This window comes from Amblyomma maculatum, chromosome 1 (assembly GCF_055883805.1).
Source record: "Amblyomma maculatum isolate TAMU_Amacu chromosome 1, ASM5588380v1, whole genome shotgun sequence".
NCBI classification, from domain to species: domain Eukaryota; kingdom Metazoa; phylum Arthropoda; class Arachnida; order Ixodida; family Ixodidae; genus Amblyomma; species Amblyomma maculatum.
This window is the reverse complement of record NC_139344.1, coordinates 238,992,551-239,102,946: the sequence shown is the minus strand read 5'-3', so window position 1 is coordinate 239,102,946 and position 110,396 is coordinate 238,992,551. Positions and strand designations below refer to the sequence as shown.

General features: G+C 47.1%; 2 protein-coding genes across 2 annotated transcripts; both read left to right on the top strand.

Moving 5' to 3' along the window:
* Window positions 1-34,042: 34,042 nt before the first annotated feature.
* LOC146206010 (uncharacterized) lies at window positions 34,043-110,125 on the top strand. Its single transcript, XM_084590646.1, has 2 exons — window positions 34,043-34,607; window positions 105,852-110,125. Exon 2 carries the CDS (start codon window positions 105,859-105,861, stop codon window positions 106,303-106,305), a length of 447 nt encoding a protein of 148 aa, XP_084446772.1. The 5' UTR covers window positions 34,043-34,607; window positions 105,852-105,858; the 3' UTR covers window positions 106,306-110,125.
* Window positions 99,864-100,537, top strand: LOC146206011 (NPC intracellular cholesterol transporter 2-like). The gene has a single exon (XM_084590645.1). It carries the CDS (start codon window positions 99,965-99,967, stop codon window positions 100,415-100,417), a length of 453 nt encoding a protein of 150 aa, XP_084446771.1. The 5' UTR covers window positions 99,864-99,964; the 3' UTR covers window positions 100,418-100,537.
* Window positions 110,126-110,396: the final 271 nt, after the last annotated feature.

Genomic DNA, 110,396 nt, shown 5'->3' with positions numbered 1-110,396 from the left:
ACAGGCCGGGTGCCGAAACCAGTTGTCAAACAGTCGAATTAAACTAGGAGGGCACTATCAGGATCGTGACAGTTTTTCTTTTTGTTATTTTATCTACCGCATGGCGTCATAGCGCTTGAGCACTGCAGTTTCGCTCGCACGAGCGAGCATTGGTCTAAAATACTTACAGTGTAGCGAAACAAACATGCTGTGTAAACGGCCAAACAAGAAAAAAGAACGGGGAGCGTGGCACAAAATGGAGGAAGTGCGGTAAACATTTGGTCGCCGCCCCGTTCCATCCCGTTCCCTTTATACCGCCCGCGCGACCATCGCCACCGGCACTCGTACGTCGCTTTCTTTTTCCATTGACGCGGCTCGCAAAAGCAGGAGCTGGCCACACGGCCACTTGTTCGCGTCAGCGCCCATCGCGGCTTCGGGACACGTAGCAAGCAGCCCGACACGCGTCGGCCGCCGGCGCTCTGAGTGACGGCGCCGGGCGAGCAGCTTCCCGGCTCCGGTCACGAAGCGGGTCTACAGGTCGAGCGACGGCGGCCGTTTCCCTGCTTCTCCGGCCGGGAAAGACGAAACGACGCGGCACCTCATTAGGAGCCTGGTCAAAGCAGGGCCGCCATAAACGGAGACAAGTTGCCGGCAGCTGTTCGTTGCTGTTCGTTGCCGGCGTCATTGCCAAGTCCGGTCCCGTCTCGGCTAGCGGCGCTAATCCGCCTCACACGGGACCCTGCGGTGCGCGCGCGCCTAGATGACCGCCGCCAGCGCCATAACTCGCCGTTACGCCTCGCCTCTCCTCCATTATTAACCAGTCGCGTGCAGTGGCCCCTCGCTAGACACACGCCGTGCGGACGTGCTGCGCCGCCGCAGAAGCCAGGCGCAGCAGCATTGCTCGAGAAAGCGTTGCCCATCAGTTCGTCACGTAACTTGTGCTGGCCGCCCTGGGATGACCGGCGTAAAATGTATGCCCGTAATCAACGGTCGTCCAGTCGCTGCAAGGGAAAAGAGTAATCGTCTAGACGTAGCGTGGGATAGCCAGTACGCGGGAGTGAGTGCGTCAAAAGGGAAGCGGCGCGCCTTCGCGAGGCTCGGAGTTCCTGGTTTAGGAGACATGTTGACCCTAACATACCGGGAAATTCTTGACATTTTCTGGGAAAGAATTTTCGCACGTAATTTTTTTTCCCCCGTATTGTTTAAATTCACGATAACAAGCGATATACCCGCAGATCTTCCATCGGCAGGCTTGAACGCAACCCATTGGTTTACTATGGCAGTCTGACTTGTTTTGAGCGCAGCAGCAAAAGCTTCCTACACATCGAAGGCTTACAGCACTTGTAACAACATGTTCATAAAAAGTGTCACATCGCATTCCGCAATTGCCTCAATTATTTCTGGAAACTTCTCGCATATGATTTCGAAGGCAGCTTTAACCCCGGGCTGCAAGCGCAAGAGTCAATTTGCCATCGAAAGCAAAAGAAAAAAAAAACAAGAAAATCCTGACTAGGGACAAGCACATACAAAGTTGCGTGGAAACAGGATACAGAAGCGTGGCCTAAAACAGTAATAATCATCGGAAACAGCACATATCGTCCGCGTCGCGCTTTAATATATAATGTACTTAGCATTACGCTGCCATTACTAGTTCTGCCAATGTACTGCCATTACGCTGCCCTTAAACACACACGCGTCATTCGCTGCCGCGCGCCCACGTCGCGTGCGTCAGCCAAACTCAGTCTGCGCATGCGCGCGGCCCCTGACGCGAGCAACGCGAGCGTCGACGCTCCGATCTGTCCCTGCCAGATATTTGGCGCGCGCGACGCACGCGTAGTTTCCGGCGCGCAGGCGTCATGACCGGCGTAGACCAATCGAACAACGCACTGGTCGTTTCACATCCGGAATGAGGCTTCGAGCAGCCTAAATGCTCGTACTGCTTTTTTCCTCGCCAGCTAGGAAACAGCAGCGATGGAGATGTGGGCGAGACAAGTTTATAATGAATTGTTGATAGCAGAGATGGAAAGGAGGCCATCAACACCGTAGCGCGTGCCGGCGTGTGCCAGCGCAAATGTTAGGAGGTGGAGGCCTCTTTCGACGCCCGCTGTGACGCCGCACTCGACGCACCAGCGCGTGACGCGACGCGTAGGAAGTCGCTTGGAGTCGGGCCTTTAGGTTTGGGTTTCGGCAACTTAGAACTGCCCGATGAAGCGACTGAGCAGCTAATATGTTTTTATGCCGCGTGCGGGTCGCCTAGAACAGCCATCTTCATGATGACATGAGAAAAATTCTCGGGGTAATGTACTTTGTGTCACAGATATACATTGTTCCTAATTCTATCAACAAATGCTTCAACCGCCGATTCTTTTATGTCCGTTCCCACGCAGTGTGCGTAAGCTTGACAACGTAACTGGACGTCAGCTTTCATTCTAATGGCATGGGTTCCGTCGGCTTGCTGGTTCATTCTGCAGTGTTTTGCTTCGCCTGTGACAAAGTATACGTTGCGTAACAGTTCAAAGTGTCAGTGTAAAATTATGTGGTCACACGGCACTCAAAGATGGCGAATTTTCTCAAACGTACCAAATAGCTCTGAGCAACTAACTGCAGTACGTGTCAAAATGGTGTGACGATTGGCAGATGGCCCTCAACCCGGAAAAAACTGCCTGCATGATAGTCACTAGAAAGAAACATCCATTAAATTTCACTTATGAAATCGGACATAACGCACTCACTAAGGTAGAACACTTCAAGTATCTTGGCGTGATTATTGACTCCGATTTACGATCGAACAAGCACGTGACACACCTTACCTCAAAGGCACATTCTGCTCTTTACACGATGAGACGTTCCCTTCGACTTGCTTCACCGGAAACAAAACTTTTGGCTTACACTTCACTTGTCCGTTCTGTAACAGAATACGGTATTATTAGCTGGATGCCCTACACCAAACAACAGATTGATAGATTGGAGAGCGTCCAGCGAAAAGCTGCCCGATTTATCTTCTATAAATACAGTCGTCATGACTCACCCATGCAGACTGCTTCTGCAAAAAGCCGGCCTCCTATACGATCCACACACAAGCCAGATCGTTGCGGCTCAAGCTTCTTTTCCTCCTTTTAAGCAATAATACTAAACTTGACTAGACCAGATATCTATTTGGCCCTATAGTTCACGTGTCACAAGAACTAAACATGCAAAGCATCTATCCTAATGCAGATACCATATGGATGCATTCAATTTTTCATTTTTTCCAAATGCGATTCATGAGTGGAATACGTTGCCCCCGAAATTATAAACCAAGCGTGTCTTGAAACTTTTCTGTCGCAGTTGAAAAGCTATTTTGAAGAATTGTAAACACATTGTCACCATGTGCGATTTATTATTTTCGTTTGTATAAGAACGAAAAGGTCGCTTCTCTGTTGTGTGCCTTTTATGTTTCCGTACTCTTTCATATGCATGCAAACCCGATCCTGTTACTGCCTCAAAGTGAGGCCAACCAGTATGTAATAAATAAAATAAAATATATAAAATATGCACATCAAATGTGACTGACGCCGTTTAGCGCACGTGATTTTATTGCAGCCACTACTGCGCTAAAAATTCCTTAGAGTGAGAGAGGTTACATGCAAGTATCGGGTCACGGCAGACATGCCTTATTTCAGCAGTCTGGTTAATTCGTCGGGGTACTGTTGCTTCTTGTTGCTGCCGCAGACAGCCACCGTATACAACAACTCTGTTAATCGATTTTGTGATTGTGCTACAAAGGTAATTTCGCTAAGTGAGCGGTGCCGTCTTAGATCTCTTACAAGTGTAAGTGGCAGGCATCCGCCTTCTAACAACCCCCCCCCCCCCCCCTGCCCGCCCTATTTAACACAATCGAAGCGTCGCCCTCGCGTCCTAAAATGGAGAGGAGGGAGGGGGGGGGGGGATCAAAATGAAAGCAGAACATAAGCGCTCAACCTCTAAGAAATCGAGCGAGGAAGTAGAAAATGCTCCATCTCAAGACCATTAATGACCGTGAGCAAAGCAGGCTATCGAAGGCAGACTTACGTTACAACTCGCCTCGTACAAGAAAAAAAGAAAAAGCAAATTGCAAAAAAAGAAGGAAGGCTTGCTTGTGACTATAGAGTTCTCGAGTAAACAACGCGTGTACGCGGCGGCGCCTTCTCGGAACAAGAAGGGGGCTCAAAACAAAAGTAAAAAACAAAGCACACAAAAGAAGAGCATTTGAAAAACCGGAGGTCGAAAAACGAGGGACTGATAAATCGCACCCCATGTGACCGGCAGCAGGAGTCGCCCATAGGCAGAGGGACAAACTCCGAGGGCATTTTGTGGTGCTCAAAGAGTTGTGACGCGCAGAACGCCGAAAAATACCGAAGAAGAAGAAAGAAAAGAAGCAACGACAAGCGATAAAGGCAAGCCTTAACCCTAATGCTTATATAGCCACAAGCGCATTTTAATGTCGCAGCAAGATAAATGGTTCTCCAAGAGGGCCCCGGCCCCCCTCGGAAACGTTTTACGGCTCATGTTATATTTTGTCGCGTTTCGACGTGCGGTGTCGATTCGCGATCGTTTCTCATAACAGGCTCTGGCGACTTTCCTCGGCTATACACACACACGCCGAGCGAAAGATGTAAAAGCCGCGCGGAAACAAGTAAACTTCCACAAAAAAAGATGGCGCGCATTGGCGCATATCCAGCGGCGCGGCCCGCTTTGACCAGTGTTTGCTTTGGGCGGCCTCGTTTGCTCACCGAAATGATCACAGCCGCGCCACTCGCATGCCCGCCGCCACCGTTTAGGCTCAGCCTTCGCAGCGAGGGCTATATCGCCCGCGCTGTTTTTGCAGCTGAGGCACTTTTTAGGCACAAAACACAAATGAAACTAAATTCAGAGATCGAGAGACATGGCCGTGGAGCTTGCTCGCTTTTATTCCTCTCGTTGTCAAATATTAAGCCCGTATAACAAAACGACGGGAAGGGAACAGCATACGCGCGAAAAGCAAGCAGGTGTTTACCCAATGATGATCCCGATTCTCGGCGCCTCTGGGATGATTCCAGGGAGGGGGAGGAGGGGGGGGGGGGGGGTTGTTCCACATGGCAAAGTCTCTTTCTTCGCGCTGTCGCATTCTCGTGCCTTGTGTCGGATAGAGCGCCGCAAAGTTCATTTCAAAAGAAAAAAAAAAATGATGAGAAACTGGAAGCGTTGTCAACCTTTCTTTGAAGTCCTAAATTTTTCCCATCATGCATCTTAAGCTTCTCGAACGCGGCAGTATTGTGCAGCTCGTTCGTATATATATATATATATAGCTTAGAATTTCAGGTCTTCGGAAGACAAGCCGAGAGCTAAACGATCAGGACTTTGTTAGAGAAAAGATGATAACGTGCACAGACTTCCAAGAAGCAGCCTGCAGGCGCTCACTCAAGATTTGCTTCCAACTTCTGCCACAACTACATATATTATGTTGAGGCATGAAAAGGAAAGAAAAATCAAGAGCCTCTGCCCGTGCCACATAGTATACTACAGTAAACATACCTTTCAATAAAACGACGAGACTTCAACAAAATCTAGCATACGGTGAGAAATGGAACCAAATATGGACAATATGCAGCAGCGATTGCCCGTATATGTACAAACAAAAATTAATGTGCACGCATAAGCAGACGCTCAAGATCGTCTCCTTTCGCACCCTATAGTAAACGGTATCATAGAAGCATAAAGGAAAAACAGAAGAATTAGCCAGGAACAATCCCTCGTAACAGCTTAAATTCATTAAATCACTGTTATTGGCATTCCATATAACCGCTTTATATCTTTTTTTTTTCGCCTTCACCTTTTTGTTTATCTGGCTATTCATGCCGTTTCTGATACCGTGCTCCTCTAGACAACTTTTATTGCAACTAGTGAACAGTGTATTTAGTCAGAAAACGAACCAAGAAGAGGCGGTCCGCTGAAAATACATGGTTTTTCACCACAAGGAAGGCTTCTTAGTCTAGCCATTTAATAATTTGTCAAGCCTAATGCTACGATTCTTGGGGATCTGGTGCGGTGCAACTGTTGTATATACATACAGTGTACATACTCATGTGGTTGGCCCGCTGTTTGTGAAAGATGGAGGCGAAAGAGTATTTGGGAAGTTGACAGAGCTTGTCATTTTATTACTCTTCCGCTGATTACATCGATGACGGCCACGTAAAGGCCACTAATATGCACTGACCTTGGATGCATGTGAAACTGGCCTTTAATAAGCACTTGCGGGATTCCACGATTCCATGCCCTAATTCCTTCTTTGATTTCCGCATTTATAAACCGGGGCATTGCTACTGCGGCATTTGAAAACGTATTTCTGCTATGATGTCAGGATCAGGTTTAAACAAATTTCTCCTGTTGTGCCCGGGCAAGCCGCCCGGATTCCGCTCAGCCGAACGTCAAGCTTCTTCTGCTAACCACCCTGTGCAAGCCCCGAAGCTTCTCCGCATAACAAAAAAGTATTGCAAAGAAGCATCAGCGAACTTCATGTTGAGATACGCCCACGAAATCGCAAATAGCCTGGCTCCGGTCCCCTAGCGGCAAAACGCCTTCGCGCCGCGACAGATTTAAGTCAGGCGATCAATGCGCTTGCTGATTGGACCTCTCAGGCGGCCGTCGAGAGCTGCCTCCGCATTGGACGCTATGATCGGAAACGGTTTCCCAGGCTATATAAGCGGGGCCTTGCCTCTGGATACCGAGACCACACAGACCGTCAGGAATGTCCGTCGAGTGCAGTGCTGCTCTCAAGATGGGTACGCGACGCAATCTCCTAGGCCGTGCTACGCGAGAACAGTCACGTATGGCTAGTGGCCTTTGGCCCCGGGTCGATCTTGTGCTGTAAAGTTCCCTTGTAAATAGTGTATACAGTCGGCTTCTGTTCATTCCTATCGACGCTGACCCGGATTTATCGCTACCGCCAAGGGAGCAGGCAGCTTTCGATCACGAAACGGGTGACGAGAGTTACGGGCCCAACCCCTTCGGTACAATACCCCTCTGTTGGTAAGAAACACTGTGTCTCTCAACAATCCATGAAATAGAAATGAAAGAAAAGTATCTGCATTCGTTAACATTCTCCTGGCATAAATATTTTGCGACCCTGCCGATTTCAAGCCGTATGCATTAATTTTTCCTCTAGGAAGGAAAGTCCTAATTATACTTGCTAAATCTGATAAGCATAGCAGGCTCCATTTCAGGACGGCGAGAATATCCAGATTAAACCAAGAGCCTTGCGGCGAATTATGGTGTAAACAATCATCTGTACATTTTCGGATTAGCGCCAAACGACATCTATACCTCTGTAAAATATAGAAACCTCGCGTCGCCCCGTTACACTTTAGGCGCTAATGAACAGTTGGGTAAATGAATGCGGCAAAGAGGGGTTAGGCACTAATCCTTCACCCGGCAGCTGCGTAGCAGGCCAGCCCGATAGGAAGCAGAGGTAAAATGGTGAACGCCATGGCATTCACTAAAACGGCATTTCACAGACAATTCGATTGCGAGCGCGACAACTTTAGCAACGTCACATAAATATCAGCATAATAGTGCTCATGTAAAGCTGCGCCGTGAAGAACAGGCTGGAATTTACGAGCGTGCTACTGTGCCGGAGTACCCGGGTTCGATCCCGACCGCGGCGGCTGCGTTTCGATGGAGGCGAAACGAAGAGGCGTCCGTGTGCGCGATGTCAGCGCGCGTTAAAGATCCTCAGGTGGTCGAAATTACTCCGTAGCCCTCCGCTACGGCTCCTCTTTCTCACTTTCCACTTTCACTCCCACCTCCCTCCCTTCCCTTACGGAGCGGTTCGGGTGTCCACAGAAACAAGTATGACAGATACTGCGCCTTTCCCTTCCTGTGAACCAATAATTATTATTGTCGGCCTCTACAGAGTCGGCGCGTAAGCTGCGCGCAGTATGTCTCCTGACCAAAGCCCGTAATCCGAGTCTGCGTGTCGTTATCAAAGTGTCGCTATCTCACGTGACCTCGAGCCATCTGATTGGTCGAAACGCCGGAACCGGGTGTTGCCACTACGCAACCGGAAGAGGTGGCAACATCATGTTCCGGCGTTTCCACCAATCAGATGGCTCGAGGTCACGTGAGATAGCTACACTTTTGATAACGAGTGCTCAGTTGTGAAATGTTGCCATTCCTGAATCTCGGGATTTCGCGACATAACAATGTCTGTAACTTTCGTTCATTCACAAAGAGTAGCGACTCCGGGTTCACGATGTTGTCAAGAGTCAGCAGTGAGTGGCTTTCGATGGGAAAACAAAGTAGGAGGGGGGGGGGGGGGGGGGAGGGACTGCGTTAAAAAGTCACCATGCTTCCGTCCGTCGCGACGATTGCGCTTCACGTAAATCGCAGCTTTAACGGGGCGTTTGTTTTCACGTAAATACACAAAAAACGTCTCACCCGCCTCTTGATGCGTGGCTGTCTCGCGGCCTTGCGTGGAGCGCCCGCGGCAACCTTGTCAGGTGCGCGAGGATTTCCGACAAACGATCATTCAGTCACAGCTGGGCGCCGTCCGCTCCCAGTAGTTCCCAATGCTACACCTGGTGACAGAAAACGAACGCGACACACGATTTCCTGCGTAAGGGCCAAACAGCGATCGAACGAAACCGACCACTTCCTCCACACGTCGCATTTATCAGTAATGACGTGGCGCACGCGCGAGCGGCTACGCGTCGCCCGGGGGCCTCTTGTGACAGGGGGTCTTTCTCGGTTCCATATGGTCGATGAACAGACCGATCGGTTGTGTGCGTAGTACACGGGTCCACGAGTGTCCGGTACAAGTTGCAACACGCCACCAGCGTGGGGTGTGTTCTCGGAAGGTTATACATATAAGGGATGAAGTGGCGATCGACTTCGACGATGCCATTGATCGTGGCCACGATGAAGGCGAATCCGTTTAAATAAAAAAAAAATGTAATTTAATGTGCAGTGATTGACTGCGTGTACTTGCCGCGCCTATTTGCTTCGCGACAAAATACCGTTTTTATCGCCCGTTCAAAGTGCCATGAACAAATAAAGACGAATTGAGACGTCATAAGCGCCGTAAAGTTGCAGTGTTATGCTGCGTGAAGGCAGCCCAACTCAAGGGAATGTAACCCTGCTCACAGGTTTGTCAACGCGTCGGCTAAGTGTTTGCGACATAGGCATCAAACTTGTGGCGTCACTTTTACGACATGCACAGTCTCAGTTTACCTAAACGGGCGTAAAATGTAAGAAAAAAAAAATAACGCATAACTGTAGGCGAACATAACAACGGCGCTAAATGTGTTTTTTTTTTTCTTTCTAATTTTTCTTTGTACCTGCGCTCATGATGTTTAAAAGTCCCTGTATGGTCTAGACCTGCCTGTCTGGCTCGAGATCCAACAGTCCCAATGAGTTCGACTCCCATCTCAACTTCCCATTTCAAAAGGACTGTTCCGACAACGCCGACTTTTGTTTTTGTTTTTTGCAGAATGGAGATTTTAACTTTGATATAAAGCGAAACTTCGCAAAAAAATAAAAAATAAATTGCGATTATGGTACGATCTCAAAGCTTTTTCAAACGAGCTGCATCTGAGGGCGCGGGAAATAACGAAGACCGCAGGTGCAAAAATACGGAAGCAACGCATATGTGTATATCATTTCAGAGCAGCACTTACGAAATACGCGCGATACCGTGGACAGCGGCAATGTCTCCGACGCAGTCTCTCGAACAGCAGCGGCCGCCGTCGATCATCACCGTGCCGACATGCTGCTACGTATTACGTGCTGCTCAGTCATGTACAGTCGTGAGCAAAAGTGGTATACAACACCCAGATGGTGGCAAGGCTCGGTAAAACTGTCTTGCAACGTTATCTAGCAACATCTATCTGGGATCGAGGCAGTCCTGGTGGTGTCCAATTTTATCTACATGCATGTGCCACGGTCGCTGTCGCTGGCGCTAGGTGTCGTTTCGATGCAGTGTTCCCGAGCTCTGCCACCAGCTGCGTGTTGTATACCACTTTTACTCAAGTATGAAGGAGCACTGAACAAGGGTAGAGGGGGCGAAGCCTCAATTCGCAGGTCGAGACTTTTGCTCAAGAGTGTATGTGTTGCCCCTTCTTTTACTGCTGTTCCCGGCTGTAATCAGCTCTTCCAATTTATTCGCTTTCTCAATTGCACGTTTCTTCCTTTTTTTTTCCCCCCACATTCGTAGCCACCGTCTCATCTGGACATGCCTGCAGCGTGGCCTCCAAGGCTGTTAAAAAGTTGGCTTCTTCTAAGACCTCGCATGGGTAGTGGGGAAGCTCGTTGTAGCTATATTTAGGTCTAGCAAAAAAAGAAAAAATAATAAGTTGAATACGCACTATATTTGTACTTCTGCTCCGATTACAGCACGAGATGTGTTCTGAAACCGATTGCCTGAAGAAAATGAAAGAACTCGCGTTACATCAGTGCAAATGCTGCTTTCGCTCTTTTATAGCGAAAACAGACTGCAGGTAAATAATATCTGCTAATCACTTTACTTTGCTTTTTTTTTTCTTTTTCGTATTTGAGTCATGTTGCGTGAGATTACTTTCAAACCAACTTAAAGCTTATGAGAAAGTGGTTAACAATTAAACATATACTCTCTGACTCCGTGCTGCAGAGAATGCGCCCATACGCAGCTATTTTGGTTTTCTTTCTTTTTTTTTTTTTTTTTTTACAGAAGGGTGACCATTTTACGACGTAGGACAAGTTACGAAATAACTCTCTCTCTTTCTCTCTCTCTCTCTCTCTCTCTCTTTCTCTTAGGAAACAAAAGCTTCCAAGAGATTTACCACTAGCTGAGAAATTACACCGCCTCTCCGAACCAGCTCAAAGCTGTGCGTGTGGCGACGCTCGTACGCACAAGTCTGTTGCGCGAGAAACCTGTTTGAAATGACTTCATTTTGCGGCATCGCTGCACACCCAGCCGCGAGAACGAAGACAGAGCTTACGCTACACAGGACACGCCCGAGCAGCGGCGGTAACAAAAGTTTACGGCCGTCTCCGTCGTCGTCGAAAGGAACGGAGGGAGGTACGCGTGTTCCGGCGAACGCCTCGGCACGCCGGCTAGCGGAACGCCGTAAGGAGGCCTTGGCGCTTTAGCGCCTCCCCGGCCTGCGGTCTGGCACGGAAAGCTGTCCCGGCATGCCTCTCCTGGGAAGCATCCGAAGCGGGCGTCGCGGCCCGATGCAATCAGGGTGGCAGTAGCAAGGCGAACGGAGGATGCCGGGCCTTTCGCTGCTGTTGGCGGCGACACGCGGCGCGGGGCTGCCCGCAAATAGTCGTGTCCGACGAGCCGAATTCATTAAGCGGTTCCTGGAGAGCAGACGGCGTCAGGAAGCGCAGCACTCGAGCCGCACGCCAAAAGGCAGCCGGCGCTGCCGGAGTGCGCCTCTTGGTGGCGGGGAGCGCGGCCGGTAACGATCGCGCGCGGGACAGCGTTCACTTGCAGGTCACGTCCCCGAAACGGATCGGGGCCGTCCCGAGTCCCTCACGCGATGACAACTACAGCGGCGTCATCGTCAGGGGCGTCCTGCCGGAGGAGCCAACGTGCCGCACATACCGCGACTCCCGCTCCGGGGCTCATTCGCACAATAGCGCCCCGCGCTTTTCTTCGAGCCGCTTTTCATAGCCCCTGGGCGTCCCGCACAAAGGCCGCGACGTCTTGGTCACGAGCCCTTTCCTCCACCCCATCTCCGAGGCCGCAACGGAATGCGAGCACGCGGGTCCAGCCGTCGTGTGCGGCCGCGGAGCTCGAGCTGACATCCAGCGTATGCTCGCCGCCCTCGCACCAACCCGCATTTTCCTGGCTCCCTAAGAATGTCTCCGAGCTCGGAATTTCCACGGAGCGGCACTTGCACGTTTCCTCGGTCATCGTGCCAGTGAATGAGGACGAGACACGCGGCGCATACGGCGGAAGTGCCTCCGACTCCCTGCGTGGGCTTCACTGCGTGCAGGGTGCGGGCCGAGGCGCACTTTCCTCTGAGGCTGAATGACGACATTGTAGCTCTTACCGGCATAGCAATGAAGATAAGAAAGCGAACCAGTAAACGTAGAAAGAAGTCTGCGAGGCTTGCAGAGCTGGGAAACTGTGTGCGTTGCAGTTGTAATTTTCTGAGCACTGTCAACCCTCACAAGTCGCAGCGACGTGCTTCTAGTTTGGTAGTATTCAGCGCACACGTGAAAGTATTCACGAATATTTGAAAAACTACGCCTAGTGTTTGCATTCGAGTGAAAATTTTACCTCCAAAGTGTGCTAGTGGTCACACAATGTGAGACACCTGTAAGCATTCGATTTCCGCACGTGCGCCTCCTCTGCGTTGTTTTTATCGCGGAATAGCAATCACCAGCCTTGCCAGCACAGTCGCCAAAACGTACGCACTGCGACATCTCATTATTGTATAAGCGGAAGACTGATGCTGCTTAGCGCTGCCCAGCAGAGGTACGTGAGACTCGCGGCCTTGTGTCGAAAACCATGTGCAGGTCTAAACGAAAAATAAATGGAGCAGGAACAGCGGCAGAAATGGCGAACAAAATCTGCTTCCTAGATTTTTTTTTTTTTTCCTGTCCTACGGAAAAGGGGGTTTCATTGTATTCTCGCGCTAAACGCGACTCCTTCTGCTGAACTAGATTAAAAAAGGAGGGCAGAAAGAAAAACGTAATGAAGACCATCTTTTTTGTGTTTGCGAAACACAGAAATGTAATGGAATGTTTTTTTTTTTTTTTTTTTTTTTTGCGCATAACAGGTCACAGTGTCTTGCGCAAGTCTCTCTTAGGATGGATAAAAAAAAAATCCCGTACGCGTCTTTTATTAAATCTGCTTCGATGTTTACAGCAAGAAGGAGGCTTTCAGATGTGCATCAGGTTTAATGTAAAAAGAAAAAAGAAAGCAAAAAAGAGACAGGTGCACTTACAAATGCGTACGTCTCAATGCCTCTTAGGCTCTTTAGATTCTACAATGCACTGTTCACACTTAATAAATGCGGGCCTTCGACTCTTAGGCGTATACGCATCTATTCAATGCGCCACAGTGGTCGGCTTGTGCCTCAGGCTGTCGCTTTGGTGGTTTGATCCAGCGCGAAAGGGGCCCTTTGAATCTCGCCCATCCATGCTTGTGTCATATTTTAATTTTACGCGGTGTTCCCGTTATCAATTCAGGGCCCTTTTGGATCCCCGCGCAAGTCGGAAGGAAACACTGGTCGATCTGAAACTGCTCCGAGCATGAATAGCTGAAATGCGGAACGCCTTCGGCTTGGAATTTCAGTTTTATTTATAGGGCGTCCGACGCGCTCTTTTACCAACAGCACGTTACATGCGTGATTTGTCGAGCGGTATGCACAAGGTCAACGTTCTCCCAGATGACTGTAGCCGCGTTCTTGAGAGGAAAGCGGATATTTTATAGAGGGAACGGGTCAGTGAGCATAAATGGAACGAAAGAACCAATATTGCTCGTTGAAAACTAAAGGCTGTTTTCTCCTGTGCGTGTGCCAGCTGGCAGGCTGACAGTTCAATACAGAGCACGCGAATCCGCGTGACACGTCTATGGACGTTAGAACGTAATAGGCTAGCCTGTCAGCCTCGCTGCGTGGCTAGGAAACGGCAAGGCAGGATACAAAGCGTACAACACCGGATACACACCTCAAGCAATCCAATACAGGGACTTTTCGGAGGACTCCTCCTCTGTCCTGCCTAGGCAGAATCACGTTAGCTTAAAATTTCTCGATAAACTCCCGCCTGTCAACGGTGGCGGCCTAGTGTGAGCCAGTATTTTGTTCCTAGAGGCCGCATAAGAGTGAACGAGATACAGGAGAAAGATCGCGGCCTGCAAATTGACAACGGTCGACATTAAAGCCGAGCTACGGACGCGGTCAGCGCACGCTTCAAGAGAATTTAAAATCGATGGCATCAAGGATCAAGTTTCTTGCGCGGTGGACGAATGGAGACCTATTTTACGTTTATCACTCTTCTGGTCGGCAAGACCCAGAATAAGGAGTTTTAAGTCACCGTCTGTTGAGTCTTACCTGACAAAGATACACCCTTTTCGCGTAAAAAAAAAAAAAAAAAAAAAAAGATATATATATATATATATATATATATATATATATATATATATATATATATATATATATATATATGCCACATGGTATTTTTAATATGAATATATGTTCCCGTGTGTACCGGTGGGAGAAACTGATTATACTATTCTTTCGGGGAAATTAACCGCGCCTTGTGATGTCACTTTGTGAACAGGGGACGGAAGTCGTGGAATGAATGTAACGCCGCTATGGCTCACTTATTTCCGTTCGATTCCATTCGAATCTTATGGTCCGCCCGTTCATTTGAAGGACTGATTCCAGTCGCAACGATAATATTGGGCATTAAAAGAGTGCAAAAGAACCAGTACGAAATGTGATTGGAATGAAAATCATCTATATCCTTCCGCTTTATGTGGATGACAAAGCTCCATATGGTCGGACACGCATGCTCCAATAAGGTATACATCATTCCAGTGAGAGTTGCGCACAAAACTCTTCGCTCTAGGAGTGTGCATGTTAGTCATGTTTGCTCAGCGACAGTTGCAAACAAACTTCGCGTCTTAATTACGTAGGCTGCTCTTGTCCAGGTAAATATTTTAATGGGGAGCGGAGGCATAGTGCCTGACAAACACCTAAGTGCTCTTTCATGGTCCCCCAGGCGTTCCACTATAGGGGAAAAGCTTCGTGCTTCCATGATGGTGTCTCTGTATTGCGCACCCCCCCCCCCCCCACACACACACACACACACGCGCGCGCACACGGAATGATATTTAAAGCTGTTTCTGTTCCATTAGCGTACAAATATGAAAAAAAAAAAAAGCGCTCCTAACGTATATTTTTCTTATACTATACCAACTTACGGCGAGCGGTGCGTGGCCAGCACGCCGGCGACGGCATGCATCTGAAATAAGCGTGTCAATGGCGGGTGTGCAGTTCATCCCTGCTTATAAGTCGCGGATAAACATATATTACCACTTTTTTGCATCGAATGATTTATATATCGAACTGTTACGCGGTCACCTTCAAGTTGCATACATCGACGTTCAACAGCCTGTATACGCTAACAAGTGAGTGAGTGAGTGAGTGAGTGAGTGAGTGAGTGAGTGAGTGAGTGAGTGAGTGAGTGAGTGAGTGTGTGTGTGTGTGTGTGTGTGTGTGTGTGTGTGTGTGTGTGTGTGTGTGTGTGTGTGTGTGTGTGTGTGTGTGTGTGTGTGTGTGTGTGTGTGTGTGTGTGTGTGTGTGTGTGTGTGTGTGTGTGTGTGTGTGCGTGCGTGTGTGTGTGCGTGCGTGCGTGCGTGCGTGCGTGCGCGCGCGCGCGCGCGCGTGCCTGTGTGCGCACGCGGAGGGATTACTAAATCACCAACGCACGTCTACAACAAATATTAGTAAGTCCACTACCGTAAACTTGCTGTTAACCAGCTTGCGCCCAGACGCAGCAGCCATGTATATAATGTATGTAGAGGGAGAGCCTGTCCTTTGAATTTGGAGGATGTTAATTGAATGCACGAAAGACAGGATGCTTTAGTAGTACCTTCGTTCTTTGTTCGCACAAAGTAAAAAAAGTTTATTCGTTCACTCTAAACGTTTCTTGAAACTTGTTTGGTGTAAAGCATTTAGAGCTGAGGCTGCATTTCCAACAGTGTGTGCCCACTGAACGGTAAAAAATAAATGCAAACAAATTTATGTGCCGCTAGCTGAGCATGAAACGCGTACTTCTCGGCCGAAGGGGCAAGGAAAAAAGGAACAGCACCGAGCAGCGACGCACGAGTTCACAACGACACAAAGCTACATTGGCGACGCGGAAACGTAACGCGAGAGTCCCACAGATGTCCCTCCGGGATGTCCAAGTAGTCGGGCTCCCGCTAGCAGACACGTGTCCTGCCTTCCAACGAAGGGACCGAGGAACCTTTCTCTCTTCGCCCGGAGACAGCCGCACTGCTCCCGTCGTGTGGGCTTCCAACTCAAAGCCTCGGTGTGCGTAAGTGAAGTATGCGTGGGATCTTACCATTTCCTGCTGCGAAGTCGAGGGAGGCTTCTGACCTTGTGATGATCTGACTACTCTACACGTCCAGTGATTAGAACAAACGTTCTTCGGGCAATTTCCCTCCCTTCTTTCATTTTCAATGTCCGTTACAGGGTCCGATCATACTATTTCAAGTGTCATTGTAAACATTGTTTACTTTCTTAAAAAATGTATATAAAGGTCTTAAACCTGTGTGTTTAATTTCAAACAAATACTAAGGCCATGACAGGCTTTTCGCTAGTTAACTCACCATTTCCGGTTTTAGCCTTCTGCCTCTCAAATTATTTTCCCAAAAAGGGATGAACAATGCAGTCATTTTTTACTATTGTGTTGGATACTATACGAGTAACGCAATGGTCAGGGCATTTTGAAAGAACATCACACACGAACACAGCATGCATAAAAACAGCCTACAAGAAACGGCACAAAGAGCACAGGGAAAATACAGTACAGCGACAAAAAGCGTGCTTGAAAAACCTGCGCTGCACTGTTGCAGGAAGAGTGGGTAAGGCAGAACAAATGATTATCGATTGTGACAGGAGCGCAATTCTTTGCCCAATTATATCGCCGCGTAAGCGGAATCGTTCTGAAATTTGATGCCAACGAATTAACCGGACGACTGCAGCCCCTAAACGATGCTTAATCATGAGGTGCCAGACAACCCATAAGAGCGAGTACATGACAGACAGGGCGTTTGACTAAGCACCGTGCCCTGCAACTTAACCTAACATAACATAACCTAACCTAACCTAACTTAACGCCTCTGCCTTATGGACTCGAATTTTGCATCGCCATACCCTACTGCGCTGCGCTGATATGCTGCTCAGTCGCCGTGCTCTTCCCCCCCCCCCGTGCTATTCTGTCGCTCGGCTGTTTCTCCCCTATGCTGTTTTGTTGCGGTGCTGTTCCTTGTGTGCTATTCTGATGCATGCTGATTTGTCGTGCCTCATTTCTTCTTCTCCCCAAATGACAGAAGCAGCAAAAGAAAAAAAGAAGCTATTTCCGCATAAAACGCTCCAGCTATTGCAAATGCAAGAAAAATTTTGAATTCACTCTTAAACTTTCAGATGCAGTACAGCGAAGTTCGGATACATTACGATTAACTTTTCCGGCGTTCATGGTTGTGCCTTAGTGCCCGCCTGGAGAGTTCTCAAGAAAAGTGACTGATGTACTAACGTCTATGAAATAATCGGTCTGGTAACAAAATGGTTACATATATATATATATATATATATATATATATATATATATATATATATATATATATATATATATATATATATATATATATATATATATATATATATATATATATATATATGATACAACTCGAGTCAGGCTAATGCGCGCAGCGTCACGTCATCGTCCTCGCACCACATCCGGGTTTCTTCTTTAGCGTTTATGTTTCATCCCCCTCAGATCGTTTGTAGCGAACGAAGCAGTGCGTATAGGTAGCGCGATAAGTAGCGCTCCGTGATGATACGTGGCACCAAATTGCCGGACCAATTTATTGCGGTTGTGAGGCTGAAGGTTCTGAGCAGCCAAAATCTCCAGCGCGTTCAGCATAAAGCCAAGATACTCCTCCTGCCAATTTTAAGTGGAAAACGCACAGGCGAAGATCGACGTGAACCTTCGTCCACTTTTAGCATGCCGAAACATCGTCTTTTAATTGATCGACTTCAGATTGAAGCATATAGCAGATCAGTAGTAGCACCGCTCTCATAGGAAGAGCCACTGATCTCTTCTTATGAATCTGAGGAAATATCGACACGTTTGTCTTCGACGCGTTTTTTCGGCAGACTCGTCCGCGCGGCAGTCGTCACTCCCGATCGCCATATGATCAGCGTTCAAAATATTTTTGGCCAAATTTACCTGCCAATGAACTTTTCTTTTCTTTTTTTTTTTTTTTTCTCTACGCAATATCGCATACAGCTCCTTCGGTTGAAAAGGAATCACCGTTGCCGTAACCCAGAGTCGAGGAAAAAAAAAAAACGAGTCGTAAAAGACACGCACTTGATTTCGTAGAAAGCGTTCTTCGTGCAGCGTTCAGGCTGGTGTGATACAATTTCGCTTGCTATTTAGCATTCATACGCTAATCACGTTGGTAGTTAGTTTAAATTGGAGATTAGAAGCGACAACATATGTATACATCCATTTGCGCGCCATTCCTTGTAAGCGCAGGTGCTCAGAGAGACGTGAGAAAGATACTCCACCTTCCTTTGCCCCAAAATCAGGCCAGCTGAAGACGTTTAGCACATTAGCAATCTTTGTACCAGTCTTTCAATGCCAAAAATTCGCAGAATTGAAAGGCGATGTTAAAGGCCTATAGCGTCTACTATTTTAGGCGAAGCTTAACCCTTCTAGTTGTTTTTTTCTTTCTTGCCCAGTAGCGCCATATTTTCATGGCTACATATATCAAAAGCATTGAGATGATCAAGGTCATCATGGGTAGGGTAGGGAAGGCGCGCGATCGACGACGCATCTTCAGGGGTAACTGTTAAAACTGCTATAGTACGAACCCAGGTCGTCTTCAGTGGGGAAAGGGTAGACGAAATTCCCATTTAGTAACTTTCCAGAGATGGTCCACTCCATGATTATTTATCACAAGCAGAATAAGAAACCTTCGCTTGAATACTAGCGGCATGAGGGGCCGTTGAGTCTAAGGTGCGAATCCTTTTTTCAGCAGTGCCCGAAACAAAATAACCGTGCTCATCCTGGTGCCGTCATTTATCGAGTGCTGCGTTATCGCGTTTATGGAACCTGCACTTGAGGCGCTTATGAACAAACCTGGGCACGAAAAAGCGAAGAGAACAGCGGAACTACGCATTTACGATAAGTGAAGCAGATGCACTAAGCCACAACCCTTTTCAAAAACCGCCCTCCAGTGTCGACGTGCCGCGAGTGCTAACACGATTTTAGGTAATCCCTTCGGGGATGACCTACTAGGAATAAACTCCTCTAGCACGGTTTACTTTCACAAGAGGGCGGCAATCAATCCATGAGCTTAGCTAGCCTAATGATTATTTCATCTTGCACCGTCATGTTTGTTTGGGATCAGTACCCATAGCTGCAGTAAAAAATTCTTCGTTTGTTTCTCCAAAACGACCATGATAACCTTAAAATCTCGCTAGAATATATACCAATCGAGTCGTTCCACACAGTCAAAGGAGCGAAACAAATGCAGCGCAAAATCGTCGATGGTAGCTGCTGGTACCGATGAGCGAATGCCCTGTAATAATTAACTAGTACAATCTTCGCACATGGCGCACGTAGAGATCAGGGGGCATATATGGGATCACAAATGACTCGCTGGCATGAATTTCCTCAGAGCGGCGAGTATTCATCAAGAGGTTCAAAATCGGCAGTTGTTACGGGTCGCGATCATTGTGTCAAAAAACTGCGAAGTTGTAGCAGAAAATATTTCGCAGCAAAGATCGAACGCGTGTGTGTGTGTGTGTGTGTGTGTGTGTGTGTGTGTGTGTGTGTGTGTGTGTGTGTGTGTGTGTGTGTGTGTGTGTGTGTGTGTGTGTGTGTGTGTGTGTGTGTGTGTGTGTGTGTGTGTGTGTGTGTGTGTGTGTGTGTGTGTGTGTGTGTGTGTGTGTGTGTGTGTGTGTGTGTGTGTGTGTGTGTGTGTGTGTGTGTGTGTGTGTGTGTGTGCGTGCGTGCGTGCGTGCGTGCGTGCGTGCGTGCGTGCGTGTGTGTGTGTGAATCGGTTTTTCTATTTGTTTTGGAGGTTCTTTTTTGTTGTTGACATGTGCTTGTTCATTTACTCCTTACTGTTATGACTGCGTGTATTTTTCTTTACTTGACTGTGTTAACAGTTTGTGTCTTTGCTTTTGTGTCAAGCATTACCTCCAAATAGCTAAAATTTTACAGGTTCACATTTAAAGTTGAATAACTCGGCCTGGCCCTCTTATCTGCTTGCGATATTAGCAAGTGTTCAGTTCGCAATAAAAAGATCTAGAGAGGCGGTGGTTTTAGGCCCCGTGTATGAGTGCCAGAATGAGTTATACATGAACTACGAAATTTTGAGCAAGCTACGCATGCCGCCTTCCTCTTTTTACGTACTGCTGCGCTTGCAGTGGTTCTTGATTGCATATTTAAGAGTCATTACAAGGAAAAAGTGTTTTCGCACAGCATTTCTCGAGCTGCGAGGTTTGCACATAGCTGCAAGTTATAAGCGAGGGAAAATAGCCTATATCCTTCCAGGTTACCCTCCATCGTAAATGATTCATTAATAACCGACCAAGCGAGCAAACCCATACAGAGCGACTTGCTGACAGATCACCGAACTTCCAAGGGTCCCTTTAACCAGACCTAATTACTCCAGGGAGAGTGTAAGAGCGAAGTGCAAAAAAGGAAAAGCACGTAAGGAGGACAGACAGGAAAACATTTTAGCTCGCCACCTTGGCTTTCCCCCTCTCTTTAGCAGCCTGCGTGGTTGCACTTTTTAAAGCCCACTTGATAACTCCGATAATGCGACAAGGGAACAAGATGTGAAGCAAACAGACATAACAAAGAGGGATAGAAGCGCTAGGGAGGGAGGAGGGGGCAGTAGGGGTTGAATCGAGGAGATGGTCATTAGAGCACGGTCTGAGTCAGAGGGGGCTGGTGGAGGGGGAGGGGAGCGGGGGGGGAGGTATTTTTTGTTCTGTGTTTTTCCTCGTGTGCACGCGTATGTGTGACACAAGTGTTTGTGTGTTTTCGGCCAGTTTCCAGCGAAACTTCCTCCTCCTCCCGCGTCGCCCAGCTCATTAGCCGAATTCAAATCGAACTGTGTGGTGGTGTGGCGCGCTCCCGCCCCGCTGCCGCCGCCAGTTGAGTCCCCGCGGCTCCAACGATCGGGGCGGGAGCTAAAAACGGCTGTGCCGCGCTGATTTGCTCGGTTCATTTGTTGCGTAATGGACGTCTTGGGGGTCACAGGTCGGGGTGGGCCTCCGTATCACGGAACAAGGGCGATGACGGCGACAGCCCTGTTGCCTGACGGTGCACCTTCGAGACTCGAAATTGGGAAAGATTTCAGTGGGTCGCATCTCGCTTGGTTCGTTGTGCTGAGTGCGCTTGACCTGGCTTCTTTATGGCAGCTCAAGAATAATAATGAAATTGGCCTCCACGAATACGAGATATCGCACAGAATGTGAATCACACAGAAGAATAAAAGCAGTGGAGCTTATTATTTATCAATAACATTAATCAAAACGAACCACACTGAGGAATGTCGAAGAGCACACAAAGGCTGCTAGTCGCCAAGTCAAGCGTTAAATAAAGTTCCTAGCTTAAATCCTGACAAGAAACCGCGAAGACATTTAGGATATCTACAACAGAGGCGCTCAAAGCCATGCACTAATCCACTGTGAGCAATCACACTATCAGTAATACATTGCTATCGATCGAACGTAGAGTACATACATGCGCAAAAGGTATCAAAACTTGATAAATCAGCTATATAACAATGTATGTGGAACACCTCGGTGGGTACAGGCCGCGTACCGCTGCCGACAGTACAGCAGCATGCGCTGATAGCCTTAAACACGGACACAGAACCTATTTAGAACTTCGCACTTGCACTTAGGTCATCTTGTATCCTTGACTCGTTTATGCATTTAGTTCGCCGCGCACACTATAGCAGCGTCTTGATATGTCAGTACATTTTGCCTTCGGAGACATCACACAGTTTTGGAGCCTTCGTTCGCTATGACGAAATTTGGTAGGGCCTACCAACCGGACAAGAGAAAAAAAAGAATTCTCAAAGGAACGTCATTGCTGCCCAGCACTCGCAGGGGATTTTATGTGGAGGACAGTTTTACACAATTTTAACGCAACGGTACCTACGAGAGCCCCGCAAGAACACTGTGTAAAAGCCCTCCTGGTTCGCAATAAAAAGTGCGCCGTAGAGATGGCGTCCAGCGAAAGACGGCGAAACGATGTGCCAAAGGGTATTGCGAGTTGCGGTGGGACAAAGGGATTGACCCGTTAAAGGAAGAATTGAGTAGCGTGCCCAGCGTCTGTCGTCGCAGATAGTTCGGAGTGCGTTGCGTTCAATGGGTCGGAAATAAGGTTTTAAGTGCAGGATCTGACGCACTACTGTCGTCATGAGCAGATTTGGCAAGCCTGTTCCCGAGATACTGCGGTGCAGTGACCGGGTGTCCCGTGGAAAATTACATCGCGCCCGTCGTCCATTACAACGGCTTTATGTGATGGAGCGTTTTGCGCAGGCCTATAGAACGCTGTCTGGCGGTTCACGTCGAAATGTTGCAACAAAACCAAATTAGGATTTAATCCTGCAAGCTATAAACTTCAATTTCTTTTAGAACGACCGTGCGCCTTTAGTATTGAACAGTGAAACAATGGCCTGCAGTGAGAATAAGGTGTTGAAGACGAGCAAATAATTAATTAGGAGGCCGCTCAAGCCTCGCCCTAAGAGTAGACAAGAAACGCCTTTAACACTGCCTCTTCATTCCGCAAATACATTTATCTTTTTGGTCTAAGTTGGTTTTTGAAGAAAGGAAGGCACAGTACCTCCGTTCTTAGTGGATACCTACACTTGTCAGAGGTGCGTATGTAATCAGTTCGAATCGCTGTCGCAAACTAATCTCCATCTTGCTAGAAGATTGAGGCTAAATGAGAAGAGAAGTGTCTGACACCACCTACACAAAGTACGTTTGCGTCATAAATTACATCATCATCATCATCAGCAGCAGCAGAAGCAGCAGCATGACTATACCCACTGCAGGGCGAAGGCCTCTCCCGTATTTCTCCAATTAACCCGGTTCCCAAATCACAAAGTCACGAAATACAAAATCACGTCCGTGTTTTCTCCTACACCGTCTTTTTTTTTTTTTTTTTCAATTATATGTTATTGCTTTTCGGCAGAACTAGCCGTATACGCTTCGCGTAATATGACGTGCATGTCATGGACTCAGTTTATTCAATTAGCACAGCTATCCTTTGGGACTTTCGCAAGGCATTGTAGCATTCGTGCTGCTGCGAAAAAAAGTGAGGTGCCTAACTGTTCGACGCGCAACTGTGTTTTTGCACACCTAGACTTCCGTCGTCCAACACCCCCAGTAAAAACAGAGAAAAGCGAGCCATTGTTTCCACAAGAATTAGAAAAATATTTTACCACGCTTTTTAATAGGTGGCTTCGTAGCTGGACAGTATTTTACCATTCGTACGACTACGCACAGCTTGGATTTCGAGAATTAATCATCTTTAAATCAGCATTAAACCATCTGAACAAATGTTGCAACAGTTTTCGCTGCGGGACAGTATTGTTGTTTTATATATATACGGGGTGCAACAGGTGTGCAAAGCGGCAGATCCCAGTGAACAGTAAATCCCCCCGATGCGCGACATAACACCCGGACTTCAGCCGTACAAACAATCGTCCATAGTACTGGCGCCTTAGCCCTTTTTGCTTGTTTCGTGAATTTTGGTGTGGTTATCTTCGTGAACACAACCCCAATTCTCTCCCCCCTCTCCAAGTCGAGGTCGTACACAAATGAAAACAGCACGCGCACGCACACACGCTAACGCGCGACGCAGAATTCTGTCCGTAATTCTGAGCCGTTATATAAAATTGCGGATATTCTGACGAGTGGAAAAATTAACCTTCGACGCTGCCGGCTCGTTGGGAATTCAAAAGGCATTCCGACTGGGTTGCTGGAACGCCACGGCATTAATCATCCCGCATAAACTGTTCCCACGGATTACAGGGAACGAGATGTGGCACGACAGCAGTGCACCTTTTATTTTGCTCTTTCTTCCCTCGAGGAAGACAGGAAAAAGAAGGGAACTGGGCAGAGACAACTGGTTGCCGGAGAGGAGGAGGCGAGGACGACGACCGCCCATCTGCATGCGAGAAGATGAACGGCCAAGAACGGGGACGTCTGCCGAGAAAAAGGTGTTGCGACAAAATTAATGCAAAGCACATTTTCTGTTCATCATCCCTCAATCCACGTCTTTTCCCGCCGCCTCTCCCGCATCGCGCCCACCGCCGCTTTTTGTTCTTCGAGTATCGCGGCTGGAGAAAGCCTTGCGCGGAGGGCCGGCCGGGCCGCTCGCTAATGCTTATTGTACTTTGGCAGCCTGGGCGGCGGCGTGCAGCGGGAGCGCTCTTTTCCGGCCGCCGCCGTTCAAGAGAGAGGGGCCCCCGCTGTTCTTCTTGCCTCAGGAATTCTAATGCGGTCGTATTCTCGGCGAGGCGCCGCGGAGCGCGTAATGGCTTCATAGACGGCGGGCTACTTGAGTTCCTGGTGGCGTACTGCGAAGGAGACAAAGGAGCCGGCAGCACGCGAGGCCCGTCTCGCGCCGATTTCCTGTTCGCCGCCGCCCCTACCCTCCAGGCCAAGTGACTCGGCGCTGCGCTGATGGCGCATTTCTCCGCGCGTCGATGCTCTTAGCGCGCGCGCGTGCCCGCGGACTGTTTCCGATCTTCTCCCCGCGGAGCAGTACCGCGAAGGCAGCCCATATCCCGCGCTCCTCGTTACGCAGCACTATCGGTTTGAGTTTGAGGCCTCCCTGTAGACCGTAATGATCGGGGCCGCCAGTGCGCGTCGCAAAATCTCCGACACATGTTCGCCGTCTGCTTCATTTGTAGGGGCACTCGAAGTCGTTTTAAAAAGGAAACACTTAAAGCGGAGCTCATCAATGGCGGGCCTCGGCGGAATCATTACACTTCCTCACTCCGTACTACTCTGCAAGTGAGCACGTGGACGTCAGGTGCTGGGAAGGAAGGCTTTTCGAAATCAGGCTTGACAGTGAACGATGTCGAAGCGGCAGCACTTAAGCCGCTAGTGATCAATTTTTCCCTTCAGTAGAACCTTCAGCCTCTCGCAGGTCTGGGAAGTAATCCCTCCCAATATGGTGCCCATCCAGAGAGAGCTGAGCACGCAGTGAGCTAAACTGGGAGGGGGCTGGCTAGCGCCATCTTGGTGACGTCGCATGTAGGCAGCCCTGAGCAAACAAGCTTACCCATTTGATTGCAGGTTCAGGTGCACGTCGGCAGGACCACTCAAGGTGAAGTGAAAGCTTGTTTGACAAGATTTCATGTGCAATAGGCACTGCGCCGATAACCAGCCACTCACTACGGAACTACTACACAATATGGAAGCGCATCTGATCCAACGTATCCGAATAACGATTCGCGGCATAAAACGATTCGCCCAATGCTTAATTCTAGACGCAGGCAGCACTATACTTTTGAAGCGACTTAGTAATACTATTCAATAAACTTGCAGGCGATCGCGCGCAAACACACACACGCACGCACGCACACACACACACACACACGCACGCACGCACACACACACACACACACGCACACACACACACACACACACACACACACACACACACACACACACACACACACACACACACACACACACACACACACACACACACACACACACACACACACACACACACACACACACACACACACACACACACACACACACTGTGTGTGGTAAAACAACTGTGTGACAAACAAGGATACGGAATAAAAGGATCCGAGAAGATACACGTTTGAAGTAAGCCAACGGTCATCGCATCGTAATTCTCTTGATTTTCACCACCTCAAGAAAAGAAGAACTTATTTGTAAGCGGGAGAAAACACTTAATTTTAAATAGTTATCGGATTATACTCATCTTGTTTTTCGTCAATCAATCCCACCGCTGGGCCCGTTCCTTCGGCTGTCGTTTCGCTGGTGATGCTAGACTTACATTTAGTCAGAGCACAAGCAAAAATCTTTTTGGTGTCTCGTTGGTTGATATATAGCAACTATGATGCCAGCCAGTGGCACAGCCAGAAATATTTTTCGGGGGGTGTTATACGGTCTAAAAAAGTGGGCGATAAAAAAACCGAAATCAGGCGGAGAGAGGAGTTCAGAAAACCCTCTCCCACACTGGCTACTCCCCTGATGCCAGTCGTTGCTTGTTTCGTTGCCCATTTAGTAAGTTAGAGGCTAGTTTGCGATAGGGATTCGAGCCGACTACGTATGTACTATTAGTAACAAGTCTCTGGACACCGCAACTGCAACCAAAGCGCATAACTTTCGTATCGTCCAGTAGTTTCGGATCATACTAGTCAATATGAAAGTTGAACTTTAGTTATTGTTTTTTCATTTGTGCTATATTGTGGTAATTCGTTTACATAGTGATTCTAGGCCAAAAATCATCAGATGTGCGGTACAGAGACTTGTCCCCGGATGGTCCATACATCTGCTTGCATGCTACTCGATGCTACTGCATGCTACTGAAAGCTTTCAGAATTCCTGTGTGGTCAAATTATCAGTTCACTGAAAAGTCTGCGTGTTTTTCTTTTAAATTTTTAATAACCCAGATAATTTTATTTCCTTTTTTTTTTTTTTCACCAAAACGTCACGTAAAAATTTATTGTCAGTTTACCCGATCTTTAAGAAAAAGCGTTAAATGTACAGCAGATACTGGAACCAGACCTTCAACGACCATAAAATCTCTTGACCTGCAATCCGTGTTCAGCTGAAACAAGGAGACTAAAATTTTGAAAATTTCGTTCAACATAACATTAACTATACTTGAGTGCGCAGCGTCCAATTGCTGAAACAATTTAGGGGATTTTAATTTTAAAACTAAAGCAGCAGCTTTCACTTCTTGTTCTTGTTAAAACCTGGATTATGAAAAATGCCGCAGTAAAATTCTTTTTGCGACAGCCGCCGGGATAGCACGCCAGAACATGTTTCAGCGCTCGAGAGCTATAGGCAAGATTGTGAAGCATTTAGATGTAAACTTAGTTATTTGCGGCATTTATTTTAAGCAAGGCTGTTGCCTGTTTTGGCTAGAAGAGAGAAGCTTAAATATGTAATGATAAAATGGCAACGTTCTATAGCAGCTGGAACCAAGCTGGAAAATAAAACGCATTCATTTCGCCTTAGGGAGGCTTAACTTTTCATTATTGCATTTTAAAAGCGAGCATATACAAACTATCGAAAGGCAGCAACTTAAATGCCGCACAATGTTATGCATTCTGAAATCAAAGCGAGCGCACTGGATTCGTGCACTGTGACGTGCTCGAGAGAACGTACATGAAAAGGCTTCGCGAATAACCCGGAGAACTTTCTTTCTATAGACTCAAGGTTTGCCTGTTTATTCAGTTCGGTCATGTGCACTGCGCGTGTCCACTGCTCAAACGTCTCCTGACGCATAGCCTTTCATGCGAAAGCACCTGCATACCATTCTTGCGCCGCCCTCCGATCAAGGACTGCACGGGTACCTTCTTCGAGCTGACAGCTTTCCCCGAACCGCGCAGTGCACGCTGGTAATTAGCATGAGAAAACGGAGCACTTGCTTCCTGCATATGTAAGCGAGCATGAATATGCATACGAATGGAGGAACAAGTTGGACACGAGACGATGTAATTTGTATTTCTTTTTTTTTTTCTTCTTCTTTACCAGGGGCAGCATTCACTAACAGGGCCATTCGAATATAGTGAGCCCGCGGGTTTCAGATGCGCTCCAGTATGAAAGTTTCCTTTTTTTTTTGTTGTTGTTGTTGTTGTTGTCTCTCTCTTATATCTGTGGTGTGGTGCACTCACCACTGCTGAAACAAAAGCGTATTCCTTCTGAAAACAAATATGAATGAAGTAATTTAACCCGATGTGCGCCATGGTAACTCGTGACCCTCGGGGTCAGCACCGAGAAGTCTTAGAGCAGTGAAAGTCAGCGAGGCAAGCGAAATTGCGCGGTCTGTCGTTGGTTCTGCGCCATTCGCAAGCGAAACCATCGATAATTGCTTGCGTATGAGCCGCGTCGTGTCAAAGCCAAGCACGTCTCCGTATGCATAACGCAAGGAGAACGAATGCACGCCGAAGAATTTCTTCCACGTGCTACTGCCGATTCAGCTCAAGGTCTTCGGGGCGAAAGAGAGAGGTAATAGAGTTAGAACCGGATATCCTCTATTCGAACATTTACCTAACGCGTGGATTGAATGAGAACCCCGCTGGCATTTCTTCAAGCTCTGTTCAAACAATCTTGAGTCCGTATGAGATAATAGACTTCAACTATGCATAGCATATATGAGCCTAGGCTCTGTTTCATATATGTGTTATTCAGCTCTAGTTTCGCGCTATAATTACACAAGAAACTGCAAAATATAGCGATGAATTTCGTGAAATGGAAGCGAGCGTAAAGCGCGGGTTGATGCATGTTGCGACATGTTTAATGGAAATTATTTTAAATTGCGAAAAATCTGCGATCGCCGTTTGCAGGGGCATCATCGTGAAACAAGCGGAAAGGCATTTTAAGCACTTTCGATCCGACATTTAGCTTCAGATCTGTGTAGAAGAAACAAATTGAAGGTCGGAGAGGAAGTAAAAGGAAAAATCAGATTCGATTTTAGATATGCGATAATAGCGATGTGTGTAAGAGGCATATATGAGACGACATGTCGTTCCTTCGAACTGAATTGTCTTTATTTCCATAAATGAGAGAGAAACGTTGCTCAGGTCAACTTGACCTTGAATCCAGGCAACAGCGACAGGCACAGCAATAATTGAAGACCAACAGAAGTATAAGGTATAAACATGAGATTAGCTCAGCGCGAATAGCAAAAACAAATAAAATGAAAATTTGCAGCCAAGCCATCCTCGAAAGCAAACACAATCAATCAGAGTCTATTCTAGCGTGCAACTCACACTCCGCCTATGAACACTGGTTGTGCTATGGAATAATAGCAGACAGTATCTAAATCAAGCGATTAAAAGGGAGGCTGGTTATGTAATACTTGCGTTATTTGATATTCCTTCATTCAACCTGTAGGGTGGCCGGGCTCTTGTCAGACTGTGCATACGGCACTCTGCCCCCCCCCCCCCCCCCCTATCAATTTGCTCTGTAAAAGGAAAATTGACGCCGTTACGTAATTTGTCACGAAATGTTACCAAGTCATGAGAAAAAAGCTTCACGAAATCCCTCTCAAAGAAATGATAGGTATATAGCACACGTCTACCATCGTCTTCAGCCAACTACAGAACGGCGTATATAAGAGAGTTGTACCCTTCGCGTCCAGGAGAAGGCGAATGGAAAAAGAAATAAGCATCAGAGTGTTTTCTCCCGTTTGATCCTTGTGTTCATCCTGTGGTGCACAAAATTCACATAAGGAAATGAGCGAACTAGTCATACAATGCTTAGTCGATCCAACGTACAGAGTCAGCAAATTAGAGCAATTAGAGTGCAAATTTTTTATATATGCATTTGCACGAAAATACCGCTGTAGTGCACACTGAAATATTTCTTTTTAAATCTGTTTGCGGGAATATCTTTGTTAATTCCTCTGCTTTGAAAAGCGTGTTGCTGTTGTCACTCTGGTTACCTTTTTCTCATTGCTCGCGAATCCACCGGCGAATTCAGACTTCCCCTGCCCTCCCCTCCCCTTCACTCCCTGCTTTGAGTCTAAGTAAACTCCTCCTTTGACATCTTCAACCACTCAAATAACAGCTCCCGCCGGGCTAGCGCAGTGCAATAAAGAAAAAAAAAAGGCCGGGATGGCGCAGTGGTTAGTGCGCTCGACTGCTGTTCCCAAAGACGCGGGATCGAATCCCGGCCTCGGCGGCAGCTTTTCGGTGGAGGCGAAAAGCAAGGAGCCCTTGTGCTGTGCGATGTCAGCGCACGATAAAGAACAGGTGGTCGAAATTTCCGCAGTCCTCTACTACGACGTCTCTCATAGCCTGAGTCGCTTTGGGACGTTGAACTCTACAAATCAAATCAAATCATTCTTGCAACGCATCATTTAAGTTTTCACAGAGCTGAGTGGCGTTGCGAAAAGAATTCTTGGCCCGTTACGTAACACGGGGAGACTGACAAAAGAAGCGGTAATTTGAACTGTGAATGAATGGAGAATAGTGCACTTAATGAGAAGCGTAGGGACATCTACGTTTGATTCGATTATTTTTCTCAGAACACGGCGCATACTGCTATTCAGCAGGGGCAGCAAATCGTTCTCAAGAGCAAAAATATTTTTTTGAGGGACTACAGACACAAAATGTAAATAGGCGCGAAAAAACAACTGGCCTCTATATACAGATATGATCGAACGCATAAGCCCGTTGGCGGAACAAACTATAAACTAAGAGATTGGTTTCATTTGGTTTGGTTTAATTGATACAGTGTACCGTAACAGAGCAACTTACGCTATAGGGGAGGCCGTAGTGGGGTGCTGCGGATAATTTCAACCACCTCGTATTCTTTAACGTACACCCCGCCGGGGTGGCGCAGTGGTTAAGGCGCTCGACTAGTATTCCCAAGGATGCGGGATCGAATCCCGACCTCGGCGGCCGCTTTTCGATGGGGGCGACAAGCAAGGCGTTCGTGTGCTATGCGATGTCAGTACACGTTAAAGAACCCCAGGTGGTCGAAATTTCCGGAGTCCTCCACTACGGCGTCTCTCATAGCCTGAGTCGCTTTGGGACGTTAAACCCCATAAACCAAAACATCTTTAACGTACACTCACGTCACTCTGTAGACGGCGCCTTGCGTTTCCGCTCCCCCCTAACGTGGCTGCCGCGGCTGGGGTCAAATTCAGGTCCTCCTAGCTCAGGGATCGATGCCGGCCGTCGCTGCCACAGAGGTCATGACTCGTGCACAGGTGCAAAAAAGCAGGGGAAAAGCGCTCATTTCCCACAGGAGCACGGCCAAGTTAAAACATGAAAGAAACCGCTTCGTTACGCACCTAAACATTTATTTCACTAATTCGCCATTTCTGTGAGTAACATTCTAGTTGCGAGTGCGTTTTCAACCAGAAGACGATTTCGACTAGAAGCCTCGCTTTATGCGACTATGCTATCAGCTTGCACATTGAAGAGCACAAAACTAAATCGAAGAGTACAATATCCTACTACAGGAATTATTGACTTAGTGCGAAATTTATAACAGTATTCGTATTGGGCCACCTGAGCTGTTGTTGCCCACGCCAGTGCTTTGTAACGCTGTGGACTGTTCGTGAAACGAAGCAAGGCTATAAAAGCGGTTAATAAAACTAGAAAAAATAATGCTCCGATTAAAACCTTACACGAAGAAATTAGACGTTATTAACACACTATGGCCTTTTAACTTGGTCAGCAAAAGTAACAAAATTTCTCATAACTATGCAAAAGTCATGCCCTTGAACCAGGTGCTTATGGATGGCATGGTGCACTTTACAAGGCTGAGTGTCATTGATGACCGCACGACCAATGCGATATGCAGCTCCAAGTGAATGGCATGCTGGAAATGCCGCAAGCGCTGGAGTTCGCGAGAGTCCTCGGAATGCCCCAAGTCCTTCCTGCTCTTGCCCAAAGCCATCGAGGCCAGATGAAGGTCACTTGGTGCATAACAACGTCTTCTATGGCAAAATGGAGGGGTCGAACAGCGGTCTTGGCGAGGGGGAGCAGCTGGTCCGCAAATCCTTCCCCGTCTTCTTTGGCGTCACCGAAAGATGACAAACGTATGCTGAAAGCTCCAGCAGCAGCGCCAATGGCTGGTTAGAACTGTAGAGCGCTGGAGTTTGCGAGAGCCCTCTGGATATCCTCAAGTCCTTCTTGCTCTTGCCCAAGGAAACCGATGCCAGATGATGAAAGGGCACTCGATGCATAAACAGCGGGGTCTGTGGCAACGAGCAGGAGCAGAACAGCGGTCTTAACGAGGGTCAACATCTGGTCCGCGAGTCCTTCCTCGTCCTGTCTGACGCCACTGAGATATGACAAACGCATGTTTAATACTCCAGCAGCAGCGCCGATGACGGGTTGGAGCTGTCGAGCGCCGGAGTGCGCGAGAGTCCTCCGTAGGGCCGCAAGTCCTCGCTTGACACAATCGCACTGCAGAAGCGCACTCGGTGCATAAGGAACTAATTTTATGCCTAGCCCGAGGTACCTCGCAGTAAATTCAACGATGGGCAGCAACGTGCCTGCTGTGTATTTCGCTTTTTGCTGGAAAAACAGGTGCTCTAGTCTCGTTCACAACGAATTGCGTCTGGAGAGGGAGAACTCTTGGACTTTTTCGAACGACGTCTTGCAGCGGGAATACGAGTTCCCCAATGCGGTCGAATGCAGGTGCAAGCAGAGCTGATGCATTGAGAACGCGATCTACTTCACAAAGGGAATAAGACCGCGCGATGGTCATCAAGAATGGGGAGCATGACGTAACCACTTCCACTGTACTGAAGGTTCGGGTACCGTGTAGCGAGTACCAGGGCGCTCTGGGTGCAAACATTAACTCCATGAAGGATACCGGTTCCGGTTCTAACCGCTTGTTGTACCTCTCGAATGTGCTCTTCTCGGTCATCCGAGTAATGTGCTTTCGATTGTTTAAACACGGCGAGGCCACGGCTCACCGCGAAACTGAGACAATGCTTCTTACCGTATGTGTAATGCAGAACGTTATCCATGGCACCAGTGAAGAGATCAGCACAAATTCCGACCTTCCGGTGAGCACATGTTCCGCTCATAAGTGGCCACTCGCTGTCAATCAGCCCTGCACACATTACGAGGAAGCGTTTCCAGGGCCCCCGTGGCTGTTCCTGCTGAGCCCTAAACGAGCGGTGTCTCCCCATTCCGGTAGAAAGTTAAGCTGCAGTCTCCAGGAAACCAAGAACACTCCTCCGGATGTGGAAGCAGCTCCAGGCTCGAGCACCGCGCCGGACTCCAGATTAAAGGGATCAGCAGCTATGCCAAGTGTCGACGCTGCCCTCGCCGATGACCGCTGGGTCGAGGCTTAGCAATACGTAGCAGTTGCTTCGGCAAATGTAAACAGCGACGTGGGAAAGACCAATTCTTCAGGGTCAGGGTTAGTATAGATTTGAAAAAAGAACGCGAGATTAGCCGGGAGGCTAGCAACAAGCGCAGTTCGAGGATTCGCGTGCCACCTAGTGCATGAGAACTTCGACCGCATCATTCATCCTCCCCTCCGTCGCTCTCTAAATATTCAGTCACCGAAATTTTATTCATTGTGCCACTGTACGAAATATTTGCAGTCACAAATCACTAAAAGGAAGAGATTAAAAAAAAGTAGAGGTGGTAAATTTTGCTTTGCCGTTACCAACTTTTCTTTGTTATTTATTTTCTTCTTCATTAGAAAAAGGTCTCTTCAAGGCAAAGGTTGCGAAATTTAAAGGGTCTCAAAAATGATGTTCGAGGTTTGCTATAAAATTATTACATTGTAGACTACATGCCACAGAGAGTTCACGCCACGTACAAAACCCCAAAAATAAATTGATCATTTACGTCTTCCTTTTTTTTTTTTAATTCCCATTTCTCGCCTCGGGGTGACTGGTTCCGGGCCTTAGGCCGAATCCCCGCGTATGTAGCGCACGTGGCATCAGCAGCGGAGGGCTAGCAAAGGTTCTCCACCGCTGATGAGCGCACCGACCAGTCGCTTTCATTGCCACAAATGGCGTGCCCTTGTAGGGCTCGAAGTCACGGAAGACAACTACAAAAATTGCTGCTCCAGCTCAGAGTCAAAGGAAAGATTCATCAAAGCGGAGACGTACTAGCATAGACGTATACTTGCTTACCCGATAACTCCTACACATGCGCACTGGCATAGCGGTGTAAGGTGCTTTCAATGCGCGTGCACAACCGCCTAACTCCACTCGGACACCTACTGTAGTAGTTAAAAGGAAATTATTAAAATTTATTTTACCAGCTGTTAATATTCTTTGTCTATTTTCTGATGTTCGCCAACACTCGTAATACTGTGTGCCAGAAGGCGTGTTCGCGCCTCAAAAAGTATATTTTTGAAAATTAATTGCGAGCTTCCTCCAAACACCTGTGACCCCGAAGACGTTGTGATCAAAACTGTTCGCTCTGACGCCAGTACTTTGTGGGCGCACGCTCGTCGCGGCGCTCTAATCCCTGCTCGTCTGTCAGGAAACAACGCTATTACCGGCAGCCGCGCCGGGCCGGTGCGCAGAAATATCGACCCAAGCTGATAAACGATCACCCACAACGCGGTTGCAATCCGACGGCTAAGCCCCGAAAGTTAAACCGACAGCTGGGTGCCGGGCCCAGCTCGGAGGCGATAGCGACCGTGCCGGCGAGATCCTGTGCCTGTTGGACACGGCTTTACGGGATTCTCGGCAGCGACCATCGATCCTGAAGCGTGGCGCCGGGCCGAGCAACCAACTCGGTGTATTACACACACCGTTAATCACGGCAATCTGCGTTCGCCGAGAATGGGCGACCGCAGACAGAAGGCGGAAGCGAGTCTGAATTCACAACGCTGGGCGTTATTGTAGCACGGCTTCTAATGAATGAGGCAGCCTGCTGGTTTTGCCAATGGGGGCCAATGAATGTCCCTGCGATTTGCTTGAGCATTGCGTTTGGCAACAGCTCGCTACACGCGGCCGAAATTCTTACTTATCCTTCTTTTCGAACAAAATCTGTGAAATTGATTGCTGCAGACATCGTGCACCCAATCTTGTCGAACGGGAATCATCAGACGATCAAGATCTGGGAGAAAAGTAAGCACCCTATGGGCACGTGTTGACCGGCTGCAAAAGGCTTTGTATTCGACGCTGGGATTTTGCGGTGTTAGTGGTGCTTGGTAAGTATAATAACTGCATGTTATTACATAACTAGTGTTTTCCAACCATATCCTAAATTAGCTTCTGTTATCTGCCAGTGTTATGTCATTAAATGACAAAACCTTACACTGCAAGTAGGGTTCATAGAACGTTTATGACCTCATATAACCTCCACTAGCCATATATGCTGCTGTATTTAGAAGTATATGGGTGGCTACGTATGCAAGGAACTTTGCCGAATGTTCTGCTTGGCATGCATACGCTGTACAAGAATGCAGAAGAATGAGGCTTTTCATTTATTTATTTTTCTCGAATGTTTACCGATGGGTCTCTGCTGGAAACAGCTGGCAATGTAAGCCAACATCGCCAGCTGCACTTCACTCGTTGTTTATGGAGACTCTGTATTGAACTTGCAAGTACTGTAGCAGTGTTGCAACAACGAGATAACAAAAGGCACCGCCGTCTTCAACCTTGTCTTCTTGAGTAGGAAGGGATCAGACGCATGCTCTCGAACAGCCGTTACGACTTCCGACTACAGTGAGATTCCAACTACAGGGATTCTTTTTTAACAAAAGGACAAAGCGCTAACGACACACTCACAAGAAAGAAGACACGGACAAGCGCTCACTGACAACTGTCAGTGAGCGCTTGTCCGTGTCTTCTTTCTTGTGAATGTGTCGTTAGCGCTTTGTCCTTTTGTTAAAAAATGCTGCACCAACTAGCCCAACAAAAAGTCCTACAGGGATTCTCTAGCATGCACACGTTGCTGATCTGAACTTTACGAAGATGAGACCCCTTTTATTGATCTGTGTGCTGTATAACGTGTTATTGCGAGAGGAAAAAAAAAAATACCCAGTAGGATGGTCCCTTCTATGCAGGATCCTCGAACATCAAAATAAAATAGAACGTTGTAGAAAAAAAATCAATGTTTTAGCTGCAGGAATTACGAATAAAAATCAAGAATTTCAATAATATATTTGTAGTTTTCGATATTCATCCATTTGCCCTACCATACCTTAAGCTGCAGCCAGCAAGCGTTCCGGGCCCCGTGATGCACAAAGCTTGCGCTGGGCCGCTGGCCATGCGGACAAATCCTCGGCGCAAGCAAAAGGAGCGGGAGTGAATACGCCAGCTCGGCACAAACCTGGCTGCACGGCAAGGCGATTTCAGTGAAGAAGCACGGCAACACACGGCACGACAGAAGATGGATATAATGCATCGCGGCGTCGGCTTGATATACTAGGCTCCGGATAGATGCGGTTTCCCCGCCTGCTCTATCGAGGTGTGAGGCAAGCGCTGAGATGAGCACGAATGCTACCGTGAAAGTGGGCACGTTGCGAAACCGGATGGAGGACGAGTGCGCCGCTCGAAGAAAGCTGCGGGCGTAGCAGCCCGAAAACTTGACGGCTAACCGCTACGGCCGGTCTCCGGTGCCTGGAGCCTCCCGCAGGGCGTGACGCTTATCGGCGGCGGACATTCTGCAGTGTAATTTTCCTAGGGCGGAAGTTAATTTCGGAGCCCGCGAGGCCTTAAGCGCGTGGCTCGAGTCGTGGTTTCGGAGGGCTTTGAGTACCCCCATCCTTTGTTTGGCGAAGCGGGCAGATACGCAAAACAGCCAGAGTGGCGACGTTGCTCGCCGAACAAACAATACGGCTACGGACAAAGTTTCCGGCGCGCTATTATGCAGGCCGGTAACTTATCCTCCGAGCCCAACCGGAGCAGGTCGCCGACTGTGAGTGGTGGTGGTGGCAAACGTTTAATGATTTAAAAGTGGTGGAGGTATGCATGAGCCGGATCTTTGAAGATCCGGCCGTTACAGATACTATAGGTGGGGTCCCTAGTACGGGACCCTAGTGGCGTCGCCCGCTGCCCGGGCGCGCTCGACCAAGGCATTTTGGGCCTGCAGGTCATAGCAGCCAAGCAGGGTCGTGCGCTGACGTGAACCTGCAACATTCAGGAAAAGACGTCAGCGGTTCTTCTTCGCTGCCGCCTCACGAGTCCATGATATATTTGACTCGATAAAAATAGTCGCGTCGCCCTGATAAAAAGCCCCCAGCTCCTCCCCTCCTACAATGGGAACAAAGAAGAAGAAGACGAATAAAATTTACGCGTGAAGTTTGGCTGTCTGAGACCATTAGCATCGCTAACACAAATGCACACGAAGCGCACACTAAACGCAGAGAGGCGCTCGGGTGCATGTGCGTATACGTGCGCGTGTACATGTGCGTGCGTGCATGCGCCAGTGTTGTCATGGGCAAGAACTCTACATCATTTAACATGCACATGTTCAACGAGGAAATAGTTTCGCTCGTTACTCTGACGCCATCCCAATTACAATCGAGCTATAAACTGTGTGAGAACCCCTGTCTCTCCACTTCAGCTAAGGCGTAGTAAATGATCTTCCGAGCAACTCCGCAAAGGTTCTCGAGAGAGGTCTTCGGGCGTATATTTGTGACACGCGCAGTCTTTGGACGGGCTCGTTTCAGGCTGAAACGATCCACCGTCTAAATTTTTTATTGCGAATTTTTTTCCTCTTTAGAATGACACGCAAACATTATCGTGCCTACAGCGGCCGACACGTGTAATTTGCCTGCGGCTGCCGCATAACCTTAAATCTTCTTTTTTTCTCGGGTTGAATTGGTTTAGAAAACGAATGGTGGCTTTGGCCTCACAGGTGAGTTGACACGACGACGAGGTCCTGTGAAGGTTAAAAACGGCATGTAATCTCTGCTTCGTCGATTTGATTCACTCTGCCTCTCACGCCAGCCTACCCTTTCGAGCCGGCCTCACGTGCCTCCAACGTCTTTCAGCTCACAAATAACGTCAGAGTCACCGAAACCGAAACATTGTGATATAAAATATCAAATTGGGAATTATTTGCCTGGCATGGGTTAAATTATAAAACACGCATCCATAATATATGCCTCCATTCCTTTAAATTAACGTGGTGCGTAAGAGAAAATACTTAGTTGAGGTGACTCCGAACACCAGCGGTGTTCGTTTGTAGAGAAACACCCAACAAATATAAACTACAAGGGCTTGAGTGCGCGCAAAGTGCGCTTTTACCTTGCGTGCTGATCCAATAACGTCGCCGCTGACGTTGTTCGAAACCAGCTCGAGTGCGAATACTTGCGATAAGCGCGCTAAGCCGTGTGTTGTTCTCGGGATATGACGGCAGGCAGAACCCGGCGCATTACAGATACTCGTACCACTGCAGCTTCGATGATTGGTCACTATTCGTTTGGACAGCTATATTTAGAGGCGATATTTACGTCGCATTTTACCGAATGTGGTAGCTCCCATTCATTGTATTTAACGATGTTGCCCATTTGCTTTCATTATTCGTCCGAAGTATATATATCACTCTTCTGTTGCCGAACCCTTATCCTACGAAACCATGGCATTGTCTTTGAGCATTCTATGGCGTCAATAGCCGACAAGTGAACCGCGTGCACTGCTGAATTTTTATTACGCGCACTGTAAATGGCTCCTGGACATCTGCAAACTGCGCAGATTACTAATTAATCTCCCAACACAAAACTGCGAAGATCCTAGCCACAAAAAGGTCAAGGCAGCGCTCGTTGAAATAGTATGGTCGCTGTACTTGAAAGGCTTCTTCGCGACACTCTGAGCTAGACACTAACGGGAACGTCGTTTTCTCCCGTTTTTGTTTTTTTTTTCTTTTTTGTTTTGCAGCGAGGGCTCATGAGTGATGCCGTATTGTTTCACTGAAATCTCTATTCTGAATTCAAATGGGACAGTCAACGCTGCAGCAGCCTTTTACTTATTTTTCTTGAGCCGGACGGGAAACAACTTCTCATCCATAAAGTAATGGCGCAACTGCGAGGGCACCACCTCTAAAGCCCTTGAGCAGTCACTCCCACACAAAAATATGCAACAGAAGGAGATCCCAGCCAGGAAGCTCGGTCAGCTGCAACTTCTCCTTTCCATCTTCCTCATCCCCAGCACGTCCCTCGCCTCCACTTGCTTTGTGATTTCTTCTCCGCATCGCAGCAAGAGCGCTGCCGTGAAGCATACCTCCGGTCTCGTGAAAGCCAGAAAAGCGCGGCGTCTCTCTGGAAAAGCGGGCCAAGGCAGGCAGCCGGCCGTTATTTCTGAGAGCGGCTGGAGAGGGCCATTCCGGCAGCGCCAGGACCTGCGGCCTAGAGAGCAGGACGCCTGGCCGGCGGGTCAGAGCTGGCGTTGGGCGCTCCATCACGGCGACGCGAAACAAAGACGGGCGCTTAGCGTGGGTGGGCATCCCCGGCACGCAGCTCGGCGGCTAGCGGCGACACGGGCGAACGTCTCGAAACAAATGTCCCCTCGGCTTTGTCCGGCAGAATCACACGACAGTGACAAACCGTGAAGGGGTCAGGAAGCAGCCACCATTGGCCGCGGCTGGCGAATCGGCCGCGGAAGCGATTTGCGGCGCCCAGGGCGCGCTGGCGGTGACTGCGTGCGTATGCGATGCGAGCACGTGTTCGCAGGTAGTCCACTGGGCGATTGCTTTGTGGGGACAAACAACGTGATCAGCCACTAGGCGTTGTAGCTTTCACGTCGCTTTTTCGAAGCCAAGCAAGAAAGTGCAACGAAAAAAATAAATAAATTATCTTGCTTTTTACCGCGGATAGCGCTGGACGGTGGGATGAGGGGATCAGCATTGTACCATACTGCACGCTTACGACGTGGCTTCATTGGTGGCTTGCATGCAAAATCACTTCTATAATGTTTATATATTTCCATCGGGCTCCTCTCGCACAATGCACAACGGCACAGTTCCGTTGTTTCAGCTGTCTTGGACTGTATCCAGAATTAATTAATGACCGCCTTTTGACGTGACCGCTCTTCTATTTACTTTGTGATTGACCTCATTAAATCCGTCAGCCACAAAAAATATTTGAAGCCATTCGCCCTGTCATTCCCTCTGGACGTCAACGGAAGCAGTTACGCTGCCACCCAAGGAAATAACAAAGTGTGGCGCGTCTTAATCTACAATGCCTTGTTTTCTTCATTTTCACTGCTTTCTCCCCGCTTGGCTATTCATTACATGCCCCTAACTCAGTGAGCCAGCACTGTGTCTATCCCATTCTTAGCTCTCGTTCTGTGCAAGTAACGCACGGAACATTACGTATCTTCATGAAAGGAAAAGTCTTAAGACAATTCTGGAGGTTTTCAAAGTTGCCGAAACTGGTTGCTGTCTTTCAGCGCCCCGTGTTCAGCGCCAAAAGTGAAACGCTGCGCTCTGCTCCGGACCATCTCTGTCCTGTCACACTGAGGGAAAGAAAAATCATCGGATGGTAGTCAGGTAGATCGCTGGCCCTGAAGGGCGTCATGCTTTTGCGCTGGGCTTCGATTTCACAGCGCCTTTACCTGATTTCCTTGCTTGTTGCTCCACCCTTCTCTTTCCACTTTCCTCAACAGGGGTAAGCGCAGGGTAACCTGCCGAAACGTACTTCTCATTAAGCCATATGTCTCTACTCTCTCTCTCTCTCTCTCTCTCTCTCTCTATCTCTCGCTCGTTGAGCCCAATGTACTGGGGAAAGTAATAAACACGTCAAACGTGGTAGCTATTTGAAGAATTGGAAGTTCGATCACTTGTCGTTCTTTACCGCTAACAAGGCTTGACATCAAAGTGAATACAAGAAGCGTACAAGCAATGAACGAGGTTAACGCCCTTCCGTCCTCAATTCCTCTCCTGTTATACGCACTACGAGATAGCGCCCGTTTTCTTTTGTGCTCATGTTGTTGAGGTGTCAAGAAAGCCAAAGTTAGCAAGGGCCCCTTGCTTCACAGCTGCCTCTGACACCGGGGCGGCGCGAATAGTGATGTGCAAAATAAGATTGATAAAGACCAGCGGAATTCGTAGTTACCCCGCGGTAAGGCTTGAGGCTGTGTCGATCACCAGCGAGATGCAAGGCTGTTATTTGAGTGGTTCCTATATGCATTGAGATGTAGGCCACAAGAGTCCCACCGGTAGCTGTGCATGGTAATGGCAAACTTCTGAGCAGCCAAACACCTGTTTTCCGCTCCCAGATTCACGGTATAGGCTAAGCTTCCCCATCACTGAAAGGGTAATGAGACGGTGCAAACTCGCACCCCTGCACTTTTTTTTTTTTTTGAAATCCGCTTCTGCGCATGTCTAGCGCCAAGTTGCAGAATCGGAAGCTAATTTCTTATGCGCATGAGCGGAAAATAGCGTGTGGACAGAGTGACTAGCCATTGCCGTCTGCCCATAGAAAGTTTTTTTTTTTTTTTTTCGCTTATCTAGTGCTTTGCTATAGCGCCTACCATCCTTTTCCAGGGAACCTATTAACAACGCATTAGCATCTGAAACACGAAAAACTGGCCATTCTTTCTGAACGAATGACGTAGGCGGACCCTCTCCCGTCCACGCTCCCTGCGCCCGTCTCGTGCCCCGTTCGTTGTTTCCCGCCCACCCAGCAGCAGCGCTGCTTTCCGGAGCTTAACTCCGCAGTTTAAATGATTTCCTCTCACTATTAGCATATTCAGTTCAAAGGAACGAGAGTTTGCGAAGGCCTTTTTAGCGCAGAAGGACACTGTTGGCAGCTGCAATGTCTTCTTTAGCGCCGGTCTGCGCGAAACGAACAGCGTGCTATTTGGTATGCATCTCATTAGAACGTCGTAAGCGAAAACCGTCATACACAAACAAGAAGCTTTGCCTACCATTTGTTATCGTTTGCATGCGCTCATTGAGTTGCATCATTCGTCTATGGCTGTGGAGTGCAACGAGGTTGTTAGCAGCACTTTCGGCTTGTTGGGCGCGGAGTGGTTCTAAACGCTGGAACAGTGAACACCTGTCTCGATTTGGCGGTGGTATGAGCGATTCAGGTTTCAATAAGGAGAGTATCACGCGTACACCGCCATTATCGCGAACGAGGAAAGGAACCAAGACCAGCTTGCTCAAGGCAACTAACCGCCTCGTCTTATTATCGCGATATTGGTTATCCAGGAAGGAATGTCGTTGAACCGAGTGTCCTATCTCCTGCCTGGCGGAAAGACGTAGAGCACACGGCCGGATGAGGCGCGCTCTGGAAGCACGCGAAAAGATAACATTTGCCCTGCTGGATTTTCAGAGAGAAAGGCGCGTGGAGTTTGTTTGTTTTTCTCTCGTTCTCTCTCTCTCTCCATTTTCTCATCCGAAGAACCTGGCAACAGACTGCGGTCCTCATCTTTCTAGCACATATCAAGCATTAGAGTCATTATCATCATCATCATCATCATCATCATCATCGGCCAGACTACACCCACTGCAGGGCGAATGCCTCTCCCATATTCCTCCAATTAACCCGACCCTGTACTAGCTGTATCCACTTGACCCCTGCGAACTTTTTAACCTCATCCGCCCACCTAATTTTCTGCCGCCCCCTGCTACGCTTTCCTTCCCTCGGAATCCAATCGGTTACTTTTAGACACTAGCGGTTATCTGCCTATGCCCATTTTTTCTTCTTAATTTAGGTTAGAACGTCAGTAGCTTGAGTTATTTCTCTGACCCACTCTGCACGCCTCCGATCTCTTAACGTTAAACCTTCCATTTTCCGTTCCATGGCCCTCTGCATTGTCCTCAACTTAAGTAGAACCCTTTTCGTTAACCCCCATGTTTCAGATCCATACATAGGTCAGTACCTGTAGGATGTAAGTGTTATGCACTTTCCTCTTGAGTGATACCTGTAAGCTGCTAGTCATAATGCTTGAGCATCTTGCAAATGCGCTCGGGGGCTAATTCGTAAACTCTCTACAATCGAGCCCATTTATTACGAACCTAGCGGCTACACTCATTGCGTTCGTTGTATCCGAAATTCGCAGTAAGTGGACTTGCTCATTACAGCTCAGAAATGCAAAGTAAAACAAAAGTGCCATTTATTTTTAAAAGTTCCATAGTGTGGGTCTGTTTCTTGAAATCTGAGCCTATCAAGCCGCTTCCTAATCGGTCATGTGCTCGTCGTACCCAGCCGCTTGCGGCGGAACGAGCACCAATAGCGATTGACGCTTTCACGGCAGCTGGTAGTAAGCTGGCATCCTCGCCTACCGTCGTCGACAAGGATGCACGATGAAGTTACAGCAGCGCATCTGCACGCAAAAAAAAAAAAAAAAAAAAAAATCCAGTATGCGTTACCCCTGTGTAAAGCGCTCTAGCTGCATATCGGGCTCTTAAGCTGCCTACCCTGAGCAACCCTTTTGAGGAAGTAAAACTGCATAGACCTATAAACCAAGTGGAAAGTCTCACTTTGCCAGAAAACCATCAGTTACTCTCTGATATCCGTTTCCATTTATTTGTCCGCACTGCTCAGCCTCTACAAAGGTGACGCAGGCCGCCCGCCGCCTACGCGTTGCCTGCACGCGACAGCACCGCAGAAGGCGGAGATCCAACTGGGCAGGCGACGTCGCATGACCGGCTGGGCCAGCCAGGCATACCTCGTGACAAATATTCAAACACTCTAAGACGGCTGTCACTGGTTTATAACCGCTCGTGGTGAGTAGTTTTGATTTCAAAGCTAGCCCTGTCTCGCGCTTATTTATCATGTTTCACCTTCCACTTCAAATGCTTTGCCCAGCCAACTCGCACGCACGAGCCGACTTTCCTTGTAGCCTTTTGAGTCGTAGCTGACCGACGGTTAACTTTAGTCACGATGCCTCCTTTTTCAGTGTTTATTGAGGGTCGACATTTTCTTTGGAGAAGCCACGGCAGCAGGGAGAAACTCTTCGGTCGCTGCGCTGGCGGGAAGCGCATTTTTTGGCAACGGGCCTAGTTTATATGGCGCCTCGTCTTTCGTTATAACCGAGTAGTGCAACCATGGGCGTTCGTTTAATCCGAGACGCAGTGACTACAATACAGATCTTGACGGTAGCTCCAACTTCGTCCGTAGTAAGCGAGCGTTCGTTACAACTGTGCCCATTATAAACGCGCTCTACTGTAACCTCGCGGAATGGCAAATAAAACAGATGTAGGCGAATTATCCACAGATCTCGACCGTCAGGCTCAGGAATTAAACACAGTCCCTGCTGCCGTTTTCGAACAAACCTTGCAAGCTTTGAGTAGCGTGTCGTACCAAGGTATATGTACTATGGTAGCGAAGGCTCCATAGACGCCCATACGTACAAAACATGGCGGCTCATGGGCTCCAGCGACCAATGAAAATTGGGGGGCCATGACGTCAAATGACGTCACCCATACGTTCACTTTGGCGCGAATTATAAACTTCTTTTTTTTTTTTTTTAAACCTCCGCGTTGCATTGACGAGCCTGCATTTTTTGAAGGTTGTTGCCTTTCAGCGCGCGCCAACCTTTGCCATCTAAATGAACTCGAGTTTGTTGTTTACGCCCTTGTTTATAAGCAGTTGCTCCAGCACAATGAAAGTGGTTGGCAAAGGTGGCGGCATAGAAAGGCAGCAACACTTCCAAATAGAGACCACGCATGCAAATTCATAATACAAATACTGCTGCAAGTCATGCAAGTACTTTGGCCATTTACTTTGTCCCTCAGCACAGTAAGGTGCGGTCCAGAAACACTGTTGCAACGGGGCAGTCGTGCCCAGTTCGCCACAGAGTGTACCAAGTGAACAATTATTGTTTTCATGTTCATGGTTTATTGTATCAACCAATAAAATACAGCAACAAATCACAACGATAAAAATGCATGTCGTTGACAGCACAAACAGTAGCGCTGTTTAAGCGCACTAATCATCTCAATGATCACAGCTGAGGCATAGAAAAGGCTTGAAGTAACTGCCACAAAACATCACCAGATATGAAACATGCATGTACAGAAAACAAAGCTATGACAGCTGCAATTGAAATAAAAATGTCATGAATTAGTAGGTGCATCAAAACATACGTGGAGCATAGAGCACTGGGATCACTCTTCAAGTTTAAATTCAACGGAAGAAATTATACAGCAGTTTTCAAGGCAATTTCAAGGTCGCACCAGTCCAGACAGCTTTAGAATCAACAAACGTGCTTAACACAGGAGCATTAGAGCATACATTGAGTCTATGCGCAACCTCCAGATCTGCTCACCGGTGAAAGTCAGCCAGGAAGCGGTAAGACACCGACGGTTGAGCCCACGCGGTCGCAACGTGCCACAGGACATCGCTTCCTCACTTTGTGCGGGCTCATCTTGCGATAAAAAGCTAAGCGCGATACACTGCTGCAAAAAGACTTCGCACTGCCCGCACGACGAAGGGGACGAAACCAAAAAACACGGCTGCAGGGAAATATTAAATCTCACCAAACGGCGACAGAGCAGCGACCAGCAAGGACGTCAAAATCTTCGCGAAAGGGACATTTTCAGACTTGCAAACTAAATTACGCTTTCACGGGCGCACCAAGGCCCGCACCACGGCAGTTCGTGACGAGCAGCAGACAGCGATAAGAAACCGTTTCGTGCTTCGTCAGCTTCGTTATCTTCGTTGCCTTGGTTACCTCTGGCAGCGCCTCCTGACCGATGCAACTTGATATCAAGGGGCTGGGGCGATAAGAGTGTTTCAAGATTTTTTTTAAAAAGTTAAGAATGTATTTATAAAATACCTTACCTCATGCACAAACGAAGTTATCAAAATGTCTATTCTTTTTATGTTGATTGATACGTTTTAATTTGTAGTAATATAATTTCCTAATCTGAGTAGTTGGCCCCCCGACCTGTGGCTATGCTGCGGTGCCGCTGAACCGCTTTTGGGCCCAGCCTTCGCCACCATTCTACTTCCGCCATGGTCGTACTTGCACACATGAAGGACACGGAAAGAGCCCACTAGCGGGACAGCTGTTACCACTGTGTAAGACGCCGGCTGCACAAAGATGCCAAGTGAGCAGCAGGGACACACGCACGCACCGAACCAGTACCGAGTCATCGCAGCCAGTTCTCCCACCGGCCAATCAGTTATGCACTTGCACTCTCACCGACTTCGCAGCTTCGTGCTGGGACGTTCGGGACGTCGTAACTTTACTTGCAGCGGCCGTATTTTCCGACGAGTCATTTCTTTCGAATTTCACATTGTCATCTTCCTTTGCGCCACACTGGTCGTGATAGCAACAAGCTCATGAAATATCATAAACCTGTCCCTCGCTAATGCCGCACTGCCTGACCGATGGTGAAACGCGTCACTCCTGATGTGCCTCATCAATGCTCGTCCAGCCTTTTCGGCAAAGAAACTGCTGACCGGCGGTTGTACGACAAGAGTGTGGTTAGTGGCATCACCGCGACCAGAATTCGTGAAGTTGTGAACAGCATATTTTTGTCGGCGCCAAAGATAACTAGAAAATAGTACTAAGCAACCTCAACGACTCCTCGATTTTACTGTCCGGTGCATTTTCCACCGACTAACGAAGTGTGAAAAATAGTCCGGCCTAAAATCCTTACCTTCTTTTAATCCAGCTTTTAGGGCATTACTTGATACAAACTCTCGTGCACCGAGCGCTATTGTGATGCGCAGATTTGTTGGCAGTGGCACTGTGTCAGCAAAAGAAAATATTTGAAAGTATGCACGACTCGTGACAGATCGGTTCCTACCTTTTTCAGAATTTAACCAGGAGAAAGCAATCAGGTCCAAGCTAAAACTAGGCTTCCCACTTATTTAGAAATATGCTTCGTAATGTTACACTATTAATATGTTAGATAATTATGTTTGTTGTTTCTGCAGTGCTACAGTATACAGATAGCCTGAAGCTATGGAAAGGTCAATTCGTTTCGAGTCATTACTGCTTTCTTCTTAGTCGTTCAGTTGCACTACAAAGTAATATTTTACAGGGAGCCATATGACCCGTAGATGTACCCCTTGTAATGAGTATCGCGTGAATCTCGTGAGCCTCGAAATTGGTAAAGTTCGCAAAAAGCTCATATGGCGGCGTTGAATAACACTTCAGTACTGCTCCAATTAAGCTGGATAAAAAGAAAAGAAAAAACAAAGTGCCACATACAATGCAGCTTGGTACAGCAGCACACTTTTATAAACACATCTCTGCTAATGTCGCTGCGCAGCGTATGAAAATCGCGTGACATGGTGCCACCGCTCCAAACAGAACTAAGTTTGGGCTGAAGTTGTTTTTATTCGCAAACAAGGTGCACCATCGTTAAAGAAAATAACCCTTAAACAAGCTACAGGGGAGTTGTTTTGCGAGATTCGACAATCGAACGCGTTCTTATTATTAACATAACACGACTGCGTGCTCACTCCGCGTCCCCAGACGACGCACGTGACTCGGAAAGGAAAACAAGCGGCGTCCATGAAAGCGGTTTAGGTGGGCGCTGCTCGTGCCCCTTCGTGTTTTCCAAGCTCGTAATCAGGAAGCGGTTCGCGCAAGTATTTACATGTGACCACACTAACCGCTTGAGGTCACGTGGCCCACTTAAGTAGCGAAAATAGAAACGCACAATACACGAACAGCGGCGGCAGTTAGCTTCAGCGCATAAAAAAAAAAAAAAAAAAAAAAAAAGGCAACACAGCATTGTTCGCTCCTAGCACTAACGACAGGCACTGAAGTTGTTCGATCCCGCAGAGTGGTGCCCCTAATCTCGCTGCGATCTGCGGGCAGTTTGGTTCGGTTTTTCTTTTGTTCGCCTATATATATGCGCCGGCGAGCGAGCTCAACTGACTCTGCGCTCAAGCCGAAGCGACTGCAGCCAGGTTGTTTGCGTGTGCCTTCCTCATTGCGGCGTTGACTAACCTATCAAGTTGCGAGAACTCGGCGCACTGGCGCACCCGGACACGGTATCCAGCAGCGGCAACCGTTGCTACTGCTGCTGCCGCCGCCGCCACCGTTGCGGAATAAACGAGAATGATCCCCGCGGGAACGCATTCGCGCCGCACTCGATCAAAGCACGCCAAAAGGGGAAGCCCGGGCGCTGATGCCTTTATCACGCATTCTCTCGACCTCCTCCACTCCTCATACCACCGAGGGCTCCCCTTTTTATTTTCTCCTCTCGCGCTTCCCAGCAACTTTGATCGCTTCACCCTGCATCGCGTGCTGACCGCGCCTCTTTTTTTATTGCCGCATCGCAGCGTTCGGCTGGAGAGCGCAGCTGCACTTTTTCTCTTTGCATACGAACGACGCCGTGTCAGCGAGAAGCGATGATAGGCGGAAGAATTGAGCAGTCGGCCCTATTGTTTTTTTTTTTTTTTTCGCTACCTTTTCAACTGTTGTTGGGTGTCTACTCCGTTTACGGTGAACCATTCGCGTAGTTTCATTCTTTCTAAGGCAAACCGTGCTTTGAGCAGTGTTCAGGAAATGCGCTGCGTTCTCGCTGTGAAATTCCGAATGGAAATGTTCACCTGGAAATGGAGCTAGCGGTCCGGCCAGCGTGGGAAACGATAACGCTGGATGAGCTCCAAGTGAAAGCAGTGCGCGTATTGCCGAGAGTCACGAGTCGTAAGAAAAGAGCTGAGTATGGGCTCCGCGCCCAAAGCGTTCGCCGGTTTCATCGCCTCCAGGTGGCCAGCCGAAGCTTTTAGCCTTCCCTTTACGACGTTCATGAGAGCGAAGGCCACCTGCAAGTTTGCCGTGAAAATGGCTGAGTTCAGTTTCAGCTTCTTTAAGGAGGCACCGTCGCAGACATGCGGTCAAAGTAAGAAAAAACAACATGAAAGGGGAAAAAAATGCAATGAAAAGGCGATGATACATGACTGACAGCGTTTACGCGAAAGAGCCCTCCCTGAATGTGCGCATTTCATCGTCGGCACGCACCCAGGGAGACAGAAAAATACCCGGAGGGAATGGTCGATGATGCGATTGAACGCACCCGCAATCTATAGATCGCGCACGTTTACTGAGGGAGAGAAAACGCTGAAGGACAGCGGCACCACACAATTACCTACTCCTCAACTACTGAGTTGTCTCTTTAAATATAATCCCACGCGGTAATATTCCTGAAGCCGCCGCAGGAACAGAAACTTGACAAACTTGCTCGTCAAGGCCAAAACAAACACAACCGCTTGCCGGTTGGGTGTCATCCACGAGGGAAGCTCGTTGCTATAAGTTAATCAGCGCGCATCTGACACCGAACTGGTAAAATCTAAGTGTGATAGATTTTGTTTTTGATATAAACGAAGACCTCAACTGCGACTAATGCAGTGTGATTTACAAGCTTCATTTTCAGGATTATGGGCGTACGTTTATGGAATTATGGGAGCACGTTGGTCAGAGCAGGACATCAATGCGTAACCGCAAAGCCCGTGTGTCACCCTTACCCAATTCTCCTCTTTCCTTAACTTCTGTCTGTCACTGCACAGTTTCGGAAACATTGGTGTCACCCTTAGATCTTCAGCGTAGCTTCCCAAACATCTATTACAAGAAACAAAGGGAACCATAGTTAATTCGTGCGCTTGAAACGTTCACCTATGGCATAAATGCTACTCCTGGGATACTTTCCCACTTAAAAGAAACAACTGCGGCAATTTCACACGTCATCGAGGTTACAGAGCGTTGAAGTACGCTGAGGGTAGCATTTAACTTCAGCCACGCACTGAAATTACTGGGCGTCGAGCTGTTTTTCTTTTGTCAGTAACTGCATTCGTTCAATCTCCGGCCAAAGTCCACGTTCCCTTAAAACAAGACGTCTGTAATCCTTCTATCATCTGGTCCAGAGGGACCACGCGACAGCTCCACGGACAAACCTCTCGCCTTTTCCGCACCCAGGCTTTTTTTCTGTGTCTTTTTTTCCTTTTTGCTCCGCTGTGCTTTTTATCATCTTTACTTTGTTTATGTTTCAATATATCTGTCTTGTCATCTTTTTTTTTTCCTCTTATCTTTGCGAAAATCGGCCAAACAAGAATTATCAGCGTGATTTAACCAACAGGAACATGCCGGTCTGAAACCTTGTACTAACGATCTTTTTTGTACTTGCTCGGAGTCATAATTCCTTTAGTACTTCCAATTTATTTCTATTATCTTATTACTTTATCTGATTCCTCTCCATTTAGCTTTCCCTCCCGGCACCTCTAATTTCTATCTTCACATCGCGCACTCCGGTTTGTCCAGCAGTTGTTTTTCCCGATGGCCGGAAGCCAAAAGCTACGGAAAGAGCCATGTCAGATACTGGTCGAAGCACCACTCGTATATTTATGGGAAGAAAGGCGCTGGGATGTCTGGTGAACAACCTGATGGAAAAGCCAATCAAAGGAAGGACAAAAAAAAAAAAACGCGCAGATGGCACGACAGCAAGTGGCCGTTACAGCGCCTAACGTCGCTTGAACTCGTTTCCCGCAAGCGTATCGGAATCCGGATACCTGATAGAGGCCACCCGCTTCGACCCAACAGCGTCTTGTTAGGGGGCCAGGAGCTGCACGCGACGCTAATTTCTTTCTTTCTGCCCCTTTTCCTGTTGCTCTTCACATTCAGCTGCTTCTCTTTTCTGTGCTTCTGCAATTTCTGCACTTGAATGTTTTAGGGGTTTTGTCGGCCAGCTGAGAGCGCTCTGAGAGCTGTTGTGCGGTATGGTATATTTACCTTCGTTTGCCCTAAGCGAAATTTTCGACTTGCGAGGGGGATGATCATACTTTCTCACTCGCTCTGTTCCCTTATTTTGACATAACTGAATAGACATCTCCCGACAAAGGGAATACAATTCCCAATACTGTTTGCAAAATAAACCTCCAAAAATGTTAGTCGAAACGTTCTACTTACCTTAATAAACTGGACCACTTAAACCTCTACTGTATATATACCGGGTGTTTGAGCGTAGGTGAATCAGAACGTTTAAATATAGGCTTTCGGAGATATCAAGATGGCTTCTGTGACACAATCGTACCAGCCAACTGTGAAACACTGATCGACTTTTTAACTACTAATGTTAGAAGCCTGGTTGCAATTAGAGGTCGTCAGTGATAACCAAATCGGTTTTTAAAATCTCGAAAACGCGATCACCATCGGCGCTGTGACTCAACAAATTCTATCTGCCTGGCACGAAAGACACGAGCTTTCGAAAAACCCGCACTGCCCCCAGCGCCGCGACCCCATGGCGCAATTAGGGCCACGTCGCCTTCTCCGTCCCGCTGCTCCTTGCTGCTCCAGCCCACCCTGAAAAGCCTTTTTTTTTTTTTTTTAACATTCTGCTTCACCTTCGCTGGAACACCCGGGACACGCAAGCGCTTAGCGCCTGGTAATTGTAGAGCAGATATAAAGTGCTGACCATATTTCGCTTACTTGCCATATAGTCGATAGCGCATGTCCGCTTATAAAGAGTAATTGTCGCGAGTTAGACGTGGATTTAGTGCGATTGTATTTTTATTTAACACAATATTGAAGTGCTTTGAACGCATGCTTTTACTAATTGTGAGCTTCATTGGTGAGTCAAAAACATGGTCTTCTTTTTTTGCGGCGCTTTCATCGGGAGCGTGCAGACAAACGGTGGCACCACGGTGGTCGAGTAGACCGGCCTCGAAAACCAACGTCCGGTGCCAAAAGCAGTGTGTGCATAGCGAATCGCATGCAGAGAGCGTCTACTGTCGCCAAGGCTCTTCGCTTTTGATTGTTTGTTTGTTTGTTTGTTTACTTTCTTGTTGTTTTTTCCCTGCGCCCAACCCCTCGAAATTTCTCGTGTGAACTGTTCCGTCGTTAAATATGCGCACGATTTCCGGAATCGCCTGCCTGAAAAGAGGTTTAAAACTTCGCAGCACGGTCGCCATGCAACGCCAGCGATGCAATAAATTTTGCTGTGTACGTGTAGCGTACGACGCATGAAACGAGTGTGGGTTCAGCGACATCTATACCACCTTTATGCTACAACGTGCTTATTCTACGACTGTTAATTGCCAAATTTTTCACTCCTATATGTGCTGATGGAACTGAACTGTCGCGCCGATGTGTTAGAAAATTTGCAGTGCTCGTATCGTTGGCAGCAAGTCGGTAAGTGATTCAGCGCCGACGTCGCATGCCGCCAGAGTGTTTCCACCATTCGTCCACCATTCGGACAAGGGTTGAAATACACAAGCGTGATAAAAACACAGTACATTACACAGAAATAAAGCCAGGTTTCTATAGCGCTTGCTTTTATCGACTGCGAACTCTGACAGCTTTTGACGAACTGTGTACATCATCACAGTCGCGGTGATGTGCCATGGAGCCAGGAGCTATTAAGAGCCTATACGCAAAGCGCTGTTTTTTTTTTTTTTTTTTTTAGGCTTCCCACTGGTCCCTTGATTTCATGGCCATACTATCGACGGTATAGTTATTAAACATCAGAAGTAGCTGTAGTTAAATCTAACATCTATTTACTCGCCGTTATACACAGTCATGCATTTCCGGCACATACTATAACCCGTCTTGGCTTCCATCAGTTTTTCGCTACTCTCGCATCAGCAGTATGCGACGCCTTTACATTGTGTCTGCGCACATCGCAACTCTGCCCAAGTGGCTAATCTTCGAAATAATACTCACGATGTTCGACAAGCGATTTCGCTTACGTTAGCTCAACTAGCTTCATCTGCGCTAAAAAAACTTAGACTGAAGTGTGAGAGACCGCACTTCAAATCCAATCACATTCGTATGACACTCCGTCGAACTTAGGCGGTATTCTGATATGTCAAAAACATGATTACTTCCGAATAGTTTTGTTTTATTTTATATTATATGCAGACACTATGAGAAATCCAATGAAGTTGACGCTTCAGAAACAAACAACGCTAGCTCCCGTCACGCACTATTCGGCACGTGCATAACAGCCAGCGGTGGTCTGTGCGCAAACACTTGTGCTAACAAGGACGTCACCGTTAGTGACACTGCAGCTTCGGTGAACTGCGCCCACTTTAGGTGTTGTACACGCTCAACAGATCAGTCTATTGCGAGCCAGGATGGTGCATACTTCTAAGCTATTTCAGGGGCTCGAATTGCACATATACTTAAACAGAGTCTTGATATTATTGAACGAATTCAGACTGAAAGAGAAATACAGGTAGAGACCGCCCGATTAAGCTTACAAACATCATGAATAAGATGAAGATATTCCATAACCGTTTCAGGCTGAAAGACAATGAATATTTGGATAATTATGAGATTGTTTAAAATGTTTTATTGGTGTACAATAAAGCCCTGGAGCTCGTCTGTCGATGAACAAAAATAATGGGACAGAAGTATGTAGTTAATTTTCGTTGCATCAGGTAGAAGTCAATATAACGACATATACGCCTTTAATGAGGGCGACAAGAAGTGGTTCAACTGCCATATTGCTGCTAGTGCTAACAATGGCTGGCTGAACGAACATAAGCCTGCTCACTATAAAATTATAAATGCGAACGGTAGAAGTATAATATTCCACGAGGTTGGCGCCATAGAAAGTATACGCCTTGTAGCTGAACCTTACAATCTCAGAGGCATCTCAACACAAAGATGCTGGAGACAGTGAAGTTGCTCCCCCTAACTACTCCACGCATAGTAAGAAAATACAGTGTTAGGAAGGGTTGTGGTGTAGCAGTAATGATTAAGAATCCAGATTAGAATGAAGAGTAGAAGACGGCTACACAGTATGATAGAGAACCGAATAAGGGTTGAGGGGGAGCATATCAGTCCGGAAGCCAAGCCAACGTTTCGACGAGGGGAACTTCTTCGCCTGGGTCTGGCGCAACCTTTCTAACATAATGTCATGTGGTAGTGACATTATGATAGAATGGTTTGAATATGTATAAGGTGTATAAATTAAAGCCATTCTAACTTGTAGTCTTTTGCCGGAGCTTTCTTCAAAACTAAATTAGCTCGTTCGTCGGCGTGGTAGTTAACTTTAAATTGTTATCGGATTTAAAGTTAAGAGGTATATTCTTTATTGGTAACGACATTCCGACTCACCAACTTCCTTGTGTAAGCGTGCTTATCCGGAAACACTTGATTTCAGATTCAAATGGGACATATTGCTAATCACATGAAGTATAAATCAATACCAATAAACATAAATCAAACATTTACGTCATGGTTAGAACTTGGACATCCTAATGCCTATTGTACGAAATTATTGCTTTAAATTTAGTTGCTGTTGTTTTTTCCTGAGAACCATTAATCAAATGAATATGTTGTCACACTCTTCTGCAGCATAACAATTAGTTTGCTTTTTTTTTTTTTTTTTGACAAGCTGCGCAGTGTTTTATCCTTTACTTAATTTATATATCAGTGCTTTTACTTTGCATGGGTATAGAAATTTATTTGCTCGGAATCGTGTGTTGATTTTAATGTGCATTATATCTTTGTTACTTTTTTGTAATCCGAAAAAAGAATCAAGAATCAAATTTATTTCAGCATCACATACACACCGTTGCGGGCGCAGGCAAAATTTCTTCTGGAGGAATTCCACTCTAGCAACAGTCCTTGATCAGGGCTGGCAGTTTGAATTAATTAATCGATAATTCAACTATTACCTATTTAATCTCGTATAGGTCAAGCTTTCACAGCCTTTTGGTCAGGTGTGGCTTTAATCAAAGTTTGACCAACGATGGGCAAAATTACAAAGTTTTGGTTCCTGCTTGCGCTACTCTGAATTCACTAGGGATGCCCCTAGAGATCCAGAAATGCGAAGGTTTCCTCCGTATCTCAACAAGTTACTACCCCGTGTGTCTTCGGCAAGTGCGAGCTGTCCTAATATGTAATCTTTCTCACAGAAAAGTTTGAGTCAGATATACTCACCATGAAATGCTAATGACAACTTGGGAGCCAGATAATAATGGGCAAAAAACAATGTCTTCCTCTTAACCAACTCTCAAGGGCCACAAAATTACTCCAGCCGCTACATGAGATGTATATAACAGCAATGTATATGTGTGTGTGTGTGTGTGTGTGTGTGTGTGTGTGTGTGTGTGTGTGTGTGTGTGTGTGTGTGTGTGTGTGTGCGTGTGTGTGTGTGTGTGTGTGTGTGTGTGTGTGTGTGTGTGTGTGTGTGTGTGTGTGTGTGTGTGTGTGTGTGTGTGTGTGTGTGTGTGTGTGTGTGTGTGTGTGTGTGTGTGTGTGTGTGTGTGTGTCTCAAGGGCCACAATATTACTCCGGCCGCTACATGAGATGTATATAACAGCAATGTATATGTGTGTGTGTGTGTGTGTGTGTGTGTGTGTGTGTGTGTGTGTGTGTGTGTGTGTGTGTGTGTGTGTGTGTGTGTGTGTGTGTGTGTGTGTGTGTGTGTGTGTGTGTGTCTCAAGGGCCACAAAATTACTCCGGCCGCTACATGAGATGTATATAACAGCAATGTATATGTGTGTGTGTGTGTGTGTGTGTGTGTGTGTGTGTGTGTGTGTGTGTGTGTGTGTGTGTGTGTGTGTGTGTGTGTGTGTGTGTGTGTGTGTGTGTGTGTGTGTGTGTGTGTGTGTGTGTGTGTGTGTGTGTGTGTGTGTGTGTGTGTGTGTGTGTGTGTGTGTGTGTGTGTGTGTGTGTGTGTGTGTGTGTGTGTGTGTGTGTGTGTGTGTGTGTGTGTGTGTGTGTGTGTGTGTGTGTGTGTGTGTGTGTGTGTGTGTGTGTGTGTGTGTGTGTGAACCCCCACAATTTTCCCTTCGCTAGTTCCTATTAAATTGTGTTCCTAAATACAATCAAAGCGTCGTCGTCATCAGCCACAGCGGCAGAAGCAGCGTGTCTTCACCCACTGCAAGGCAAAGGCATCTCTGCTATATCTCCAACTAACCCGCTGCTGCGTAAGCTCCTTCCACCTTTAATCTCATCCGCCCACCACCTAACTTCCTGCCGTCCCTGCTGCGCTTGCTTTCCTTTGGAATACATTTCATTACTATTCGGTTACCTCGCTTTCGCATTACATATGCCCTGGCATTGCCCTTTTTTCACATGATTTCGGATAGGCTATCATTGACTTGCGTTTGTTCCCTGCTCTATTACTTCCCTCTCGTGGTGCGAATCTGTGCTCACTGCCTGCCATAGGTAGACGCTTTTTTGCCACTTCCAGAGCTACATTGTCCCTCTTGAACTGCCAGTCTCTTCTAAGACTGTGGGAATATTACGTCAGTTTTCTATATATAAATTTTTAGGCCCACTGTTCTAGTCTGCCTGTATGGGCAATGAATTATGGTCTGCAATTTGACCCCTGCCAATGGGTAAAAAAACAAACATATTTTTTTTACGTACAGGGGTAGCCAAAGTTCCCAGGCCACAAGGTCTGCTTCTGAGCATGTATAGTGAGGCAGCTACGACGGTCACCATACTATGGAGGGTAGAAAAAATTTGCTGAAGGCTTAGCTTGGTTAAGCCTGGAAGATTGGGAAAGCAATACTCTTGGCTGAGCCCCGACTACTGCGAGGCGCCGAGCCACAGCCCCATTTATCCTCCTAGCGTGACGTCACAAACAGCGAGCGCCCTCTCTCGGCTACGACACAGAGCCGTGTATGGACTCGCCGCCACCATCCAATGGCGCGAGCTGGGGCTGGGGCCCCGTCTCTCGGTCTAGCGTGACGTCACACGGTAACGTGAAAGGTCATGTATGGAGGCGCCACGACACGTCAAAGGCTCGAAGTGCTAGCAGTATTGCTTTCGCAATAAAAGTATTATTCTAACCTCTGAGATAACCGATAGCTTTAATGGGATCTCAAGTCCCAGAGTATGCCTACCAGAAGAAGAACCTGTGGCCTGGGAACTTTTGACTACCCCTGTACGGTGCCAGGCCAAGCGGGTCAGGCTTAGTTCAAATCAATACGCACCTCCACGACTATGCGTCCCTCTACTGACAATGCAGTAAACAACGAAGTTGATGTAGCCGGCTGTACGACACGTCAAAAGTGCTTGCGACGGTGAAGATGACCATAGCAAACACTCGGCAACGTGCTCTCGTCTTTGAAATGAGGACATAGAAACAACCAGTGGCTTCCCAGGTACGCTTGAAGGAAAGTTAAATGATACCGGCATTCAGAACCTTCTGCAGAGTAGGCTTAGGCCGTTTCAGGACAGAATGTAAGAGTGAAAAATAACCCCCGTGTTGGAATGGAACCAGTTCTGGACTTTAAATACGGAGGTATAGACATATTAACGGTTAATTTCATTTCCTGATACTGTTTACGAGAACGAAGTCATGTTCCTGAATAAGCTTTTATTCGGAGACGTTCACACGTTTTCAATAAAGCACCTTCGTCTAAGTCACCGAAACTAAAATGATTACTTCAGCGCAGGACTACATTTGTCGGCTGACTTTGCCATGCAGGACCACCATTACTCTAATGCACTACTACATTGTTTTTTTATTTTTCCCCCGTCATTTCTTACTGCCTTTCTTTAGTTTTATTTTGATTCTGTGCAATATTGACTTACTGTGCCGCTCCCTGGCTTGCTCCATTCTGCCGAGCGCTGCCCCACAAGCCCATTGTTGGCTTGGGAAGGCTCGTATTTGCATGTCATTTTTGAAATAAATAAATAATATATATATATATATATATATATATATATATATATATATATATATATATATATATGCAGATCAATCAAGGGGAAATGAGGGTGCTCGTTATAATACATGAAGGAAAGAAGCCAACAGTCGGCGAGGCCAAGGAAGCGTTGGGGATGGTATCTTTATGTCTTTTTTTTTTTTTTTTTTTTTTTTTTTTTTTTTAATGTTTACTTCGATAACCACAGAAATTAGTAATGTAATCTGTTTAGGGGAAAGATAATTAGACACAAAGTAGAAGAAAAAACAACGTGCCGATGGTGGGATCCGAACCCACGACCTCCGAATAACGCGTCCGGTGCTCTACCAACTGAGCTACATCGGCCGCTGTCCCCCCTGCTACTTTCTTGGGTATTTATGTTGTCTGTATACGAACCTTGAGAGTGTTCACCAGCGCCACCCTCAGCCATAGCGGCGGACGTGGGACGTCCTTTGTTACCGCCAGCGTCACGTAGAACGTGATCAAGAGCGAGGGCGAAAGCTGTGCTAGAACCCTCTTACGCTACCTATGGCTTCAAGACTGCCAGAGCCGAGACCCCCGTAAGCTACAAGCAGATCAATCAAGGGGAAATGAGGGTGCTCGTTATAATACATGAAGGAAAGAAGCCAACAGTCGGCGAGGCCAAGGAAGCGTTGGGGATGGTATCTTTATGTCTTTTTTTTTTTTTTTTTTTTTAATGTTTACTTCGATAACCACAGAAATTAGTAATGTAATCTGTTTAGGGGAAAGATAATTAGACACAAAGTAGAAGAAAAAACAACGTGCCGATGGTGGGATCCGAACCCACGACCTCCGAATAACGCGTCCGGTGCTCTACCAACTGAGCTACATCGGCCGCTGTCCCCCCTGCTACTTTCTTGGGTATTTATGTTGTCTGTATACGAACCTTGAGAGTGTTCACCAGCGCCACCCTCAGCCATAGCGGCGGACGTGGGACGTCCTTTGTTACCGCCAGCGTCACGTAGAACGTGATCAAGAGCGAGGGCGAAAGCTGTGCTAGAACCCTCTTACGCTACCTATGGCTTCAAGACTGCCAGAGCCGAGACCCCCGTAAGCTACAAGCAGATCAATCAAGGGGAAATGAGGGTGCTCGTTATAATACATGAAGGAAAGAAGCCAACAGTCGGCGAGGCCAAGGAAGCGTTGGGGATGGTATCTTTATGTCTTTTTTTTTTTTTTTTTAATGTTTACTTCGATAACCACAGAAATTAGTAATGTAATCTGTTTAGGGGAAAGATAATTAGACACAAAGTAGAAGAAAAAACAACGTGCCGATGGTGGGATCCGAACCCACGACCTCCGAATAACGCGTCCGGTGCTCTACCAACTGAGCTACATCGGCCGCTGTCCCCCCCATCCCCAACGCTTCCTTGGCCTCGCCGACTGTTGGCTTCTTTCCTTCATATATATATATATATATATATATATATATATATATATATATATAAGCGACGAGAGTGTTAGCGGTCTAATGCACGCTGAGCAGCAACATCCTGCGTGAAGACAGCAAATATCATCTGCTTGTACCTGAGCCAGTTACGCCATGCATGTAAGTAAAACTAAAGCGGCTGACTAATTAAATGTGTCTCTTAACATAGAGATATTGAGGTTCACATTCGAAGTCGTCATCCCAAAACGCATGAACAATACTTCCTGTCGTGGGTTAGCGGAGGTATACGGTTCAAAATGCAGTTAATAAGCGAATATATACCGGCTGTTCCAGATAAAGGCAACCAAGGCTCCAAAAAGACGAGGTGCACATGTCCTACCCCAGTCAAACTAACTAAGGTCTATTAAAGTTAGAGCCTGAGGCATTTTTTTTCTACACTGTTTAGTAATTACCAAGGACTAATAACCTATTTATTTTTTTATCGGCTTCTGGTACAAAGTGTCATACTGAAGTTGCACAGCGTCCTGAGAAACTGATGACTGAAATGTTGGCCGTGCCACCGCTTACTATTAGTAGTTTTATTTTTTAATTATTTTTCCTTTATGTTTATTTATATTTTTTATTTTATTTTATTTTTATTCTATTTTATTTTTTAGAGTGGGGGTAAGATAGCTAATTAAGATTTACTAATTAATTGCCTTTGGTGAACGAAAACTACTCCAGACTAGGCCAGGTGACTATCAACAGCTCTCGGTTGGCTACAGTAGGGTAGGAAACTCTTTCCTTTTAAACCTTGGTTACATTAACAAAAATTCAGTATAATAAGCAATAATAGTAACAAATGAACCAAAAATAACAGCGAGACACTAAAGTTAAGAAAGGCGGAGTATCGTAATTTCACTGCCATCAGCGGAGGGAGGACGAAACAGAAGCTTATTAAAATCTCAAGCGAAAAAAAAAAAAGAAAAAAGCTTGGTAACAAATTAAAACAAGCTCCCAAATTATTTAGTCAAATTCTGCCATTGTGTCGACTAAAATGCAAATATGTTAAAGGGACACTGAATACAAGCAAAAGATGGCCTCTACTAGTAAGATACTGCGCTCTAATCACAAAGGGACCCCTTCCATCGAAACAAAACAAGGAAGCTTTTAAATGTAAACGATTAAAAAAAATACACATGTTGGTTCCACCAGCTGATCTAGAATGCGTGTGTCGGCATTGTTTCTGGGGCGCTAATCCCGAAGGCTGCATTGCACCGCCGTGCAGTTACTCCAAAAGGGCACCCACCCGCCATTTTCGGTAATGGCGTCACGAGTCTGAGTAAAGTGACAAGAAGAGTTTGAAATCCAGTGCTCGACAATGAATGCGTATTTTTCTGCCGAGTGAATATCAACGCAGCCTAGAAAGGCCAGAGAATGAAACTGCAGTCCACTTCTATGCGAGAGTAAATATACCTCGAAGTTTTGCTGTTCTACGCAACCTATTTAGGACCATTATTCGCTGTAGATCACTCAAAATGGAGACCTATATTGTCTTTACGCTCGTCTTCCTCGAGGATCTCTATCTGCCCGAGAAGTCGCTTTTGATCAAGCAACAAATCGCGCAGGGCGTTCAATCAGGCGAATGGACACGCGAACGCTTGACCAGGCTCCAAACAGAATAATTCCTGGTGTCGGACCTACAATTTCGGCAGTTCTCGATCGCGCCGTCATTTCCTCCGAAGTGCTCTCGGAATCCTATTAGTTCACGACTGGCCCGTTCGCAGCTGTCACATCGACTGTGTGGCAATGCGGCCAACTCGTTGGAAGCTAGTCTTAGGGACTGCGCGACGTAAGTGACGCGCATTTCTTTCGCAAATCGGCTAAAATCGCATTCCGTTGTGGCGACAATCACATCATGTAATACAGTCTTTCCATTTGTTGTGATATGCGATCATTGTTTTACCGAGAAAAACTTCATTCCTTTACGCCGACACATTTGCCCATCACACAGGAAAATTTCATTGAAAACAAAAATTTACCATGGGAACTCGAATAACGTCATTATCTGCGCACACCCATGTAATATAACGACTTAAAACAGCTAGGTGTCATTGATGTCAGTACTGTTTGAAAAGTGGAGATGCATCGATAGAACACTCAATTATCTTTAAACACTATTTTAAATATCGCAAGAATAGGAGACAGTAAATAAACTCCCTTGGCCTTAACCCTCTCAGTGATTTCGTAATCATCGCTGACTGCACATATGCACACAATTTTGTAGCATATTCAAATGGAAGCCGCGCATGAACCGCCAAGCGCCTTTTTTTTTTTTTCTTTTTACCTGCGTTGTTGGCGAACCCGATACATTGCCGGTGAGCTAGATTGTTGTCCTCTTGGGTCTCGAAGTTCAATGCCCCGTCAAACTTGGCACGGAAAGGGTCCCAGATAAGCGTCACCCGAATGGAGCTGCACTCCAAATCGATAAAGGCAACATGGGTTTGTTCCAGCTCGACAAGCCGTTCTCATGGACACCTAGGGGAGCAATCGCTTTCACAGACAGCAAGCTAAATGGAAAGGGCTTGTCGACCGCTTTTACTTTATTACTCTGGTTGGCAGACTCGCAATGGTTCTTTTGCTATTTCTAGTCTCTAAATGGCCTGTTGTCACCTTTAGTTTGATACTATAGTCGCCTCTACCCTTCTCTCTATAATCAGCGCGTCAATATCCCTCGCATTCGGAACGTTGTGGCTTGTTTTCGCAGTCTCGTCGTGAAGTTGTTCCACTGATTTTGTTTCATTGCAGGTCGTTTTCTTTTTTTTTTAATTTTCGACGAGCGTTACCTAGTCATGCTTCTAAAACGAAGCTTGTTGAAAGCATAAGATTGCACAGAAAAAAAAAAGGACCAAAATGAAAAAGTCGGTCTTTATTTTTGTTCATTGTTACATTGTCTGTATGGAATGTCATGCTGGTTGTAGACGTACAATCACGTATGTTTATCTCCTCGGTCAACTCTCATCCCTGCGTCATAGGTGTTTCCATGCAGGCGAAAATATTTTCGTCATATGTCTTTTTTTTTTTTTTGTGCCTCGGATGCAAAAAGGAAAAAATAAAATTGAGTTGCGTAACCACAGGTCTCTCAAAAAGACACCGCCAGCCCTCGAACGAAATGATCTGTCTCCGTCATGGCCAATGTAAAAGCTATAGGCGGCTCTCCTGTCGTGAGCCTCACTGGGCGCGCAACCGAGTGTTCCCGCGAGCCACCGACGTCGCATCCCGATTCGCTGCCGCCGGGGAATCCGGCTCTGCGTACGTTTTTCGGGGGAAAGCCCCGGGAGACGTTTCAAGCGCTCTCAGTATTGCTCGGTCGCTCCCCGGGCGCTACGGCAATTTCGATTAGTCATCTACCGACGTTTGCATGATTGCTTCCTTTGTTTTATGCTTCCCTCTAACCTCCGCCCGGTACACGTTCAGGCCAGTATTTCACACCAAGATTGTCAATGTCTTTTTTTACTGAGTCAAAGGGAAATTGCAAAAAGAAAGTGACAGTGTGGCCGGCTCCAAACTTGTGCCCAGTGTGCTCGAACCGGTAAGTGCCTTGCTAAGAAAGTGACAACTAGTACCCGCAGAGGAATGTTCTCAAGTGAATTTACATCTACATAGACTTATAAGCCAGCAGGACACACGCATTTTGCGTGAATGCCACCGGCAGCTGTCTTATTTTGAATTTAACCGCCTGCTGCTCAATGGTAGGGCGCAAGTGTAACGCTGACTGTACATACAGAGGCACATTACTTCTGGCATATAATGCTGCACCATTAAGATGCTTTTTTTTTTCCTTTGTCTTTCAGATACGACTTGCATTGTCTCCTGTCAGGTCCCGCAGTACGACTCATTAAGGTAGCGCGGAAACAGAAATAAAGAAGTGGGCCTTCGTTTTGTGTGGAGGCTCTGTGTTGCTACGGGGTTAGAATCGGGCGTCTCTGCGCTGCCAGAAGCGCAGCTCGCCGAACGCGGCGTCGAATTACCACCATTTTTGCTTCCAACGAACAAGTGTGTGCATTTGGAAGAGAATGGGCTGTATAAAAGGCAGGGCTGAGACCATGAAAACGGCGCCGGCCCTGCTCGAGGTGCGAGCGCTAACGAGCCAGCGGCTTTTAATTTTAATTACATTATTACAGGCCCGCGATAATGCGGCTGCGGCGCACGTGGCATGGAAGCAGGCAGTCGATGCGCTGAAAGCCGCTCGCGCGGTTCAAATTGCCGGACTATTCATTTCCCTCATTTTAATTTGGGACAAAGCGTTGGTGGTACCAATAATCAGTGTCAGGTCCCTCTCTCCGCCATCCTGCCAGTATCAAGGGGCACTCTTTCCTCTCTCTCTTGTCACAGACTCATCTAAAGTTTCTGTTTTCTTTCTCTCTTTTTTTTTTCTTTTTTTTTTTTTTCTTTGGGTTTACCGATAAAACCTTTGAAAACAGTGCGAGCAAACCCGCTTGGGCCTTTAGAGGAACTGGCGCGTTTCTATCGACAGGCATCAGTTCTATAACGATCCCGCATGTTTACATGTGCGCGCGCACGGGTTCCAAGCGATTGCTATATTGCAGTGCCCAGCGATAAGTATACGGCGAAACATGCGGGCTGTTTGGCAATGAATTTCTCCATATCTGAACACATAGGTACAGGCCATCATCGGATGTAACATACAGTTCAATCCTACTGATCCTCAAACTAGTACCGCTTCAGTGTTTAGCCTTTTTAACTGCATCCTTTCGATGTTAGTTTGAAAGTTCGATTCCCGGGTTGCAGGCCGGGATTTGTGCAGAGACGGAAGTGGAAAGCCCACGTCTATAGATAAGGTATACGCTATGAACAACCCTGTGGGTGCGCCTCGGCACACAACTATAGCGACGATCTAGTTATAGGCAGCCTAAGCAGTAAGCGTGCGTCCTTCACGGGCACAGTGAAAGTTACTGCGTAGTACGCTGAAGTTTTAAAGTGCATATACTCCACCGACGGGCGCCGACGTGGCGACTGCTTTGTTAATGCCTGGCTGTACTTAGATCGGACAGAGCATGCATGCATAAAAAAAAGTGGCGAAAATAATATACTGAACACAACATTGAGTGAACTGTATTCCTGGCGCAAAGATTTATTAACGTTAACAGCAACCCCCTGGAAACTGCGTTATCTGTTAAGTACTTGCGGGCTCACCTCCGTTCTAACCTGTCTTGGTAAATCTACGTTGACTATACTATAAATAATGCTAATCGCAGGCTTGGGCACTTTAGCAGAAAATTTTCCCCTTGAAAGAGTTCACCAAAATTATTGTTTTATAAAGCACTGGTACGCTCGAAATTAGAATATGCTGCATCGATCTGGAACCCTGTTATCGGGTGTGGAACTTATGCAAAACACGGATTGTCTTTCATACTTTCTACCTATCACCGAACCAGGAATGAAGCTGCCATGAAAATAAGTTTATACTTAACTAACGCTTCTTTCTCATCGCTGATTGTAGCTTCTTTGTCTGTTTTTTTTTTTTTTTTTAATTATCACATTGGCTATTTTCAAGAAATGCTACTCACATGACTATGGTGGCTAGAAGGGAGAGGTGGCGCGACCGCGCATTCCGCCGCTTGGAGAAAACGCGCCTTCGGTTCATGCCGCCGCCACTGGTCGCCGCTGTGGCGCTGCTGTCAGCTCTTCGATGCATTCTCTCCGGCGCACGCCAGCGCGTTCGTTCTTGTTTGCCTGTAGATATGCTGCTTGAGCTGTGGTGTTATTTTACGATAAGCTTTGCCCTAGCTCAGTTTATCCTGTTTTGTTTGGTGTCTATATAGTTTTTCTCGCCGAGGTGCTAGTGCGAGTGTGTAGTATATGTGCGTACTTTTCTGTTTCTCTTGCGTTTAGAAACCCCCACCTAAACAAAATCTGTAAAAGCATCGTTGTCAGGCAAAAGGCGATTCAATTGCTAAAAAACATTAATGAAAACATCGTTGTCAGGCAAAAGGCCAGTCAATTGTAAAAAAAAAAATGTAAAAATTTGCTGCTTGAGCTGTGCTGCTATTTTACAATAAGCTTTGCCCTAGCTCAGTTTATCCTGTTTTGTTTGGTGCCTATATAGTTTTTCTTGCTGAGGTGCTAGTGCGAGTGTGTAGTACATGTGCGTACTTTTCTGTTTCTCTTGCGTTTAGAAACCCCCAGCTAAAAAAAAATCTGTAAAAGCATCGTTGTCAGGCAAAAGGCGATTCAATTGCTAAAAAACATTAATGAAAACATCGTTGTCAGGCAAAAGGCCAGTCAATTGTAAAAAAAAAAAATGTAAAAATTTGCTGCTTGAGCTGTGCTGCTATTTTACAATAAGCTTTGCCCTAGCTCAGTTTATCCTGTTTTGTTTGGTGCCTATATAGTTTTTCTTGCTGAGGTGCTAGTGCGAGTGTGTAGTACATGTGCGTACTTTTCTGTTTCTCTTGCGTTTAGAAACCCCCAGCTAAAAAAAAATCTGTGAAAGCATCGTTGTCAGGCAAAAAGCCATTCAATTGCTAAAAAAAAATAATCAAAGCATCGTTGTGAGGCAAAAAGCCAGTCAATTGTAAAAAAAAAAAATTAATGAAAGCGTCGTTGTCAGGCAAAAGGCCTGTCAATTGTAAAAACATTAATGAAATCATCGTTGTGAGGCAAAAGGCCAATCAATTGCTAAAAAAGAAATTCAAATATCGTTGTCAGGCAAAAGGCCAGTCAATTGTAAAAAAAAAAATAATGAAAGCATCGTTGTCAGGCAAAAGGCCTGACAATTGTAAAACAAATTATTGAAATCATCGTTGTCAAGCAAAAGGCCAGTCAATTGCTAAAAAAAAGACTAATGAAAGCATCGCTGTGAGGCAAAAGGTCAGTCAATTGCTAAAAAAATTAAATGATTGTTGTCAGGCAAAAGGCCAATCAATTGCTAAAAAAATTAATGAAAGCATTGTTGTCAAGCAAAATGCCAGTCAATTGCTTAAAAAATTTAAAGTATCGTTGTCAGGCAAAAGAATTGTGAAAAAAAAAATTAATGAGAGCATCGTTGTCAGGCAAACGGCCAGTGAGTTGCTAAAACAATTAATGACAGCATCGTTGTCAGGCAAAACGCCAGTCAATTGTAAAAAAAAAAAAATTAGTGAAAGCATCGTTGTCAGGAAAACTGCCAGTCAATTGTAAAAAAAAAAAAAACATCGTTGTCAGGCTAAAGGCTAGTCAATTGCTAAAAAAATTAATGAAAGCATCGTTGTCAGGCAAAAGGCCAGTCAATCGCTAAAAAAAAAATTAGTGAAAGCATCGTCCATAACCCCATAACTATAGCCTCTCGATGTGGGAGACCTGAGTGAGGCAAATGAAGTTCTCAAAGACTGTGGCATCGAACACGCATATCTCATCACTCAGGCCAGTGATTCAAGGCTCATAGTTTATATCGCTGGTTATGCGGCGAAGAAATGCATCGCTGGCACCAAATGTGAAGAGCTGCAGACAACTCCTCAGTCTCAAGGACGGACCTGCTCCAGACGCAGCGTGTCTTACCAGTGCAGTTGACAGAGGCGGTCTTTGTTTCTATCAACCAATCTAAACGCCCTAGTGGTATCCCTTAAAAACACCGTTACTCGCTGTTTTAGTGCGCGTGAAATCGGAAGAGACAGCCTTATATGGACTTGGTATCCTTTCTCCAAATGACCAAACTGCAGCTGGTTGGTTGTCACGAACATAGTGCATCTGTGACAAACAAAGTGATCAAAATCTATCTTCTTAGCAGACTACACTTCTACCTGAAGACGCAAAATTATTGCGAAAAGAAAGGCAAGACAGAATGAAACTGTTTAAACTGAGGCGGTTAATTTGCTATTTGGTTGTGAGCAGTTATGTTTGAAAATTGTTTATTCTACCTTTATTACATGTATATTTGAGGCCTTCAACAGCAACCTCAACATTGCGATATTTCAATTTTCTTTTCAGCATTCTTGCCCTTATGTGCAATACACAAAACTTTGCCTATCCATGAGAGTTTTTGTCAATAAAACTGCAATTTGTTCCTTCTGTACTTAAATACCATTTCACATCGCGTCTTGTACGTTCTGGCTATCATCTGGCTAAAAATTGCACTTTCCCACTTTAGACGCACCGCAAATTCGCAGAGAACAAAAGAATACAAATTAGCCTGGTGCCTGCGTACTGTGCGACGCAACCGCACGTTAAATAATCACATATGCCATCTGCATTCTGACTAATCTTCGACTGCAATGCCCCTCAGCCCGAGTCGCTTTAGCTTTTTAAAGCTCACAAAACCAAACGAAAATAATTAGCTTTATAAATGCGACCACATGTGCGCATCGGGAAAAGGAACGTGATGCACCTTCAGACGAAAACTTCATCGTTTAAGAAGCATTTAGTAGCGCAACAAGCAAAACAACCGGCACAGCCGCATCGCCCGCTTTCACGGTGCCAAATAGCATATTTGCAGTCGACGTCACTCCCGACTTGCCTATTTTACTTACCTGGTTAAAATATTTCAAGTGGTAACAATAATTTTAACATTTCGTTGGTATGACTGCGCTGCAACCGCAGCAGTTCACCCCAGCGCGAGCCGAGCACGCATCGAAGTGCTGAGAGCAGCGCCACCTGCGCGAGGCATGAAACGTAGGAGCGGCGCTCTCCGCCCGCTCGCGTCACCTAACCTTTCTAGCCACCATACACATGACCACCACTAGTCTTAGCGCGCACAGGTCACCATTATCATGACATCGCTGAAGCAATAATAATAATAATAATAATAATAATAATAATAATAATAATAATAATAATAATAATAATAATAATAATAATAATAATAATAATAATAATAATAATAATAATAATAATAATAATAATAATAATAATAATAATAGTGTTTATTTCAAAACATTCGCAAACAACTTCACAAAGAGGCGGGCCCGTCAAAGCCACCGTGAGGCTTCTTGGCCCAACATAAAATCATCTCAGGTACAGTCTGATATTCAGATCAATTCGGGTACAGATGCCACATGATAAAAAGGAATCAAAGAGCTATTCAAGATACATAACACCAAACACGAATTTTTAGGAAATTTTCTCAGGACAAATCAAAGCAAAAAGAAAGAGAAAAATTTACAAAAAGAAACATATAGGACAAATTAAAGAAAATAAATGAAAGTACAGGTGAGTATAAAAGAAATTCTTCATTCCCGCAGTTTGGGTAGCTATACTATAGATTGCGAAGTTGAATGTTTTAGGTTATTAACGAACCGTTTGAGTTTATATTTCGAATAAACATGTACGTAGTCGTCTGGAAGAAGGCTGAAAACAGCGGGGATATATATATCGCTTGGGTTCCTTCCGCAAAATGTGTGTAGTGACACGTTACAAGATATCGGGAAAAGAAGGCATAACAGGAAGTCAAATAAAGATGCGTTAACTGGAACCATGCAACTGTATGCAACGCTCCAAAATCTCATTCAGCGCATCAATGCGTTTATGAAGTTGCACAGAGCAGTTTTCAAAAAAGGTTATAGAGCAACGTACAATGTAGTAGACGAGGTGAAAGTGACCATCCTATGAACAGACAAAGGAACGAAAGATTTGATATGAAACAATGGCGATGATGAGTTCGCCAGGTCAAATAATAATAATAATACTTTCACGGATAAAGCTGCATTTCTCAAAACTGTTAATGATTATCTCTGAATGCGTGTATGCATGTAACAATATACATTTTATTTGTTTGTTATTCGTTATGACTTGTATTTAACATATGACATACCTCACTCCCCTCTACAATGCTTAAGGGCCCTGAAAGCAAACAATAAAATAAATTCACATTGCACGAAAGCTTGCACAACGAAAGGTTACTGCCGCCTGTTGTAAAACAGTTAATTTTATGACAAAATAGGTCACCTGGGCCTGATTACGGTACAAAAAATGGCATTCGCAAAAGTCTGGCGCGCATTTACATTTGCGGCAGTGTCATGGGAGTCACTGTGAAGAGAACTCGTATGACCAAGTCGCTACACGTCCCTCCATTCGCGCTGTTTTCCGCCATCATGAATATGCACCAACTATCCCAAACTTCCCTTTGCTGCATGACAAGTTAGGTTATCATCGCTGCGGTGTCCGGCGTTGTGTGTGTGAAGGGGGGGGGGGGGGGGTTGTACGTTTGTATGTTCGTGCTCGAGCAGCAATGCACTGCGATGTAATCATAGCTACGGCCTACCTGTCTACCTTTCTTTGTAAGTAAACATTGCTCATCCTTGAGCCGCAAGCCCCGCTGATTTCAGAACACTGCCGTGTATGATGCAGCAGCTAGAGAACGCCAGGAAGCAGAACACACTTCCCGGTCGAAAAGCTCCCTGCTCTTTGTTATTCATTTCCCATTCGTTGCTTTTTCTCGTGTCTAATGGGTTCCTGGAATTCGATAATTATTTGAATACACAGGGCATGGCAAATATGAAGGATTCGTAACCGGATAGAACACCACGTCACAGTACAGGTAAGCGCGACGCTATAATCATCTGTCCAAGCAAAATACATCGAAGGCTTTACTGCAGACAGAAGGAACGCACATAAACAACGCTGTCATAAATACAAAAAAAAAAGCAGATAATTGCTGAAATTATCGAATATTGTTCAATGTTGCTACGCAGAAGAGTGCTTTTTTTTTTTTCTCTCTCTTTTCTTTTTAAATCGCAACTATGGTTGTTTACCGCAGTGAACGACCGCACTTCCACTGTTCACGACACGATCTTGGCAAGCCCTGTCCTCATCCAGTGTCACTGGCATAGCCCCGGGCACGCGATCTCGTCGGCTGAAATTGCGACGTTTCAGCCGGTACAATCGCTGGTCGCACAGTTTGACGACTGCAAATGTATACCCCGAAGGCCGGCAATGGATCTCACTCAATTTACTGCAGCGGAACGTTTTTTTAAACTTCAATATCCTCTGCAGTAGGTTCTCATTGCGATTTTGCCTTTGTTTGCCATTATCCGCAGTTCCATTCACGGTTATTTTAAATGCTTGGGTAGTGCAACAACTCGTAGAGGCTGGCCTTCCACCGACGTAGCGCCGAGCACGGATCCTACCGCTATCAATCATTCAATGCAAGTCATATACCCATGAAGTTAAAGAAGATTGCTGACGCAGGCTAGTTGGTTCATATCGACGAAATAAGAAAGTGAGCACTTGCAGGCGAGATAGTAGAGTCTCGTGTCTCGTCTGTAAGTACTGTCATTTCCTTACGAGCTTCGAGACTACAGGTAAGAATAAATCCTTGAAAGTACAAAGAAACAAAGTTAATCTGCTACCACCAGTATGTTAATGGCTAGACGAAGAAGCGGGATTGAATCGAGCGCACCGTTCTGGGATTGTGTATGCAATGACCATGAAATTTCGAAAATCGCCTAATACGCTGCAGTTGCGAGGTTTGCACAGAGTCGTTCTATGGGAGACGACTCAGGAGCAGTGCCGACAAAATACGCGAATTACCTGGGGAAAATGCTTAACTTGGTGGTTGCTGCACGCGAAGAAACTGGTGTCGTAACAACTTTGAGTGTGACGCCATTGCTTCAGTGTCTGACGGGATAACAAGTGGCACGTTTGTCAGCGCAATATAAAAAAAAAAATTCATTTTTCTATTTCTTACAAAAAAATAAAAATCTCTTATGCAGATCAGGAGGAGAGTAATGAGGCAGCGCGGGAGCTTTGCGGAACGCCAGATGTTGCACTTCGAGAAGATGAAGCACCGCCTCGGGCGAAAGCGGACTGAAACCATTTTTTAAAGAACAGTGACAGCCTCGTGGAAAGGCGATCGATACCGCATTGATCTGGCTTCATTTGATTAATGCCGATAAGGAACGTCACATTTAGTTAGCACAGTGATGTCATTATACCACCGGCAAGGGTTGTTATCGTCCGGATAGCTCGCGCGATGCAAGAGTGTGGAGCTGGCAGCAAAAAAATTCGTTTTCCACGACCGCTGGGGCCTGAGAGATGATAATGCAAGAGAAACATGTGCAGCGCATGCCTACACCGCTCCTAACTAGAAACTAAGGCGCAATTTCTCAAAGGTTAGCCAAGATGCACGAGGCTGACTCGGTGGGTGCTCTCTACGCATATTTAATGCAGCGTCTAGATTGGCGAGCCTCGTAGCTGACCCGGGTGAATTCTAAAATTTATGAAGCGAAGCAGCGGGAGCAGTTAAATATTGCCGTTGTCGCAGTACAGACTCACACCGCCAGAACAAGTTACACATCACTGCACTGTGACATGGGGCTATTCTAGAAATTTCACGCATTTCGTGCCAAAACCAACATACCTTCTCATTTTGCACGAAACCAACGAAGTTTTATAAGTAATAGGAAGAATCTGTACCTACTATTCTACATCTCCAAACTCGCCTCAAAAGGAACTAAATACTAGCAGAACTTGTCGAGCACTATTCACACTTTCGGCGGACGAAGTTTTCCATGCTGCAGTATAGAGCGTTGCCGCTAAAAATTTCTTTCGTATAGTGTTTGTAGACCTGTTGACGACACGTATCCAAATGGAGTGTATACATTCGATCCTAGCTTCATCGCAGCCTCGCACGGGTGCCGGGAAACAACTTTTTTTAAGTTCTCGGCAAGAAGCTTCCTTCGGTTCTGCCGTAACGCCCACGCACGTGTCGAAGCTGGGCGAGCTCGGTCAATAGCGACATGCTATTTCCAGCAACGGTCCGCGGTCTCAGCTTTATGCCGTGAATTTGCAGCCGCACGCGAGTCTTCCGCGAGAGCGCACGCTGGGCACTCGACGAGTGAGATCCGCCACTCTTCGGCGCGGTACACAGACGCACGCACTAAATGCTCACACCCGACCGACAAAACGACGTCGCGCGCAAGACCGACCAGTCGAGAAGAGCAAAAAGAAACAAAAAGGAGAGGGAACAACGCGCTAGTAGAAAAGCCTGGCGACATATACTACGCCGCACATGCATACCCGGTTCGCGGTTCACGACGCGGAAAGGATGCGTGTCTCCCATTATATAATCAATAGCAGCGCGCGCGCTCGTGTACGCCTACCGCGGAGAGACACGGTCCGCTTCCGGAATTTGATGTCCGCTTGGTGCGGCTGAACGAGTTTGCGATCAAAGAGAGAGCGAGCGCGTGCTGCGTCACCGCCGCTGCCGTCTCATGTGTGTGCGTGCACGCGCCTCGTCGTTCCGAAGCCAGCGCGGCAGGCCGCCGTAACTGTGCCGGCTGCGGCCTGCGGCGTCTGATCAATGCGCGGCCCCCCTCCCCCCCCCCCCCCCCCCCCCCCCAAGCTTCCCCTTTCCTTCATTTCTTTTCTCTTCGGAAACGGCTCCTTCCCGTTTCAACGCAGACCGGATTCGGAAATTAACGTCCGACCCGGCGAAATTGAAATCGAAGCGGCCCCGCGCGCACGCACCACACACCTTTGGGGCGACGGGTCCTCGCGGACAACGGGAATTCCTTCGCTCGCCGCCAAAACGTGAATATGAAGAAAAGCGAAAGGTGGAGGGAATTAGGTGGAGAAGGGAAAGCATAAATAGAAGAAACTAATACCCTTCCTCGTTTCTGCGCACATGTACGAAGTTTATAATTGCTTGGGCTGGCATAGGACGTCTTAAAACGCGCGCGGGCAAATATATATTACGCGCGACGTCCATCTGGGCCCGAGAAGCATTTAGTGCTCAACAAGTGCGTTGCCGACTGTTTTGGAGCAAGGAAGGAATTCTGAGATGCGTTTCGTTCCTATTCTCTCTGCGACACACGTAGGTTCCTGATGGAGATGCCGAGCGCATGATTGCTCCGGCGGTGCTTGGCTTAATGATTCGCCGCGCTGCTGTAAACAGTCGCCGGGCTGACCAACCCAAGCAGCATGGAGCCCCCTCATAAGTTTACAGCGCCGCTGACTGTTTTCATCTAGTTCCCTTGCTCTAGCATGACATAGGCACACATGTTGTGCGTTTATGAAGTGATCACTACTGTTCACGACGTTATAGTGTTAGTGAAACCGAGTCCATTCTTTCGACAGCCGAGTAAAATCTCTCTCCTTTTTTTTTCTTTTTACTCGGTTGTCGAAAGAAAGGACTCAGTTATATATATATATATATATATATATATATATATATATATATATATATATATATATATATATATATATATATATAGAGAGAGAGAGAGAGAGAGAGAGAGAGAGAACAGCATCCGTCGCATTCAATGTAAAAATACTAAATGCAAATAAAAAAGAAGAAAATGTCCATAGCTGACTCCGATAATCATTCCAGTGAAGTGGGTGCATGTGATCGACAGCGCAAAAATGTCCTGCGCTTCTTCCCGTAGCTTTCTAAGCGATTAATTTGTGCGCATTCAAATTGCACTTTTCCCTGGGGCAATTAGCGGCTGCAACTGTCTCTTCATTATGCTCGGGTTCACATAGCGAAAATATGCACTTCAGTGACAACAAAGCTGCATTCTGTCTTGTTTCCGCGGTGAATAGCTTTATTATATTGGGGCCACGTAGAGCAGCAAGTTTAATCGATCCGGAGTCAGGATAGCGGTGTTTTATAGCACTCGGTTGACGAAAACGCTGCCCAGAGATTCTGCACGACCAACCAGCGTCACGGTGAAAATTCACACACACACACACACACACACACACACACACACACACACACACACACACACACACACACACACACACACACACACACACACACACACACACACACACACACACACACACACACACACACACACACACACACACACACACACACACACACACACACACACACACACACACACACACACACACACACACACACACACACACACACACACACACACACACACACACACACACACACACACACACACACACACACACACACACACACACACACACACACACACAACTGGTGATGATGATCATGCGATGGGATGCGACAGATCTGAGTTGGCAAGTACTAGTTGCGAATTCTACTTGTACATGCATTGCTAGCCTTCCCATGAGGATTTCATTTCTCAGTCGTATTTTCGTTCCGCTGTTGTAAGGGCTTCTAGTGGGTGAGTGGGTCAGGTGAAAGCTGATTCCTCTCAATCCGCTTTGACTTCACACAGCGCGTGCTGTTGGTTGGAGGTGATGGTTGGGCTGAGTAGGAGCCTCACACTCCTACCGTTCTGAGTGAATGACGCTCTGAATGCTAACGATTAAGGAAATTGACGGAGTTTGGTCCCCTCCGCTGAAAAAAAAAAAAGTGCTACTTGCGAAAGTTGCTTCCCTACGTCTCCGGTACCTGTTGCGGCTGAAATTCGCTCGTTTAACTGATGTGAGAGGCATGTTTTCTTAACACTTCGTTCTTTTTTTTTTTTTTGCTCTAACAAGTAATTGCATGCTTGTCAGCGAAATCTGGACTCTACTTTGTAGCAGCTGCTCCTATCTTTCGGTTATGAAAAACGGGAACGCGCTAACATCATTACGCTTTCTGTTTTTGAGTTACGAGAAAATCGTACCTTACATTGAATGACTGCTTCATCATCACCATAATGAGGCCGCGCACGATCTGAAAGCGAAGTTCATCTTGTGGTAATAGACGTCGGCCGCTTGTGTCGAAACGTGCTAACTCGACGTAATCATTAAGCACAAAGTAAATGCACAGCAGAAATGCACAGCATGCAGAAAACTGCCTCAGTTGTCAGATATCCCCCTGCACTGAGATTGATATAATAAGCATTTTCGCCTTGTGTTTTCGGATTTTCGTGGCAACTCGCGAAAGTTAAGCCAAGTTCTTTAGCACTAAACTGCAAGCCGTATAAGAACTTGTGTAAAATTTTCGGAGTTTCTTTGCTCGATAAGGTGCGCGATCAGTGAGCTCAATTAAAAGGTTGCGGTTAAATGTGGCAAGACGATGCGCTGCCGAGGACGATGTCCGAGGGCGAAGCTCTACCCGAGGAGAAAATCGAAGAACAAACATATGCGGGGAGAGAAAGAAAAAAAAAAGGGGGGGGGGGGGCTGCTCTATAGCTATGCGTATGGGGTTTTGCCCTCAAACTATATTCACCGAACTATACATCACGAAATGACAACAGCTGAAGAGTTGTCCCTTTTTTTACTGTCTCCGACAGGGTGGCGTATTTGAGACGGCCAAAGTCATCGTTAGAATGAAGTTGTGAAACCGTACTGAAGACAGCGCTCTAATTCAAAGGTTCCATCCAGAGAAAGGTGCCGCTTTTGCTGCCAACGTTGGAGGTGAAATCACATGAATCAACTTCTTTTATGCATATACCTTCAGGGTGTGCACTTATACTAGAGAGACTTAGGAGCGTAGACGTATATACCGGTTTTACCGGCCCCCTTCTGCACAGACGCAGTGGCCTCACCTTGCCCCGCCTCTGCCACTACGCTGAAACTCTATATTGTAACTGCACGGATCAAAGGAAAGGTGGCGTCAACTTCTTTGCGAGACTGTTGTTTCGGGCTAGTTTGTATAACATTGCTTAAAAGGGAACAGCGCAGACACGCGGGACAAAGAGAGGAACGAACAATACTGCGCATGTGTTGTTCTTTCCTCTCTTTGTCCTGTGTTTGCGCTGTTCCCTTTCAACTCCTTTGCCTAGCCCATTTAAGACTTGTACCGCCTCGCACAAATGTTTTTTTTATTATTATTATTGCGAAAGCAATACTACTCCCATTTTGAGCCCTTCGCGTAGCCACGGTCGGTAGGCACATTTGACCTTTAATGACCCCAGATGGCTGTGACGTCATACCAGCTGCGAGAGATGGGTTACCAAGTTGAGTATTCGGGTGGTGGCGGTCGGTAGGCAAGACGCGCCGCGGATGAGATGATGACGTCACTGTGACGTTATACCAGCTGCCAGAGATGGGCTACCAAGTCGAGTCGTCGGGTGGCGGCGGTCGGTAGGCACGGCGCGCTGCAGCTGGAGCCGCGCTGCTACCGAGTGGAGGCGCTGCTGTCACCTCTTCTCTCGCAGTTGTAAGGAGGAGGAGGAAAACGATGGGTATATAAATGCGCGAGCTTGCTCAGCTGAGACACTCGCTATGTATCTTGATAAACAGAAAGGAAAGTCACGCCATCTCGATGAAGCCAGGAAATGACAGCAGGCTGCAGAGACAGACGAAGAACGGGAACAGCTTCTCGATCGACGGCGCGCTCAAGATGCAGCTAGACGAGCGCGTCGCGCTTCTCTTGCATCGTCCTCAACCGGTGACGACTCCGTATGAAATGTAACGGACGCTTTGAAAAGTGAAGACTCTTTGTCGACGTGTTCACTCAGCAGTCAAGAATGTGTGTCCTGTGTTAATCGTACGATCAACATGGTACACCACAACTGGCTACACTACGAGCTGAACTATAGCATAGCCATGCTATTATTGCTTTCGCAACCTACCGAGCTTAACTAAAGCTAAGCCCCAGCTATATTTTTTTAGTCTAGAGACAATTTTAGAGTCATGTGAGATCATCTTAGTCGTGACTACAATGCGTCTCAACGGGGGCTATACACGTGCTGCAAATACAAAAATGTCTTTAGTTGGGAAGACACCGTGTTAGTTGTCGAAAAGCTAATTACGTGTCACTGCGTTGTGCGCATTGCGTGAGGCTAGAACCTTTCTTCCTTTAGGAATTTTTTTCTTCCTGCGATCTTGCTTTTCATTTTTTTTTTTTTTTTTCAGTTTCCTTTACTCATTTCTCCCTTCGGATTTCCTTCATGTTTAAGCGTGAAATGCTTTTTGCGTTCGTTCCCGGTAAACTCGGCCTAACGCCGTCTAAAAACCGCCGCAAATCATAAAACATGAAGACAATTTTCTGAAACTTTACATCCGAACAGTTATCAGCTTGGAGCACTCCAAAACAATCTGCACACCCAGGAGCGCCGCGAGCTTTTGCAACCTGTGTTATCACTGCGATGGTCAGGCGGTCTGCGCCAGCATGTAGGACAGTGATTTCATCTCCTCAGCGCTGAGGCCCATGTATCCTCGACTCTTGCATGCCGCAATGCCCGCCGGAGTGAAGGGGATTCAAATGATAAGGTTGTGCTTGCGGACGGCTCAACTTCTATCTCAACTGCCTCAACAACGAAGAAATCCGGAGCATTCATAAAAGAGGGAGAGCAAGGACGGTAGAAGGGATCCGCGCATAGAATCCGCGTATTTTACGGTTGCCTTCGGCAGTTTCGCAACCCTGAAGCGATGTTGAGTTTGATTAGGAGATGTAGCAGGCCTACAGGCTTGTGTTGTTGCAGACTCGAGAGCGCAGATAGTTAGCAAGTGCGCCTCCGGGTCGTTCTAAGCTTCAATTGTGGGTAGGCTATGGAAGTGTTTTGTGGTGTGGTGTGACGGTGACATAACCTCAGTGATACACATTTCTAAAATGCGGCTAGCACCACCTATAACGCATTCTAGACAATGCTACGCCGCTTCTGCAACACTTTTCATTCTTATTAACAGACGACGCGAGAAACCGCAATTTTTCTGTCCGCCTTCTCGCCTATTCCGTCTTCTCATTCTGCTTTTCCTCCCTTCCTTCTCGCTCTCTTTCTTTATCCGTTTCTTTCCTTCTTTCCACCTCCCGTTTATATATTTCTAGGCAAACCTTCGAAAATAAGGGAGCACAGTGGGGGGGATGTCGCGCGCTGAGCATGGATGGCGGACGTTTACTGTTGTAGACGAGTTTCAATATCCCGTGTAAGGAACTTCGCAACAAATAAAAGATGCGAAAACTTACTGAGCCACAACGTCAAAACATTATACTAATAATGAGAGTTGCTCAGACTACGGCCACAGTGACAAACGCGACAACCAACAAACAAATATGCACTGCAAACAATTAATGCTTCACGTGTATTAATAATATGTGCTCAGCGTTCACAAAGGTCGGTGTGCTGAAATTTAGGTCCACAAAGGTCAACAAAGGCGAGTAAATGTAAAATAAAAGGCAGATTCACCTTGTTGATACTGAACTCTGAGATTAAAACCAGAGGACGAGCGTCCAGGTAACGACACACATGAGCGCTGAACCAGAACGTTCATTTGAGCGTATGAAAGTAGACAGCCACGCAGCGCGGTCGCTGCAACTCCGATTGGTTCGCGCGCCCCTGAGAAAGGAAGGTTTCTTGTCTTCTCAAAAGAGTGACATTTTCGTATTATTTTGTTGCACTCATTGCCCTCCACTACCTTTCTGTCTTTCTTCTCAGGCAAGCGTTAACGAACGCGCACTCGTGTCAGGACCGACAACTGATTGTTTTTCGTGGAGCAGATAACAGGAGATTGATTGAAAACTTCTGCTCAGAGACGCAATTCCGCACCAGGCACTGAGTGCACGCGGGACCTCCGCTAAGCCATTGCGACAGTATCCTGCAGTGCATTTGACTCATTTCCAATGAAGAGGCGATTTTCTTCAACAACTGCGGCGCTACATCGTCCACCAATTCATGGATTTCGAACATTATGAGCTCTATACTCCATCTCGGCACTCGCTGGATTTATGAGCGTCCAAAAATACTGCAGAGAGAGAGAGAGAGAGAGAGAGAGTGTGTGTGTGTGTGTGTGTGTGTGTGTGTGTGTTGTGTGTGTGTGTGTGTGTGTGTGTGTGTGTGTGTGTGTGTGTGTGTGTGTGTGTGTGTGTGTGTGTGTGTGTGTGTGTGTGTGTGTGTGTGTGTGTGTGTGTGTGTGTGTGTGTGTGTGTGTGTGTGTGTGTGTGTGTGTGTGTGTGTGTGTGTGTGTGTGTGTGTTTGTGTGTTATTTGGAGTGAATCTGATGCATTTTACCAACTTGTATTGGCTAGACCGCGAGCAACATCAGTTCCACTCGAGTTCCCCGCTTAAAGTCAATAAGCTGCAGGCAACGCTGTGGTGTCGGCGTGGCCGCCACGAATGCCACGCCGGAGCACGTTGGCGTACGACGGTGGCCTTCAGAGAGACACGGGAGAGACACGGACGCACACACAGACCGAGGTTGAGAGCCTTTTTATTCAGAGCGCGGCGCCTTGAGCAGACACAGCGCCGCTAATACAGCGCCCCCTGAGGCGAGTAAACTTTGGTCTCTAAACCGAAACCACGATACAACAAATTCTTGTGCTAGTCAGTTGATGGTCCCACTTCTTCTTACTCTCTGGGTGAGCCTATCTATTTCGCTGTACACGAGGGCTTTCAGCGAAAGAAACATGCAGACACAAGCAATCATGTTGTTCTAGCTTTCTAGCCTTGTTTAGAATTTTCGCATGCACACCACACGTCATTTCTCCTTATCCTCAACTTAAAATTTGCATAGGCGGCACGACTTTCTGGACGGCAACCAGGAAGATTTTCGGTATGTTCAGATTTGGATTAGGTTTTATTGGGTTAAATGCCCTAAAGCGACTTAAGCTATGAGGGCTGTGGATAATTTCAGCCACATGGGCGGTTATTTAACGTGAACTGGCAACAAGCATTGTACGAGGTTACATTGGGATTTAGCTGACTATCTCTTATTAGAACTTTGATGAGAGCTGCTTGGATATTACGAGGGCTATGAGCTAGCGCACCAAGTTTTTTATTCATATTGCTGGCATTGCCAGAAGAGCATGAGGAAATGTGCGAACCTGCGCGAAACGATTACGCCCATATCTCGAACGATGCAAATGCCAATGGAGTGTCACCACGCCGGCAGTCTTGACGCGCTGAGGGGTAGATGTCACAGCTTCATACACGTGCAGTTTCATAACTTTTTGGGCATACTTTGTTGTTGACATATACTTACGCTAGCTTACGCAGCATTAAGAGGGGAAGTCGTCTAGTGGCTGCGCATCCTGCTCTCTCGCCCTAGGGCAGACGATGCTTCCAGATGACTCGCCCGCCCCCAGCGCAAACTTCCGCGCAGTAGTGGTGGCAATCTGTGTTGCTCTGCTGTGTATGCAGGTCGCCTGCCAGCATTCTTCGCTGCGCTTTCGTGAGAGATGACAGAGTGATGTATACGAACGCGTGCTGGAAAAAAGAACCAAAAGAAAAAGCACCACCAGCCAAGAAAGTGGTGCGCTCTTCGCGTCGGCCCGCGGCATCGTTAGGAGCTACTTGTGTAATGCGCGTCGCTCGAGGAGACAGCCGCCGTATCGTTCGTCGAAAGAGATATCGGGCCGCTTTCCGGAATCCGTAAATTAGCCCCGAGCGGCAGTGGCCGAAGGCACAAAAGATGATTTCCCGCCCCGTGATACCGCTCACATTGTCCTCTGCCGCTGTGCGACTCATCGCACCGGTTGGCCCGCTGCGTTTCCGGTCGCCGGGCGAGAGCTATGTAGCGCTGTCGAAACTGGCGCCGATAAATGCCTCCACGCACGGCCTTCGAGTGTATTGTGCGCATGGCCACCAGCGGAACGCCCTCCAGATTGTTGCATTTTTATTTATATCATCACTTAATATATCTCGCGCCTCTTCAAGGGCAATGCTGAAACCTCTGTTGCTAATTAAAAGCGCGAACAGTTAATATGAAGTCTATGGGATACTGAACTGAGGTAGGCGACTGGGAATTGCGTACTTGCTTTACAGAAAATCAGTCTTTGTCATGCCTACTCAAAAAAATAAAAGCGCTGGTTTAGCTTGGCTAAGCATGGATATACACCCTGAAGCTAGATTCAGTACTCGTTCAGCTTTGCTTGGGAACGTCTTGTCATGTCTAGCCAAGTATTTAACGGGTACTTTTAGGCTTTCAGTAGGACGAAGTAGGCCTAAGTAAGGTCCTGGTGCAGCTTTGTGAGGGTAGATGAAGGCGACGACAGGCGAGGCGCAGCATAGTGACAGCTGGCCGGCAAAGTTGATTTATTGCTTGAATCCTGGGTTGAAAACCCACTCTTGGGGAGTTTTATTTATTTATTTTTTAGTGGTTGCTCTAAGAAGGCTTCGCAGCCACCCTGACGAAATTCAAGAATCCGGTAGTAGTGTTTTTGCAAAAAAAAAAAAAAAAAAAGTAGTGAGGATCATTTGTGTTATCGAGAGGGTACCTTTAGTTGTCCATGTCTCTATCCACGTGTACGTGTACGTACTCACTCCTAAATGGAACTAAAACCGTCAATTTGAGCAAAGCGTACGTAACAGCAGTGAAATCCACGTGTCTTGCCTTTCATGCGATCTCCTGTTTTGCGCTACAAGCCTTGTTCAGAACTCTCTAGATATTTCCCAAGGTAAGCTGAACCAACTCCTTAGCATAGCGCAATGATCAAAGAAGAGCCTAAATAGCACGGAAAGTTAGCCCAAGTAGTTAGCATGCGACAAAAGCGTGAATATCGATCCAGCCTTCGCATAACGAGAACTCCGAATAACAGTGTGCCCTCTTAATAGGCGGAGCATTGTATAAACTCACAACTAAAAACTTCCAGTAATCTTATAATCCACGCAGGCCGTATTTAGCACACGTCTTCGCCACACGTCGAACCTTTTATGTTTCGTACGTTTGTTTTTGGTCATTATTTTATTTTCTTAAGTTAAGAAAATGGGCTTAGGAAGGAATAGGTTGGCTTCCGTAATTAGTTCCCTTTCTTCCTCACGCTGCAAAGGCAACTGCGCCTAATTGTGTATCTATTTCCTTGTGTTTACTGATTCTTTATTACAGAGCCCGTCGAAGTAATTAGCCCTGTAAGAAAAGCCCGCTCTGTTCTACAGGCTATCAAAATTTTACAAAACCAGTAATTCACTGTCCCCGAGACGCGAGACGCCGACGATGGCTTCCCAACAGAGTCTCATAATTACGTCCTTCCTCGTCGAGAAGCGAAGAAATTCAAGACAGGAATGCACTGATGAATCAAAGATGGCCTCCTCCAGGCAAAGCCTGCAGATGCGACAGAGGCGAAGCGTGTTTCGGAAAGAAAAATAGACAAGCAACACAAAAAGGCGACAGAGGGCGGCTCGCTCTTTCCTGCACGGCGTTTCATCTTAGACACTAAATATAGGCAACATCGCGGAGTGGCACGAGCCATATGAGCCACCAGGGAAGATAGCGTCGCTGTGGACCAGCTAGAGATGTCAGTTTTGACGAAGAGCGCAGGAACGACCATGTTGCGCAGTACACACGCACACACCAGTGCATGCTGCGCTGTTGCGGCAAAAGTGAGCCCCGAGCCTGTGTCGCAACGGGCTCGGAAAACACGTCTGGGAACTCACCGCTCATGACGCAATACCCCGGCGTGCGCACCCGTGGCCTAAAGCGGCGGAAAAACTCTATGAGGCAAGCGTTTACCCAAGCTTATATTACCCTTCATGCTCCATCGGCACATCAGACGCCGCCGATCATCCACTCGATCCGGCCAACATTAAAGGCAAGGAGCTATCTCAGGCAACCCGAGGTACTGCCTAATTGCTGACATTCTAGATAATGACAGGTCGCAACTGCGGCGCAGAAGTGTAAAGTTTCGACTCGAAAGTTGGCGTGATAATAGCTGGAGTTGATGATTTGTGTAGACGACGCAAAAAAACAAAAAAAAAAAAAGAGGCAGTTTTGTATTTAAATATACAGTCTTGTGATTGCGTTTTTTTATCGTTTGATATCTATTTATTTTGAGTGTAACTCTTTATATTTAGTTACTTATTGTCCATATAAATTTGTCATTGCTGATTTGTGCATTGAATTCTTCACCTCATGTTTTGTTCATTGCGGGTGTTGCAATATTTTATAATGTATTATATCTCAGATCTGCAATTTTTCCTCTTTACTAGAAGTAGCAAGCGTAAAACCAGCCTTCAGCTTGCATTTCCTTGCAAAATAAAAATAAAATCACCACAAGCTAACGAAACGAAGCGTCAATTGGAAGACCTGAAGTTATACGTAGTCCATGATCTGAACGACGCGAAGATGCGGACTTTGGAGTCCGACAAGAAACCTGAAGCCTTCATTGATCGCCAATATATCAGAGCATATCTACAGCGCGTGCTCATAGCAACAACGACGTACGGCCAGAAAAACGTTCTGCATTATTGGATGGCTCCGAAATCAGCCGCGTGTTGATAACTGGTCAGATAAATTCAAGCACTGTCCAGGAAGTTAGTCTTGCTAAATGGTTGCTACAGGAACTGTCAACAAACATTTGCACTTAAAGGTGTTATCAAAACTTGAAGTTGGGCTAGATGGTGCATTGTAATTTGACTGAAGATAAAGCGCACGGGAAGACGCACACAAGAGAAGAAGACACAGGACACGCGCTAATCCTGTGTCTTCTTCTCTTGTGTGCGTCTTCCCGTGCGCTTTATCTTCAGTCAAATTAAAGGTGTTAACAAAAAGAATTAAGATGCCAGCGACACTGCTAACACGAAGGCAGCTTTGCCTTATGGCAAGCTTGCGTACAAAAAAAAAATAAAAAAAAAATATTGGTTCTGTCTGAGAAGCGTAAAAAAGACTGGCTGTCTCTGTCAAACATTCGAGGGTCGCTTCGGTGTGTTTGCACTTTGTGGATGTCGCTGTGTCACGCGTCCGTTATCTCGGACTTGAGATTATAGGCATCGCATGAGATACGGATCATCGAACAGCGAGCAAAAAATGTTAGCAGATACCGATAACGATGCGGCATTTGGCTTACCTCAGCGCGAACTTCAGTCCAGTGACGGTGGCTGAAGGAAGGAAGGGGAGGGGGGTTGCGCAGCCAACCAATGACGCTTGCTTTTTCATTGCGTAAACTCTAGAGCGGATATACTGTCAGTTGCCCCCGCCGCGGCCTGCGCTGTCACAATGCTACGGATAAAGCGTTCGCATATGTTCCCATAACGTCCATGAAAAGATAAGATTTATTCTAATCGATTTCTGGTGCGTCATGCTTCTCACTGATAGAACTTGTTTCAGAATTTGAGCACGTCCACTGCGAGGACCGGAGACTTAAAAGTGAGCGCGGAGGAAATTGCGGATGCAGTTTAAGCACACATATATCTTAATGAGACTTGTACGTAACATGTTGCAGGTATTCGATTACTTGCAACGTACGTATCACATTTTTTTAGTTTTGTAATTGTTACGACCGTGCATCCGCATTTGCGCGCTCTATTGTTCGCCTGTGGGCATGAATAAGTGCTGTGGATATGTGGTGATGGTCCAATGGCTCTAAGTGAGCCTGTTTCCAGGAATCCTGTTTTGTAAGCCTGTTTTGCTTTGTGGACACCCTGCAAATGCCAAATTGACCCTGTCAAGAGAACGTCTAGAAAAACGCAAAGAAATGTCCCCCTGCGGGAGATAGCCGGAAGTGCTTTCGTTCAATTGTTCACCCTTCCCGTCGAGAAGCGCTATGGTCAAGTAAGGAATGCCTATTGTCCAAACGAGGCGACAGAGTGACACGTCCGCTGACGTACAGGACAAGAAACGAGCAAGGTGATTACGGCCATTAGAGGATTTCCTGGGAATGCCGGACAAGAAAGGAGCATGACGCATACGGCCATTAGATGATTTCTCGGGAATGCAGGAAAGATTTGCAATTGTCGAAAACGGACAATGCTGGGAGCGTATGCGGCGCCCACGTGCACTTGGGTTTCTGAGAAGTAAATCCACTTGCCGGAACCAGCTGCCTATCGATTCTTGGCTGAAGAATAGAAATGTACCTCCTCGCCGTTCACAAGCTTTTCCCGCCAACAAGTGACCAGGCTCAACGAAACAATGCCGGGCCAGTCAGTGTTTCAGACCATCAGTGCAGTGATGTGTTCGATTGGATGCCGATATCTGAGGGGCGTGCCCTGGATTTGGTTGGTCAGCATCTTCAGAGAGGGGCTGGACATAGGGGTTTTTAAGGACGCTGCAGAGCACGAAATGTCGCTCTGGGCCCTGGGTAAACGGCTCATCCAGTCGCTTCTCGCTATGAACTCTTAACGCTTGCCATATTGCTGATGTACCCTTCTTTTTCGTGTAAATAATCTTGTAAATAAGTTTTCTCAAAGTGCCATTAAACCTGCTTGTATATATTTTACCAACTTCGAAGATTCAGTCCTTCTTCAACCCCGAGTCTCTGCACGCTACCAAGTGAAGGCCGGGTCGACATAGCCCCAGCGTCACGACAACTGGTGACCAGCGTTGGGATCTGAATCTACAAGCCACAACATCTGATGACTGGAGGTGGGATCTGGATCTACAAGCTACAACATCTGGTGATTCGAGGTGGATCAGAATCTACAAGCCACAACATCTGGTGATCGGAGGTGGCATCTCAAGCAACAAGCAGGAGCAACAATCGGCCAACAAGAGAGCAGCTCGGAACATCGATCGCATGTGTGGGTGAGTGCTTGGCTTTTCTTCTGATGTGGACCAGGTTCTAGAACAGGGTTAGATTTTAGAACTGGTAAAAAGTGTTGAAACGCCTTTAGGTTTGGTAGTTTGCACTGTTGTTTTGGAGGTAGCCGACACTCGGAGCGATCATGGACCTACAAAAGCTGCAGAAACCGGAACTGTTGCAATTGTGTGAGGAATTGGGAATTGATACAAGTGGTTTGGCACGAAAACCTTTGATTATAAAGGCAATCACAGATTTGGGAGCCGATGATGAGGAGCTCAGTGAAGCATGGAACCTCATCGCCCAAAAAAAGGAGGAGCAGCTCAGACAGCAGAAAGAGCGGGAAAAAGAGGAAAAGAGGCGTGAGCGTGAACTTGAGAGGGAAAAAGAGGAAAGGGAGCGCGAACGTCAGAGGGAAAAAGAGGAAAGGGAGCGCGAACGTCAGAGGGAAAAAGAGGAAAGGGAGCGTGAACTTGAGAGGGAAAAAGAGGAAAGGGAGCACGAACGTGAGAAGCTTGAAAGAGAAGCAAAAAAGCTGGACCAAGAAATTGAGCTCCGGAAATTAGAACTAGAGTTGAGCAAGAGGTCGGGCGATTGTCCCCAGCTAGCGGTACCTCGTCTCAACAAGGAGGCAGATTTCAAGATGTCAAAGTACATGCAGCCATATGTGATATCAGGGGATATCGGTCTGTATTTGGCTAACTTTGAGCGAACCTGCGAAAAACTGTCCTTCCAGCGAGACACTTGGTCTCAGAGATTATTGACGGTTCTGCCCAGCGAGGCAGCGGAGGTTGTCGCGCGGCTAAGCAAGGAGGACGCGGACAACTACGAGAAGGTCAAAGCTTGCCTTCTGAGAAAGTATAGGCTTAGCGCCGAGGCGTTCAGACAACGTTTTCGGAACGCTACTAAGTCCAGGGACGAGAGTTACCCTGAATTCCTGTACAATTTAAGAGTAAATTTGGGCGAGTGGCTAAAGAGCACAGATTCCTACAGTGATAGGGACGCTGTAGTCGAGCGAATTCTTTTGGAGCAGTTTTATAACTGCCTCCCAGAAAAAGAAAGAAATTGGTTACAGGACCGAGGCGAAATCAAGTCGGCAACTGAAGCTGCCGAACTTATTGAGGAGTATGCTTCGCGCCGACAATTCAGCAACCCAGCAGTGGATAGGCCCCGCAATCCCAAGTTCAGTGTGAAAAACCGTCAGGAAAGGCACTTTGCTAGAGTTGGAAACGAAGAAATGAAGGTTTCTTCAGGCAAATTCCCTAGAAAGGACGGCAGTGAGAAAAGTGGGGAAGTGACCAACGTGCAGAACACAAAGAATAAGCTTGAGGCTAGGAAGCCGCTCACATGCTTTAGGTGTAATGAGCAGGGTCACATTGCCGTCAACTGCCGGAAAGAAAAGATTGCTTTCTCGTATGTCAGGGACTGCGATGAAAATATGCAGCTTTTAGAACCCTACCTGCATGACCTAGTAGTCAACGGGAAGCCTTGCAAGGTACTGCGCGATTCGGCCGCAACGATGGATGTTGTCCATCCGGCGTATGTATCGCCTTCCGACTATACAGGACAGTGTGCATGGATCCGACAGGTAGTTGAGGAACAGAGTGTGTGCTTGCCGATCGCGAACGTGGTCATCGAGGGCCCTTTCGGCGAATTAACAACCGAGGCTGCCGTTTCAGGAAAGCTTCCTAAGTGCTATCCGTATTTGTTCTCCAACAAATCGGACATGCTGCTGCGAAAGAGGGGCATCCTTTTCGGAGACAGAGTTGTGCAAGCCTTAACACGTTCAAAGGCGCGAGAACTAGCTACACTGCTCATTCCAGAAAAATCCACAGCGGAGGAAACGGCAGTTAAAACAGTGGTAAATGCGGAAGATAGCAGGTCAGAAAACTTTGAGAGCGAGGCATCTCAGATATGTCAACTTGAAAGGGAGCTTGATGAGACGCGGAATGAGGACGTTCTTGAGAGTAACCTCTTGCCGCCAGTGTCTGGTAATCTCACGAGACTTTTAAGTGGAACCCGAGAGGACTTAGCTATAGAGCAAGCCAATGATCCCAAGATACAGGAGATAAGGGAGCGCCACCGCGCCACTAAGACAGCAAACAATATTTCTTTCGAGATGAGAAAGGGAGTGCTGTATCGCTTATTCAAGGATAAGCGCGGAGTAGAGCGGGACCAATTAGTCGTTCCCCAAAAGTACCGCGGAGACTTACTGCGACTTTCCCATGGCAGCTCGTGGTCATGTCACCTTGGAATAAAGAAAACAAAGCAGAGGCTGTTGCAAGAATACTATTGGCCTGGATGTTTTAAGGGCACGGAAAATTTTGTATGGTCATGCGACACGTGCCAGCGGGTTGGAAAGGCGCAAGATAAGTGGAAAGCTCCGATGGTGTTAGTACCAATCATTACCGAGCCGTTTCACCGGTTAGTAATAGATGTAGTTGGGCCACTTCCTGTGACAGAGTCAGGGTACCGTTATATCCTCACTATGTTATGCCCAGCCACAAAATTTCCAGAGGCTGTTCCGCTGCGCGAGGTGACGTCCGAGAGTGTAGTGGATTCGCTGCTGTCAGTGTTTGCACGAGTTGGATTCCCTTCCGAGGTCCAAAGTGATCAGGGTAGCGTTTTCACGAGTGTCCTCACCACCTCATTTCTCGAGCGATGCGGCATTAAGGTAGTTCATAGCTCGATCCATCATCCGCAGAGCAACAGCGTAGAAAGATGGCACTCTGTTCTCAAACGAGTCCTGAGGGGACTGTGCTATGAAAACAGGCGCGAATGGGATACCTGCCTGCCTGCAGCGCTTTTCGCTTTGCGGTCAGTGCCGCACGAATCCACTGGATTTAGCCCAGCCGAGTTGGTGTACGGAAGGTCACTGCGCTCACCTTTGCGAATGGTGCGCGAAGCTTGGGAGGGGCGCGGAGAAGACCCAACAGTAGTAGAATTCATTCTGAACCTCTTGAATCGCTTACATAACACTAAGGAACTCGTTGAGGCCAGCATGAAGTCAGCCCAGGCCCGTTCCAAGGTGTACTATGATAAGTCAGCCCGTCAAAGGACGTTTTGTATCGGGGACCAGGTGATGTTGCTGAGAAGTTCAAGGCAGAATAAGCTCGAAGTACAGTGGGAAGGACCGGCTGAAGTCGTTGCAAAGCTTTCTAACACTAACTACGCAGTGAAAATTCCCGGTAGGCGTAAAGAAGTGCGCATTTATCATTGCAATCTTATGAAGCCTTATGTGCAGAGGGAAGCCGTGGTAAATCTAACGTTAAACCTTCCCGAGGAGATGGGGGACAACTTGATTTGCCTCAGCGGAAAAGGAAGCAACGCTCAGGAGCTTCTCAAAAAGACGGAGCAGAGAGGAGAACTAAAGAAATCCCAGCTGTCCGATCTGGGCGAGATAATAACAGAGTTTGAGGCCTGCTTCGTGGACAGGCCAGGCAGAACTGATTTGACTGAGCACGATATTGAGCTGACTTCAGACGTGCCAGTGCGATCAAGGTGCTACCGATTTTCTCCAAGGCAAAGAGAAATTCTGGATAGGGAAGTAACTCGCATGCTGGAATTGGGAGTAATAAAACCCTCGGAAAGCGATTATGCTTCGCCTATGATCTTAGTAGAAGCTCCAGGTAAAGACCCTAGGCCTGTGGTAGACTACCGAAAGCTAAATTCTCTCACCAGGGATCAAGTGTATCCTATTCCGAATATTGAGGAGAGAGTAGAACAGGTCAGTAGAGCGGCATATGTGACTACGCTGGACCTTACTCGAGGATACTGGCAAGTACCGCTCACTGAACGCGCCAGCAGATACGCGGCTTTCGTCACTCCGACGGGCAGCTACCAGCCAACAATGATGAGTTTCGGGCTCAAAAATGCTCCATTTTGTTTTTCCCGACTCGTGGATAGGGTTTTAAAGGGGTGTGAAACATTCGCGGTGCCTTATTTAGACGACATTGCGGTTTTTTCCGACTCATGGGCGGACCATATGGTACATCTAAGAGCTGTACTGAGCCTTTTGCGTCAAGCTGGACTAACCGTAAAGGCCGAGAAATGTTGCCTGGCAAGGGCGACCGTGGACTACTTGGGTCGTAATGTAGGTCAAGGTTTCAGGAAACCCAGCGAGATTAAGATTTCTGCGGTAGCAGACTACCCGCGGCCGAGCACGAAGACGGAAATTCGAGCATTCCTGGGTCTGACTGGGTACTACAATCACTACATCCCTAACTATTCAGCTTTGGCTAGCCCTCTGACCGACGCTCTCCGCAGGACAGAACCGACAAATGTAGTCTGGGACGAACAAAAGGAAGCCTCCTTCGTAAACCTGAAGGCTGTGCTGATTAGCCGTCCGGTATTGCGAGCTCCAGACTATGACCGAGAATTCACGGTCCAGTGTGATGCCAGTGATCGAGGGCTAGGTGCTGTTCTCTGCCAGAGAGATGACGACGGTAATGAGCACCCCGTGCTCTACTTGAGCAGAAAACTGAGTTCTAGAGAGAGGGCTTATTGCGCGTCAGAGAAAGAGTGCGCTTGCATTGTATGGGCCATTCAAAAATTGCAGTGCTATCTTGGAGGGGCCAAATTCACGGTAGAGACGGACCATTGTCCCCTGGCTTGGCTGCAAACTGCGACATCGAAGAACAGTCGCCTTCTTAGGTGGAGCTTGATTTTACAGCAGTACAATTTTGAAATAAGATACAAAAAGGGGAAGTTAAATGGGAATGCGGACGCGCTTAGCCGCTCTTTCTAAGCGATCCGAGATGTTCCTCACCATGTATCCAAATTGATAATCAGGTTTTTTTTTTTTTCGTGCGCTTGTATATGTGTGACTATGTAAAGCAGCACGTTTGGTTTTCGAGGCATACGTGGGTCCTGAACGTCTTGAGAGTGGGCTTTTCTCGAACAACAATGGCAGTTTTCTTTTAACCTGGTCTCTTCAGACGGGAGCCGAGTGCTTGTTTAGACATGTGGTTGAGTTTCAGACAGCTCGAGCAATTTGGCCTACAACAATCAAGACAACGCGACAAGCAACAGCGAGCTTCAAGCGTTCACGTGCAGGCCATTAAGTCGTCTCTTCATGCAGCAGCTGCGACTGCTGCCCTCCGAGACTCTTCTGGCGGGGGAGGAGGCTGTTACGACCGTGCATCCGCATTTGCGCGCTCTATTGTTCGCCTGTGGGCATGAATAAGTGCTGTGGATATGTGGTGATGGTCCAATGGCTCTAAGTGAGCCTGTTTCCAGGAATCCTGTTTTGTAAGCCTGTTTTGCTTTGTGGACACCCTGCAAATGCCAAATTGACCCTGTCAAGAGAACGTCTAGAAAAACACAAAGAAATGTCCCCCTGCGGGAGATAGCCGGAAGTGCTTTCGTTCAATTGTTCACCCTTCCCGTCGAGAAGCGCTATGGTCAAGTAAGGAATGCCTATTGTCCAAACGAGGCGACAGAGTGACACGTCCGCTGACGTACAGGACAAGAAACGAGCAAGGTGATTACGGCCATTAGAGGATTTCCTGGGAATGCCGGACAAGAAAGGAGCATGACGCATACGGCCATTAGATGATTTCTCGGGAATGCAGGAAAGATTTGCAATTGTCGAAAACGGACAATGCTGGGAGCGTATGCGGCGCCCACGTGCACTTGGGTTTCTGAGAAGTAAATCCACTTGCCGGAACCAGCTGCCTATCGATTCTTGGCTGAAGAATAGAAATGTACCTCCTCGCCGTTCCCAAGCTTTTCCCGCCAACAAGTGACCAGGCTCAACGAAACAATGCCGGGCCAGTCAGTGTTTCAGACCATCAGTGCAGTGATGTGTTCGATTGGATGCCGATATCTGAGGGGCGTGCCCTGGATTTGGTTGGTCAGCATCTTCAGAGAGGGGCTGGGCATAGGGGTTTTTAAGGACGCTGCAGAGCACGAAATGTCGCTCTGGGCCCTGGGTAAACGGCTCATCCAGTCGCTTCTCGCTATGAACTCTTAACGCTTGCCATATTGCTGATGTACCCTTCTTTTTCGTGTAAATAATCTTGTAAATAAGTTTTCTCAAAGTGCCATTAAACCTGCTTGTATATATTTTACCAACTTCGAAGATTCAGTCCTTCTTCAACCCCGAGTCTCTGCACGCTACCAAGTGAAGGCCGGGTCGACATAGCCCCAGCGTCACGACAGTAATTCGTTGAGAACATTTTGTATTGTGTAACGTTCTCCTAATTCGATTATTGTTTTTTAGTAACTGACTACTATTAATATGTTACTTTCTTTTTCAAGAACAGGTTCAACCAGCAGCATAACTTCAAGAAACTGAACCCAGTGTAAACACTGGAATAGCACGGAATTTCCTTGGGTTGGAGTGGCAATTATCCAGCTGCGGAGAAGCCGCTCGCGTAAGAATGTATCCGCATACAAATCCGAGCGGCCTACACTAGACTAGTCACGTGCTTCCCCTTTCACCACGAGGGCTCAACAGAAAGTGATGTTTAGTGAGTAGTGAGCGCTCCCTAAGAGCGCGGCGAACAACGGCGAAACAGGGCGCTTTGCGTAACTTCGAGGTGATGCGCAATTATTCATATGATAAACCAACGGAATTCTCTCCGGCGCTTATATCGAAATACCTTTCAGTATCGCCACGGATTGGTAAAGAGTAAACGTGAAAAAATTACGAGGAAAACTTCGAAGACCGACTAGGGGTGACTTGCCAAAGTGAAAGAGGTGAACTTGCCAAAGTGAAAGGGGCGACTTGCCAAAGTGAAAGGGGTGACTTGACAAAGTAAAAGCGGTGACTTGCTAAAGTGAAAGGGGTGAACTTGCCAAAGTGAAAGGGGTGACTTGCCAAAGTGAAAGGGGTGAACTTCCCAAAGTGAAAGGGGTGACTTGCCAAAGTGAAAGGGGTGACTTGTCAAAGTGAAGGGGGTGACTTGCCAAAGTGAAAGGGGTGACTTGACAAAGTGAAAGTGGTGACTTGAGAAAGGGAAAGGGGTGAACTTGCCAAAGTGAAAGTGGTGACTTGCTAAAGTGAAAGGGGTGAACTTGCCAAAGTGAAAGGGGTGACTTGCCAAAGTGTCTTGCAAAAATCTGTAGGCCCATCAAGCGGCACCAGCTCATTCTCGTTAGTGTAAAGTTGCACTGTGCTGATACGAAAATGCGCAATAGAAATCTTTTATTCCTCACCGATTCTTCGTTTACTCTTCGTGGGCTCTAACTGATGACTGAAATCAGTTATACAAATTGTAACATGTTACGTGTTTTATATTATTGCAAGTGTTATTTATACGTATTGCAGCACTTACGCAGCACGTGCACTACTACATTTAGTATACCTATGCTCCCTCAAAAGGTTCCCTTTTCTGAGGTGGCACTTACGTCCAGTTCCTAACTATGTATTCTTTTTTTTTTTTTTTTTTTTTTTTTTTGTGGAGATAAGAAATTCTTCGAAGTTCGTCTTTTTTCTCCGTTGTCAACAGAGTTTCAAGTCATTTTGAAAGTAGCAGCGCGAAAAACAAAGACGTGAAAGGACGTCTTAGGAGGTATTCGGAGGCGGACACCACTAGCCCCCCAAAACATTCCGCACTCTGGTTCGCAGTCCTGCTTCACTCCTGGTAGGCGCGTTGTTCCTGGTGCACATGCATCCCCGTCGACACCACAGGCGACTCGCAGATTATCCATGTAGAAGCGAATCTGCCGCCACATCTCGGAACAGACCAAAGATGGCGCCATACCAACGCGTTCACATCTCTATTTTTCTACAGTTTCGAGTGCAGTATGACACAAACGAAGGATACGAAATGATTGGCCGCCCATGGACAATGAATGTGATTGAGGTTGGCTGTCTCTCCTTTGAGAACGATCATAATCAATGGCGGTGGGGTTGAGCTGGATCTTAGGCATGTAGGCGCGGGAGCTGGCGTCCTCAGCGGTATATGCATTGCGCACACACATAGCTGTACCGTTTTCATTCCTTGAAGAACTAGAGGTCTGGTAATTATTTTTGTTTTGCATTTTCATTTTTGCTGCGCTCTAAAAAAGGCGTGCTCCCAGATTCGATCGCTGGACCAGGACGATTCTTCTCGTTCACTAAGAAGTTTTCGAAAAAGCTATATAGCTTTCCTTTGTATAGCCGTATATATATGGCTGCGTTTGGGTGGATGTCTATGAGTAATTACTCCTTTATTATAAATCTATTCCAACTTGAGGGATTCCCCTAAGCATTCGACCAGCCCTAGAATGTTGTACCAAGGCCACACGGTGCGCCAGCCCCGATTTGGCCACTGCGCCTAAAGAGAAGCTGATCAGGGTTTACTGAATAAAAGAACAAAGTTGTGTAACGGTTGCGTAATAAAGCGCCCACTGTGGATATGCCATTGCCACGTGCGCGTTTTCCTAAGCTATACTCTTCCATCACCCATGTCCTAATCCATGAACAAGCATTCCGGTGGAATACAAAAGGAGCTTCCTAACCCTCATATGAAGTTCGCTGACAATTCCAGCCGAGCACGAGGAGGGAACGAGCTTAAAAAGACCATCCGCTGTCTCCTATAGATCGCCCAATCGCCGCCTCGGCCGCGTGCCGAAGGCCTTGGCAACTCTCAAAGCGCGCTCTCCCAGGCTGAAATGGTCGATTCCATCTGAAAGGAATTTGTGTCTCTGTTTTTTTTTTTCACCTTATTTGTATGCATGGCGGGCCTGACAGTCTTAAAAAACGCTGACCTGAATAACGAAAAAAAAAAAAGAGAGAGAGAGAGAGAGACCTAGGCTCTCTCAGCGAGATCTGCGATTCCTTCTTTTCAATGTAAACGCTCCACGGAACAAAAGCGCAAATCCTCGCGGCATTTTTATTTCGCTAAACTCACTTGAACTCGCTACTGTCCGCCCATCGCTTCTTTTCGGCTGTTTGATTTCTTTAACAGGTTAAGCTCCGAGATCGTGTCAGCGTCAAGCTGAGTGGTCTTCTTTAACTGTGACGCGCGCGCTAGTCCTTTTAGGGCGCATTTGACACGTCAAACAACGGTTCTTTTGAAATTGCCTCTGCCCATACTTTAGCATATATTTGCTTTATTTGCTAATAAGAAAACAAAAGCGCCAACGGCGACGCAAGAAGCAGAGCTTGCTTTAGAAGCTCTCGCTTCGGCTGTTGCTGACGATTTCATGCGCTGTTAAAAATTTTTTATTTCATTTTCTTCACAGTCCACCCTTCCCCTTTTTTGGCCGGCGCCATATTTTTTTTTCAATGGCCCTAATTCCGCAGTGGCCAGGGATATAAAAACTATAGCTTTATTTAGACTATTTTTGGGGAATATTTATTATGGCTAGAACATCTGTGCTATCCCTTCTGTTTGACCGCCTTCCTTTATACACATTTGAAGTTTATTGTGCTTCATGCAAGTAACTGGACGTGGCACACCGAAATCTCCGTTAATTTGGGATAACCACCTTTTGCTTCAGTTTCGGTAAAGGGGGCCAAAACTTGTTTACCTTCTTACAGCACTGATTCAACTCGATCATGCAAAGTTTTAAAAGCGGATACGTTCAAACTTTCCCTGTCGGCGTTCCCTGTCGACTCAGCGACGGCGCATACTATACCTAACGCGCTTCCTCGATCAATTAGTAAAATGCTGCTAAACCAGCTTTCGAAAAGCCGGTTACTAGAGCGACAATCGCCAGGGATCGCGCTGTCCAATCGATTATCTACAAGGCGCGTGCGCGCTGTTAGTGATGCGATCTCGACGAAACGTATACCCGCTGTCGTGTACCTTTTAATCTACACGGCTTTTTATTAAAAAAAAAAAAACACGTAAAAATTGCGTCGATGCGGTTATAATGCACGTGGATTGTACACAAGGGAGATAGTTACGAGAGAGAGGTCAGTTATATTTCCCCTGCAAAAAGTTATATTTCCCCTGCAATGTTCCCCTGCAAAAAGTTTCTGAATATAAGTATCTCGGCGTATATTTCACATCTAACCTTACGTGGACGAGACAAGTTGAGCATATTACATCGAAAGCCTGCAGAATGTTTAATTTTTTAAAGCGTAATTTCAGCAAAGCGCAGTCAAATGTCAAGCAGCTCCTGTATTTCACTTACATAAGGCCAATTCTTGAATATGCATGCCCTGTATGGGATCCCCAGTTTATTTACTTATCAGACATGCTCGAACGTGTCCAAAATAATGCTGCCAGATTTGTGTTAACAATTTATAATTTTTCATCTAGTGTCACGTCTATTAAACATCATCTTGGTTGGGAATCTTAGCTCACCGCAGAAAACATTTCAAACTGCAGATCATGTATCGCATTTATTTTGGAAAGTTCAGCATTGACAAAGACCGGTACCTGCTTCAACCTCACTTTTTGTCTAGACGACTTGATCATCCGCGAAATAAAATGCCGGACAGATGTGTATAAAACCTCGTTTTTTCCACTGACGATCAATGAGTGGAACCGGCTGCCAGCTGGCATCACTGAGTGTTGCACTGAAAATTTTTTTCGGGCATTTTTATCGGATGTGTGACGTGGCGCCCAGTTCTCTTGCGTGTGTTTCCTTCATTACTTTGTTTTTGAGTGTTTTCATCACTTTGTTCGTCGCGCAGTTGCCCCCTTTAGATGCATGTTTCTCATTCTGCATTATCACTTGTTTCGTGTTATTTTCTTCATTTTTATGTATTTTATCACTGGCGTTCCTAGCAAGATTACTTGTCATCTCCCCCCCCCCCCCCTCACCCCTGCAATAATGCCTTCGGGCGCTGCAGGAACCTGTAATAAATAAATAAATAAAATATACGAATACGAGTAATTAATTTCAATTAAACGCCTTTTTATTTATTGGATTTAGGGAGCAAAATTATATTTCAAAATTGATGGCCGCCAACATCAAAGACAAGCTCAGTTTCAAAATTTTATGAATCGACATTTTTGTTCTAAATACTGAGCATCAAAGATACGATTTTGAAAGCGCTGAGTTAGCTTTCCCACGTTGCAAGTTTAAAGAATGGCATCACTGTTCGTGTTATCACTTCGCTCATATCGAAAGAGAGGAAGAAGATGGCTACACGGTATCAAAGAGCACTGAACAAGGGTAGAGGGAGGAAGCCTCAGTTCGCAGGTCGAGCCAACGTTTCGGCAATTAAGAGGACTTGTCTTCGTCTGGGCAGCAGTGATGATTGCTCTGCCCAGACGAAGACAATTGTCCACTTGTCGAAACGTTGGCTCAACCTGCGAACTGAGTTTTCCCTCCCTCTACCCTTGTTCAGCGCTCTTTCTACATTTCACTCATAGTAACTCTTCTACATCATAAAATATACAAGCTCCGTCTCTATTAGCTGCATTAGAAATGCGAGCGACATCATTTTATCAAGGTGCACCTTGAAAAAGCAGACTTAACGACATTTCACAGGCCCGTATATTCAAAAGCGGCAGCGTGATTCAAAACACTTCCGGTATTTTGAACCGTAATGCCGTTTCACAAATTTAAAACAAAATAAAAGGCTCACCTTCGAATTTAACGGCCCTTGATTTCGGATTATAATAATAATCATCCCCACTAGCCGGACTATATATACCCGCTGCAGGGCGAAGACCTCGTCCATATTCTTACAATTAATCCCGTCCTGTGCTAGCTGCATCCACTTGACCCATGCAAACTTCCTCACTTCATCCACCCATCTAACTTTCTGTCTTCCTCTGCTACGTTTTCCTTTCCTTGGAATCCAATTTGTTACCCTAAGCGATGATCGGTTGTCCTCTCTATGCACTACATGTCCTTTTCATGCCCATTTTTTCTTGATTTTGGCTAGAATGTCATTAACTCGAGTTATTTTTCTCACCCACTCTGCATGCTTCCTGTCAGCCAAAAATTAGTTAGTTGAGCTCTAGCGGGCACATTTCGTCCACCTTGCTGTACAATCCAGCTGCACGCACAACACTGATGTATTTTTCAGGGTTTCTAAAACAGAAACCTGTAAAAATTAAAAGGGTCAGCCGGTATTTCCAACGCCAGGTTACATGCTCTGCGTGAAGGTTTGTAGGCAAAGTTGTAGTTAACTGCATGATCACAGGTTAAACACGTCAGCAGAGGCGCCCCCCCCCCCCCCCCCTTTGCTACCCATTCATACCATGCGTCAACACAGGCAGGTACGGCGACGTGGACAGCGGATTTACCCTATGACATCCGTTTCCCGCCTCACCCCTTGCCCACTAAATACTGCGATCAATTCGAAGCTCAAAACTGGGCGTGAATTTTGGGAAACCAATGCCTTCTCGTTAAAGCCGGTCATGCAGGAAAATCGTTAATTTCACTTACCTGGGAAATTTTCGCTCTCTCTCCTGTAAACGCATAAAAAGAAACAGCTCGTCTATTGTGCGATTCTTCTCATTCCGGCTGTAATTTTATCGCGTTCTGTACAAATATTCCCTCATCTTCATTTTCCATATCTAAGAGCTGTAAAGTGAAATAATTGCTTACTACTCAGAAGTCCACAGAGCTCGAAATGACGGCTCTTACGACGTTTATTGATGTGGATAAAGTGACGCGATCGCGACGAATTGCCCGTCTCGCACAAGAGAGACGCTTCAGATCAAGACGACTCGTCACGTCGTTTTGCCTTTCTACATGCGGATATGAACCCGCTTCCCACAATTTTCGCTATTTTCTTCCTTTATTTATTGGTTGTCAGCGCTTGACAGTGCCCTCGACACGACAGCCAACGCAAATGGCGATCAAACTTACGAGCTCAGCATGCACGTCATCCGGCTGATTCCTGCTCGCATAATCGCGACCAGTTATATACGCACACGCGGCTCGGGCGCCTTGTTTCGCGGCGCAAGCTGTTTGCTCTCCATCGAGCCGAGGGATCATGCATACCCGGCGACTGGCTCTCCTGTTCCTCCTGCGCCTCGGCGACCAAGGGAAGAAACAGGGTGTGCGCGTGCAGGTCGTTATGACAACGCGGCGCCCAGAGCATCGGCCTTTCTCGACGGAGATGAGCGTCTCTAGCGCAGTACAAGCGTCCTGGTCGACGCCGCTGCTGCCGCTGCATCGACCGTAACGCGTGGTTCTCAAATGGGCCGTGTCCAACAAGCCGCCCGACGACCACAGCTGTTGGGGCCCCGGAGGCGCGCGAAGGCGTCGGCACGCCAGAAGGCACGCGTGTGTGTGTGTCCGCCACCGCGCGACAGCAGAGCACGCTTCATTCGCTCTCCAAATGGACGTCATTGTTTTAGCAGCCATTGTTTTCCCACAAAGGTTCGCCGCAAACTACTACCGCGGCTTAGACAATGCAGCATCGCTCCTTTTGACTCGTCCCTCCTCTTCCATACCCCTCTCCTTCCCACTCCCCAAGGATTCGTGTAATCTGCATGCTCTCCGAAGCGCGCGCGCGCGTCGACAAGTTTCTGTCACGTTCAGGCGCTCGTGCGTGGCCCGCTTTGGGGCGGCGACCGACATTCTCGGACCGGATTTCATACACTAGCTGTGGATACACAAAGCCCAGGGGCTTTGTCCTTTCCCCTTCCTCGCGAGTGGTGTGAGATACGTATCGCACGCTTGACTATGAGGCTAACGATCGCGTACGATCGTTATCCGTAGTTAGGACGTCCAGGAGTCTAACATGCGATATAGCTTGTGTCTTTCGGCGACACACTAGCGGCGCATCACATGCGCGGGCAGGCAGCGTTGCAGACTGCACAGAAGGTGGGTGAAGGGGAGGTGTTGGATGGAGTGGGGGCCGCGTCTCCGGAGCCAGCCGTGCCATGGTATGCACCATGTAGAATAAACGCCATGCCCAGTACCTGTTAAGAATATGAAATTTGAGACATGTTTATTTTTATAGTGGAACACGAGCCAACGCTGTGACAAAGGGTTTAGTAATATCAGCAACTATACAGTCCTCATAAACACGTCGCGGAAGTATTCTAGTTATATCTTAATGGGAGAGGGCAAGTCCCATTATTCCGTTCGCCGGGGTAGGCGCTCCCTTACAAATCACTGTCCTCACAACTTGCTTTCACCGCGGAAGTCGTTTTAACGCGATGACGTTAAAGGCCTCGTCCTAGATAAAATCCGGCATTGTCGGCGTTGTGGGCTAAAAACCACATGCTATGGTAGGCGGTAGTTGGCAGGATGTGGCCTGGCACGTGACGTCATGAGACCACGTGACATAACCGGAGTTGCCATTTCGGTCAGTTTGTTTGAAATGGGAACTGGGAAAAAGGGAAAGTTTTTAACATTATGAGGTAGCTTTCGACTGAATGATATAATGTTTACGTGTGAAAGAATAACGGCAGAAATTTAGGGATTAGAAAATTTAGGGACAATTAAAGAAAAGAATACGTCTTTCGTGCTTTTATGTACGTTCTATACGTTTAAACAAAATATTAAGGTATTGATAACTTTGCATCGTCAGCATTAACAACATCTAGAAGAAAAGAGGAACTGTGGTTCTCACCACTGCGGAGCTTGAAGATTTTACTGGCTTAGAAGCAGACCGCATGGGTTGCATATTTTACCGTAAGGCTGCAAATGTTATGCGCTAAATTGGGATTTCGAACATGGCGGTACTTCGTCTGACATGGCCTGTGCATAAGACAGAAAACACCGCTCGTTTCAAGCTCGCTGTCGACGACTACATGCGCGCAACACTCGCCAGAAATATACGGGACATAACTCGCACGGCTCAGGAAGGATTCACTTGAAGTGGTGCCAAGCTCAGTGCTTTAGTGTCGTAAGACGCTAACAATCCTTAACAGTTGCGCTATCAAAATAGAATTATATTCCATCCTTCTATCAAAATAGACTTGACTGTATTGCTATTGCTCTACTGCTAATTAGCTCATAAATACAATGGACTTCCTCTGTCGAGTGTCAACAGTAGGAGCAACTGCAGCAAAATCTTCGCAACGCTAGATTACTCATATATAATTGCTCATATATTAGATTACTAGATTACTCATATATATATCAGCATTTGAGCTAATATCTACTGCTAGTTCGGCGGTAAAATACGCCACATAGCACGATTTCGCCTCGTGCTTGATACGAGAGACAACTGCGCTATATTCCTCGACTCCTTTCCTATGATCTCCTCCCTCCCACCCCTCTACTGGGAACACTCGGCACAGGGATGCAAGCGGTGACCGCGTCGAGAGAGCGAAAAAAAAAGGCTGCTTTCACGGCCATCTATCGGGCGTCTATCGCCCATCCGCTGACGTCCGATAACGGCGGATGCCAACGACAGCAGTGCGGAGAAAGGAAAGCGGTGATTCCCAGACCAAGCGGCGGCCGTCGCCTCCGCCCCCCGTCGCCCGCGTGCTGTCAACCACGTGACGAGTCGGCCAAAAAGACGACGCGCGGGGTGTTTATCTGCACAGATCGTCGTGAGGCCGCTCTCGCACGTACGGGGAAACAATGGAGGTCCGCCGCCAACTGCTGCTCGCCGCTCTGCTGCTGGCGTCGACTGCGCGAGCTCTGGGCGGCTGGCCCCAGTGCGACGCGCCGGACGGTACCACGGTGAGCTTCGAGATCGAGGGCTGCAAGCCACCCGACACCTGCATTCTCAAGAAGGGCACCGACGTCAATGTGACCATCCACTTCAACTCTAAAGTGGCCAGCAAGGGCGTCCAGGCCAAGGCGTACGGCGTGTTCCACGAGGTGCCCCTGCCGTTCCCGCTGCCGCAACCGGACGCTTGCAAGAGCGGAGTGGCATGCCCCGTGGCGCCCAAGGGCAGCTACAGCTACCGCAGCTCATTCCCCGTCAAATCGGCCTACCCGTCCATCTCGCTGCACGTCAAGTGGGAGCTTATCGACGACGACAACAAGAACCTCGTCTGCCAGCTGATTCCCGTCGAGATCAGCTCCTGAGCGTCCTCCTGCCGCGCGTGCACTCATTGGTGAATGCGACTGTGATGTGCCGGATGGAGAACTCGTCGCGCACGCTGCCTCTCGTGCTGCACTTAAAAATTAAAACATATCCTAACTTCATTTTGAGAGTGCTTGTGCTTCTATAATCCTGGACGGCTTGTTAAACCTAATGTTAGAACTGGGTTGAGCACGCCTTTCCAGTATCGATTACGCCCTTAGCTTCATCATAGCGTCCGAAGGCAGCACAGTGCGGTGTTTTCCTCATAGGGAAAGTGATATAATGGACAGCAGAAGAAAACAATGATGCGATGAATAAGATCGCTATCTAGATGTTACCCGCCCTCGCGAACTTCACCGTCGCAAACGGACATTTTGGAAGACAGAACCTATAATTTTGTTCTATTGCGAAATGATTATCGCGGCCACAGTACAGCGCGAGGCAGAAGTCATGGTTACACAATCGAGCAGCTGAGCAGTTTTTCGCTAGCGTACAGCGATGAGAACGTGTGATCAAGTAAGACGTGATGTTGGGCTAGTCGGTTCATGGTTATAACAAAACAGAACTGCGCGAAGGCAACGGGACAAGAAGGCACGACTAGCCCAACATCACGTCTTACTTGATTACATTTCTTCTACTCTGGGCTCTACCACTCCTCCTTTCAACAAGGGACAAACGGCAACCACCTATGTCAACCTCATTGCTCCGTCAACATGCCAGTCAAGAGTCTGCGCTTTGTGTGTGTGTGTGTATTCGTGCCTTCTTGTCCCGTTGCCTTCGCGAAGTTCTGTTTTGTTATAACCATGAACGGACTAGCCCAACATCACGTCTTACTTGATTACATTTCTTCTACTCTGGGGCTCTACCACTCCTCCTTTCAACAAGGGGCAAACGACAACCGCCTATGTCAACCTCATTGCTCCGTCAACATGCCAGTCAAGAGTCTGCGCTTTGTGTGTGTGTGTATTCGTGCCTTCTTGTCCCGTTGCCTTCGCGAAGTTCTGTTTTGTTATAACCATGAACCGACTAGCCCAACATCACGTCTTACTTGATTACATTTCTTCTACTCTGGGGCTCTACCACTCCTCCTTTCAACAAGGGGCAAACGACAACCGCCTATGTCAACCTCATTGCTCCGTCAACATGCCAGTCAAGAGTCTGCGCTTTCTGTGTGTGTATTCGTGCCTTCTTGTCCCGTTGCCTTCGCGCAGTTCTGTTTTGTATTGAGAACGTGTGCCTCTCGGGTGTAGGTAAAAACGTCCCCTGAAAAAAGGTCCCCGGAAGAAATGTCCCCTGAAGAAGCGGCGACTAGGAAAAAACGTCCTCAAGGCCAAAGCCGGTCCTAAAAAAGATTTCTTCCGGAACTCACATGAAAGAAAAAAAAAAACACATTTTATGCCATGCTTTCTTGGCTTTGAGTTAAATGTGATCATTATTTGGAACCTGCGTCCTCTGGGGGCCCGAAATGTTTACAAGAACTGTGTAAAAGCATGGTGAAATAGCCATCTGGCTCTTTATACGTTTGCGAGGTTCCGAGCATGGGGTCATTTGGTAGTCTCGGGGAACCGCTCAAAGCAGAAGACGTCACTAAAATTACTTTCCAGGCCTTCTGGTGACGAGGTTCAACCGTTCTTCTAATGCTGGCGTAGAATTTTGGTAAGGGTGATGATGGTATAAGCAGAACGAGGCTAAACCGGTCGTGCATCATGGACATATTAAAGCTTCGCTCCAAGCTTCTCCTGTAAAGCCGATGGTCAGCTCCTCTTTTCCCCGCAAACAAAGTGAAGACGAGGCGCTGTCACTGGGTATTACCGCTGCCATATTTTTTTTTTTGTGTGTCATTTATGCCTGCATTAGTTCGATGTTCGCGGTCAATTCCAAGCCGAAAGGTGAAACCGTTGTAATAAAGTTAACATGCATCATTCATCACTGCAGCTCGCCACGGGGAAAAGTAGTCTATAGCACTAGACATCAGCTCAGTTCGGGGACATTTACTTCTACTTCGCCAATAGGGACATTTTTTCCGGGAACGTTTCTTCCGGGGACATTTTTTCCGGGGACATTTGCTCCGGGTACGTTTTTCTTTCGGGGACGTTTTTACCAGATCCCGTGCCTCTCGTGCTGGTCAGGGCGCGTGGAAAGTTGTGTGTTTCTCCGCGACGGCACTGGCGCCGCGAGAAGTGACCTCTGAGACTGCACGCGTGTGCAGCTCCTTCTCAGCTTGCTCCTTGGACAGGGCGGCTATCCAGACGTGTTTGTTCTCGCGATCCGTGTCTGCTTTTAAGTTTGCAATTATACTCGCAGAACCTGCGCTATTAGCAGCGTGCAATTTGCCTTCGTACATGTTGTCTTTTTCATAGACCTAATGAAAAAAAAAAATATGGGGATTTCACAGCTATCATTGTGCCCTTTTCACTACATGCAATTTTTTTTCACCCGTAGCGCCTCCGTGGATACGGCGCTCAGTAACTGAGGATGAGGTCACGAGTTCGGTCCCTGAGACCGCATGTTGATTCAAGGAAGAAAAAAATCTTGTGACTCGCAAAATTCTGCTTTATTTTTTTTCCCCCTTAAGCTTGCTCCATGACGATGGTCAAAATCGAAGTGTGTATCCGAGGAGGTCTGCTCCTTTGGGGGCGTAATTTTTTATTACATGCGTGTTAGGGAAATTTGCACCTTCTTTGGAGCCGGCTACTCTTTTACTCACATTGTAAGCCTGACCAGTCCAGCTCCCTCTGGTTCCGCACATGTATGCATGGCATTTGCAGACAAGACACGGGTACAGGACACAGCACCCGTTACAAATTTAAAAGCAGCGACCTGCTTCCATGGGTGTTCAAAGCAATGTGCATTTGTCTCACTGATGGGGGCAACAACTGTTAAGTTTCGCTAAGAGTTTGAAAGAATTTTGTAAATTAATCTGAATCCCTTAGACGAAATGGGTGTCGAATATAAGCAGGCAGGACTTGGACTGCAGTGACTGCGATTTCAAAAATCTCCTGGGCATCGTGTTGCCGAATAACGAATATCAAAAGATGTACACAGCATGCAATTTAATTATTAAGCACTTATACATGGAAATACACGAAGTCCTATCGTAAAACGTCTGTAGCACAATGTACCACACGCGTATGTGTACATAATGTCTCTGTGTTTAAATCACTAGTTGCCAACTTGCCACTTCCGTTGTCTTCTTAGCGTATGACTGCATGGTGCACAGAGCTGGAAGACAATGAACAAAAAAAAAAAAAAAAAGAAAAGAAAGAAGCATGCGGTGACCTGACAGCGCGGCGAACCACGAAATGACAGAAAAAAAAAAAGCTGGGACACAAGTTTCTGTAATATGCCTTATGGCAAGCTTGCGTAAAAAAAGAAAAAAGAAAAAAAAAAGCTGCATATTTCGTTTGATGCCAAACGCACGTGCTTTGCACGTGTCGTCTTTCCTTCTTGATCCGAGTATTCGCCCCTGTACCGCTCGTCGATCACTGTTTCAGCTCCCAGCACAACTTCACGATGGGCTGACCGTGTGGCTAAGCCCTTCGCGTAGGGTTTATCACCTTCAACGTGTAGATAAAGATACCTCCGATATGTGTATATATCTGCACATTCGCCTTGTACCGAGGAGTGTTATCTGTCTTGCCCCACTCAGTCTCTGTTTGCTAGCGACAACCTACTTGGCACATACAAAAACTTGGACTCAAAAGAAAAGACGTGTGTTTAGAGAGCCGAGATTTAGTACGTGGCAGGGAAAGATTGAGATTTTTTTTTTTTTTTTTTTGCAAACTGGTTTTCATCGCGGATATAAAGCGCTAAGCAGTGATGCATAGTGAACCGCTTACGTGAGAATGCAAGCGGGCTAAGTGCATGATTATTAACCAAAAGTCCCCGCATCGTGTCGCCACTGATTAATTGTTTGTGTATGTGTATCGAGGCCATCAGAGACCGTAACTCGCGTTCATTGCAAGGCGTTTGATGACTGACACCTCGTAAGTTAACGTCACTGTCAGTCTGCCGGGAAAATGTGAAATGTCTGGCGGACGAGTGACGAGAGGCGCTCACAGCATGAACTTGGACATCGTCATCCGCGTTGTCCTTTGCTGAGTTTCGAACAGGGGCTCGGTATATCATATCGGCCAGTATACTATCGCGAAGCTCGTCAGAGAATTAATAAAAAAAAAATACGAAGTGGCTTTGAATCGACAGAAAAGCACACCAGAGAACGAGAGGTTCAGCCTCCCTGTAATTTATGCGTTACTTACGCGTAACTTACGCGTTATGACCGCAGCTCATGCAATGCACTCTAAGATTGAGAAGGAGCTAGGCTATGGCGGTAGCATACGAATGCAGTAAATTTCACCCCATTTCGTATGGTCGGAAACCCATTCTTGAGATCGATCATTTTCCGTTAATTCCTATCTTGAAGAAAGTAATCGACGAAATGTCTCTGAGCTGCAGTGTTTTTTGCTCCATTCATAAAATGTCACTTCCGATTGATATATGTGGACGCAGCTAAAGCATCAACCCTTAATTTCCCAGATCTCTGTACAGCGAAGTCGGCAAATGACGACGTAAAATGATGACGGCGACAATCATGCCGTGAACATTCTATCGCGATTCGTCAGTCAGACAGCGTTTCAACAATTATCAAACCAAACTGTAAGTGACACTGATATTTACGCAAGAGAACTCAGTCATCGGAGTTTATGATGTCCGATTAGACGCAATGCACGAAAGAGAGGCGACACAACGTGCAAGCATCCGACCGGTATCACCTTATCACAGCTATAGCATGCTTTCTCACGGTAAGCACACGCATGCATGACATGATATTAATGGCGAGGAGCGAGGTCAGATTTATTCGGAGGTAACCACTACACAACCGCAGGATGGTAGAACATTCTTTTCGGAACATACGCCTATGCAAGGCGTAGATTTTACATATTATCAGATTTCAAAATTCTACATAATACTGGTATTACCATTGGATAGGCACGCATGGACATTGTAAAAATAACGAGTCTACAAGGAAGCATACGAAACAAACGCACTTCTTTTTTCGTCTATCCACTTGTGGTGTATTCGTGTTCCCGCTATTTGCCCAATTTAGTATGGACCACCAAGTGGCTGAAATGTACGTTTCACTCAACGTTTACTATCTCACCCGAGGAAACCTGAGATGCAGTGCGCCATTCAAGGTGGCTTTAAACGGCTACGCTGTAGATGCTACGAGCGCATTGCGACGGTTTCAGCAACTATATATCGTGTATTTGCAATTGCGCGGAGGGCAGAACCGTGACACGTGGAAGCCCTCGCAGCTTCTCCCGCATGCACTTGCGGCAGAGCTGCAGACGAACTGCCTGGAAGCAACGGTCGTTCCTCTTCGTAATCGTGTCCATGGCTAGAAATGCTGATACGAGTGTTTTGCCCTATATGCAGAGGCAACATGGGGAGCAGCCCGGGCACGCGAGCCTGCTACGCGGCGGCCGGCATCTTCACGCTGTCGGGCTTCCTGCTGTCGGGCGCCAGCGTGGCCATCGTGATGATGATCGTGCGCGACGACAAGCTCGACGAGCAGCTCTGGACGGCCGCCGTACTCGTGGTGGGCGTCAGCTTCGGCGTGCTCTGTCTGGGCATCCTGGTGTGCGCCTGCGCCATGTGCAAGCGCATGGCCGCCAGCCAGGCGGCACTGGACAAGGCCGAGGCAGTGCGTGAGCAGGGCGCCAAGCGGCGGCTTCCCCCGACTGCCGCCTTCCCCGCTGGACAGGCGGCCGCCGTGCGCGTCTGGAGCACGGCCGGCTCGCTGGACCCGCTGCTGCCCGGACAGGTGGCCGCCGGCGAGAGCCCATCCGAAGCCGAGGATGACGAGCAGCCCCGCGAGGAGACCGCCTAGGGGCGATGGTGGTCGACCCTCGCGGAGACACACGTAGTACGTCATCCGCGCCTTGGCTGACCGACCAAATTCGGCGCCTACAAGACCGGGATGTACGATGCTCGACACAAGCCCCTACGACATCGCGAGCTGGGGCCGGTGGTTCGAGATGTCGTCTTTATCATACTGCGTGTTTGGACCGCTGTTGCAGAGCCTCTGTAAACCGAGAAAGCCCGGAGAGACGGTGTTAAGGTTGCTGAGACTCATGGTGGCCTATTTTTGAGGGGCCCTAGCATGGGTCATGCACTTTCTCTTGTGTTATCTTTCATCCGATACTCGCAGCAGCAACTACTCAGCTACCGAACAAAAAAAAAAAAAATGTGACAGGTGGTTCTTCCACCGAATATGTCCGCGCGCGTGTTGCGGACTCGACACTCAATTTTCTGCAAACTCACTTGCACAGGTGAATCAGCCCTAAAGCAAAACAAAATCATTTCTCAAGGTTGTAATATTTTTTTTTTTTTTTTTGAGAAATGCCTCGGCAGTGTACGACCCTGAACAGTTGCGCGCCAGCCTGGCGCTTCGGCCTCTTTCCAGTAGCGTTCTGCGCATGCGTAAAAACTCATCCGTCATTCCACGGGGAATGCCCTGTCGAATGGAGGACGAGTTCGCTGCAAAGGTGCTCTTCCACGATTGGTGAAAGACTGCGATACAATAATCAGGTGCAGTGCCCTATGCACTGCTCCCGAAATGCCCCTGCATGCACAGGACTCAAACCATAACACGCGGGCCGGTCCTCAAGTACCCTTGAGTTCGGGATTAAGCTGATTAGGTGCAGCTTTGACAATGCGTTGCCTGAAAGACGTCTCTGCAGATTGGTCAGTCACATCTAGTCTGGCTAGACGAAGCCAGCACTGCTCCTAACTATTCCATAAAGTGAGCCTATCGTGAATTAGGCATTTTGCAATGACACTCCCCATTGCATTACTTTTCCGCAGGGAAGCTTGTAATTGTGACTGGCAGCCGCTAGAGCGACGCGCCACTTGAAAAGGGAAAGTATCTCGCCAAATAACAGCCGGAAGGATGCTAAAACTTATCCATGAGTGTCAAATCGAAATTCCAGCCCCGGTATGCTACGCTGATTTGCGTACAGCCTCACTGCTTAGCAGAATGCATTCCACGTCTCCCGTTAAATTTCCCTGCACCCAGGAGGACTCGCCTGTGTCCCATAGCCCCTTTACACCTGAATATTTAGATTCAAAACGAACGCCTTGGCACAGCAGCGCTCATATCAATGTGATTCGTAACAGCAGAAGCCGCGTTTGACAGTGGCAGCGAAGTGCGAAACCGCCAACCTACTGGAACTATGACGCGATAATACAAACCAGCAAGAAAAGAACTGCGTCGCACTGTTAACAAACTGCTGCTCGGAAATGGCCCATATTTTGCAAAATACGGGCATCATTTTTGCATTTTCCTCCGAACGTCGAAGGCACGAACGTACAAGTCTAAACCACTGGGCGTCCTTTTTTTATTTTTCCGCGTTCTCTCACTTGTTACCGACTAAGAGCTTTCTGATGGAATGCATTCCTTGAAATGCAATCGTATGACGGAAAATGGCGGTTTTGCAATCGGAATGATAAAGCTGAAGTCCAGTCGCAAGCTGAACTAATGTGCCAGCGTCTATATAAAGTGTGGCAACGTTCGAAAAGTAATGGCTGATAGACCTGCGTGCGACCAGTGATGCGACAAAACAAATGCAAGGGCGATGGTTATAGGACAAAATGGCACTCTTTCGGAAGAACATTCTTACTTAATAGTGTACGGCAGAAACCTGAACTTCTGGCGGTGCCAAATGATGCTTCAATATACGAAAAAGGAATAGAAAATGAGCGCGTTCAGTTAATCTCAAATTCAGCGCTCCGTGAGTAGCACCATATACCACTAAGAGGCACGCGAGAATCTCTGGACAGCGCATGCACATTTTAATTACCACACCTAGAGTAAAGCCACAGGTGATACGCATTGAAGAAGGCGTGGCGCATTTGTACAGTCGGTCATCCCTCGCTCATCGATGTGACATGGTTGTGGCTAAAACGAGCCTGACATACTCTCTTCATCGCTCTGAAAGGTTGATAGCATGTTGTGTCCTCTGTGGAGCAGCATTTATATTCTTACGCATCATAACTGCCGTGTCACACACACAAACACACACAAAAAGAAAAAAAGCAGCCTTCGCCAAATGCGTTTCTCACACGGCTGGCATTCGCTTTAGCTTAGTGCATACATTTTGGCGAGAAAAGAGCTCCAAAGCCAACACAAGTAGCCCTAGCTCTTGCTCACGTTCCGATACAAAAGAAGATCTAACGGTGTATTTCATTTTCCATTTCATTTGGCCTTGGCGTCAATCGTGTCGAAAGCGATGCCAGTACACGAAAGCAAACGGCCAATCACGTGCATACACGAACATGGACGTCGTGGCAAAGCTGACGAGGTTGCCCAACCGTCATCGCATTCAGTCCGGCCGTCACCAGCGAGAATCTAACGAGGCCGGTGCATGACCTTCTCTCTCAGCAGCAAACGTCACCACATCGAATGGGCGATGAAGGGCCAGCAAATGTATCTGAGCGCACAGGCTTGCTCTCGCAGCTTCATTGGCTGGCACTTTATCGCTCATCTACAGTCGTGATGCAGGCTGCTGAGGTGCTCTGATCTTGTCAAGATCTCGATGGTGACGATCCGGCTGAGTCGCACACGACCAGGCGCCAGTAATTCGTCGCACAATCACCGACTAGTTTCCTTGCGATGCTGCTACGCCACTCGTCGGCGTTGGAGCCGGCTCGACCAGGCAACTATATGCGCTCAGGGCGTACTGGTGAGCGGTTCTGTCACGACCAGCGTGACGTCTCCTCTCATGGACGTCCTACGCCACTAGGTGCAGTAACCAATGGCACAGGCCTATGTGAACGGGAAATGAAATAGATCGTTAGAAATTACGGCCCCTGGTGTGCTCTTCAAATGTCGTCGTTGCTCCTCTGCAAGTTAAAAATCGTTAATAGAAAGAACCCTGGTTGTAAAATTTCCATAACATATTCACATACCGTCTTAAGGCACGAGAACAAATTCCTGGCGCCCATAACGCGCAAGGGCCTGAATGCACGAATGAGCTAGCCGGCCCAAGCTTTGTAATGATCTTGTCTTGCATTTGATTGTACCGGGTTCCTATAACAAGCTCAACATTTTGCGCTTTAAACGATCGAAAGATGGTGACTTAACTTTATTATTCCAGGACTGGCATTTCATCAGAACATGTATGCGCTACAGACGCGGCAAGGTGTCGCGTATTTTGTGCATATTTACACTTACCAACTCATGTCTCCTGTGCCAGACGAAACACGACAAGCCACATTGACGTAGTGCCAGAGAAATCAACATTTCGATATTACACAGAAACTTTGTCTGTGATCATATTCGCTGCTGCTCATCTACTGCTATGTAGAGAAGAAGTAATTACCTGCAATTGAGTTTCTCCTGCGATATGTCCTAGCTTGTTTAGATGCTGTGATTACTTGTCTGTATGCAGGATTCTGCGGACCATAGAACAAGAGCGGCACCTTTTGAGAACAAAATATGTGAGCACGACGTCCAACTTTAAAAGATGCCTCGATATTTACAGATATGCCGCGAGAAAAGAAAAAAAAAAAGAACACTTCTTCGCGAACTGTTACGAAGAAACACCGTGCCAAGTATCAGCTCCCTCTCTGGTTGATGTCTCTCGTGTCGTCTTTTTTTCTTTCACGTCACCCATGAAAACGCGAAATAAAATGGCAGTCAAATTGTAGTGTCTTTTGCATGTGTCCTTTTTCATGCACGCTTTTCAGGGACGCTTTGGCCCGGCTCTGTCGCCGAGCGGAACATATTTTGAAACTACAGCGTTCGTGCAGCTCAATGCCGGCCTTATGCGTTGACGATATCTTTCTAACGCTGTTCATTCCACTGACAAATGTATGGCCTACACTCCGAAGCACTCGCGTTCAAACGCGCCTCACTGCGGCCGCGGCGCAAAACCTCGAGAATAAAAAAAAAATAAAAAAAAAAAGAGGGGGGGGGGG

What these genes read in the sequence shown, in the direction of transcription:
- LOC146206011 (XM_084590645.1), top strand. Translation starts at nt 99,965, where the DNA reads ATGGAGGTCCGCCGCCAACTGCTGCTCGCCGCTCTGCTGCTGGCGTCG.
- LOC146206010 (XM_084590646.1), top strand. Translation starts at nt 105,859, where the DNA reads ATGGGGAGCAGCCCGGGCACGCGAGCCTGCTACGCGGCGGCCGGCATC.